General features: G+C 40.8%; 1 protein-coding gene and 1 long non-coding RNA gene across 3 annotated transcripts; one reads left to right on the top strand and one right to left on the bottom strand.

Annotated features, from left to right (window-relative positions):
• Window positions 1-30,336: 30,336 nt before the first annotated feature.
• Window positions 30,337-136,538, bottom strand: PRDM6 (PR/SET domain 6). 2 transcript variants are annotated; one of them, XM_031011271.3, is made up of 8 exons: window positions 136,048-136,538; window positions 134,943-135,567; window positions 125,563-125,870; window positions 68,966-69,093; window positions 65,330-65,454; window positions 53,551-53,893; window positions 44,279-44,455; window positions 30,337-37,513 (listed from the first exon to the last, which is right to left on the bottom strand). In XM_031011271.3, the coding sequence occupies exons 2-8, from the start codon at window positions 135,550-135,552 to the stop codon at window positions 37,399-37,401; spliced, it is 1,806 nt and encodes a 601-aa protein (XP_030867131.3). In that variant the 5' UTR covers window positions 135,553-135,567; window positions 136,048-136,538; the 3' UTR covers window positions 30,337-37,398. The 2 variants fall into 2 exon arrangements, with proteins under 2 accessions (XP_030867131.3, XP_063562797.1); XM_063706727.1 differs by lacking the exon at window positions 136,048-136,538 and having other exon boundaries at window positions 35,760-37,513; window positions 134,943-135,713.
• Window positions 135,343-139,332, top strand: LOC134758581 (uncharacterized). Its single transcript, XR_010133927.1, has 2 exons — window positions 135,343-135,495; window positions 137,609-139,332. It is a non-coding gene; the product is annotated as an uncharacterized lncRNA (long non-coding RNA).
• Window positions 139,333-144,179: the final 4,847 nt, after the last annotated feature.

The raw sequence follows: 144,179 nt of genomic DNA, 5'->3' as shown, positions 1-144,179 counted from the left end.
CTCATGAATCTGCCATATGAGAAGAAATGATCTCAAGGCTGCAATGTATAATTTTATAATTTTCAGAGGATTCCCTCTCCCAGTGTCCCCGTTTTTAGGGAAATCACATCATAATATGATTGCACTGTTCTTTTTCAAATTCAGCATTTCCATGTTCAGTTTAGAAAATATCTAGGGCTTGACCCAGTGTTTAGTGTAGAAAAGGAACTCATTAAAGATCTGAAGGGGAAAAAAAGAGAGAGAGACAACGTCTCTTGGCAGTACTAAAGCATTATTTATGCGGTGGGACCAGAGTAATTTTATTTTGTTTTTGCACCATTATGTTATATATTTCCCGGGAAGAGTGTGACACCAGGGTATGGGAATGTCCTTGTGCACACATTTCACATCTGCTTGTCCATGTGAACATAACTGTGCCAGGAGCCCTGGATGTTAGTTTTTAGCATAGAAATCATGACGTTCAGCTTTAGTTCCTGAGCAACTGTAAGGGAGATTCCAGCGGGACAAGTTCAAGAATGACTTAGAAATTATAGACCAGATCATACAACTGTCATAAAGCTATCATCAGTTAATAAAACAGGGTTTTCTTTTCATTTAAAAAAAGTTGGCTTTTTCCCTCCTTTAAAAAAAATATTGATGTTGGACTCTTCGAAACTTTGTCTGACCTTCTTTCTGCTGATTTTTCATTTCCTGTTTCTTTTCTTTCATTTCTTTTCTTTTTTTCATATGTTGGGGAGGTGGGGATCTAAAGCAATCTTCCAATGTGCTAAAAACAAATATACATCCCCTAAAAGTAGTATAGCTGCGATGTCCTTGCTCCCAGAGCCCTGCGCTGCCAGGGCCCATTTCTGCTGTGAATCAGGTTTCTCAAAAATGTGGTTTCTCACCCCTGTCCCTCTTCCCTTTGGCTCCCACAGAAACTAGGATGTGCAGACATTTACAGGAAGAAGTCCAAGAATAAATATGAGAATATTCTGAATGAAAAGCAAATCTGTAGAAAGGATGATGATAATGGTATCTATAGAATGTTTCATAGATGAGCTTGGTTTAAATGCAAATTTAAACCAAGCTCCATAGGAGGAAAATAAGGGCACAGATAAGCTAGAATAGAAACACACACACACACACACACACACACACACACACACACACACACACGTGCCCACTCCAGCCCTTCTGTGCACCAAATTGCCCAATAGTATGATGCACCGAGACAGTGCTCCTGGAGCAGCCTAGACCCCACACTAATGGCTGGAATAGAGCAGTAATAAGACAGACGCCATCACCACCGTACAGAACCTGCAGACACTGAATAGCTCACAGCAAGTAGTTTGTAGCATGAAGTCCAGGGAAGGAGAAGTACAGGTGCTGTGTGAGGTCACAGAACAGGAGATCAGACCTTGTTGGGGCCATATTGAAATCATTCCTGGAACTTAGATAGCAGTTGGGCAAGGAGTGGGTGAGGGAAGAGCAATCCAGGCCTAGAAACAAGGTATTTGAAGAACCCAATGCGGTTCAGTGTGCAAGGAGCAGAGGGGGGTGGGCAGAGGAGCTGCAGAGGTGGGCAGGGATAACATCATGCGGTGGCCCAAAGACCATGAGAGATGCCAAGGGCAATAGGAAGCAAGGAAGTGGTGAGTGACGGCAGATTTACACCTGGGGCCTGACAGGCTTTTGGAACAGTTTAAGTGGTTTTTTCTTCTTTCCCGCATTTTCTTTATCTTTTTCCCTTCCAAATAGATATTTGACTGCACTTTCCATTACTTTAGGAGAGGTATGTGGGAGAGCAGTAAGATATACCATGTAAGAGTTTCTGGTTTTTATTTTCAAAAGCCTAAGCACTTAAGAGTGAACTTGGAGATTTGCAAAGGAATTAGAAAGAATTGTGGGAAGAAGGGCAGAGACAGGGGCTCCCCTCCAGATGAGAAAAATAAGTTCCTCTGGAGTGACAGAAGATGGGGGAGTGGTCTGTGGGTCCTAGAATAGGGGTCTACGGGACTACCTCTCAGCAGCAGCCTGAGAAGGGAGCACCCTGAGACTCTGCATCACTCCTAAAATAGAAATGCACACAATGCAATGGATGTCCAGAGGCCTCCCCAGCTGACCCCCAAGCCTGAACACACGAGACCTTGGAAGCCACAATTCCAGGGAGCCAGGGAAACCCTAAGAATATCTGATGATCAAGTTTCCATCAGCCTGGAGAAATGGGGCTTCAAAATCAAGAGAAAAGTGATACATGAAAAATAAAGAGCTGGGATATTTCCTGCACTGCAGACATTGTGACTATAATTCATATCACGTATGCAGATTGAAAGGCTTATTCTGGCTCCCGTGTGAAAAATGGATGAGAGAGAAGCATGAGATGATGCCGATGAAAAATCATAGTAGCCTCTACCGGGGTGATAGAAGTGAGAATGAAAAGAAGTGGATGGATTTGGAGAATATTTAGAAAATAGAAGAGCAAGTACTTTGTGATTGGTCAGATGTGACAGTGAATAAGTCAGAGGATTCAAGGATACCTCCCAGGTTTCAAGACTGAACAATTGGGTGGGCAGTAGTATAATAGATGAGTCCATTTCCTGCAGTAACTAACTTCACAGTGGGGTTTAAGGAAGCTCACTTGGAGATTTTACTGGGGTAGCATATGAACATAGAGTTAGTAAATACTCCCAAAGGCAAAAACTGTAGTTATTAACTGAGGGGAGATAATCTCAGAGGTCAACACATTGCTGCAGATATCACCAGTCAAAGGGTCGTTTCTCTCCACCATTTCATACGGAAAATGAAATATTAATATTCAAAGAGACCTAAGGAATCCTATGGTGTTCTCTCAGGCAGGAATCTTCCTTCTAAGATATGTGATGGCAGCCTCTGCCTTTGTGCTCCCAGTGACCCAGCACTTCCTATCTTTAAAGCAACACCGTATGTGGGATTCGTTCCTAATTATAAAAATGTTCTTACCTTCAATGGAAAACTGCCTCATTCACTGGCTGCTTCCAGTCTTGTCCTCTGGAGCTAAACAGAATAAGTCCAATTCCTCTTTTACATTACATTTAGAAGTTTCTGTCACGTTTTTGCTAAGTCCTCTTTATTGTAGCCTAGAACTATACATCACTTCCTTCATCTATTATTTCCAATGGACGTTCAGTAACAAGAACACCAAGTGTATTTATTGAGTGTTGTGAGCAAAGTGTGTTACACATGTGGCTGGGGCTGCTATGAGTTCATCAAAACCCATTTCCTTTCCTTCCTGGGCACACAATTAGACTATACCTCATGACTGAGTTCTCGCCAAAAGAAAGCAAGTGGAAGCAGTGAGGAAGTAGAATTGTCTTCCTCAGGTAGCAGCATGGCTTTGCCACCTGCCAGCTGAGGATCAAGAGGTGGGTGGAGACAAAAAAGATAGGGGGAGCCTGGGCCCCTTTACATAGAAGGCCACCCCACTGAGACATCTGCATTAGACTCTCATGTGAGTAAGAAATAAAATTTCCATGTTAAACCACTGAGAATTTAAAGTTTCTGTACACCAACTGGTGTTTCCTTAACTAATATAGAAATTGGTAGTGGAAGTCAGATGCTGCCATTACAAAAACCTGAAATGTGTGGCAGTGGCTTGGCAGCTAGTCCCAGAAGCTCTGGAATTAGTAGAAAGGGTCAGAGTGATGTTGCGTATTAGCTACTGGCTGGCTTTAGCACAGTATTACAAGAAAGAGATGAGCTCAGAAAAGAATTGGCCAATTTTCAAGCAAGGTTGGGCAGGAACAAAGAAAGAATCTTACAAACTTGAAAGGGTCAATTTTTTCTGGGCCTCCAAAGAGTAAGAGATGCTTTGTAATCCAAGAGTGCAAAGAATGCTTTGGTGATAATGGCCCAGTAAGACTTGTCAGTTAAACAAAGTGATGCTGCTCTAGAGTAAAAACCAGATTAAAGGTCACATTCTGTGACCTCAACAAAGCTGCCATTTAATTAAGAGGGAGGTATGGAGACAACAAGGCAAAGGAATATGAAGGCTTGAGAATAATGTCTAAGAAAAACCTTGTGTGTGGTTGTGAGCACAAGGAACTGACTGAAGCAAACAAATGAGAAGCCTCCTAAGTTTAAGATAACATTCTATTGTCAAAGAAACTCTGAACCTGGACCAAAAAACAAAACCCAAAACCCCTCTGACCATTTAAACCTTAAAACAACTTTCAGGCCCCCAGACTTAACACCATTAAGAAGCTGAACAGCCTGCAAAGGAGGCATACTCAACTCCCAATTCAGGTGTATCCGTGGAGGCTAACGAATAGACCAGGACGATTCCCCAGAGGGTGGTGCCAGTAGCCATGGAGAATCATAGGCAGAGTTTCTCATCACAAGCAAGGCCATTGTTTCCATCTTCTATACCTGATGGAAAGAATTAGGGTTTACCTAGAGATCCTGGACTTCGAGCCAGATGCAGTTACTGGATGGAACTTGGGATTGTCTCCTTTGGGAAAGAGGTGAGTGTGGAGGAAGAAGGAAATGGGTAGCCAGTAACCAGAATGCTGGACTGTGATATAGATTTCTACGTGCTCACTAAAACTCATTTTCTTTCCTCCTAGGCACACAGAGTATAGTTTCCAGAATCCCCGCATTTCAGTGTTCCCATAGGGCTGAATTCTTGTCAATAAAATATAAGTGGAAATGGGCTATGTCACTTTCCTGCTGAAGAGGTTAGAAAGAAGGTGAACTCTCTTCATCTGCAGTTCATAAGATAGAAGGATCCTGGGTCCCTGAATGACCTCATGGAAGGCCATCTAACAGGAACACCCACATTGGACTGTGATATGGGCAAGAAATAAACTTTAATTTCATTGGGTCAGTGAGAAGTTTTATCTGTTACGGCAGTTACTTCTACTTTAATAAATACAATGCATTATCTTATTTAACATCCATTTAATAGATGAAAGAATTAGAGAAGTTAGATGATTTGTTCAGGATGACTTATTTAGTTAGAGGCACATCCGATGCTAGAACCCAAGTCTATCTGGCTCTGAAGCCATGCTTTTAAAACGTGCGATACTGTTTCACAGAAGAGCAGGCGTCCAGATGTTGTAGCCCTTGGGTCTCCCTCTTCTGGATGTTCTTAGTCTGTCCACATTTTTTTTTTCAGAACTGAACACAATAATTTATGTTGTAATTTGGGGAATATGTGACATAAATTATTTCTCTTTTCTGGAATCATCGTCTGTGAATGCAGTCCAGGAGATCTCATTATATTAGAAGCCAAATCTCTAATCAATCAACTATTGACTTTAATCAATCAACAACTCCTAGACCTTCTCACCACTTCCAAGCCCCCACTCCCCATTAGAATGAGTAATTATTTTAAGTCTGAGTGTAGATTTTTACAAGCAATCCTGTTTAATTTCTTCTTAATAATTTCAGCCTAGCATTCTAGCCTGTCAATATCTTTGCTTAGATCATCCAGATGACAATCCAAGTCTGGGACTATCCCACACTGGGACTGAATTATCCCAGTATGAAGAGTAGTATCTGAATTCTTGCTACCACCTGTGACTGTGGTAAGAAATTTACATGCTTACCTCATCCCACCTTTACAGATGAGGAAACTACAAAGGTTAAGATCACATGACTTGTAAGTGGAGCCCATCCTCAGCCCTAACTGCTGGAGGACCGCGATTTTTGTCCTAATGCAATAGGACTATTTTTTCCTCTTAAAGTGGAAGAGAACTAGCATTTGCTGAGCACACATGGTATGTAAGGTGCTTTACTCACTCTACCACACTTAATCCTCATGATCATCCATCCTCACAAGGCCACTGAGAGATTTTTTTTAAAGATTTTAAACATGGAAATAGAATTATTTTGAGAGTGTCTCTATATAGCAAATGAGTCTATATAAATAAATAATGAAAGCAGAGAGAAGCAACCAATGAGATATCTTGAGCCCAAACTCACTAGACTGTGAGTCTGTGGAGACAGATCTTTTCCACCCTCTATGAACACTGTCTGGCACAAAGAAAGTGCTCGGTAGTGTTTGTTAAAATGAATAAATAAATGTATGTAGACCTCAGTGAGTAGATAAAAAACTCTACATGAGACAAAACTTCATTCATATAACAAGGATTTATCAGGCAGCTAATACATAGGACACAGGTTTTGGGGACTGTGGCTTCTTGCAGAAGGAGGAACACAAAGGGAAAGGAGAAATAATACAAATAAAACACATCCGTGCGCACACACACACACACACACATTAACAAGACATAGATATTGACATTCCGTAACCGAGTTTCTTGAGTGTTGTGGAGCTGAACTACATCCAGGCCAGCAGAATCATGGAGTAAATGTGCAGATTACAGTTCTAGGATCTCTGCATTTAAGCCCAATACAAACACCCAGACTTTAGCACAGTGTCAGGTGTTGACCCTCTTAAATCAATATTAGCAGATAGTTCACGGGATTGGAATGATTTAAGCATAACCACACTAGGTGATAGGTAGGCGACAATCTACCCAAACTTTCTCAATGCCACAGAAAATGTGGGCTCCCCGAAGTTTCCTCTGAAACAGACATTAGATAATGGATGCCATGTAAACCAGATGGTGAGCCTCATTTGATCTTCTTGAGTGGTGGCCCTTATCCTTAGGAGCTTTCCCCATTGTTGCTCCCACCTATGTCCTTTCCCGTTCACCTTCCAGTCTCTTCCTCCTGCCTCTTTCTACCATTGTATTTCCTTCTGAGTCTCTATCTCCCATTAACTGTTTCCATCCCTCCATCCCTCCATTCTTTCCTTCCTGCCTTCCTTCTTTCCACCCCTCCCCTCCTCCCTTTCTCCCTCCCTCTTCTTCCTTCCTTCTTTCCTTCCTTCTTTCCTTCCTTCCTTCCTTCCTTCCTTCCTTCCTTCCTTCCTTCCTTCCTTTTCTTTAGTCTCTATTCTCTTTTCTAGCTCATCATTCTTTATAGGTCTCTCTCTAGAAGACAGCGGAACTTAGAAGCTCCAAAGAAGAGTTAAGCACCTCCTTGTCCTTGCTTTAGAGGCTGGGATTAGAGCTGGCAGGAAACAATCAGATTGTGATTTTAGGAGCAGCCATTCATGCTACATCATATTTCCTGCTCACAAATCTACCAGCTGAGCTATTCACATGCTGTCATTTTAGGCAAAATTGTTTATACATCACATAATGCTAGTCTATGTTGTGTCTGTTAGAGCCCTGGCGAGGAGTCTGCCCTGGATTGGACAGTTGGACTCAGGCGCATGGTCAACACAAAACATGAGCAATCCATATTTGGGCATGAGTATGCCTTAAACACTAATGGGGTTTGGCACAATTGTGACTCTGGAAATCTAGCCCACAGATCAGCTCACACATCAGGGAAAATCAAAACAGAATTAAGTTGGCCACTTTTTCTCTGCAGAGACATGAGAAGCATTTCGAGTAAAGTCTGTGAAACCTTGTTTTTCATATTTAAGTCAGTATTTGGGAATGGCCAAATGTTATCAGTGCCCTATTTTTTACAACTTTTTCTCACAAATGAAGAAGGCCCGGATACAGACCCAAAGCATGGACTCAGGCAGCACATGATCAGATGGTACTTTCTTCCCTAAGGAGCTTTGAGATCACTGGGTAAACACCCATCCGCCTGTGACGGTTTGCATATGTGCCTGTTCAGTGGATGGGGAAGGAATAGGATTGGACCCATGAGCCTCAGAAGTAGAAGAACAAAGCAAAATGTTTCGGAATCAATAGAACCTAGATCGCTGGCTCCATCATGCCTGGCCTGGCCCTTCATGGATCCTGAAATTTAGAACCTTTTCCTACATATCCCCCATGATTCCTCCTTATGAGCTCAAATCTCAATCACATTGGTCAACTCTTTGTTTGCCTGATTCTCTTTCCTTCCAGGTCTTAGCTAGTGTGTTTGTTTCTCTTTCTATTTTCACATTTCCAGGCTACAATCATCTTCCAAGTCTTAGGTCATCTGCTACTTCCAAATGGAAACAATGCCTCCTCTCTCTAACCACGTAGTGCCTTAAACTTCTTTAAAGATGCTTATCATGTGCTACTTTGTGTTCCAATTGTGACCTGAGGGAATTCTAGTGTCACTAGAGGGAGTGCTAAACAAACAAACAAACAAACAAATAGGAAGTCTGACTCCAGAGATAGATGTTTGTATTTCTTGGTGCTTCCAATGCTTCCACCCCACACCATGACCCATTCTGCACCACTTCCCTGAAAACATACACTTTTTCCCTCTTAGTATTTTGGAAGGAGGAGAGATTCTCAGCTGAACTAGAGTAAGAAAAATATCAGCAGTTCACAAATGAAGCTAAGGGAATTTTCTCTCCACTATATGCGCAGACTAAGGGTTTGCCTAGTGGTCTATTTAGGAAATTAAATGATCAGGGTCATCAGTGAGGGACAGAAAACTACAGATCTTAGATGAGATCAACACCAAAGCTTTAGACATTCCAGGCAATCTTGGGAATTGGGAGCTTGGTTATCCAAACACAAGCCGTGTGGACAATGACTCAAGCAATCATGCCTACACAATGAAACTAACAAACAAACAAAACTCTGGACATTAAAGCTTGGGCATGCTTCCCTGATGGCATTTTGCTGCCTATTGTCACACATTGATGTGCTAGGAGAATGACATATCCTTGAGGACACAAAACTTTGCATTTGGGACCCTCTCAGACCTCTCCTTGGGCAGGTCTTCTTTTGGCTTTTGGCTGGTTCTGATTTGTATCCTTTGCTATATAAAACTGTAATCCTAAGTATAGCACTTTGCTGAGTTCTTCAAGTCATTCTAGCAAATTTTCTAATCTGAGAAGGTAATGGGAACTCTCAGATTTGTAGCCAGCTGGTCATAAGTGCAGGTGGTCTGGTGACCCTGAACTTGCAGCTTGTGTCTAAAGTGAGGGCAGTCTTGTGGAGGACTGTGCTCTCAATCTGTGAAGCCTAATTCTAGATTGTTGGTGTCAGAAGTCATTGCAGCAGGATAGTAGACATCTACAGGACAAAATTTGTGTCAGAAAGGTATCATTCCTGAATCCAGAGACCTGGGCTTCCCATAAACAAATCAGAATCCAAATAAGAGCTCTATGTTTACATATATCAGAGAAAGGCTATGTCTTAAATAGCTCTGCAGTTCCCTATAACCAGTACAACATTTTAGTCTGTTTGTAGAATGAAGTAAAAAAGCCTTGCAACTAATTCTACTCTTACTGATTTTAATGCAATCGGAAGTTTTATAAAATGTCATATGCTTGTCATGCGCAGTGGCTCATGCCTATAATCCTTGCACTTTGGGAGGCTGAGGTGGGCAGATTGCTTAGGCCCAGGAGTTTGAGACCAGCCTGGACAATAAGGCAAAACTCTGCCTCTACAAAAAATATGAAAACTAGCCAGGCATGGTGGCACGTGCCTATAGTCCCAGCTACTTAGAAGGCTGAGGTGGAAGGATCATCTGAGCCTAGGCAGGTCGAGCCTGCAGCCACTGTACTCCAGCCTGGGCAACAGAATGAGACTCTGTCTAAAAAAAGAAAAACACACATACAACAACAACCAGAAATCATATGCCCTTTATGCCTAAGTTAAAAAGAGTGAAAGTATATGCATAAAAAATTAACAGCAGTTATTTATGAGTAGAATAGTTGAGAGCTTCCAAAATATATATTGCTTTTGCTTGCTGATGTGCTTGTTTACATTATGTTTTGCTTTTATAACCTATTAAATAAGGTGAGGTAGAAGGGGAAATATGGCAAGCTTCTAGTAATGAGGAATGCTTTCCAATGGCTGAATAAGCCAGTGGGCTCTTTCTAGACCTACTTATGCATAACTTATATAATAACAATTTTCTCTTCTTGTCGTCATTTTGGCTCTGTGATCTTGGACAAGTCATTTCATCTCACTTTTGCCTTACATTAAATCAGGGTTTATACAAGATGACTGCTAATATCTCTTCCTGCTCTAAAATTCTAAGTGCACATCTAAAGACTTAAGTTTATGTGCCTATAGCTCAAAAACATCCACAGCTGTGGGAGGTGAAGGAGAGGGGTTCTTGAGTAGGTGCGCCCCTCTAGGGGAAGATTTGCATAAAGATGATGTAGCAAGTGAAAAATGGACTGTGACAGATTAATGCTGGGAGGCTTGATCTGCTCAGTATCTGGCCCACACAGCCTAGTCTGATCAGATCTTCAAAGTCATATGGTCCTTATTTGGTTTTACAATAAATAACTCAGACTTATGAGTTAGAAACCAATTAATGAAATCATCTAGCCCAGAGGAGAGCAATCCTCCTGGGCAGTCACTTTGGAAACATAGGCTGTCCATTAGGTTTGCCAAGCCTGGGGCTTTTGTTCCTGCTAGTGATAGAAATTAGAGGATTCCTCCCAATTCCAGATGACCTTTGCACTGAAATACAACAATTGTTGCTGTGGAGGTCAGAGAGGGCTTGGCTCCCCCAGACATCGCTAATTCTAATTCTACTTATAGATTGGGCTCAATACTGAGAAGTAGTTGAGGACCATTGGGAAAAGACAAGAAACTTCTGATCAAACCACATTTACTTATTTTTTGTTGTTGTTGTTGTTTATAACCATTCTGAAAGGATATAGGAATGACTCCAGGTAGAACTGTTTTGGAAAGTACTTAAGCCAGCATCTTGAGGCATCATATCTCTGGTTGGGAAAGAAAACTATTGATGTGTTCGTATATACTGAGAACCAAACCCACCATGGGTGCTCAATAAATATCAAGCAATCAATCAATTCTCCAGTCACAGAGAAGCTTCCTGTTCCAAACATGTAGTCATGGAAGAGAGCTTGGCCCAAGACCCATTTCCCTCTTCCAAATGATGTGACTCCAAACTCCAAGAAAAGTTCTGGGTAATTTTTTTTTTCTTCATCCCACAGCAACTGATGGCACAATCCTTGGCAGCACTGGAAACAGTGATTTCCAGATCAAGACACCAAAGCAATGAGATCTTGCCATACATTGGTCAAGTTTCTACAACGTAATGGAAACTTAATGGAAAGAGAATCTTAAATTATAGCCAGGCAGCTGATTGGAAGTGGCGGCACCTGTTTTCAGAAATGCTCTAAGTAAAAATTGATGTGATTTTGAAAATGGAAATCTATTGTATGGAACTCTTTAGCATCGAAAGCACTTGCTGGAAGATAGCCACAAACTGCATTTATTTAAGTCAATTTTGCATCAATCAGTATGCTTCAAAGATGACATTCTGCATTTTTATTTAGTGATCTATATATTATAAATTTCACCTCTAAGTGTTGGGAAAAACAACATTAAAAGTCCACTGTAAGGTTAACAAGATACTAACAATTTCTAAACCAGGCTATTGCAAAAATGATTACCACTGAAGTTTAAACATATGAAGTTACCCGCTTTTCAACTTATAACATTGAGGTTTCACCAAATGTGAATTTCACTTTGGAGGGTTCCAGTTCTACTTCTCTTTAAAATGATGCATGTTTTAATGGTTCCTTGGGCACATATGATTTGCAGGACTGTTTCAGCTGTAACTTTATAGACTTTTTGATGGACCATTTGGCTTTGGCTTTTAGAGAAGGGAGCTACAGTTATATGATCGTATATGTTTTCTATTTAATAGTCATGTATCAAATCTCTACATACTTCTTAGTGTGGTGGGATAATAATTTGATATATTAGTTATGTGGGGTTTTTTCTTTTGCAGTTTTTTAAGCCTTGCGACTCTGTGAGAATCTCCCATTAGGACTGTTAGACATATGGCCTCCACTGAAGGCCAATTTCTGACGGGATGGGTGAACAAAGGGACACATTATGCATTTTTAAATTCAAAAGCCCCTTATCCTGGAGTATGACAGAGAAGTGGTGAGAATCAAACTGAATCAGTCTCTCTGGAGTTCCATTTCTCACCTCCACCCACAATAGCGATCCTTAGAGCTGGCAAGGGGAAGAGATTGCTGAGACAGCCATGGGTGGCCCTGAGATGGGGGTAGATGCCTTGCCCAGGAAGGGGGCTAGTAATCAGATGTAGAGAAATGGGCCTGTTTTCCATCATGGGTACTGAGAGATGACCAACCCCCACAGAATTCCTTTTGTCACCACACCCCTGGAAAACAACTAAAAACTTGTGAATTGTTTATTTATGGAATATTTCATTTATTTTTTTTTAGACTGGTTGACCAGAGGTAACTGAGGCCTTGGAAAGCAAAACCTCGGATAAAGGAGTTCTACTGTAATTCTTCTTAACTGAAATATTAGTGTGACAGTTGCTAGTGTAGCTTTTAGCACTATGATTTTAGTCACATGTAAATCCAGTAAGTGTGGAAGGGAAGACACACCTCACCCCATCTTCAACCAAAATGTTGGGAAGGAAACAATTAGAAATTGGTATTAGCCTATTTGCATTTGGCCCAGTGTGTTCACCTTTATTTTACAAGGCTGATTTCTGACTCATTATAAAACTAGTTCTTCATACCAGAGGAGTGTATTAAATAGATGACAACTCATCTAAATTTTAAAATGTCAATCCTCTTAAGTATCATCTCAAGGAAAGTAAATCAGAGGCCAAGAAACTACAAGATACTGCAAAGAAATGGGACCATAAAAACAGAACTGGATGACAGATAAACAAACTCTGGGAGTGAAGGCATGTGAATACAGAGGAATTATTTAGCCTTGGCCCCAGTGCCTGTGTGGCCCACACAGACACATGTCTGTGAGAAGAGGCCGTACACGCATACATTTAACTTAAAACAGCTCAGCCACATAAAATCAGACAGAGTCTACTTGGCTTTTGTGCATTTAAAAATATTACAAATTATTAATTGCATATGTAATCTTTATTACATATTGTGTTTTACTATATAATTAAACTTTTATACATACATATGACTATACTTTATATGCATTATAAGGGTTTGTCAAGGATGATTGGACTATGTACATTTTTTGCCTTAAATACTGACATTGGAATCAAATCTCCATACAAAATAGGACTTCATTACATATCTTAATAATCTCTTCTCACTAAGTTGAACAGAGTTTTAAATATGGAGGAATCATTCAACTCTCTAAGGTAGAGCCATCTCATCTATATTTACCTACCTTTGGGGATTGACACCAAAAATCAATTTGATTCTGAATTGATTTAGAAGTGAATATCCATACTTGATGTACAGAGGTTTAGATAAGATTTGTACCTTTTTTGCTAACCTGTTTATTTCATTTACAGTTAACCCAATACCAAGAGTAATACTGTATTTTCAAAAGCTATAGAAATTTGGCTTCAAGAGGTGTTGGCTTCACATGTGGAACAGAAGGTAAGGTGAGTCACCCATTACTTGCACAACCAAAGTCTGATATGGGGCAGAGGTATCTGATTTGAATATCAATTCATTTATAAGCACATCCCAAATTATTAAGATAGATATTCAATCCTCAGGAAGGGGTAAGAAGGAAGTCAGAAAATAAATGCCCTCTTTAGCTTTTGCTAACAGTTTCTGGAGACCCAAATGAATTTTTTGTGAGAATAATTCTACAGGTGCAGTGATTAAAAAAATATGTTACTGACATTTTCAATAGCCAAAAATTGTGATAAAATCTGTTTTTCTGATACGTTTCAGATTTCTAAACACCAGCAAATCTAGGAATTAGAGAGTGGTTATAACAGGTATCCCAGCACCAGAGAGACCCTGTGTGAATTGATAATCCACATTCAATCACACCTTTGGGATGTTGGTACATAAAGTAACTGCCATGTTACAAGGCAATTGGAAAGTGATAGGAGCCAGTAGCATGATGTTTCTAACATCATCATTCACGGCAAATCAAGCCTAGAAACTTCATCTCTAGAAATGCTGAGGCTATAACGTTCATCAGCTATGGCTCCTTGGGAAAAGGATTATTGAAAATACCTGGCCTAATGCTTCTACAGTGACTAGTTTTTAAAATAATTACCTATAACACACATTTCATCACTGTTTTATGAGGCCAAAAGTGCTTCAAGTGGAAAAGAGGAGGTTAGTAGTTCCCCCCAAATACATTTCCACTTTTATCTGTTTCACATACCGTGATTTCATTCTTCATTTTTTAAAAGTTCCACTTATTTTAAAAAGTTGAAAAATTGTTGACCTAACCTGTACTTCCAATCATTAATGTTTTTCTTCTTATCTTGGACCTAAATACTACTCCCAGGCAATGAGTATTATAGGTTAATGATTCATAGACTTAAAGAGTATATCCTTGAATCGATTTTCAGTGGAAGCCTTTGGATTTAATTGAATACTGTCTGGGCCTTGAATTATAAGAGAACAAATCAGAAACATCTGTGTGACTGTGCATTACTTAAATGTCTGTTATTTCTCCCTGACACATCTTATTGGCTAAATACTATAAACTGTTGTCTTCTAATTGGTCTTCTTTATTATTTTCATATCTTTATACTTTAGTTTCCTTCTAATAATAAGAAAAGCCTTGGTAAAATGAAAACCTGACTTCTTTGTTCCCATCAACCCAGGAACCTTGTAGACATCTCTCTTTTTCTTGCTGATCAGTCTTGATGGTTGGAAACTTCATTTTCAGCCCATCCTGGAAGATGAATTAGAGCTATGAGAACAATCTTCACAATTTGTCTTGCAGAGAGTAAAACTCAAATGTCTCTCCAAAGTCAGAGCAAAGTCCCATAGTTGTGTGCTTTTCCTGGCAGCAGAGAAAGATAGGTCTGTGCATACATCACTCTGATTCTTGGAGATTGGAGCCAACCAATGGCTGGCCAGTTTTCATGCCACTTTCAGCCTTTAGTTCCTAACACATAGCTCTCTGCACATAATGAGTCATGTTCAATGTTAAGCCTCCTTGTTCTGCTGAGTCATCCCATAAGAGACAGAAAGCTTGACACTTGTTTTGAGGGGAGAGCTTCATACAGGGGACACCAGCTCTCATTAAAGAAATGTTCTTTGTCTTTAGTGAGGGACATTTGGAATCCCCTTGAAGCCAAGTCACTTAAAAGATCTACCTACTAGTCCTGTGCAAGAGTGTCCATGCCAACTACCATGCACCTGGGAAAAGAGGCATAGGTAATAACTTCAGCAGCAGGTCATCCTGAAGAGGAAAATGTGCAGGCAGGAAAGGAGGGGCACCTTCTTATCACAAAGGCTGCTTTGATGGAATCAAGCACACTTGCCTGGCTGATGAACCCCAGGCCTCCCAGGGCCAAACTCAGCACAAACCAGTGCTGATTCCTATTCTCTGAGCTTTCCTGCACTCTGAGGAGTGGCTGTCTGAGACAGCCTCATGAAACTGGAGCTAGTAATGTCCCAACGGAGATTCCATGAAGGCTCTGCCAGCTATAACATTGCTTAGGGTCCTTGGCTCTGCAAGGGCCACAAAAGACTGGACTCCTCTAATATAGCAAAGCCCCCAAAGGAAAACTTTTTAAAAGCCCATAACACTCCCCAAGACCCAGGCTTCTGACCTTGTCAGAGATGGAGCTGATCAAGCTGTTTCCACCCACCAGGCCAAATCCAGAAAAAGTCTTTGGCTGGACATGGTGTTGAGTTTTTCTGTTGGCTTCTCAGGTTGACCCACTGACCAAATATGATACCCACCACTGCTTAGGATTTTGCAAGTTTATACTCCATATAGAAGAAACATTGTTATATAAACCTTGCCAAGACTATAGGCCTTTTAAATTCCCAACTAAGAAGCCGAAGAAATTTATGGCAGTGTTGCTAGATGGGGAGGCCAAGTAAACTCACAATGTTGATCTTAGGTCTGTTTAAATTTCTCTTGCCTTCTGGCACTATAAGTAGTAGTGGAAAGAAATCATTTACTCATAGGAGCATTAAGCATTTAGAAACACAGGGGTAACAGGGAAGAGCATTAGGGACATAATGGATGTGACACATGTGGTTTGGGCCTGTGGTGGGCAGGATTTCACTCTAAAACTAGACATTTGCATCACAGTGGCACAATAACCTAAAAGCACCTTCATGCAATAAATAGAGGGAATTATATGGAGGCTTAGTTTTCCTCCCAGTGAAGTCTTGATCATTACCCAGCACTCGGTCATAGCCCCACTCCCCCATAAAAGGACACGCTGCTTGGAAATGGAGCTAGTCATCATATAAGGAGGATCCAGTTGGCCTCAAAGTCTACAAATGTAGCTTCTTTATGCAGGTTTCCTCTGCTCCTTTGTAATTAGTTCTGGGTCTCTCTTCTGCTTTTTCTGCCTGTAATGATTGCAGGATTAGCAACAGGGATCACACAGTCTCGGGTCCTCTTAGGACTGTAGTTGGAGGAGAAGGAGTTGAACCCTAAGGAGAAAAACCAGCATTTAGCACTTGATTAGGCCTTCATCTGTCAATTGCATGTTTCTGTGGGAGAATCTGAGATTCAATCAATGATGAATACTTTCAGCAAAAGGTCGTGATTCTGCAGACCTTGTGGAGGAGTGTGAGGCAAAATGCTGCGGGAATCTCCAGTCTTGCTGAGAGCTGGAAGTGAATTGAGGGAGCTATTTTTACATGCCAGATTACCTTGATTTAATACAAGATGAAATGCAATCTGATATGTGAACTGGTAATGGACTAACAAATGACTCAAGTAAAAAGTCATTTTAATGTAAAGTCCTGGACATGATGTATAACCTTCCTGAGAGGCCTGCTAATTGTGTGCCCCTACGTTTGTGGCTACAGGAATTTTCTAGATGTGACGCCTAACGCTTATCTATCCTCCTCCCGCCGTCTCCACTTTAGTGCTCACTTGTGTGTAATCTGAGTATTTTATACAAGGAATACTTGCTGGAGTTGAAACTGGAGAAAAATATGCCTTAATAGAATTTATAATTTAACAACCCAATAGGTCAGAGTAGAACTTATTGGAATAACATCTCCTAAGAACCTTTGAGATCCCAATAATCAGTGACTTGGCTCTTTAAAAGAAAAAGGAAAAAGTGCCTTAGTATTTTTTCAAGCTGAAAAAAGTTGAATTTATTTAAAGTCTATAGGGTTCTTTATAGACATAGGGAATGATGAAAAACAGAAAGAGAAAGAAAGAAACAGAAAGACAAAGAAAGAGAGAAAGTGAAGGCAAACGAGTGAGGGTGTTGGTTTTTAATATCCCTGCAGCAGGAATGACTTTCTTCTGTTTTCATTCCCTCTAGTCTCCACCCTACTCCCATTAAATTCTGGGATTTGTGTATCTTTAGATGCAGACACTCGAATGCTTTCTCTACTCAGGAAGTTATTCTCCTCACGCTTTGTGAGGTCTTGGAATAAAAATTAGTTGAGAAAAAAAAATTGCTGCTCCTCTGTGCAGAAAAAAAAATCATACTGCATCATGTAGCTCAAAAAATGTTTGGGTGTTTTGAGGGTGTAGGGGTGGGCGGGGGTGGGGAGGAAGGAGGAAGGGGAGGAGAATCTCATTTCCCACATGTGTAATTTTTTCTCCTTAGGGGAATACATGAGCCAACAGTCACCGTCTGCAAATGCAGTTTGTAGGGGAAAAAAACAGACATGAATAGATAGCATTTGACTGGGTACAACCTTCTAAATCAGAATGTTTTAGGTGCTTGTGCCCTTAAGTATTTTAAGTCTCCCTTTGTTGTTTAATTTCGGCATGTTATTCCTGGCTGTCACTCTCACTATCCTCGCCCCTACCCCAAATGCTGAGGCTTTCCTCAATAACAAACAAAAATATTTTATGAAAAGTAGGTTTTACACTAAGAAAGTTGATTGCCCACTCCCTAGCAAGGAGGGGTAAAGTGGTTTGGAAAGGATCTGTTTATTGATCTATAAATCATGATCACCATGTCTGACCCAGCTGCTGGGGTGCCCGGGGTCAAGGAACCCTTTCAGAGCTCAGAAGGTCTAAAGCTTCTCTCTTTGTAGGGCTCTTAATCAACCCTCCCAAGGCAGAAAGAACATCAAATAGTCAAAACCTCAGAGAAGGACTGGGGGTTTAAACGCCTCAACTTCTGCTTGGGAGAAAGAATTTCTTAGATTCTGCCACACTGAAAGTGATTTTTCTGATTATGTGGAGGCAGTTGAGGGCCTAACAGAAGAAAGAAGAGTTCTTTCCAAATAATGCAAAGGATTTAAAACCAAGAGCAAAGACAGTAAATATCACTCCTCTGACCCAGTTCCCTCCTCTGTAAGATAGAGGTAATACTAATTGCCTCCCAGAGGTTCCGAGGGGCTCAGGGCAGCAGCCCAGCATGCTGTGATGCCGTCTCACTAGTCTGTCTGCCTCCGTCAGACCCTGGCTCTTTGTGCCTTAGTTTTTCTCATCTGTAAAGGAGAAATAATTATAGTCCCCACCTTATAGGGCTGTTACGAGAATTCAATGAGAAAAAACATGCAAAGTGCTTAAAACAATCTGGTAAGTGCTCAAAGTAAGCTATTATAACATAAGCCCCTGGGACAATATCTAGGCCCTCAATGAAAGCTAATTTCCCCACTCCTGATTATGAATTATCTGTGAATATGCAAAATTAAGCAGCATAAAATAATGACAAGATCATAACTTTTTATGTCAATTAGACCTGGGTTCAATCCTGACTTTTCCACTTACTAGCTGTGTAACCTTGGACTATGAACCTTGGCTTTTTAAAAAATCTCTAAACTAGATCACAATGCCTATCTCACAGGGTAGCTAGGAAGAGAAAATCAGAGACTCTACATAAAAAAAAGTTTCATTTGATGGTGATGTCTGGCTTAGAAGCTGTCAGAAACCAAAGGTGAATGCTCAGTGTTTGTTGGTCTGATAAAATAAGCATTTTCCGAACTCTCACTCTGGGCAAGCACTTCAATGCTAGCCCCTGAAGATACAAAGGTGAATACCACACAATCCTGTCCTCAAGAAACTTCAAATCTAAGGAGGGAGACGTATAATGAAACATATGATTTTAATTATATGTGGCTCTTAATATTGTCAAAGCATATTCAGAGGACCAGAGAAGACTCAATATACACTGTTCCCTTGCATGAAACTCATTCCTCCAAATCTTCACCAAACTAACTCCTGTTGATCCTTGAGCTTTCAGAATGGACTTCATTTGGTCGAGAAAGTTTCCTTAAACTCCAGGCTGTTATATACCTCAAAGACACCCATTTTTCCCACTTTCTCACACTCATCACGTACACAATGGCTTGTTCATTACGCTCCCTCCTACATCAGCCCACTAGCATTTTCAGAGCTGTGTTACTCATTTGCTCAGACAACATAGTATAATTCTTTTATACAGAAAGAACTGGGCTGAGCGCGGTGGCTCATGCCTGTGATCCCAGCACTTTGGGAGGCCAAGGTGGGCGGATCACCTGAGGTCAGGAGTTCAAGACCAGCCTGGCCAACATGGCAAGATTGAATCTCTACTAAAAATACAAAAAATTAGTCGCTGTGGTGGTGGGCACCTGTAATCCCAGCTACGGGGGAGGCTGAGGCAGGAGAATCGCTTGAACCCAGGAGGCAGACACACCTTTGCACTGATGGATGAATAGAGAAACAAAATATAGTGCATACATAGAGTGGAATATTATAAGCCAAAGAGAAAGGAAATTCTCACACATGCTACAACATGGATGAAATCTGAAGACATTACACTAAGTGAAATAAGCCAGTCACAAATGGAAAAATATTGGATGACTGCATTTAATGAGGCACTGAGAACAGTAAAATCATAGAGACAGAAAGTAGAATGGTGGATGCCAAGGGTTAGCAGGAGGGGGAATAGTGAGTTACTGTTTAATGGGTACAGACTTGTAGTTGGAGAAGACAAAATAGCTCTAAAGATGGATGGTGGTGATGGTTGAACAACAATGTGAATGTATTTAACACCACTGAACTGTGCACTTAAAAATGGTTAAAGTGGTAAGTTTTATGTTATGCATATTTTCCACAACTAAAAAAAATCAAAGTTAAATAAGAGATTACTTTGAACTGAAAGCATTTTGGTAACCAAAGAAGTCTAAGAATCCCGGTCCAGGTTTGAAGTCTGAGGTTATTTTCCATATGGGCTAAGTCCGGTTTCTTTGAAAAGCTGAAGGGCAATGGCAGTTCAAGCAGACAGAAGAGAGAAGGCAGGATGCAGCTTGGTGGTGTTTGGAGTGAGGCTGGAGTTTGGAAAACCAAAAGACAGTGGTCTGCATGAGCTTTACTTCCTGCTTCTTTAGACACTCAGCTTTTTCATGGAAATAGACTCCATCTGGTCTGAGTCATTAGCACTTTTTGAAATGTTGCTTTGAAGAGCTTGTTGATGTCAAGAAAACCTTAGCCCCTTCTTGACTCCTTTGTTTTTAATCAAAGGGGCTTCATGATTGGCCAGAAGACCACAAAGCAGTAAGACTCAAATTCACATCCAAAACACAGGCCTGTGGAGTTTGAGTACTTTCAAAACCTGACCCAGAGGAAAAGGGCTGCAAGGAAATGCTGCAGAATGACAGCTACAGAACGCTGGGTACCGGTGAGCTTGGGTGAATTCTAACTCCTTAAGGCTTCTCCTGTCCAAAGCAGGAGAGCAGGCTGGGATCCAGGTCTTGCCTCGTGGCTGCCATGTTCATGAAGACGCAGCCTGCCGAAGAGCAGTGTTGCCTTAGCAGGTTGGTGCTCAGGGCACACTTGAAAACAAGGCATTCCAGGAAAGCCATCTTACATGGAAAAGGAAGCTGGAAAGTAGGAAGAAGAGCAGGATGCAGGAGGATGCTCTTAACTGTAGGAGACAGTGTTTTAAAAGATGAGCCAAATCTATTCATGGTTCTTCTAACCTGACTTTGTGAGACTCAAAGAATTTCCACAATGAATCCAGCTTATTTGCTTCATCTGGGGGTACTAGTGGCCCTCTTTTTTTATTTGGTCCAACGCATATTCATCAAAGTTGCCCCCAGTCAGTAGCAATGGGAGATATCAAATATATTTGTCCCATGGACAATGTCAACTTTTAGAAAGCAAACTATTTCCAAACCTGAAAACAGATCTCATCCAGCTGTGGATATTGGCCTATTTCCACGTGGATTCATCGAAGAACAATTTATATTAGAGCACTCGCTTTGGCCTGTTCTATGTAGGCGGTGCCCTCATATTGAGGACTCAATGGATCAGATCTCTTACTGCTCCTAAAAAAGGGGGGTCCAGTCAAGAGGTACTTGAAGACTCAAAGTCAGGGAAACTGAGGAATGGGCAGTACGTGCAGGAGAACTAAAACAGAATATGGTATCAAGAGGTATTTTTTTTCCAGAGTTATGTACAAGATTTACTTGGAGAAGTAACAGGCCCAAGAAATAGCGATTCATTTCCCAAGTCTAAGGAAAGGCTGAGTTGATCTGAGGCAGTCCCTAAGGGGAGCTGTTTAAATGACTTGTGGTTGCAGGACTAGTGAGACTTCCAAGCATCAAGGAGATGAACTTTTTACTACCGATGGCTTTCAATAAATTTCACTGGATTCTCCTCACTCTTTCGAAGTTTTACCTGATTTCTGAGTTTTCCTTGTCCTGGCCCTGGGATATTTCTATTATAAAAGACTCAGAATAAACCTCTGTGAATGGCTCACATGGTAAAACATTAGACCTTTACGACAAAGTTAAAGAAACTAGAATTGAATAGCCTAGATATAGACATCCCAGAGGAATGTTTCTACAGATCTGTAGTAGTTACTGGAATTCTATTAAGTGTTCTATGGCAATTTAAAAACATGGCCCCAGAATTCTTTGACATTTCTCCCACTAAGAGGTGGGGTCAATGGTCCCTCCCTTGAATCTGGGCAGGCTTCAACCAATAGAATATGGCAGAAGTGATGTTATGTGACTTCCAAGGCTGGTCCTCCTGGGATCCTTACCCTGGGGGAGCCAGCCACTATGTGACATGTCAAACTCCCCTAAGACTGCCATGCTAGCAAGGCCATGTCTAAGCACTTTGTTCAGTAGTCCCAGCTAATCTCCCAGCTGATATCCAGCATCAACTGCAAGCCACACTAGAATATCTTGGACATCCAGCCCAGTCAAACCTTCAGATGATCCAGCACCATCCAAATGCTGGTTGCCATTGCTTGACTATTCCAAACAAGAACTGCCCAGCAGAACCCTTCTCAAATTCCTTATCCACAAGATTGTAGGCAAAATATAAAGATTGTTTTAAGCTGCTAAAATTTAGGGGAATTGGTTATGCAGCAATAGTAACCTGAATGTGGTCTGCCAGTAGTAGAGGAAAAGGTAAGAGGCAATTTTGTTTATATACAGGTCACAAATTTGCAATGTAAGGTTAGTTATAGGTTTTAAAAAAATCTCATTCTGGCCAGGCGTGGTGGCTCAGGCCTATGATCCCAGCACTCTGGGAGGCCAAGGCAGGCGGATCACCTGAGGTCAGGAGTTCGAGACCAGCCTGGCCAACATGGCGAAACCACATCTCTACTAAAAATACAAAAAATAGCCAGATGTGGTGGCATGCATCTGTAATTCCAGCTACTTGGGAGGCTGGGGCAGCAAAATCACTTGAACCTGGGAGGCAGAGGTTGCAGTGAGCTGAGATTGCACCACTGCACTCCAGCCTGGGCAACAGAGTGAGACTCCATCTCAAAAAAAAAAAAATCTCATTCTGTCCTCAGTAACTATTATGTTCCTAAAAGTTATACAAACACTATTAGGATTCCATGTTGTCATTTTGTCGCGGCTAACTTTCAGTCAACAGGGTACAGTTCTTCATTATATTTACATATTATTATTTACAGCTGTTACATTTTCATTTTTGTTATCCATACATGTTTCATTTGTTAGATGGCAAGTATTTACAAAGCACTTACTATATGCCACATACATATACACCAGATATACTTGTTTCAAGTGAACACATTTAATTTTCAAAATTAATACCTACCTCTCATGAGGTAGGTGTTATTATTATTATTATCTCCATTTTATAGATGAGAAAACTGTGTCAGGGAGAGATCAACTGCGGAATTTGGAATTTGACTCCAGGCAATCTGGCTTAAATCCATAAACTTTAACTCTCTGCTGCCTCTCAATTTTGTGTTATTTTATTCCCAATTCAAACACACACACACATACACACACACACACACACACACACACACCAAGGGAGTATACTGAAATGCAAAAAAGTAATAAAATAGTAGTAAAAACATACCACTCAGGGTAATGTAAATGCAAATGATCACCAAAACTCAAGTATAAATATTTTACCTCTCTCTATATATATTTAGATAGATAGATGAGAGATAGGTAGATAGATAGATAGATAGACAGACAGACAGACAGACAGATAGACTGGGACAAGTAAATCCAATAGATTTTATAAGATTATTCATGCATTCACCCCTTGTCTCTAGTGCATTTTCTGTTATGAAACTTTGTCATATAGGGTCATGAAGTAATTCAAGCTTTCCCCTTATTTTTAAACACAGCATAACAACCTTCCTGATAAACCAACAGAGTTTTTCTGAAACAAGTGCAAAATAATACTTTCCAGTAAAAAGTTTACAAATTGTGCTGCCAAGGCATAGGTGAGACCAAAAGTACAGAGCTGTCATTTAAAGTGTCCTCTACAGCAAAACAAGTCACATCATTGCCAATAAGCCTCTAGAGTCAGCTAAATACTTACTGATGGATATTGTGTTTGGCAAGAAAGCAGAACAAGCTACTGGAGAAGCTCCCTTTTCAAATGGTATCATGGGTTTCATGTAATAACAATGACATGAAGTGTGGAGGAGCAATTACTATCACGTGTAGTGATGGAAAACACGGACTGTGGAGTGGACTTCAGAGTGCCTAAATCCACATCTCAACTCTATCACTTGCTAGCAATATGAACTTGGGCAAGATATTTAACGTCTCTATGCCTCAGTTTCCCCATGTGTAAAATAGGGATAATAACAGTACCTACCTAGAGCTGCTAAGAGGACTAAGTAAATCGATACTGCAAAGCACTTAGGACAGTGCCTGGCACAAGGTACCCGCTATATAAATGTTTGTCAAGTAAGTAAACAAAACATGTGTGAAGATATTTCACCTTGCAGTTGGACAAAACCACTGCTATACAGTATACAAATTCAACATATATGTAATACAGATTGGGGAGAAATGTGATGACTTTTTCTTCTAATCAATAGTGAGAGCACGCCAGGCACAGCGGTTCATGCCTGTAATCCCAGCACTTTGGGAGGCCAAGGCGGGTGGATCACTTGAGGTCAGGAGTTTGAGACCAGCCTGGTCAACATGGTGAAACCCGGTCTCCACTAAAATCCAAAAATTAGCCAGGCATGGTGGCACGCACCTGTAATCCCAGCTACTTGGGAGGCTGAAGCAAAAGAATTGCTTGAACCTGGGAGGCAGAGGTTGCAGTGAGCCGAGATTGTGCCACTGCACTCCAGCCTGGACAACGGAGCAAGATTCAGTCTCAAAAACAAACAAACAAACAAACAAAAACAGTGAGAGAACATACTACAGAAGAGATTTTGTTAATAATTATTTTATGAGCTATGATATAGATGGAAAGATGAGTTAGTTTGAGTATTGAAGGGGCACTAGCTACACATGCAGCAAGAATAAGAGTAAGATAATTATCCTTAAGTATCAATCCATATCTAGCTTCATTCACAAAGAACAGTAGGTGGCCAAAAATATGCCTCCAAAACTTAATTAAATGTTGAAGGAAACAATGAAAACTGTAAACATAATCAACTCACAGCCACTGACTATCTTTTGCATGAGCTGTATAAAAAGGCAATGGCAAATACAAGCATGCTGGTTCTCCACGCCAAGCTCTGTTGGCTATGGTATTGATGATCTATTGCCATAGTTATTCCAGGCAACAAAGGATCACAAAAACTCTGTGGCAAGCACAATTTACATATCACTCATGCAGCTGGAATCATTTGGGGATTAGTTTGGTAGCACTGTTGAATTTGGCTGGGCTCATATACATTTAGGCGTTGGCTGGTGATCAGCTGGGGCTACTGGGTCAACTTGGCTCAGTTCCAAGTGTCTCTCCTCCTCCAGCTGACTACGCTAGGCATATTCTCATGGCAATGAAAGAGGTGCAAAAGAGCAAGCAGAAACATGCAAAACCTCAAGGCCTAGGCTCAAAACCAGCACACTGTCACTGCCGCCACATTCTATTGGCCAAACAAGCCAAAATTGGCCCATATTTGAGGTGTGGGAAAATAGACTCCACCTCTTTAGTGACCCAAACTACAAGCTTACATGGCAAAGGGAATGACTACAAAGAGGGACAAAATAGAAGGACATGTCCATGATTCAAAATGTTGCACCCTCATCCCAAGATTTAATATCCCAGTGATGCATTTTTTAAAGTGTACCTAACATTAGTGGGCTGTATTTATATGGACTGCTCACAATGAGCTCTGTGGTTGTCAAACAGTTGAGAACACTCTGATTCTACAATCAATGCTAAGATATTGTAATTTTTAAGTTGAAACCATAATTCCTTAATAAGCCCAAACTGGAATGCAAATGTCTAACTGCCAAACTTTTCTGGTACTTGATCATTTTTATCGTTTGTTGGAGGGAAAAAGACACAATGCTGTATTATTGGACACATGTTAAAACAATAAACAAATGCTACAACAGAATAGGAAGAAGTACCTTCTGTAGCCATATACAACTAGAGTAGATTAGGAAATCACTTGCTTTTAACTCTCAAATTGAAATGAGATTTCTTCAGGTTAGAGTCCAACAGAGTGCTGACAGTAACTTTCAGTGCAAAAATTCTCCTTAATTCTTGGGTTCGTGTTTAACCTGAATGTCAACAACTCTCACAGAGCGATTAATAGCTGTTGCCATTGCCAATAACTTATAATTGGGGATTAAGGGTTCTGAATGAAAGGAAATAAAGAAAAAGAAAAGAAACTGACAAGATGAAGAAACAGACCTACAGCTCAAGCTATCTATCATGAAGCCGGATGACCAAATGCCTTTTCAGGAAGATAATTTGGGGAAAGTTTACAGACACTATCATTCCTATAGTTTACATGAAAAAAATTATGACTAATTTTTAAATGTTTTATTTTTTATTTTAAAATGTATAACTCTTTTAAATATATGCCTAAAATCGGTGTGCTACATGTATGCTCTCTGCCATTATATGCTCTGCAAAGAGTAAAACTTTAAAAATCAAGTAATTGTCAGTGTTATGGACTGAATGTTTTGTGCCCCCAAAATTTGTATGTTGAAGCCCCAGTTTACAGGTGGGGTGAGAAAGTGGTCATCTGCAACTTAGAAAGCATGCTCTCACCAGGAACCGACTGCCAACACCTTGATCTTGGACTTTCCAGCCTCCAGAACTGTGAGACATAAATGTCCACTGTTTAAGCCACACAGTCCATGATATTTTGTTATAGCAGCCTGAACTGATTAAAAAAGTAATGAATGGCCAGCTGCCATGGCTCACGCCTGTAATCCCAGCACTTTGGGAGGCTGAGGTGGGCGGATCACTTGAGGTCAGGAGTTTGAGACCAGCCTGGCCAACATGGTGAAACTCCATCTCTACTAAAAATACAAAAATTAGCTGGACATCGTGGCCCATGCCTGTAATCCCAGGTACTTTGGAGGCTGAGGCAGGAAAATCACTTGAACCTGGGAGGTAGAGGTTACAGTGAGCCGAGATCTGCCACTGCGCTTCCCGCCTGGGCAACAGAGTGAGACTCTGTCGCAAAAATAAAATAAAAGTTATCAAGTGAATGAAAATGAGTTTGCAAAAAGAGCTTTGCCCTGAGGTCAGTGGTACACAGATTCCATAAAATCCAAGTACTTGCAGTCATATTTAAGAACAGTTGTCATTAGAGAGTGTTACCATTCTGTGTTGCAAAAGCAACATGCCAAGCCTTATTGACCAATAAGAGTAAGAGGAAATGAAATTATCTTGATGAAGAGAATTTCCTAAAAGTGAATTTGATCAAAATTTAACTATTACCCATTTCTTATTTGCAAGATGTTGGGTTATGAACTATAATGGTGTGTTAGTTTTCTAGGGCTGTCATGACAAATAACCGAAATGACAGAAATTTATTATCTCACAGTTCTGGAGGCTTCAGGGATCTGAAATCAAGGTGTCAGCAAGGCAATCCTCCCTCCAAAGGCTCTAGGGAATAATCTTTTCTTCCCTTTCAGTTTCTGGTGGCTCCAGGCATTCCTTGGCTTGTGGATGCATAGCTCCAATCTCTGCCTCCATCCGTGGACTTCCCCTCGGTATGCCTTCTCTTCTTCTGTGTCTTCTAAAGACCTGTTGTCATTGGATTCAGGACCCACTTGGATAATCCAAGATGAGTTCAAAATCCTTAATTTAATTACATCTTCAAGAACCCTTTTTCAAAATAAGGTCAAATTCACAGTTCTGTGAATTATCTTGTGGGCATAGGGCACCATTCAACCCACTGCAAATGGCAAAGATGGTAAAAACTCACAAGAGCATATAAGTAATGGAAGCTTGAAATTCTCTTATTACAGAGGTTAAAAATAAAACAGATTATTATTAATATTTCTTGTATGTGTGTGTGTTGTGTGTGTGTGTGTGTGTGTGTGTGTGTGTGTGTGTGTGCTACCTGAGAGCAGGGAAAACTGGAAGAAAGACCCTGTAAGATTACTCTTTATTGCATGAGAAGTTTGGGATTAAATGTTCTGTTTTACCTGATATTTGTCAAATAACTAATTTTGGTTATAACTGGGATTCCAAATAATTAGTATCTCCTTACAATTGGGCACATGTCATGCATAATTTCTATATACACATTTGTTTTTAACTTGAGGATAGGAAAAGGGAATAATCTCGGATGATAACAAGCGGGGAAAATCTCTGCCTGGCCATGAGCTACCCTTACAAATGATAACAAGGTGATCTCACTAATAGGTTGATTAGGCTGGTTTTCTTTCTGGGTGTCTATGGGACTCATACTAAACCATAAACAGGGAGAAAAGCTTCTGCTTCCTAGGTCCCTTGCCTCCCTAGCTTTGAGAGTGAGCCAATCAACTCTCTGTTCTTCCTTGTTATTTAGAGTCATCAAGAAATACATCTGTTTTTACTATCTACTAGGGGTCTTTTATTTTCATCTCTGCTCAGTCTTTTGAAGCTATAATTGACTATTGAAAAGCACCATTCCGAATACAAGATCTTAGATTTAGCGGTCTTGGAGTGCAGCCACCCCTCCTTGAAATTCAATATAAAGTTTGGCGTGTTTCTGAAACTTTTCTGTGGAGCAGTCTATTTTAAAATCACATTCCCGAAGAAGTCCATTACCTCAAAAAGGTAAGAATATCCACAAGTTGGCTCAATGCCATGAACCATGTTTGCTGTTGACCTTTGGAAGATTCTTTAGCTTCCATGTGCAATAGTATTATTCACACAGGAATAACAACAATTATATATATGTGTGTGTGTGTGTGTGTATATATATACAATAACAGAAAAACCTTTGATTCACATGTGAGACAAATGTCCCAGGGAAGGGCACACTGGATAGACATCAACATAGTTGGCAGATCTTCCAAATGAGCCCACGTGAACCATACCTTATGGTTGCTGTTTAGTAGGGGATTCAAACACTTGTCTCTGTTCATTTCAACTCACATCTCAGAAAGCAACTCCTTGGATTCACCAGACCTCCTCCCTCCAGGGAGAACTGACTACTCACTCAATTCTGTCCCCACTGGTTCCTGTATAGCTACTTACAACCTCTATAGTTTACTTGATTACATGTCTTTCTCTCCCATCCAGATTTTGTAACCCACCAAGTCCTATTCATTTTTGTATATAAGCACTTTAGCACATAGATTTTTGAAACTCTTTGTCAAGAGGATGTATGAATGGATGGATGAATGGCAAACATTAGTTGTCTATAGACAAGATGTCTCATTAAAGGTGCTCAAAATCATCCCATCCAAGAGGCTGAAAACCACCAATCACCCCTGTGATTGGCACTGCCTTCCACACTGAGCCTACAGCATAAGCAAAGAAATAAGCTAGACACGGTAAAGAGTCCATGTATATTCCCAGAGTACCCTGTCCTTAAAAAATTTCCAGAATGAGGCTCAGGTGCCCTGTGGATAGAGAGTGCCACTATTTCAAAAGTATATCTTCACTTCTGATGTAATATTTTTTCTCAAGAAACACAGGCATGCCATTCTTGGGCAATGGAATAACCCTGTGCTACAGCAGAAACAGCAAGATGAAATTCAACTTTTTGTTCCAGGTGGGGCTGGGTGCTAAGCTTGGCTACTCTGGGACAGTCAACAGTTTTGTAAGATAGCTGCCTGGTATGCACTATCATTTGCACATTTATTATACTGGAATAGTCCTGGTACTTATGGAAAAGGACAAGTAATGCAAAATGGAGTGTAAACTCCCAAATCTAAAAACTCCACCTTTTCAGTTGCTTAGACCAAAAAGTCTTAGAGTGATCCTTGATTTCTCTCTTTATCTAATATCCAGCATCCAACCCACCAGCAAATACTGTTCAATTTTCAAATTATATCCAGAATTTAACTACTTCCTGCCACCTTCACCATTACTGCCCTAGAGGAAGGTACCATCATCTATCTCTCAGCTGCGTTGAAATCTCCTCTTAACCATCTCCTGTCTTCAGTCTGTGTTCTCCCACAATCTATTCTCAACAGAGAAGCAAAAATTATCACTTTAGGTCAGATAACATCCTGCCTCTGCTCAAAATGAGATTTTCCTGCCTCACGCAGAGGAAATGCCAAGTTCTCACAATGGTATTCAAGGCTCTATATGGTCCAGCCCACTTTGTCTCTTTGACCTTACCTCCTGCAATTTCCACCTCTTTCAATCCACTCCAGCATCAGTGTCCTTCTTGCTATTCCTAGATGCTCACATATTTTTTCTAAGTGAAATTTTATTTTCCAACAGAACAAGAGACAAACAGCTGACTTTGGCTTTCTTTCTGAGAGCCCCCTAATCACACATTCAGAAGAGTCACAGCCCCAGGCCACTCTCCGGGCAAGTGCTTTCTGCTGTGCTCCAAGGCTTATGGGGTTAGAGGTCAAATATCAAGTCCAGCCTGCCACAGATTTGTGGCTGGGTCTCTGCGCACAGTTTCCTTAAGAAGCTGTGCACCTGACTTGGTTGGGCAAATGAGCATGTGAGCACATGAATAAGGAAAACAGTAATCTCAAATGCATCCGAATAAACCTCAGGGCTGAATTTTAACAACCTTCCTGCTTGCTAGGTGTATTTTCTAGCTTATACTTCCCCAACAAGAGTTTGTTGACTGCCTACTACCTAAGCTGCACACTAGAATCAAACAGATGGTGCTTGAAAAATGACTGTGGGACTGGAAAAGACAGAATCCAAGGGAAGATCGAGTCATCATAAAAATGTTTTATTAATCAAATATATTTACATTTCTTGGTCAATGTTCTCTAAATGTGTACCTGTTTTTTCATTTAAATACAACTTAATCCTGGTAGATTCTATCACAAGAATACAGCAGCATGCATGATCTCATTGGTCCTTTGCAGCTATTTTTTCATTAAATAATGTGAGCTTAATAAAGTTAGAAAACTTTATTAGGTTTTACCCATTCTTACTGTGGGATAATCATTCTTGTCGTATCAGTGGCCCTTACAGCAAACTACACACTCCTTATCACCCACAGTGAGATTCTTCTCATTCTCTTAACTGACTTGTTTAAGCTTTCCAAACTCCAAAAGGCAGATGTGAAACTGGGCATTCACTCTAACCATTTTATTTGGTGGAAAGTTGGAGGGAGACATATTTCTATTCCAGTAGGGAACATTTACAGTCCTAAACTTAAAATAACCACATTAAAGAAATTTATACAATGTCCTAATAGCATCTAAATATCACACTTCTATTAGCATCCTACAGAACTGGATGTCTTCCCCTTGATATAAAAAAAATAATTACCTTGGGACATTAAGTTTCCAAAATAATTTTGCTGATCTGAGCCAAAGTTTTCCTTAATTCGTTAGTCATCACCTTAGCCTCTGCATTTAAACTGGGGGAAGGCTTTTTCATGAAATACTTAGGACTGCTAAGGAGAATAATTTTGCCTCTGGCTTTTGCTATACATTTTCTCCAGGTTGGGAGAAACTAGAGAAGTGTACTAGATTGTTCAGAGAAAGTAAGTCTACAAGCGCTGATTTTGTTAACATTAGACAATGCCCACATGTGGATCAACAGGGACTGTGGGTTGGCAGACTTTTGCTCTAAGATGGCTGCTTTCCCCAACATGTGGCAATCACCTGATATGGCATAATTGCTTTTAAACATGAAAGAGTTGTGCTGTAGAAATAGATCTCCAACTTGTTAAAGTTTATATCTAGACTGTTTTCAGTTGGGAGTGATGTGCCAAAGTGGGAGAAAGGCACCAACAAGGATGTTTTTCAAGGCAGGAAACAGGAAATATCAACCAGGACCCACCATGTTTGACAAGGAAAATATATTTATCATTTCAACAAACAAATGTGCCCATTAGAATCAGAATCTGGAGGAAAGTAGTATACATTGTGGTTTCAATAAACCACGGTAAAGAGTTGCCTTGTAATAAAGCCAGTTCATGATGAAATTTTGTACACTTACTTTTTGAACAAACCTCACAGTTTCATCTAGATTGTGCCCCAGAACTTGAACTGGTTCCTTGAGTACCTCATGCATGTAACTACACTATCTGTGCCTTTGACAAACCAAACCTATAATGACTCCAGTCTTTCTACTTCACTGCTTTAAACCAACAGGCTAACCACATAAGCCCATATTCTTAATGCACACAACTGCATAATGACTCCATTGATGCCTGAAAAGTAACTCACTTAGCATTCAGTCAGAACAAAGAAAGAAAACGAGATTTCACTTAGCCCCGTTGAGGATGTGTTTTTACCTGTCGATAGTGTTCGAACCTTATTCTCTTCTGGCCACTCTCCAACACAACCTGCCCTTCCTGCCTGTTGCCATTTGTCCTAATGTATATCACACTTGAGAGGGTTATTTTTTTTCTTTCAATGTGGAATTTTAGTTTCCTGCTTAGAAAAACAAAAACAATGCCTGACAGCAATGGAATAGTTGAAATTCTGTCCAGCAATGAGATTTGGGCATGACAAAATCAGCAACTATAATGATACGTGTTTTAATAGCATTTCAGTATTGTTTCCACAAACACATTTTATAAATAAATTATACTTGTGTTTATTAATTTTTAAAAGCTCTTGTTCTCAAAAAAAAGCTTTACATAGAGAAGTATTTTCCTCTTTTAACAATTGCCTGTTTATGGCTTTGAAGGAGGAAAAAAACTAAAGAAGCTACAAAGCTAAAACTGTTAAGCGTATACGAGAAGGGGATAATGATAGTATCTTTGTTATAGAGTTACTAAGGATTAAAAGAGATAATCCACATTAAGCATTAGAACAAGGCATGACAGTAATTGCACAATATAATTTATAATCATTATCATTATTCCCATCAACATCTGTGGGAATAAGCACAGAATGTCCTTATTTTTCCATTAAAATTTCCTCCATAGATTCTTCCTAAGTGCAGTGGTAGCATATTCAGTCTATAGGAAAGACAGTTCAAATGTTTCATGACTTTGACCTGTTTTCTGACATATTTTTTGTTATCGTTTTACATATTGATCTGATGAAACATCTGGCATTTATTATTTAAAGGAAGAAACCAAATAAATATTTTAAATGTTAAACACAGCCATGGACTACAGGTTAAACATCTGTGGCAAGGTTTCCACAGATAAAGCAATATTCTTTTCAGTTTGGCTCTGTCTCGCCAGTTGTACCTGACAGCTGATCTTTGGGTTTGTAGAATGCAGTCTTGGGGAGGGCTGAAATAGGTGCCTTCCTAGTAACCTGCGCTGTTGTTTTGTGGTAGTTCAGATAAATGCTAGCGAGGGGAGAACTTTAAACTTTGGGTTGATGATCACCCAGCTATCTAGTTAGCGCATAAAATTTTCCAAAGCTCTTCACCTTAAAAGGATCCTGACAAGCGAATAACATTTCTGGAACTTACAGTTATCATTTAAAGAAGCATATATCTCAGTATCTTTTAAAATCTGATGTCAGGATCTAGTAAAGGCTCTGGGAAATAATTAAATTCATGTCAAGGAAGAAACAGATAAACATTTCAGGAAATGTGATTATTTATTTCTTATTCCTGGCCTGGTTTCTGTAGGCATGCATAGCCTTAATATGAGAGCAATGAATTTGCTCCTAAACGCAGGCTGCTGGGTACACTCAGAGGGACCCGTTAATCCTGCTGTTCTGGAGATGCCCTCTTTGTGAGACGTGCCATGATTCCCATTTTAAACAACTCAATAGATACCTGCATTTTATATTTTAAATTAGTGCAAAACAAATAATGTTACTTCTGTACACTGGGGAAAGGGACTACACTGCCAACGCTTATCACTAATGAGGCAACTCCAACCCATTCAGGGTCGCAGATCTCCTTCCCTGAGCAACTCCAGCCTTGTACCCCACTTGTTGCCTTATCATTGAAAGGGGGGTCATAAAAACCCAAGACCCAGGCCCTAATCCTGGTCTCTTGATACTGCTGCTAACAACCAATAGCCCAGTGAGTTAAACAAAGACAACCAAGTTGTGCATCTTAACTTGTTTTGCAATATGCTATTTTCTGGTCCCCAGATGAATTTACCTCTCTCAGATTTTTCCCAGTTGGAACAAAATCTTTAACTTCACTGAGACAATGGTCTAAAGGACTAAAACACCCATTTTACTAGCAGCCACTTAGAAGGAGAATATTATTTTATCGTGAATAGTCACTTAAATAATGCTGCTTATGGTGAACACATAAAATGGGGTCTTTATATAAAATAAGAGTTCAATAAATACTTGTTGAATAAATGAATGAAACAATGAACATTTGATTTAAAAATTGATGAACTGCTAAATGTTCGTATAAATCTTTGCATACCTGGACCAGAATGAAATTTTTACAAGGTAAAATTCAATTATGAGCCCTATGAGGACACAATGATGTCATGATCTTTTCCTGTTATACTTAGTTTCCCAAGAAGGCTACATTTAAATGAACACAATAAAAAATGTACCAACTGAATCAAATTATGTAAATTATACGAGATTAAGTTTTATAGCTTTAATTAGCCATACAATAACTTTTTAGAAGTATATCTCCTCCAAAAAAGTCATTTTTAAAGATAAAAACAAAACAAAAATGAAAAGCTTATCTATGAAAAATGTATGCACATATCCTGGGGAAAATACAACTTTGCCTTGGGATATTGAGACTTTTCTAGAAATGCAAAGATCTGCAGCTCCATCTCTCATCCTATTGCACCCTGACTTTTCTCTGGCATTACCTTTCGTCTTAGACTCTTTGCTAAATATAGGAGCATACGCTAGGATGAAAAGTCTTATTCTGAAAAAATTATTATTATTCTGTCCCCATTGAAAGAAAAGAGTAAAGAAGGATTGCTTCAAGAGCCAAACCCTGATTCAGCTCTGACAGACTACCTTTCTTATCTTAAATATCCTTTCCCCAGTGATCCAGAGCATTTACTCTCTTTATAGCACTACTAATTAGGAAGTTACTAATAAGAAAAACTGGCAAATTTTATGACTGCAATTTCTACCACCCATTTGCTGTATCCCAGGGGACTGTGTGTCCACTTTAAATAGAAAAGGCTAAAGCAATTGTTAGGAAGTTTCAAAGAGAAACCTCCTCCCCAGCATACACTTAGATTAAAATCATTTTGGACCCAAATGATCTCAGTACCTGCTTCAGGGTTCCAAGTCAATGTCCAGGTGTAAGCCTGTCTTTGTGGACAGACAGCCTAGGCTGGTCTGCTAGAAGCTGGCAATAGGACAGCAATGTAAAAATTGTGAATATGCCCACATGCCTGGACAATTAGAGTCCAATTTTCTATTTGTTAGGCAGAAAATATTTTCTGACCAAATTTGGTGGAATATATATGCCAACAATTTCTCTTAATAATAGAGGATAAAAATAGATTTAAATGGAGCAGAACACTAGAAGAGTGTTTTGGAGTACAGGTTACTGCCACATTCAGTGGAAGTTTGGGATCAGCTAGCAAAGCCATCAGGGTGGCAGAGAGATCATTGTTAAGGAAAACCTTCCCATTCCAGACATCAAGGGAGGAGGGAAGCCTTCTCATTCTCCCACGTTCTGAAGCTCATGAGAACTGAGTAGTACATGGTGTTCCACTGTGAAATGTGGCAAATGGCTGAGCTGATTTTTCAAATGAAAAAAAAAAATTAGAAACATACAGGTGATTCCCTACTGTTGTTTTCAAAAAGTTTGAGTAAATCTTTCAACCTTAACAAATGGAACAGCTTACTCATCTGTGAAGCTGATCTGTCCTTTTCTTGCAGGTTTCAGGTTAATATGGCTACATTTCATTCACCCTTCCCAGTGACGCACATTGTTTGCAAACGTATCCATCACTTAGGGCAGGGAATTGTAAAATCAGAACACATTCCTAACTACCAGAGAGAATAGTTTCAATCAGCTACTGTTATACAGCAGCATAGATTCCTTACTACTTTCATGACCAGGAGACAGTAAGAACTGGAGGAAAATTCTAGGTGAAAGGCTTGAGATTGGGCAACAGAGGTCAGAATTAGCCATATTTTTCTTTATGGCCCAGGGTTCTAGAGATTATTATTATGTGTATATATGTATATATATGTATATAAATAACTATAAACACTTATTAATTAGACCCTGTTGAATTCCATTTAAAATGTGGTAGCTGGGGTGCTAAGGAAGAGAGAAGCAAAATTAAAAGGGAAGAGAGATTTTCTGAGAGCCAGATACATAATAATAGATTAAACCACACAGTATCCTTGCCTTTTAGTAGTGACTTCAGTTACGTGTCTCATTTTTATTGAGGGAAGACAATGGGAAAGCTCAAAGACAAGGAGTTCCTTAAAAGACTGTGTCCTGATATCAGGTGATGATGAAATTTACAAACAGAAACTGTTGTTATTAAACACTCTAGATAAAACTGAACAGTTTTTATCTAAACTGGCCATCGAGGTAGACAGTCACTGAGATGCTGCTGGGAGCTATCAGTTCTTCCCAAAACTAGATCATTTCATTAAATGTGACCCAATTTCATTGAGCACCACTGTTGAACCACCAACAGGCTAGCTGAAATTAAACTCACATTCTAAGCACTCAAAGAATAGTGAAATTGTGTGGAGAATTCCTTCTCTTTCAATTAATCAATCTCGAGAAAAGAAAAAGTAATTCTATTGATAAAATTAGCTGCTCCTGGGCTATCTGTTCTAACCACAACCTTCTCCATGGTTCCTCCTCTCAAAGTCTCCTTGTCTGGGCTATTTTCACTTGTGTTTGTAGACATGCTCCTCCCACACTCAGGAGAGAGGAAAGGGGGCTCCTGGGGTTCATCTGCAAGAGGAAGAAAGATAAAATTGCTAAAAGGGCCTTGACGATGGGGTTTGGCACTATTTTTGTTCACATGTTCAACACTTTCACAGAAACAACTAAAAAAATTACAATGAAGCCTAACACCTTATCTCCAGCCTTAGACCAAAGAACTTTATTTTCATTTCCTTTTTTTTTTAAGCTAAAATGTTATTGAAAACCAACGTTTCTCAACGAGCTGCTTCAGAACAATATAACGTATTATGAAGCTCCGTACATTTTACATGTTCTTGCAATCTTGACAGGACAAAATAAGTCCTCAACTTTTTCCTTTGAATTTTGAAACTGAAACCATTTTCTTCCTTTTCCAGACTCTCCTGCATCAAGACCGGGCTGTTTGGAAGAAACCGTGTAAAAAGTGCATGAGCAGTGAGCATGGAAGACATGGAAATGGGATGCGTCTGGGGCTGAAGGTAGCATTGACTCAGCGAAGGCTCTCGCTCTGCTTCTGTGGTCCCCGCTGGGGCAGCCAGTGTCAGGCCAGGCCAAACCGACACAGCAGAATGAAGGGCTGTACAGTGGGTCCCCATGAAACATGTTACTAAAAAAAGGTGCAACGAGAACCAAGTCCCTGTGCATTGTTAGTCACAACGGTGGGCAGAAGAACCCATACGATTCCTCCCTTTGGTATTAAATAACAGTTTTAAAAAAGCTTTTTAGAAACAAAGCAAAATACATGGTGGGACTGGAAATGTTAACCATCCCAGGTTAGTTGTCCACTGAAATAAGTCTCATCCCTAAGTCATAAATAAATAATCTCTTTCCTGGTCTGACTTCCATGCCAGGATCAATATCTCTTAACATCTTACTTATTTTATTACTGCTTTTGGTTTTCTGGGACTGATTGAAAGTTGCTCAGAGGAAATCTTTGGTTTTGCTTAAGTGTCCGTGACATTTAATCATGACTTTCCTTGCAGTTTAATTCCAACCAGTCAATCAGTTAATCCACTTCGATTGATTCTGGGCTCTCAGTTATTGGCTTGCACTCATTGGGCATCCGCTGGTGTCGGCTCAGCTGGGTGGCCTGCGTGAAGCTCCTCTCACACCTCTCGCACCTGGTGGAGGCAAGAGAGAAAATTGAGACCAGGGAGCGGGGCCTGCAGGGTGATGGGCTTCCTCTCATCCTGCCTAATCAGAACAGACACTCCAAAGTGGCTTCAGATTTTACCAGCTCAAGAGGTTTAATTGGTGGCTCCTTCCAAGGCCTGGATGCCTGTGATGGGACAAAGCCCGTCTGATGCAGAACAGAGGGATCTGTCAATAGGCAGGGGGAAGGTGATTTCTCCAGAGAGCCCTGTCCTGCTGCAGCTCTGATCACTGTCAGTTCAAATAGATAAAGAACAAAAAGAGATTTTTAGGAGTGAGCCATCAAAGAAGCAGCTTGCCTGCAGTTTTCTACTCTGTAACCCCAAAGAGAAATTGATGACAAATAGAATTTCACCTACTGCTAATTTACAATTGGGAATTCTACTCCCTTCAGAACAGCAGCCAAAGAGTGTACATCTTGGAATTTGGAAACTAGAGGAAGCAATACGTTAGACTGCAGTGACTGTGAGGGGCAGTAGGCGTGGTCGCTTTTTTGCAAAAGCTGGTTACAGTGTCACAGCCTAACCAAACTTAGGGTTAAAATAATTTATAAAACTAGAATTTGCAGTGGCACAGTGGAAAGGATGTACATATGTGCTAGAATTAAGGGCAGTGTGTCTGATGAGGAGAAAATGTTACACTTCAAGATTTATCTCTTCTTTTTAACTTAAATGAGAAACAACAACAACAAAAAGACTGTAATCTAGAGACTTTGAGTTCCTCCCTATCTCCCATGTCCATATCTTCCAAACAACCTTCACTTACTAGCTTGGTGGCTACTCAATCTACAAAAAGCAGAACACACACTCAAAATCTAGTGGGAGCCTGTTGTTTTTCTGTGGATGTTGTCCCTGGCTGATTGTGATTGTGTGTGTAAATACACACACCCACAGATGAACTGTGGCAGCTGGCTGGGCACACACAGCGACTTCTCCATCACCACCTTACTTACCTGGGCTGCCTAGAGCACTGGCCCAGCATCTAACACAGCTCAGAGGCCACCTCAGCCACCCCTAATGCCCTTTCCTCAAACCTTTGAAGCAAAAGATATTCAAGAAGAGCTACAGACAATTGTCCCACTTTTAAATAATGCAACCCCCAGTTTGTGAGCCCCTGCACTATGAAAGCTGTGGCAAAAGCCACCATGACATAGTCTCCCTGCCTTATCACAGACAAGAAAGCCACAAGCCCTGTTATCTGTTAGGCATTCCACTCTTTCTCCTCTTCAGTAAATTATATTAAGTGCCCTGTCTTGGACATAAGTACCTATAAAATAGAACACATCCATCCACTCTGGGAATTCTTGCATGTTTTTGAACATTGGCAGGCAGGAGCTTCACTTCGCATTTGGATTTTTCAGGGCTCCTGCACCAGCGGAGTGTGTCAGGGGGAAGAACTTGTGTTTCTTTGATTGTCTTTCGGGGAATATTTTTAGCAGCCTGTTCCACTGTTAAAAACTGCACTGTGATCTTGACAAATGTATAATGTCAGCTTTAATGTATCAGACCTATCAGCTCAATGAAAATAACTCAGAAGTATTGATCACCTAATGATTTTTGGTGTATTCATTAACGTCCGTGGGCAGCTCATCCCCTCTCCAGAGCTCCTGGAGTGCTGATGACACGTTAGCGAACTGCTGATTGTTTATTAGAAAACTGATTAGTTACTGGATTAGTGTGTCAAAATATACTACCTTTCACTGCTTGACAAACTTTCAAATTATTATATTCCTTTTTTTTATCTTGAAGCTCTAGAATCAATTTCAAAGAGAGTAGAATAGCTTGAACAATTGTGAGGAACGAAAATGTGCCTGGGTCATGGTTTTGCATTTTTAATCTTGTGTATTAGAATATGAGGAATACACGAGTTGGCAGTTTAGTGCTTCATATAAGGCAAAAGTGTATGTCTATATGTAATATTTTAACATCCAGATTGGATGGAGACATTAAGAGAAAAACACATTTTTCTCAAGTGTTTGCCTAAATGCACTGCAGATATTTACACAAATGGAACAATTTGTTGTAATAGTCAGAAAATTTGTCCAATATATAGGGTGCATAAGAAGAGTATTCCAGAAAAATCATTTCTAGAGCCATCTGCACACCAAGTGTGAGTAAAAATACAAGCAGACGTGTAGAAATTACCTTAATTTAGAATCTTTTCTCAGGGAGTTCTCCTTCTTGAGGAAAGAAGGCTACTAGAAATAATATCTATGTTGTTTGGGAATGACAAGAATGCAATTTATATATTTGAGGAAGTAAGAGCTAGATATAAAAATATTTTTTTTAAATAAGAGAAGGACTTCAGTTTTATGTTCATTATCTTACATTTTAGAGAAATCTCTTCCACAAAATATTTTCATACTTTAATGAAACTCATCTCAACAGAACTAACTCAACAGAAGTCAGAGCCAGACTTCACTTGGTTGGCATCTAAACTAACCCTGAATTACAATCCCTGATGACTGACTGGCAGGGGCATCTCTAAGCCTGGACTTCGTGCAGTGTAACGGAGTAAGAAGGAAAAAAAGATGCAGATAATGCGTCAGGAGGGAAAAGCACCCTTGCACTCAGGGGCTTCGTTGTGCCTTCCCTTAGCATAGGTGCTGATGCCACAGCCTTGACAGGAGTATCTCAGGAACAACGAAGTAGAAAGTCTACTAAGTATTTCAGCAAAAAGAAACTCCTCATTGTGAGGAGTTTCTTTCTATTATACCATTGTGAGCATCTTAATTAGACTTAATTACCTCTAAAGTTTGAGATCATTCTTTACTTACTATGATGGTTGACTGGATTATATGTACGAGGAGCTTAACAAAGCGATGTCAAGTTCTGTTACCACAGAAAACCTGCAACAAGCTTTCTGTGCCTCTCTGATATGCCACAAAATACTTTTTGAATTGAACCAAATTGCACAGGGCTTTGTATGTATGATGTGTTCAATGCATATTTACTGATTTGCTTCTTGGATTTGCTTTAATTTTGCCTAGATCTTGTTCAAATATTAGACGTTCTTTGGAATTTCCCTTGATTTTTTTCATCATGAGCCAAACTCCATTTTCTTGATGCAAGAACATAGTGATGAATGATTCTCCTTGCTTCTAACAATAATGAAGAACCCCTCCTAAGGAAAATTCTGGCCTGTTCTCAGTTTCCCAGGTTCAGAAAGCCAGGCTTCGGGCAGCTCACACAGATCCTCTCAGGCAAAGCAGGGCAGCCCACTGAAATATCAAGACACTGTTTAGTAAGAAGGAGGAAGGAGTCCTTGCTGCATAGAATAATTGTTAGAATGCCAACTAACTTCCTTATTTCCTTCCTGCCTGCCTGCCTGCAATAAAATGCTTGGCCATTGCTGTTAAATGATATCTTGCGTTTGCTCCTTGTTTTCCATGACTTCCAGTATCATAGAGCAAATTGAAAGCCAAGACCTTCAATGTGATCCTCCAATTTTTATTTTTCATATATGCTCCTTTATCTTAGAAATCCTAAGTCTACGGCCTAGGGTAGCTGCTGACAGGCCCATCATCTACCTAGAACATGGGAGATGGATTCTTTCAGTGGAATTTCAGCCAATCAGATATGAGGCAAAGCCTGGATTGAAACTCTGACCTCTTCATGCCAAATCTTCTGCAGCCTTCTTTGGATGGCAGTAATCTTGATATGCCTTCAAAAACCACTTCTCAGCAGAAGATTTTAGAAGTTGGAAAGGGCCTTCTCTGACATGGCAAGCTTAATCTCAGCTCAACCCTGAGAATTCTGTAAAGGCCTCCTGAGCCCTGGGTGGGTGGGACAATTTGGGGACTGAGCCATCTGGGGCATCTATTTGGAAACTCCCCAAGACATACAGTTGAGGGTTATGTGCCTTTACAAGATTCTTCTCCTTCTTTGTAACATTGTGTAAGCCAATACCCATTAGTTGAAGTAGTAAAATTAACTGTTGTAGAGAAACCCATTTTATTGACTAATCTGCAAAAAAAAAGGTTTTTAAAAATGTTTGTTTTATAAGCTTGTAAAAGGATATCTTCATAATATTTACAGATGTCCATGGGATGAATATCCATGAGCTATGGTTGGAAGATTCCCAAAATTCCCTTGGGATAGATCAATTCTGAAAGACCTGGTTGTATACACTAAAGGATTTAACTTTCCATTTCCTAGAAGATGTTTAAATCTTGCACTTTCAAAATAAGCATACACTCAGCTCTCCCCTGGGAATATCTATTTGATAAATTAAAAAAAAAAAACAACTGCAGCATGTGGCTGTCTAGATAAAAGTAGGAACAGAAAGAACTAAAACATATACACAGAATTTAAGCCAACAACCTTAGTTGTTTCCTTTTTTTTCCAGATGAAAGTAGGTATGATCAAAACATATATTTTTGGAAAAGGAAAAATACAATCAGCAAAGCCCTTCAAATATTAATCTGATGAATTAAAATTAAGTTAAAATGGCAACTCTATTGGAAACATGACAAAAACAGATGTTAAAGGAAAAAAATTGAGTGGAGTCCACAAGGTTACACATAAGTAACACCTTAACATTAATAGAAATCTATTTCCCATTTTGACCCTGAAACCGCTTCAATTAATTACTAAAATCTATTTACAGAGCAACAAGATAAAAATCAATCTGACTCCTGGCACTGTATTGGTCTGGCTGCCCTTTCTAATATAAGGGGCCAGAAGGATCCTGAACCGTCCTGTATCTCTGCTTTTGAAAAGCTCTCTTGCTCAAAGGCACAGGCAATGTGCCACTCATTGTCAACACCCTCCTCCAGAGCAGTGAAGCCAGAACCTAGGAACCCTAGGGGCTCAGGCCTGAGGGCAATGACAAAGTCCACTAGGCAGGATACAAGCACCAGTGATAGGGAACTCCTAGGACTGTGGTAGCCCATGCAGCTCCTTAGGCTGGATTAGAAAAAGATGCCCTCTTTGGGCTATTGCAGCCTCAGGCGGCACAGCATGGGTGGCATAGTGCAGACTTGATTTTAGGCCCCATCCTGCCCCCTTAGCCAGATGCTCTTATGCAGTGAACAAGCTGCACCTATGTACCGCAACAAAAATTATCACTATTTTGATTATTAACACCATAAATTAAACTATGTTGGAGAATAGTTAAGAATGCTGAATAAAGTAACTAATTATTGAGGAGAAGAGGGACAATGACCATCTTTTATGAACTTCTCCCTTCACTGGCAGACAGAGAGGAAGGCAGGACCCAGACCACAGGACTCTGTTTCCGAAGCTGAGCCTGGCCTCAGGCTGAGCACAAAGTGCGCCACGACAGCAGGTCTGGATGGAAAATCCTGGGTAATGAGGCTCTGGGAAGACCTCTTGGCTGAGACTGAGCAGGGGGATTAGTCTCCTACTGCCTGAATCATTTCCTCTCTTGCTTGATCATGTCCTACAGAAGGTACATAAGGGGGTAACTCTATGCTCTTTTAATTCTCCTTCCAAACAGAAAAAGCCGGTAGAGCAAATGAGTGAAGAGAGCTGTAAGAGGGTTGAACTGAAAAGAGTTCATCACGCAGACCATAAAAACTGCTCTGAGAACACCAATCAACCATGCATGCTGACTCACACGCTCAGGCCTTTCCACCTGCTGTTTGGATGGCCAGAAATACCTTCCCCCATGCCCCGTATGTCTAGAAATCTCCTACTCATCCTTCAAAACATATCTGAAACATCATTTCCACCAGATAGCATTGATTACTCCATTTCCGTGCTACTGTGAAACATCATACATACATGTCTTACTGTTGTACTTTTCACCCTATAATACATTTACTAATTGGGCTTCCCCTTAGACTATGAGGTTTTCAAAGATGGAGAAAAGGAGGAACAGCTAAATGTCATTCACCTTTGTATCTCTTGTACCTACCAGGGTGCCTAGCAAAAAAGTACATACTTGGTAAATACCAGCTGAATGAATGAACACATACATAACTGAATGAGTAAATGAATGAATAAGTGAATAAGTGAATGAATAGACCATCTTGCACGGATTCAGATGTCCATCATTTGGATAAGTGTGCCATGTGTAGAAACACACTCTCTTGCTCAGATGCCATTATCTTGCCAAAGCCCTTAGAATTCAATTCCATCTCTTTCCACATTCCCTGAATCCTCAAAAAGTCAATGTACTCTGGGTTTGGTTTTGTTTTTCTTTTTTCACCAACATGGTAATTCTAAAGTCGAAAGTATACACTGAAAAGTCACAAGTTGGCTGCTATAATAGGTTCAAACTCTGTAACACATAGGAAAGAGGAGGATATATTTCATCAGAATCCTGAAGGGTTCAAGTTCTCCAAAAGGGGATTATTCGGATGTTCTAAACTTGTGGTCACCTTTCTGATGATCATAAGGCTTGCTGATGGCCACAGGAGCTCTGTGTGGCTCCTAGATAAAATTCCAGAAGCACAGATCATCAGAGACTGAAAAAAATATTAAAATTATTTACTCCTACCTCTTTATTTTAATGATGAGAAAACAGACCCAGAAGATTTGTCTCACGACCAAGGTTGGCAACTTGAGCTAGGACCAGTGCATAGGTTTCCTGACTTCATTTTTCAAATGTCAGCCACTAAACAAGGAGAGATTCGTTTGCAGCCTGGACACTGGCCTTCCAAGTAGCCTTTGCCAGCTGGCTAAGCCGGGCAGCACTGTGCTGATGCATCAGCTGGCTCTTGGGAAAGGCTAAGAGAAAGAGAGGGTGGAGGGCTAGCCACTACTTACTTGAAGGGCTTTTCTCCAGTGTGGGTTCGGATGTGGTTGTTGAGGGTGGTGGCCCCGGCAAAGGCACGACCACAGTAGCCGCACTTGAAAGGCCGGTCACTAGAGTGAGTGACCACGTGGTTCCTCAGTTCTGAAGGTTGGGAAAAGGACTGGGAGCAGTGGCCGCATTGGTAGGGTCTGAAACAAATAAACAGACTGTCTGGTCATTGTTTTCTGCGTTGGTCAGTGGAAGTCAGAATCATATGACAAGGGGCCAAAACTTATTGGTGACATTTTCTCAGTTTCTAAGACAGGGCATAGAGCTTTGGCCACTGGATTCCCACTACTTTACTTGTTGCCACAGGAACAAAATTCACAGAGCTGCTGAGACACATCAATTCCCGAATGAATACCCCTTTCTAGTACTAATCATACCATTTTCGAAACCCCTACTTTCTTATTTTTATCTTTCCCCAGGCAAATGTTAGGGTACTTTTGTAAGTAGGGCAAGTACAGACTTCATCAAGCAGACTGTTACAAGAGAAAATATATAATTGTCTCTTATGCTTCCATAGCACTTTCATCTTTTTAAAGTGCTTTAAAATCAGTTATCCAGCTTAATCTTTATGATAATCCCCTGGGACAGAGAAGGCAGTTGCTATTATCTCTGTTAGTTCAGAAAACTGAGGATAAACTGTCCTCCCGGGACACAAGCTCTTGATACTAAGGCCGTTCTAGGATGTTTGGACCTCATCCTAAGTACCAGGTAAACACACAGGCAAGTCAGCAAGTTACATGTGTGTTTTAACGGATATTAAACTGTGGTTTACTTATAGCATAATCACTGGTATTGCACAGATGAACACAGATGTACACCCAGATGTGTCTCTTTGTCAAAGATATCCTGACTTCTACCTACTATTCCCTCCTCCAAATATTTATCCATTAGATCTTTCTCTTGAACATCACCTCCCCAGCTGAATCTGGCAGCAAGGCATGATTTATAGCAGCACAGAAATGATGGGATGTCATTGTGCTTGCAGAAGGATGATTCTGATGCAAAAGCAAATGGAAGGAAGTGGTGACAAATACCTGATAATTAGCAAGATTATCAGAGCACATTCTTCCCAGCTCACGAGAAGTAAATCAATTTTTGGTTTTCATAAAATAGATTAAAATTCTGTCTTCTCTACAGAAGTTCTTCTGCTTACTTAAGCAGAATCTGGTGAGTGATATAAAACCCAGGGAGTTTTCCCTATTCAAAGCTATTTCATATCATTCCCTGACAGGATTCTAATTTGTTTATCAAAATTTTTGTTCAGATAATTAATAATCTGTCATGAGGGATATTAACAGCATTCACTAAGCCCTGGCTTATGAGCCAGACATTTCTGGCTGCACTCAGAAACCAATGGTGAAAGCAGACTTAATTGCTCAACCTTTAACAAATGCATAAGCTCCAATGACCAGAAACCAAAATGAAGGGCCAGGAGACAATGGTGACTGAGCATGTACAACAATTCAATTAAGTGCAAAATAAAGTGTACCCTCTCATTTGTCAAGTGAACTGCTTAATTGTGGCTACTTGCCTCACTGAACACAAATACTATTATTTTACCAGGCTTCAGCACACTGAGCCCTGATTGTAGAATTTTTTAGCTTGATTAATAGCCAAGGATTGGTCAATAACTCAATACTATACAATTTTAATTACTTACATTTAGAAATCTATCTAACTGCTCTCAAACAAGTTTCAAAGAAATATATAAAAAGTCTTTGGTAAGGAGTTTATCAATCTTGCCAAATTACACATGCATTTTATTATAATTATAAAATAATCCTTTGAAAGCCATTAAAATTATATGTAGATGTAAATGTCCTCCTGCCGAATCTGTTCTTTGTGGTAAACATTAAACTTAAAAGGGTTCCTGAAAAAATAATTCTCTCAGGGTTGAATTTTCTAAACTGTTATTGAAGATTATAAACAAAATAATATATTAATATATGCTATATTCACTGACAATTGATTTTTCTAATAGTGAAGGGACCATTAACATTTATTAGCCTCTGGTTATCTATTTTTAATGGCTATCACAATAAACAATAAGCCACTAAATAAAACCAATTAATCTTTTCTTTTTTTTCTAACTCTGCTGTCAAAAGTTGGGGTGATTTATTTCTCACAGTCAGAAGTCAATCCATCCTTTTTATGTTAATAGTTCACGGTGGTAAAGATTTACACACAGGAGAGCAGAAATGACCACAGAGAGGCTTATGTTGAATTCTTATATCAAAGTAACGCCAATGGGAGGCAAATCGGATTCTAAAACATCACCTTTGCCTGGCACTGGCTTGAGAGGCATATGCTAGGGATGCAGTGACCTATGGCACAGTTTTTAAAACTTCGCAGAACTCAGGTTGACTGAATGGAAGGGGCTAGAACGGGAGAGATAGGACCCCTGACTCTGATCAGCTGTGGCATTTGGACAAGCCACTCAACTTCCCTGACCTGTTTTCTCATCTGCCTGGTAAGGGGAATGGACTGAAGATGATGATCTCTTGCATCTCATGCTTGTTCTTGTTTTCAGGTAATTGACAAATGTGCATGACCCAGGAGATCTGTACAATACACTGCCTCCCAAGATACAGCATCACCAATATGATCTCTATTCTCCATCATGTCTACAAGTCAGCTCCCTATATATGGAGCTTTCTATGGTTGTGTGTGTGTGTACATGCTCATTGGAATATGGAAAATTTAAATGCATTGGTAAAAAGTTGAGAATTCAGAGTTAGAAAATCTAGTACCAAAATATAGGACCAAACCTTGTTTTAGTTAATCTCTAAAAGCAAAGCAATATTCCTTCATTCTTAGGTACATTGAAAAATAAGATTTTAGAATACTTGGTCACATACACCTTTGCAGAGGCTGATTCTGTATAGAAATTAGAACTGAAGGATGTACCTCACCTGCCACTATAATAACAGTGTCTCTTTCAGCCTAGAAATTTATAGAAAGTTAGCCCTTAGAAAGTACAGAAGTTACACTGTAAGTAGACAAGATTCCTTTAAACCTCCTTTTCTTGTATTTTCAATATTTCCTTAAAATATGAATAAAAGAAAATGATCAAAAAGTAATTTTAAAATTGATTATCTGCCTAGGGTTTCATCCAGGGAAACAGGAATACAATCAAAAATTAAATCTTCAGGCCCAACAGCAGAGCTTAGGAAACATTATCATCACTTTGGAATCTCAGGCATCACAACTTCTTTTGGGACAACTGGCCACAGGAGTTAAGACTATGTTTGCCCGTTTCAATTAGCACATCCTAACTCCACATCTTTCAATATACAGCCAAAGGGCCTTTGGAGAGCACAATTAATTGTCATTACTCAGCTTTTTATTCTGACAACCAACATTCCCATTAATTTTCCAAGGTCTGACCAAAAGGTAAGACTTATTAAACTTTTGGATATAATCAATTCTGAAGTTCTGCCTCCCTTGATGTGTCATACTCGGAGACACTCTTAAGAACTGACATTCTTGAGTGCTGAGTTTAGCTTTACTCTTTCCAGGATCTCATGACATTGCACAACTAAATGGAAATCTTCTTTAATTTTTTTAATTTTTTGAGACAGGGTCTCGCTCTGTTGCCCAGGCTGGAGTACAGTGGCATGATCGTGGCTCACTGCAGCCTCAAATTCCTGTGCTCAAGTGATCCTTCCACCTCTCAGCCTCCTGAGTAGCTGGGACTACAGGCACGTGCCACCATGCCCAGCTAATTTTTATATTTTTTGTAGAGATGGGGTTTCACCAGGTTGCCCAGGCTGGTCTCAAACTCCTGGGCTCAAGTGATCTGCCTGACTTGGCCTCCCAAAGTGCTGGGATTACAAGTGGGAGCCACTGTGCCCAGTCCCAAAATCTCCTTTTTAAAGCACTTTATTCTCTCTAAATCATCATAGACATATAGCACTTCACTCTTCTCAAAGCAAAGGCAAACAGTATGCCTCACAAAAGGACAGTATCTCACAACCACAAGTAACTTATGGTTTTTTTGTTGTTTTTTGTTTTTTTTTTTTTACCATTTGAGATCTTTAGTAGTGTTGTCTAATGACGGAGCTGTTCTGTATCTGAGCTAGCCAATACTGGAGCCACGAGCCACATGCAACTGCTGCACACTTCATGTGTGGCTAGTGCACCTGAGAAACTGAAGTACTATTTTACTTAATTTGGATTAATTTAAATGTAAATAGCTTTGTGTGGCTAGTTCTGACACAGAAATACCCAGCTTGATGAAAAAACAGAAAGGTGCTCCTTAAGAAAGAAAGAACTGAAGAACAGAAAACACCTGGGTAGATTTAGTTGGTATATATCAATGCTGGTAAATGTTTAAGCAGAAAGAAGTCAGAGAGACAATCTTGCACATCTCCTGGCACTCCTGGTCACTGGCACCTCCTTTGCCAAAGATAACTCCGGTAAAATGTGCAATTCATTTGCTTTTAATCTGTAATTGGTTTGGTGTATACATGGGAAAAGGATGAAACATTTAACAAAATTAAGTATGGTTTGGCTTAAAAATATTAATCCTGCTTTGATTTTTTCTTCCATGGCCTCCAGGACAAAACTTGTTCAGTTGGGGCCACAATCTCTCCTTGCTCCACACATCAGCCAGCCCAAGTGCAAATCTCTCAAGACTTCAAAGGGAGATTACTTAGGTCACTGCTGGCTGGGTGGAGTGAGAAAAGAACTCAGTTCTACGTAAGGAGAAAAATATTTCAGGACAGTGACAGAAGTGCAAGACCAAACAGCCTGAAGAACATCAAAGCTAGAAAGAAGATAACCTTCACACTTGGGGGATAGGGAAGAAGTGGGACACAAGAATACTGATACATTCTAAGAAACTATTCTGTTGATGAATTCTCTCCAGGCCCTCCTATCAGAAAGCCCCTTCTAATGTCATTTTACCCTCTGATCCCACCACATCTCTTACAAACAATGATACTTAAAACACAAACGTGAATAGGTGATGGTGTGCCCAGGAGGCTGAAGGCAGACTTGCCACATGTGGCACAAACAGTCAAAAAGGAGAAAGGAAAAGGGATGCAAAATAAAAATAAGCATTATAAAGACACTTTCTGCAGGAAATAAAAGAGAACATACTTGTCAGAAAACAATCCACTGTGATTGAAGGCTTTGCTTACCCCTTTCTGGAGCATACCCCCCACCACCATACTGCCCCCAACGGGAGTGTTGAGAGTTTCTGCAGCAGAAAAACAGAAGAGAAAAGGGATTTCTAACTTTTGGTTCGAGCAAAAGCAAGAAAAGCTACTTTGGCCTAGGCAATAAGCTTATGCAAAACCCCAAATGTTTATAAAGTCCCTGAACAAAATGTTGGTTGATTTAGATTCCAACAGCTTCTTCTCTTCAAATTTATTCAGGAAAAGAAAAAGTCAGTAGCCCGGGAAAAAGGAGGAAGAGATTTTTGATTTTGCTTAACAGAACAAAATCAAGAAATAATAATTCCACGGTTCCCGGACCCTCATGGGTGTGTTTTTTGTCTTTAGTGCTGATTTCTACTTTGCCAGGTCAGACAGATTTTTTTTTCTGTGTTAAATGTGAATAACACAGTGGTTAAAAAAATAAATAAATAAATAAAACAAAATAAATGGTGAGGCTGGGATCCCTGAGGATCTACGGATTTCTTTCCTTTATACCAAGGCATACACTTTTGATGGTACCTCACATGAAAAAGCTCATGAATACAGACACAAAGTCTCTTGGATGGAGGTTCAAATATCTGGGGTTTCATGGCCAAATATTCAGTCCATTGAATAAAAAATCATTTGGACCTCAGATCAAGGGCCTGTTTCAAATTTGGACTTGTTTGAAACTCTAACCTGTTTTACCTTCTGATTTTCTCTCCTGTGTCCCCCTTTCTTGCCTTTCTTGTACCTGGTTCTAGCAAGATTTTCCTATCAAAATAAAAGCTTTTGACTTTTTTGAACAAGGGAAATGCATTCTAACTATCCAGCCTTTTCACTGTAAGTGGCTGAATGGGCATATATTGCTAAAGACTAAAGGCCAGCTGATCTATGGAATCAATCACTAAAGAATATATGTATACAGGTTGAGCATCCCAAATATGAAAATCCAAAATGCTCCAAAATCCAAAATTTTATGAACAGCAACATGATGCTCAAAGGAAATGCTCATTGGTGCATTTCAGATTTCAGATTTTCAGATTTGGCATGCTAACCCAGTGAGTATAATGCAAACATCCCAAATCCAAAACAACCCAAAATCAAAAACTCTTCTGGTCCCAAGAATTTTGGACAAGGGATACTCAACCTGTATTCAGCAGTTGTAATCCACGTGGATAATAACCATAAAAAGGTTCCAAACGTAGCTACTGTCATGAACAAATTTGATGTTCCATTATAGTTCTGTACATTTTTTCCACTTAGCAATTCACCCATGTGGTTAAGAAATTATGGAGAGTATCTCTTACCTCCAAACTTTCTGGTACAAACAGAGCATACTGGGTTCTGGAACAGAAATGAGCCATTCCAGCCCTTTATACCAAAAGCAAATTATGTAACTAGAATGAAATTAGGGGGTCCAAGTGACTGGATATCTCCCTCTATTTCCCCTTATCTTCAACAATCAACTCAGATGTGATGATGTAAGTCAAGCATTTCCTCATCATTACTAAGAAACATTGTATTTTATTACTTTGCTTATAAAGGAACTGATCTTTCGAAGTAATTTTTTATTTTAACTTATTCAAGAATGATGGTGAACACCTCTCAAGTCTTTACCAACAAACTGCAGGGAAGGAACCCACTGCTTCAGTAATTTAATTCCACTCTGGCACCTTCCCAGATAACAAGCCCATTACTTCACCTCATCTGGAAAGGCTGGCAATTCCACACTTGGACATCTGAATCAAATAAGCCCATCAGGGTCCATGATAAGACAGGAGTCTCATGCCACCTAGATTTTTGCCAGTAACTCTAAATTAGCTTGGAATCAGTATAGACCTAACAATCTCCCACTGAAATGTATTTTGAATACGTAAGCTTTCTAGTTTTTCAGGTATTTTTTCTGATAATATACATAAGTATATTACGAATTATGACATTATTATTTTACAGGACAGACATCATAACACATACATATGATTTTTTTTTTTTTTTTTTTTTTGAGATGGAGTCTCACTCTGTCGCCCAGGCTGGAGTGCAGTGGCGCGATCTCGGCTCACTTCAAGCTCCGCCTCCTGGGTTCACACCATTCTCCTGCCTCAGCGTCCCAAGTAGCTGGGACTACAGGCGCCCGCCACCATGCCTGGCTAATTTTTTGCGTTTTTAGTAGAGACAGGGTTTCACTGTGTTAGCCAGGATGGTCTGGATCTCCTGACCTCGTGATCCGCCTGCCTCGGCCTCCCAAAGTGCTGGGTTTACAGGCGTGAGCCACTGCGCCCGGCCCCACACATATGATTTTCTAAGCGTAACTGAGATCAGACAAAACAGTCTGTTTCAGTATCTACTTACCATGAAATAGTTTCATTGCTTTATATGGCATTCAGCATAAACTCATCTCATCTCATCTTCAGAGCTAAACTTTGAAAGTTCTACTATCCAGAAATTTTTCAACTATTATTTTATTTTACCTGGTATAATTAGTTATTATGACTATAATGAACCTTTGCAAATAATAGATCCAACCATCTGAATTCACTCTATTTAAAAAGCAAGTTTATAATCAGATTTTAATGCATCTTTTGTATTTTAAAGACTACTAAAATGCTTTGCAAACTTAAAAGAGACATATCTTGAGGTTCTACGTATACTTGCAAGGAAGGCAAATTTTGAAAAAAGAAATCTTTTCTGAATGAGGAAAACATTTTTAACTTTTGTATCACCTCTACACCAGTAGTACTAAGATGTGCAGAAGTCTGTTGATACTCTCACCAGGGGGCTCACCTATTGAAAATAAAGATTGTGAAGATATAGCTGCCTTAACAACCCTAATTAATGTTTCAACATTAATTAGCTACAGCAATGTTGATGCTAAGCAAGTAGTTTTACCAACAGCACAAATAAAAATGTATGCATGTGTAATGTGCACATGTATGCTGTAATTGATTATTATTATTTTACAAAATATCCACTCCCTCTCACCCCCACCTCCATCCTCCCTGCCTCTGCTTGGGTTTTCTAGGCACACTGTGTACCCTACAGAGCTGGGAGGGAAGAGCTGGGTGTACATTATTAGGCGAGGAGAGCCAAGTGGCTTGCTTAAATTAGTGGCAAAATTAAGAAAATAACCCAAGAGCCCCGCTTCCAAGTCTCCTACCCCAGCTTCAAAAATTATCTTCTGCTTTTATATTCAAAGTGCATTTTGAATGCTATTCTTAGATACTTGGTTTTAATCAAGTTTTCATAGAACATGAAGGAGAGATAAAAACACAAGCAATCCTTTCTTATTGAATTAATTTGATTTTTGTCTTTTGCGCTCCCAGCTATCAAAACTGTCACATAAACCGGTTTTGATTCATAAATAATAGTTCCATTATATCTACTGTGCCACTCGTCAGAGTACCTGAAATTTTAATTCACTTGTTCAGCTAAATTTCATCCTCAGTTCATGGCCATAAAATTCTTTATTGACAAACTTTCAAACCAACTTTGACTCTGAGGTATCTAGTCAACATTTTTCTTCTGTGTGGATATTAGTTTATTGAATAAGTGGCATCTGTTTTCCTCCACATCACTAGCAGAGTAGGTATTTCCTTTTGACAGCTTTGCAGGATTTATGGGTTTGCATGCTCTGAAGAAAAATAGTACTAAGCAAAAAATTCCAATTCATTACCTCTTAGTACTTAATTAAGTTCATACCCACGGCACACTGGAGGTGAACCCTGAAATGACTGTGACAGCAGCAGAGCAGCCAGCTATATTATCTTTGGAAGACAGAGAAGATTCTAATTATCCTGACCTCATTTTTCCACCTATGATATTCATAAACGTTCCTTCTATTTCTCTCCCTTTTAGGCTTGGGCAGAACTGCTTGGAAGGCAAGTGCAGATTCCTCTCTGCAGCCACCAACCAGTCTGTGCAGCCCTTATATGCAAGAAAGTCAAGCAGTGGTCTCGCATTTCTCTCTGACCTTCCAGAATGCAGACACCACTTATCACAGGGCTTCCCCTGTGGAGGTGCTCAGAAGTTGGCGGGAAGGCAAGCAGTGGGTCTCACTAAGCAAACACACTGTCAGCAGTGAGAGTCAGGGTTACCTGTCGGGGTTCTGCGTGCACACGTGCATCTGTAAGAGGATCCGCTGGGTGAAAGTCTTAAAGCACTGCCCACATTTCCAAAGATGCCAGTCACTGAACTCCGAGTGGAGCTGGCTTGTGGAAGTTGGGCTCGCCAGGACTCGCTGGTTTTTCACGTTGATTTGATTAAATCCTGATTCAATGGGCCCAGACTTATCCAGAAGAGAGAAGTTCCTGCTGCACGGAGTCTGGGGGAAAACAACGGAGCGCTGCTGGGTGGTAGGGGCGAGTTTGCTGCTTTTGTTGAAGGGCTGCAGGGCGTCTTGTCTGCACATGGCTTCCATTACCGTTGAAGGGACATTTACTAGGAGAACAGCAACAGTTTAGAAGAACAGTTTTATTAGCCTTTAAAATAAGCACAATAACACATACTTTAAAAAATCAAATAAATCAACATTTTAAGAATTTGTGTTTCTGGACTCAGAATTAACATAACAAACCATCTGACTTGAGGGGGAAAAACTATTATCACAGATTAATAACTCATCTGATGCCTATTTATTAAGCAACTATATGCTCAGGATTGTTTTACATGGTCTTTGCCCTCATGGAGTTCACTTATGACTTCAGACATACAGGAGTCCATAGTGAGCACCACACTGCACCTATGCCTGGAGGGAGTTTAGATGGGAGGCACAGCAAGAGACAGGGAGTGAGCAGGGGATGTTGCCCAGAGAGGGTAGCCCTGAGCAGTGCAGAGAAAACGGATTCAGCTTGACTGATGGAGAATTTCAGGCTTTCCTCCAGATCTTGGCAGCACAGGATAGGTATCCAGGAAAAGCTATTTGAAGAGATGAAGGGAACAAGATGAAAGACACCTGGAGGCAGGAGAAGTCTAGCATGCAGGTGGGAGGAGGCAGGAGGAGTGTCGCATGCAGTAAGGGAGACGGGCTGACTGAGCAGGGCATGGGATCTGGTCACTCTAGGAATAAGGATTGGGGGTCAGAAGGAGACCTCAGAGGGCCTTAAAAGTCCAAATAAATAAATAAGATATTTCAGACCTAGGAAGTAGACACAGACCATTCCTGAGCAGAGGGATAGTAAGAAAAATAGAACCAGCGTTCAGGAAGGGCTTGAGAGAGACCTGATTTATAGATGGGATGCAAGTGGATAAGGAAAGACTAGGAGGCAACCAAGTGTGGTGCTTGTGACTCGGGCTTTGGAATCTGAAAGACCTAGGTTCAAATCCTGCCTCTGCTTCTTATTAGCTTAGTGGTCTTAGGCAAAGTATTCAATAGCTCTGGGCCGCAGTTATTCCATCTATAAAATGAGGACAGTGGTACTAATGCTTCTAAAAATAATAGCAGCATGGTGTGGTGGCTGAGATGGCTGAGGTTTTAACTCCACTATTTACTAGCCTTGGGCAAGTATGGAACATCTAAATCCGTGATTTGGTCCCTGGTATAATGTAAAATAGTCACTCTCAGGACTGAATGACATAATATAGAGACAGCATTTAGTAAAGAGCTTGACCTATGGTTGACACTAAATAGATGTTCGGCCCTATGAGCCTTAGCATCCTCATCTTTAAAGTCCCCTTTTACAAGGTTTAAATACATCAGTGAAAGTACTTATTACAGGGCCTACCATGAACAGCAACTACCATTTTTATTATAGAAGGAGAAGCGACGGGTGTGAGTGAGGGAGATGGCCCTAAACTGGGGTGGTGGCAGTGGAAGTGGGGAGAGAACTAGAAGAAATACTTCCGAGGAGATAAATCTAATAATATATCTAGAATTTGCTGATCTTTTTATTACGACATTAGTGAGTTAATAATATTTATAAACTATTTGCTGGTCATTTCATAGGTCCAGAAGTGATTAGAACCTAATAGGCTTAAAAATTCTTCTTTTTTTATTTTAACTACTATATCTATGGGTCATTTCAAGGCTGAGAGATTAAAGTTACCAGGTGGTCAAGAGAATGAAATTAGAGACCAAAAATTTTGAAAAGGATATTGGCAAAAAGACTGTGATAGCAAGTAACAAAATAATGCAGACTATGGCCACTGGCCACCAGTTCAAGGCCGCGTGGCAGGAAACACATGACCTGGGAGCACTCCTCATGCTGTGCCACAGATCATCGCTGAGAATGCTACATGGCACGAAGATGCAGGCATCCTCAACGGTGGGGGACTATGACTGCCACGAAGCTCTGTGCTCAAGTGGACAGGGAGATGCCATGTGTGGGCACAGAAAGGGGTAGGTGTGCTGCCTAAGCACTCTTCAACTGAGAACATTCTGTAGAATCACATGTGTTAAGCAAATCCAACCAGAGGACTAGCTCTGTCTGCAGGGCTCTGTCGGCATAGCCCATACTGTCTTAGGAAAGAAAAGTAAAGCAAGAGACTTGCAGACCTAGAAAGAGCCTAGCGTTTGTCTAGTTGGCAGTTCTTAACCTTGGCTACTGCACATTAGACTCACACAGGAGAATCTTTAAAAACTATATTATAATCTCTCCATAGGGCCTGGGCATCTGCATTTTTTAAAGTTTCCCAACTGCTTCTAAAGTGAAATAGGGGCTGAGAGTCACTGATCTAATCCTACCTTCTCCTGTTACAAATGACAAAAGCCGAGTCCCAAGAAGGTCCAGTAACTTACCCTGGGTCACACACTCACTTAAGGACATATCTAGGTGGCAAGTTTCAGCTTTCAGACTTATAAGACAGAATTTTTTTTTTTCTGACCATACACTCATAGCATCTCTGCTCAATAGCTGTGTTTCGAAATTTAAAGGATGTTTTTACAGCTAGTACATTGTTTTGTGTGTATTATATACATAAATATACATGTTATACATACTTATGTTATACATATACTTATATACACCTACGTACGTATGTTTGTATGTATGTCTTTATTCTATATACAAATGTTTATGTATATTTCAATACTGGGGCAAAAGAATATAATCAATATAGAATTTGTGGACAGTTTTTACACTTAAAAAATATTTTATGGCACACAGATTGTTACTTTTTAAATAGGCACTGAACGACAAGAAGGAATGTTTTGCCATGCTCTGGCATTTTTTTAAATAAAACATAAAAACAGCAGCATTGTCAGAGATTGGGGTAGAACCATCTTGTTTGGCCCTTTCATCACTAATCCAGAAGAGGCAAAGCACTGGGAAGCCCACGAGGTTTTAGGCAACACTAAGCTTTTACAGGCCAGGCAATTTCAGACTAACAGGAAGTAATGCATGGTGAGAAAAACCATAGAATGAAGATGTCATCAACATGCAAGAGAGCGGGAAACACTGGCCAGCTGCTTCACTGTAGGAAAAGGAATAAAATGCTTCTGGGGGTAAATAATACAAATAATACTCTAAGTGTAGATGATAGATTCTGAGCTCTGACTTACACTCCTAGAAAGTAACCTGAGCCGGGCGTGGTGGCTCACGCCTGTAATCCCAGCACTTTGGGAGGCCAATGTGAGCAGATCACCTGAGGTCGGGAGTTCAAGACCAGCCTGACCAACATGGAGAAACCCTGTCTCTACTAAAAATACAAAATTAGACAGGCGTGGTGGCACATGCCTGTAATCCCAGCTACTTGGGAGGCTGGGGCAGAAGAATCACTCGAACCTGGGAGGCAGAGGTTGCGGTGAGCCGAGACCGTGCCATTGCACTCCAGCCTGGGTAACAAGAGTGAAACTCCGTCTCAAAAAAAAAAAAAAAGTAACCTAATTGATTAATTCTAAAAAATTGTTAAGGTCACATAACCTTTTATATTAAAACAAAAGAATGTGTGGGTGACAGGGGAGTAGGGATGAAGAGAGATTGATTAATGGGTAGAAATTTACAGTTTGGTAGAGGAAATAAGATCTAGTGTTTGATAGATCAGTAGGGTGACAATAGTTTACAATGCTCTATTGTATCTGATCATGCCACTGCACTCCAGCCTGGGTGACAGAATAAGACTCTATCTCCTAAAAAAAAATTTAAAGCAGCACTTTTAGGAGACACATAAGATTATTCTTCCTAAATATCAGCCTCACTGACTATGGCCATTAAAGGTATAAACTAAACACAAGAAATTTTCAGAAAAAGGACAGGAAATTTCATCTCAACACAAGAAAGACAACATAGACAACGGCAAAAGGTGCAGAGATGGGTTATTAAAATGACCAAAAAGATGAAGTGGTTTCTGCAAGAAGCAATATTGAGCTAGTCAGTCTCTTCAGTCTGGAAACGCAAAGATTAAGGGGAAGAGGGCAAACTCTCAAAGCCTTAAAGGATACAGTCAAGGAAGAACATGAACGCATGAAATTTGGAGAGTTAAAATATTGAGAGAGGCAAATTCAGGATCTATAAAACAAAGTTCAGTTTACCCCTTCCTCGTTCATTCATTCAGTCCACAAATAGTTGCTGAGCATCTATTACATGCCTGACCCTGTGTTAGGCACCATGGATATAGGGGGATCAGGAAAACCGTAGTCATTGCCCTCTGGCACATAAACTTTAGTGAGAAAGACAGTTATTAAGCTGATGTTTTCACAGACAAATATTTACTCAGTTTCATCAAATGTAACATTCCATTAATTTCACCATTATAATTGTAAGTCACCATTAATTGCAAGACACTTGCCAGTTTCAGAAAGATTAAAATGTAAAAAAAAAAACCCATAAATTTTAGAATTGACAAAATACAGTTAAGACAAGTGTGGTAAGTGCTGTTAGAGAAAAGAAAGGATATAAGGAAATGATAAATCAGAGAATCTGAGTTCCTGAGGGGTACACGGGCATCATACAAGTGCAAAGGGAGGAAAAGGCAATGCAAAAAGATGGAATATCGGCAGCTTTGCCATAGAGTCTTGTGCCATGCTGAGGTAGGAAGGAGCTCAGGGCACCAAAGGAATGGAAAAAAAGGCAATGTGGCCAGAGAGAGAAGAGTAGACGGGCTGCAGCCGAGGCTTGAGAGGAAGGCAGCACAATTGCCAATGCCTGTGGGAGATGGACAGGCCACGGAAATATCCGACGGGGTGATGGGAGGCAGGTTAACACAACAGAGGATGGTGGGGGCGGTCACATTCTGAACAGGGCATGGCCAGTCTAGAGATGTTTGGAATCTAATCTTGTAAAATGCTATATGGGCCATAGAAAATGTTTCTGGAGACTCTATGTGACCCATAGGCTACCATATTAAGGAACTGGGGATTCAGCAAAGAGTAATGGCAGGCCAAAAAAAGATTTTAGGCTTGGGTGTGAGATGATCAGATTTACGCTTTAAAGGCATCATCACTCTGTATTGGTAAATAAAGAAACAAAGTACAGAACAGTGTATACAGTGTGCTACATATACATGTGGGAGAATGACAGCCAGAGAATAAAAGGGGGAATACGATTAGATGCTCGAATAGGCAAAAATTATCTCTGAAAGAATACCTGAGAATCTGCCAACATTACTGATGGCATCTTGGAAGGAGACTAGACTTATATGTCCACAGTACTTTCTGCATTTTGATCTATGGGACAGAGCTACCTATTAACAAAACAAGTGAATAAACTGAAGCAATAAAATAAGCAAGTGGTTGAAACTTCACTCTGGCCACCATGAACTAAAGAAAGAAAGTGTGAAGTCATGCAGAAGGCTACTGCAGGGGTCCAAGCCAGAGTGGATGGTGACACTAGTCAGGTGGCAGCAGAAATGAAGTGAAGAAATGCATTAAGAATATGCTATCAACAGGACTTGGTGGCTGATTGGATAGAAGGGTGAGCAAGAGTGAGGTGTCAAGGTTTCTCGACAGAGCAATTGGATGATTGGGAGTGAGAGCTGCTGAAAGATGGGAGAGGCAGTTAGTGGGAGTGAATAGAGTGGTTTTAGTTTTCCGCAGGTTTAGTTGGAGATGCATGTGAGACATGGAAGTGAAGATGTTGCCAAGACAGCTGGAGAGGAGTCTGGTGCTCAGTAAGGAGGTCTGGATTGAAAATGGAAATCTGGGAGTACCTGTCTCAAACTAGGTCACCCAGGAAACAGATTCTGAAATGGGGATTTGGGGTTTGAGGATTGCTCTCAGGATCAACACCTGTTGGGAAGTGAGGCAAGCAGCACTGAGCTGAGGGAGGAGTTTAACAGCTCTGGAGCTGGATGGAATGAATGTCCTTTAGGGTTGTCCTGGTTTGAGGCAAGGGAACCAGTCCTTTATACACCCCACATTGACCAGTCATTGGACATGGGCTACTGTGGGAGGAAGTATGACCAAGGGCGAGGTGGTTCAAGTGGGCTAAAGGTAATTCCTGGAAACAACTCATCCGAGATGTCAGTCCCCTACACTCCCACAAACAGTCAGAATGAGCGCCTCCATCCAGTAGCAAAGCTGGGCTTGAGGCAGTACACCACAATATCCTACAGCACGCAAAAAGTCAAATCTCTCATAACAGTGACTTTCCCTGAGACCTTTGTCATTTGTCTCTGTCAACACCTTTTTAGTGGGTGCTGCCTTCTTGTTGGAGTCTTGCAGAAGAGTCAGAAGCATCCCTGGGGAGTGACTTCTTTCTTCTTCTAGGAACCTACAGGTTTCAACAGCTCTAGACCAATTTTTATATTAGTTTCTTGGCTCAGGGTTTCCATAGCTGGCAAGTAGTGCAAAATCAAGCCTCATAACATCCTACGACTAGGGCTAGGTTTTAGAGTGTGACTTTGTTTTCACCAGTGCCCCAAGATGGACAGTTCCTTAGCTTACTGGCTTGAGGGCAGCATTTTTCTATTCCCCATTCAGGGACAGGAAAGTATCTTTTGGTTCCTGGTTCTAAGCCAACCCCAGCTTTGCACTGTACACAAGAGGCCTGGGAACCTTGACTCCTCCCAGCTGAACGACTTAGACAGCCTGACAGCCCCGAGCTCAAGCTCTCTGCTGTGGCCACCTCACACAGCATCTGCACAGTGTTTGATATTGTGGTTATGTGCTTATGGGTTCTCTTGTAGACTGAGCTCCTCCAGGACAGGGCCTGGGTTTTTGCACCCATCACAATGCTTCCCCTGGGGCCCTGCACAGATGGTCTTGTGGGCTGAACTATACATTATCTTCTAAAGGTCACCACTAAGGGCTTGAGTAGGGCCTTCCTGACTCTGACCTAGTTTCTCGCTGTTGGTGGAACGGTGGAAGTGAGGGGCACCGTGCAGAGGTCCCACTTTTTATTTTCTGCTCTTTAAAATCAAAAGAAAAAGGCAGGGCTCCTCCAGGCAGGGTTTACTCCAGTGCAGTAACTCCCCTGTTGCCATCAAGGTTCACATTCTGCCACCTCAGCTTCATATGCTGAGACAGAAAAAGCAGCAGGAAGACTTGTTTAACATTTATTCCCAGGATTTTTTTTAATTTCCTCTGAAACGAATATGAATACACTAAGGTCTTTACACTCTGCAGGAGCTAATCCCCCACTGGAAGCTTTGGGGAACCTCATTCCTTCTTGCGGATGCGATCTGTCGACACAGGCGTTCCTTCAGGCTCTTTTGAAAGGCCCACAGTGGATGGAAAGGCACTCTCTTTGGAGCTCTATTACATTTATAATACGACTTTTTTAAAAAGAAAATAACATAGGAATTGCTTCCAGAACCCAAATGCCTGTGTGAACTGCTGTCTTCTCTGAGTCAAGGCAGCTTTCAATGAGCTGTCCGGGCAGTGAGTGTACCCACGGCCGCCCTGCTTTGGGGCCGCCAGCGGAGGGGGCACGTCCTGAACCCAAACCCACCGCACACTCTCGATGGGAAATGTGTACTTTCAATGTTGAAAGAACCATGGGAAAAAAGTTATATTTTTATAAATGAAAGTGCTTAATATTACTCACTAAGTAAAATCATATTTTCCTTGAATGCCTTGGTCCAGGTATCAATTTCATTAACAACAACAAAAAATCTGCCTGAAATATTTAATCCCTTCTAATAATGGTAATAGAAATTCTCAGTATTTATTCAGTGCACATTTCTTCATTGTTCACTGTGGGCAGAGCCCTATAAAGAGGCTCTGTGGAGGTATTTTATTGAAAAGGTCTTTGATCTCAAGAAGCTTCTTTTTAGGTACCTAATTTATTTTGTGGCTAGCTCAGTGGAATAAAAATGTCTTGGAATTGCTAATCCAGTGGAGATGATTTAAATTACTCAGGGCTGTGGAAGGCTATCTGTTAAATTATCTGCCCATGCCCTTTTACACATTTGTGCTTTTAAATCACAGAGTAGGCCGGGCGCGGTGGCTCACGCCTGTAATCCCAGCACTTTGGGAGGCCGAGGCGGGCGGATCACGAGGTCAGGAGATCGAGACCATCCTGGCTAACACGGTGAAACCCCGTCTCTACTAAAAATACAAAAAATTAGCCGGGCATGGTAGTGGGCGCCTGTAGTCCCAGCTACTCGGGAGGCTGAGGCAGGAGAATGGCGTGAACCCGGGAGGTGGAGCTTGCAGTGAGCCAAGATCGCGCCACTGCACTCCAGCCTGGGCGACAAAGCAAGACTCCGTCTCAAAAAAAAAAAAAAAAAAAAAAATCACAGAGTATTTTCTTAGCACAGAAGAAGGAATCCTCATTTAGGTGTTTCCAGGTCTCCCAGTGAATCACATGGAATGAGAATCCATCTTAGAGGCAGTCAAAGTCATATATCTCCCCCACACTATCTGATGAAGCCTTCTGCTGGTTTCTTGGGTGGCCAATCACGTGACAGATATATGACTCTGAGACAGGAACTGAAATAAAATTCCTATAATACCCTTGGGGGAAAGGGGATTGTCACTGTTGAGCACTTTAGTCAATGGCTTAATTCTTTTTAAACTTCCCTCAACCCTTACTTAGAGCTCTGAACGGAACCCAAAAGAACTACTTAGTTTTCCTACTGAGTCTACAATACTTCAAGCTGTTGTAGCTTTGCAAATTTTCTTTCAAGGACTTCAGGTGCTAAATGATATATCATATATCCTGGAAGAGTTTATTCAATACTCTAATCATCAATCTCAAAATGCCTCACTCAGGTTAGACACTAGCAGAAAGAAGAACTGAAAAGCAAACTGGTATGTTTTTTCCAGAAAGTACATTTTTGGCATGGTGGCACCAAATCTGAAGGCCAGTGGTATGCTCTTAGACACCCATTGTCAGGTGGCTGTGAATGGCACACAGACCCAAAAATGCTCTACTCCAACCCCTCAATCCCTCCTGTCCGTGTGACAGCATTGTCAGGTGGAAGCACCATGTGGATATGAGTCTCCCACTCCAGAGATCCAGATCGAGGGTAAGAAATGCATTTCCTAAGTGGTCACTCCACAGTTTCCATTTCTGGCTCAGAGCTTAGTAAGTGGTCATGCCATCCTTCCAGCTCCTCAGGCCAAAAGCCTCAAAGTCATCCCTGACTCCTCTTTCTCACTCAGCATCTAATGTGTCAGAAAATGCTGTTGGATTTACTTTTAAAACATATCCAGAATCCAACTACTTCTCATCACCTCCACCACTTCCATACTAGTCCAAACCACCATCATCTCTCCCCTGGATTCCTGCAAGAGCCTCTAGCTGGATTCCCTCCTCTTCCCCCTGTCCAGTCTCCACTCAGGGATTATTCCTGAAAAAAATTCAGTCAAATAGTTCTTTTTCTCAAAACCCTACAACAGCTCCCTTTGCCCAGCTCACACAGAGTTAGAGCCAGGGTCCTGACAATGGCCTCCAGGGCCCTACAAGGTCTTCCCTGCCCTAGCACGCACCCACATCTAAGTTAACCCCTCTTCACCTCACTCACTCAGCCGCACCCATGCTGACCTCTGTGATGCTCTTCCAACATGCCAGGAACATTCCCATCTTGGGACTTATAACTGTCTGGCTGCCAGGAATGCTCTTCTACCTACTAACACATGGCCTGTTCCTTCACCATCTTAAGTCTTTGCCCAAAGGCCACCTTCCCAGTGAAGCTTACCCCGTTCACTCTCTGAAACTGTAACTCCCAACTCCTGGCATCTCTTTACCCCTTTTCTGCTTTATTAGCCCACAACACTTATCACCATCTGACCAACTATTTATTCACTTATATATCTGTTGATAATCTGTCTCCCCCCATTAAAATGTAAGCTCCATGAGGGCAGGGATTCTTTCCATTTTGTTCACTGCTGTATTTATATCACCCAGCAAAGACACTGGCTCATGGTAAGTGTTCCTTACATATCTGAACAATGAATGAATAAATGTTTGGCCTTGATATGTTTACTCTAGACATCCCTCAACACACACACCACAACAACAGCTTCAGAGTCTGTAGCAGGTTGTAGTAAAAGAAGAAACAGAAGATCTCGTGAGATTTCTAGAATCCTTTTGGATCAAACACTCTAGATGGTTACGTCAAGGTTCCAACCTACAGACAAGTCCATGTTAGTAGATGGGGAGGCTGGCTGATGCTGACACCTTTCTGTGCATAGATAAAGATGTAGTTTTGGGGGCATGGGGCATGGAGCCATTCTGTTTGAGGCAGAGCACAGTGGCTTCTATGTCTACTTTTGCCTCTCACTGCATACTCATGGCCAACACTGAGATCTTCTCCTATGAAAACAGGAACTCCCTCAAAAAGGAATATGGCTGCAGAAAAGAAACTTTCCAGTGGAAGCTTGCAAAATCAGAGGAATGTACTATATGTCCAAAGATTTATTTTTTGATTTGAGATTGGTTTTGGGGTTAGGGTAAAATAGAAAAGGAAAGTTGATAGTAATAGGCTTTTTGACGATTTTTCTTTTTACAAAGAAATTAAAGACAAAATGGGAAAGAAATATCTGACCATCAGCATTTTGATCAGTCATAATATGAGCGTTTTTAAATTGTAGTTTTTGTGTATGTGAGTGCATGTGTTAGAAAGTGGAGAAGAAAATTTTAAAAACCCACTTTTTTCAAAATGAAGTTTCTTATCCATTATCAAAAGATATCTGTTACCTTTGTTTCTTTTTGTAGCATAACATCAAACTATCAGTTCACAAATTAGTCAATTTGGTGACAAGAAAACACAATATCACTGAAACCAGTGTTTCTCACTGAAGCATATCAGAATAACCTAATTCTGTTCCAAATACGAAATCACTTTAAAATACTTTTCAAATAACTGATAGAACGGAAATATAAAGTTTACATGAAAGTTGCTGCAAGTTCACATTTGCCTAGATGTTAATTCTTTTAAAGATAATGGTTGGCACAGTAATAAAGATAGGAGAAAATTACATGTTTCCAGACATGGTTTTAGACAAAAAATTTAGAAAGACACAAATTCCTCAGTCACATATCTACCATTTTAAATATTATTTCTCATGCAAATGACTATGTAGGAGGAAGCACACCCAATCAACTAAAGGGGTGTTACCCCTGATTAAATGTTATTGCTTTCTTATTACTTCATTTTTCCATACAGTGTGGCTCCCATAGGACTGTACATCCCTTCAGAGCAGAAGGTGAATCTTACACTGCTCTTGTAATCCCTAAGGTGGCAAGCATAGAACCAGACACACAGTAGGTACTCAGTGAATACCAGCTGACTTAACTTGCTTCAACTATTATTTAAAATTCTGGCAAAGGCTTTGAAGTTGTTAATAAGTGAAGGACTGGCCCATACAGGTTAAGATGCCCTAGAGAAAGCAGATGACATGCAGGGAAAAGAAAACGATGGAAAAGACTTGTATATGTTTGTGTTACTTATTATAGTGAACCACGTTTCATGAGTTTCAAAAAAAGCTCTTAAAAAGTTAGCTTTGAAATAGGTATATTGAAATGTGAATTCAGAGCTAAAATAAATTCTTACAGTTTTCATCCTGGGCAATGCATTGTAAGGGGATCCCAAAGAAAGACGTATAGCTGTCATTGTACCACACCAGAAGCTCGGTGCCCCTAGGGATATCTATACAGGCTCGGTAGAATATATTCGACCTATTCAAAACAAAAGAAAACCCAGCTTAGTAATACATAGGACTCATGTGCCCCCATCCATATTTTTATTGCCCTGAAAAAGTTCTACGCAGCTCCATCTAAACAGTTTCTGTTTGTAATAAATTTACACCCAACTGATTGTTCCCAGCAACCAATTAGAGTCTGTAACTCAGTGTGATAAACAGCATTCAATTTATTTCCACAATGACCCTCCCTAGAATGAACTGGCTGAAGAGCCAGATATTTAGCCCAGGAGACATCAGAAAGCAAGAATTAATTTTAAAAAAATTTCATCTCACACTAATGAGAAAATTCCCTCCTGGAAAATTGCAAAGACACTGGTGCCCCAACCTCATATATAAATACTATTGATTTCTTATTTGAAGGAAAAGCATTAAATGTGTTATTGCAACTTGGCATTGGGAATTCCAAAATTTGTAATAAAATTAAGCAGCTTTGTGATATAAGGACTCAGGGAAATAAAAATCTTCTCCACTGCTCTTCTAAAGTTTGATACAGGAGAAGAGAAAAACCCTCTGATGTGAAATGGATGGAAATTCAATAAATACAAGAGGAGCACTTTACTCTGGCTGAAAGATTACACTCTGAAACGATACAGTGAAGGTACTGAAAAATGAACATTTTTTATAATAGCTTTGGTACTGTAAAAAAAAAACCTACAGATTAAAAAAATGAGGAGACTGAGACTGGTTTTCTCAATGAAGAATTGCTATTACAAATATGAACCTCAAGTTCAAGATAAAAGTGTGTAGGGTTGGTGGGCCTTAAATTTCTCCTTTCTGTAAGGAACTGGCTGTAGCAGGGCAATTTGTTCCTTGTATAACACTGCAGACATAAGGCAAATGCTTCTCCACATTTTTCATGGCAGTGAGATATGCACTTGTCAACATATTTTGTCACCACAAAGTGGCTCTTGGCAATAGGATCATAAAGATCAATAAAAAAGTGCAGATTCTCAATATTTTACTTGCAGCTGCAAAAATTTCATTTATCTTGTTATTTTCCTTACTTGCTGCCATTCTGTCTCATGAGGGCACTGCTAGCTAAGCAGAATGTTTTTCCCAACATTCTATGAATATCTGACAAAAACTCCAGCCAGTTGCCTAGCTCTTGCTACCCTTCCTCCCTCTGCATCTCCAAGAGCTCTGCATTTTATTAATTCTTTCCACTGCTACATAAAAAAATCAAAATTGGAGCTGAGCTATAAATCACTGGCATCTTCTAACTTGAGAAAAATTGAGTCTACTTTGTACTTCACCCTTGCAACATTTCATCTCTCGGTTTGGCTTCCCTTAATATAAACACTGCGCCCAGCAAATGAATGTGCTAAAACCAAATGACACACTTTGCTGCTGAAAGAGCAGAACTGTTTTCGAGCAATGGGTGGTCTTCTGAGGCACCGAATAGGCCGAAAGGGGGAAAAAAATGTGTAAGCGTACACCATTCCTTACAAGTGGGCAGAGCTTCCAAAACTCGCAGAAATCTCTGCATGTTGAAGCACATCAAAGGGATTTTTCCCTTTTCAGATAATATTTCCTTTGCTGACATGTATTTAGTATTGTGGTTGGATGACTCATAAAGATAGCTTCATGGCGTCCCAACGCAGTTGAAGTGGAACACATGCCAACAAACATTATTGTCAGCCTCAAAATAAAAACAAAACGTTCAGCTAAGGGTCAATCAATCAAGGGCGCTTTGAAGAAAATTCCATTTAGATATTACAAATCATAACAGAATGAATTTAAACCAGCTGACTTTTTGTGAAGAGGACATTCATGTACAATAAAAATTAGCCTGGCTCTTCAGGGTCCAACTTTTCTATTTTCTTACTCTTGGACGTGGTCACTGGTGATGAATGCCAGTTTTTAAAATTGTGTTTTTGTATTTCATTTTGTAAAGATCTGAAGTAATCGAAAACAGATCGACAGAGAGAGCTCATAGTGTAAGCGCCGTCATGAAAGGGGGAGTTGTAAAAAACCCACTTAATATTGACAGATAGGCAATGACTTACCCGTGCCCACCTTCCTCTTAGGGGGTTCTTGTTTTCCCAAATTCAGAATTTGCCTCAATAGCTCCCTGGGTACCCATTACAGAGCCAAACTATCTCTTACTAAGTGGACAAGTACAATCTTCACTAATTTTCTAGCTCAGAGTTTTATAAAAAACCTCACAACAGAAATGCAGCTGTAATAAAGGTGAATAAAGCCCACATACAGCAGTGTAATGAAATACTGTCTTGTGCTACTTCATTTAAACTGTTATTTAATGAAATAAAACTGCACTGAAAACCAAGGTGGTGAGTCACATACTGCCCAAATTTTTTTTAATTGAAGACCTCAGAGAGCAAGCCAAATTTGTGCAGCCTTTAACCAACAAGGGGAAGAAAGTTAAAAAGAAAAAACTTAAGCTTCGTTTAAAAAAAAAAAAAAAAAAAAAGGAAAGGAAAATAAATAGCCATAGGCAGGACTCCAAGTTGCTGAGCACAGAGCCGTCTGCTTTGATGTGTCTGTGGTGCCTAATAAAGCTAAACAGTTGCTTCTGATTCTAAAGGGAACACGGCTGTTTATAACTGAGGTCATATATTTATACAGCACACGTTTTCGAGGGATTTTGAGAGAAGAAGGCTTAGTGGTGGGGCTTTTTTCCTATTTGATTTGTTTTTGCCCTCTCATCTCCACTCCAGCCTTCCTTAGCACTAAGTGGAAATGCTTCACCAGCAGGTGCACTGAGAAGAACTGGCTGAGTGTCCGGGGAATCCACCCTGCTTCTCAGCTCCCCAGAGGCCTCCCTATGTGGACCCCCTAAGGGAAATGGGGATGGCTCCACCCTGCCTCTGTTATCCTCTGTGTTTTGCCCATACCTTTCAGGAAACCAGGGGCTTCTCTATGCCCAGAAACTGCCTCATCAACTGAAACAAATCCTGAATTATCAAAGGGCCAAACCCACTGCCACCTTTAGACGGAGAAGGAGAGTTACCCTGGCTCTGTCACTGCCACTAAGTCTAACGGTTTTGGAAAGGTATCCTTGGGAAGGTAGCGAGTTCTTGGTTTCCCATGCTGTTGTGCAAATAAAGCTATTCCTCAAAGGAGACAGCATGAAGGAGACTGAAAGCAAGAGACTTGAGGCTGAATCTCTGACCTTCTACTTATCTGTGTGAATACGTCTGCTTGGGAAAAGAACCCCAAGTCAGTGGGTTTGCTGGGGTCATTCAGACCATTCTGGAAGTTCTAATGATGTGGGAGTAACTTCACCATGTGCACGGAGTGAAGGAGGCCATCTACGAGCACTTTTAATCCTAAATGTTCATGAATGCTCTTACTGTCATATGAACTAAGGAGGTTTTAGAAACCTAGCAAAAAAAAAAAAAAATGTCTGCCAGTCCTTGCAGAGTTCTGCAGGATTTTTTTTACCCACCAGCGGCAAGCCTGAATTTGTATATGCAAGCCAAATGGCTTCAGCTCTGTAGGTGGTAAATCAAGATATACTTTACCTGTACTGAACTACTGTTAGATTCTGTTCTCCGCAGTGCCTTGCACATCGGATATACCTCATCCAGCTCGACTTACTAGGTTCCCCACCATCAATAAAGTGCTGTAGTGTCCCATCCTGGTCATATATCTGGAGAAGAGGTCAGAAGGTCAAGTAGTTAGAACGAATCATCAGCAATCATTTTCCCTACTTCCCTTGGTGTCTTTATGTGTCAGCTGCAGAAATTTATTGCCCTTAGCTTTGCTAGTGCTTATTGATGCTTGCGGACACTCAACCGGAATAACAGGAAAATATGTTTTGATGATGCAAGTCGATCATGTTTTTCTTATCAAGCCAATCTTCTCTGTATTAAACATATTTGTGGTATCTCACGGATGTGACCATATTTCCCAAAGAATATTTAACTGATTTTGACAGGCTAGTCTTAAGTAATGAGCTGCTGGATAAACAAACCAAGCTGAAAAGAGAGGCCGCACTGACATTGTTGGAACATCCACATTCGAGGCCCCCCAGTCTCAAACACACAACTGCCCAGAGGCATTCGGGAGGCAGTAACTGTCTGTTCAACAGGCTGGGCGACACCCAGCAGAAGGCAGTTGGAGAGTTATGGAGCCGTAAAGAACTGGCAAAACAGACTCTGATTTGGGTGAAATAAATGGACTCTCACCTCAAAGAAGATGTAGGGCTTCAGTTTTCAGGACCTGAAACTAGTAGGAGAGGAGTCATTAAAAAAAAAAAAGAGAGAGAGACCCTCAAAAAAGGAAAGAAAAAACATGGCTGTCTCTCTCCTATGAATCCTACATTTCTTAACTGAGTTGTCTAATTGTTACTGCCTCACATCAATTCAAGCAGATTTCCTTTCAAGATAGCATTTGAGAAAATGAAATCTGCTTCAAACCACTCAATAAGCATGGGACAAAAAGTCTTGTGAAAGCAACTAGGGAGCCAAGCAAACACAGAGTCAGTGCCAACAGCAGAGGTAACAGCTTGCCTTTCCAGAAACGACTTCAGATTCAGGGCACTTAGGGAGACATGGTATCTAGAGGAGTGGGAGATGAGGTGGTCATGTATCCACAGCAATTCTAGAAAGTCACTCCCAGTCCTGGGGCCATCCAGGAAGCAGGGACAGTTAAAGAATTTCCTAAGGGTATGGTTCTTAGAAGGACCATCATACACTGCACCTTTTCAGATAAAATCAGCAGTGGGATCCTTCTTCTGGTAGCTACTTCTCCAGAGCATCCTGACAAATCGTGTCTCTCACTCTTGCTAGTCGGCCCTTCCACTTTTCCTTTTCAAATAAGCATGGAAAATAAGTGTTAGAGAGAGCCTCACTGGTTACATTTAGGCTCCAAAATTAGTATGGTCATTCATATTAGTTTAGCTCAGCAGTTCTATTCCAGGGGAGGGGGTGCAAATGGGCTTAGTGATGACAGTTTCTTTTTACTAGTCATTTAAAAACAGCTGAGTTTTTTTTTTACTTTATTTATTTTATTTTATTTTATTTTTTGCTTTTCTTGAACTCATTCCTCTCCAACCCCAACCTTTCCACTAACCCCACAATGAAATTCAAACATTAATCTGTTAAAAACAATTGAGAAGTTATGACTGGGTAAACACACCAGAGTGATCACTGCTGATAATCAATTTAGCTTGAGCAGAGTGAAGAGATTCTTGGATTATATTTATTTAAGGCTAATGACTTCTTTAAATTTCTAGGTTTTGGATAATGGCAAAAAATGGAAACACTGCATGGGGTGGCTACATCTGCTACATGAACAATCTAATGATAGACAACATATTTAGGATTGATTACACTGTAGTTGTTTCTGTTTTTGTTGTTGTGGGGTTTTGTTTTTGTTTTTGTTTTTCTAAAAAAACTAGTTAAGATTCAAAATTTCAACTCTGAAACTGTTGTTGACAGCCTCAGAGTTGAAATTTTTAATCTTAACCAGTTTCTTCAAAATTGCAACATTGACCAAAGCCATTTGGTTCCCTTAATGCCACTGTTAATCTTTGATGGAGTAAGAAATGTTGATGACCCAGCCCCCTACCCTCCCTTCCCTCAAGAATAAACCTTCCATAGGGACTGCTGGTGAAAATTATTATGAAGCATTTTGAGAAGTGCACACAACAATCCTCCTTTGTGCATCAAGCCACTATCTTCAACAGCAAGTAAAATCCTCTAACATGTCTAACTAGTGGGGGCTGTCTTAACTGTTGGCTCATTTGATCACCAGCCACTAACCAGTCCACCTTGAAAATTAGTATGAAAAGTGTTTCCCCCTACACTCTTGTTTCAGCAGTAATCTTAACTAAGTATATTGTGACTACAAGGAAATCTACAATTTTTGCCTGCCTGATATAAACTGCTACTTGCCTTGAGGAAAAGTAAAAGGCTATTTGTCAGGCTTTTCCCAAATATCACACAATGTAGCACATGGCATGAGGTTTGGCTTTCCTGGCTTTAGCTAATACTAACATTATAATATCTCACATGAAACTGTGACGCAAATCCCATGCACCTACTTAAACCCCATGACTACATACCCAGAGTTGAACAAACTCATTCAACCTTGATACTGCTTTCTCCCTCAGCCCCCAGAGCCTAGCCATCATCAAATCCAGCTGAATTTGTCTTCTACGTACTTTTCAAGTGCATTTATGTCATTCTCTCCACTGTTAACCATTTTAGCCCAAATAAGATGTTTTTTCTCACCTAAAATATAGCAAGAGCCTCTTAACTGATTTCAAAAAACATCAGAGAAAAAAATAAATGAAAAGAAAACCTAGCCCCCCCTTTTTTTTTTTTTTGTAGTTCAGTTTTTGCATGCATTGTTAAAACAGAGAAGCTATGTTACCTAACGTTAAAAACTATCTGTTATCCTCTTGGGAAAATATTTGTAATACATATCACTATACTATCAGCCTCTGATTTCTTTTGTGATTGTTGTTGCTGCTATTTTCAAACCATTGCTTTTGGTCTGTTCTTTCTCTTTTATCAATAGGAGTAGAAATATAAGAAAAAGGGAGACCTAATTCTTACCTTTTTAAGCGGATTTTAACAGTATTGAATCTAATTCTATTTATTGGGACATCACACATATGGTTGAAATAATGATCACACAATTTCTCACTCATTACAAATCATGCATGGCATTAACCGAAAGCTACCACAAGAAAGGAGTTGTATTGTGATCCTGGATATTAGGAAGTGCCACTCTCTCCCATGCTCTTATTTTCCTTGCACAAAATCTAGCTTTAAATGAGAGCAGCAGGAGTAAAATATGCACCAGGGTTGCACGTAAAAACAACTGTCTGTGAGTGGCTTGTCCACTGCTTTGTCATTTACCAAGGCTGCCAGCTTACGATAACAATAATCATAGAAATGGTGTAAGCCAGTGACTGATCTAAGCTCGTTTTAACATAAGCATAATACCATCTTCCAAATGATAGGAATTGTGTGTATTGGTGGCTCTGAGCAAAGTGTTTCTCCTTTGCAAACTAGTGGCTCTCAGGCTAAATTCAAGCAATAGACCAACCTTGTTTTTCCTGCACAATGCTTAACATTTTTTTAAATTTTATCTAGTTGAGATTTCTAACTTCTGAAAAATCAAAAGATGGGTCCTCGATCTCTGGCAGTGATCCCCTTAAGATAAGAAAAGATGGCTCCCTTTAGACTGGGCTTGAGCTTTTCCAGTTCTGCAGTCTCTACCTCTCTACTGTCTTACATGCTACTTACTTCACTAATTTACTTACCTGCTTGGCCTCATTAGACATTTACATTTGTAAGCCCAGCTGTAAGGGAATTCCTGCCACCACTGAAAATCAGTCCATTACAGCTGGGGGCACTTTCAAAGAAAACTGTTTGAAGTGACAGCCTAGAAACACTGCAAACATTCATCACTCCTGTGCTTCCCAGATGCCATCATCTGACCCAAGATCCAAGCTTTCTGTCCTGTAGTTTTCCAGTGAAGGGGAGTGCAGAGTATTTTTGTTTTTGTTTTTGTTTTTAATTTCCCTTCATTTTTACCAACACAGGCTTTCAAAGATCTTTTTAAGTGAACGATCCCCTTTAATTCAAGGAAGTCTTAAATGTAATTCCACTATAAAAACAGATGAAAGTTGCCCTGGTTAAAAAATGAGGGGTTGATGGGAGCACCTCACCAGCACAACTAACCCCACCATGACTCTGAGACAGTTCCCAGGACACCTCTAGGGGCCCAAGGTGAGCTGGGGGACCCTGTGTGAAAAAGCACAGGCAGCACATTTCCTCCAGTAGATAAGGCCTCCATGAAGAACTCAGTCACCAACTCTTCTGCTAGAATGCCGAGCACTGTGGCTAAATTTAGAGCCCAGGAAAATCAGATTTGGAAGGGACCTCAGAGACCATCTGTTCCAACCCCATCCATTTATACAGAAGGAAATGGCGTCTACAAAAGTTAGTAGTCTAAGCAAAGTGAGACGACTAGTCCATGACAGAACCAGACCTCATCACCAGGCCTTCTCACCTTCTCTCCACTTCTCTGCCTCCCCATCTGGGAGTGTGCTGAGGCCTTCCTCACCTCATTCAGTCCTGTAAATATCCTGAAGAGAGCTAATGACCTCAGACAAAAGGAACTTGAATTACCACTTAATCATGAATCTGCTCCTCCCCGAACGGGTTCCCTGGATTTCAGCATGGGGAGGGGGAAGTGGGATCCGAAGGTTTCATATAAAAGGGATTAGCCAGTTTTCAGGGAGTGAGGAGACATTTCAGACGCCCTCTCCCATGTTCCCAACCCTGGCATATCCCTGTGCCAAGGCTCCAGATACTGGCATTTGGTTGTGTGTTGAAGTGCCAGCCTCCTTCAGTTTTCGCCAAGCAGCTGAGGTGAGGAAGCATATTTTATGCCCATACATCTAACACAGGGCCCAGCACATAGAAGGAACCCAATGCATGCCGAAGTAATTGAATTCTCACAATAATTCTGTATCGTCTTAAAGATCTTGTATTTTACTCAAAGCTTAAGAAGAAATTACCACTAAACGCAATTAAACCTTGATTCTAAGTATTAACAACTAGGATTAAAAAATATTACATTCTTTTTGAAGCCAATCTCTTTCAACTCTATGAAATACAAAGGTGAATTTCATATGATGATTTAAAATGGAATAAACAATTACCACAGAAAGGGCCCAGAAAAGGTCGTTGGAGATTTCCAGTTTAGACCTGTGAACCCAGCGCTGTTTACAATCCTTTCACAGCTCATGGAGTATCCAGGGAAGACCAGATAAAAAGACACCGTTTCTCAGATATCCTCTACCTATTTACACAGTGCCTTTACACAGCCCCATCTTTCTGTAAAATTCCGAAAATTGGGGTTCCAATAGTCAAGTGTATTAGAAATTTAAGAAAGCATACTGTTTGCCAACATAGATAAATATGTTTTACTACACAATTCCTCTGTGTGTCAGGAGGTAGAGGCCCAGTATTTTGTAGTCCATAAGACAGCTCTACAACCATTCACTCAAAAAAATGATTCTTGGCTGTTTTGACTATGAAAGATTAGTAACCAGAATACTTTTATTGCTAAATAAAAGATTTTTAAAAGGTGAACGGTGGTTGTTAAAGGAGACCTTCTTAAGTATTCTCAGTGAAAACACACGATATAAACCACTATGGTTAAGGGCGACCACAGGGTGTAGAGTACAGAGGTTAAGAGCTTGCATGTGGGTGTCAGTTTCAATGCATGTGAGTTACAATTGTGGTGATGTGATTTTGGTCAGTTATTTAACCTCTTAAGGAAACTGAGACTTTCTTTTTCTGAGAAAAAAAAATGGTGCTAATAATAATCCCTACCTCAAAGAGCTGATATAAAAACCAAATAAGTGAGTATATGTAAAGGACTGAAAACAATGCTGGACATCTAGTAAGAGCACAAAGAACATAGCCAGCCTTAGACCAACACTACTATCAGATGAGAAACGTCAGCCTAGACATAATCTACTAACTTGCTCATGGACACTGGCCACAATATATTATGCGCAGCATATGCAAATGAACTATTTCTAAGGTTACCAGAGCATAAACTCATTGAGGGCAGGAGTGCATTTTAATCATTTTGTAATTTACTGATAGGTACCTTACACAGGGTTTTGTACACACCAGGAAATCAACTTTTGTTGAAAAAGAAAAGAGAAAGAAGAAAAAGATTTGGAATGACATCAAGGGAATACAGGAGTAAAACAGTTGACGTGTTGATAGTTTATATTTTATCTCCCAGATGAATCTATTTTTAAAATAAAGCAAACTATGTCAAAATAAGAAATGGTATATGAATGTAAATACTGTTCAGAAAACGGTAAGGAAGCATTTCTTCAACTCCACACTTTCCTAAAGTTAATCAGTTTTTAGTTCATTGCAGTGTCGCTTGTCATGCAAAAGACATAGGCACCCACTATACCTTTGAGAACATTTCTGGAGCATGCTTGAAATTAACAAGTATTTACTACAAATGTTTTAATTAGCTGTGGCTTTAGAACCCCAATATCCCAATATCTCTCACTGAACATCACCTACCATATAGGATTGCTTGACCTCTGAAGTCACCGACATTTTTGACCAGAGGGAGCCCCAACTTACAGTGCCATATTCCTGCATGAACACTCAATATGTTCAGGGTAGGTGAGCTGTCTGTGCAGTCACATGTACCTGGATGCAAAGCCAGGGACATTTGTGGATTTCAGCCTGGAGCCTCAGATCCACAGAGATCCAGCACTGCTCCCCAGTCTAGAGAGGAAAACAGCAAATACCACAACCGTGTGGCCTACTAACCTTTCTGGTTTTAAACTTTCAAATAAAGCTAAATCAAGGCTTGAGAAGAAAGATCACAAAATGAAACTTTCAAAATAAGTGAAAGCATCTGCCTCCACCTTCACACAAGCGAAGAACATCAGTTAATGACCAAGTCATACATATTCGTGTGGCATTTGAGTTTATAAAATACTTTTACAGACTTATTTATCTGTATAACTGACCTGCAAGAGAAGCTGAGAATATTATTCTGTTTTACAGGTAATAAGCCTTGGCCTGAGAAAGATGAAATGATTTGCTCGCAGTTATATAGTTGGGAAATGTGAATCATAGGCCACCATGTTACTGCTTTTTTCATCATATCCTATTTGCCCTATCAGAGAGAAATGTAGAGCTCTTCCTTTAAAACTAACTGAAATTCTCCAAATGAGGGTCATAAAAACATTCATAATGATTAATAAAGTTCTTTATCAATCAAATTTCTATTTTTAGAACAAATGTCAATTTAGTGAGAATTACTTAATCTGTTATTAAAATGTAAACAACTAGCAATCATGCAATGGATAAAGACACAAATCCCCATTTCTGCTTATCGCAACGTGTCATAATGACCAGCAACATTAAAAAAAAAAAGACAATGCATAAGACCGTGAATATGCATATTTTACAATAAAGCTTCTTCATTAAACACCGACTAGTGTGCCCATATTATGTGTTCAGCTTTTTATTTTTTCTCAAATACATATTATACATTTTTTCATTTTAATAGTTTCTCCCTCCTCCACCCATTATAATTAACTTACTTTGTTCTTGTTTCTAATAAGGAAATCCTTTCCTCTCACTTTGGTTTGGAATATTTTGGAATGTCTCGAATGCCAAGATTCTAAAATGTGGCTTCAAAGGTCAAGTAATAAATACCCCATAAAATAAGTGAGTAATGGTTATATACACCATTGCTGTATTTTCAGTAATGCTGATATAAAGCTATATACTGTACTTTGTCAATTCACATTCATCAAGTTCCAGAAATATTAGAAAATCATTAGAGGTTTATGTTGAGTGTGCAGATAATACTAACATATAAGTCAAGACTGAAATATGGTAATCAGAAAAACAGTTGAAAAGTGTCAATAAACTGTAAAACACCCGTGGTGGTGTTTGCAAAGCCTTCATCAGAGAGCCGGCCATGTGAAGAAATGGAAATGGGTATTTTGGTCACACTATGGGTCAGCTACTGCTAAGTGTCAAGTTAGCAGAGGAGAGTCAGTGACTCTGAGGATTATGACATGGGGACTCAGGCACTCCTGAGAACTGTGGAGCATTTGGTGAATTCCACTTATCTCTGAAGACGGCGGCAGCCGTCGATATGAAGCCTGCCATCCATCAATCTGGAGTCTTCTTCAGGCATCCTCTGTCTGTTGATCAGAGGAAGACTTTGGGGAATCAGGCTTCCATTATCAGGATTTTGTCTGTGATCTGAACAAGCCACTGAACCTTTAACTTTTCACTTGGCAAAAGCATACATGCTGGAAAAGTCCTGACAGTTCATTCATTTTGCTCCATCCTGGAGCCAGCTGATGTCTGACTGGTGAGACCCGCCCTCTTTGATGTTGTACTCTTTTGAGAGTGCCCTGCTGTGAAAAAAATTTTATCCATCCAAATTAAAGAGAAATATTTCTGCATCCAGCTGTTAGCTGTGACATGTTTGCCATTTTTCACGGCACTGGCTTGGTGCCATCCACAGGCCATGCTACAAACCTATCTTTTTCCCTCTTCTCCGTTGCAGCAATAATATCCACAGTGCACAACTGTCTCCAGTGTCCACACAACATCAACACTAAAAAGGAAAAAAATGGTAACCCTACATTGCTAAGAACAACCTTGGAAATATTTGCATGGAGCAGTTTCTTGTTCGTTTTCTCTCTCTCTCTCTCTCTCTCTCTCTTTTTAGTATCAGTGTTAATGTATTTCACAGACTGCAAAATTCTTTGACACAATCTACCCATTTAAAAATTGCTTAAATCCAGTCTTTAAAAATCTATCTTTAATTAAAGCAGTCAACAAGAATTCTTGACATGTATTAAATATATTTACAAATGAAATGAATTTGGATCCTGCGAAAACTTATTTTGTATATAGTGAGTTCACATTAAAAAAACAGACATTCGTTCACGCGTTCATTTGAGCAGAGAGAGCTCTGTAAAAATAAAGAAAACTCTCATGAAAGCTTGAGTAAACATTTATATCTAACTAATCAAGAAAACCTGTATCTTCTTTTATTTATTAAGTGCCATTTGGGGGCTTATAAAGATTGCTGCCACAAACTGTGTGTATTGTAAACAAAGGGCAGCTTTCATTATTACCACGTTTGTCTCCATATCCTGAGATGAACGAGTAAGCACCACAGTTTCCAGCTTCCCTCCTATTCTGGCTTTTCTTTCTCTTCTCTCTCATATACACTTTTGCTGAGATGGAAGGGGATCAGTAAACTAGACCTCAGCCCTTGGCATCAGAGAATCCTGCCTTGCAAATAATCTCAGACTGTGGCTAGCAAATGTGAAGAGCTACTCAGCATCCCTTGTCATGTCAGTGAAAGATGGATTTTGGAAACAACAACAACATGCTACATATGAGAAAGTATCAATTTTGGAAAATAAACCATAGAGAAATTTGTATTCACATCTTCCTCCACTTTTAAAAATAAAGCCTTAGTTTTATACCAAACAGGAAATGGAACTATTATTTTGTTAAAATAATCCTACAAATAATAGTAGTGTGAACTGATGGGATTTGCATGTTACATACAATCGTACACCAAATAGGTCTGCACTAGAGAACTATAAAATGACACATTTAAGTTAATGCTCACACTGCGACGCACACTTGAAATCTCCATATGCCTCGTGCAACACATCTTATGGAGTACTATTTAACTCTTTATTATAGCGGAAATTTTGGTTTATATAGTCTAGTGGGTACAATACCGAATAGACCTTGCTGAAACCTGACTATACCTCAGTTACTGACTACACCTCAGCCTAGTAGCTACTGAAAAATAACATTTCCAAGAAGCAGCTTGGACCAAAGCCTAGGTGCAAACTGCTATGTTAGACAGCAATCGTATTAAATACTTACAAAGTATTAAGTGGGAAATGTTTGTAAAGGGAACATCTCTAAAAAATAGACAGACTACTTCTATATATGCGCAGACACACACTATGCCCTAGAGCTCACCCGCTTTTTTTTAGTGAGAACTTTCTAAAGACACAGAATGTTTGTCCCAATGAAGTAATGGTTTCCTATGGTTTTACTTCTTTTCAGAGCAGGCAACAGCTTTATTTCTTTGCTGAAATGTGTCACTCTTTAAATTATTATGTTTTCCTAAGTCTACGACATTCTTTTCCTAACCACACCAACAAAGTGTGATTGTCAGACATGCTTTAAGGGAAAAGTGGCTGTCTGTCAAGGATAGAAAACATATTTTCAGATCTTAAATAATTGAGAAGACATTCCTTATGTCACGTTGGGACAGTGCTGAGCATGCACTCAGTTCCCAGTTTACACTGTCCTGCTCTGGATCAGACAACTATGGAAGAGATGAAGCCACCCCTGAGACTCAGGGTGCTCAAGAAAGGGAGCATGTAAGAGCCACTACTGGCCTACATCAAAGACATTTACTTGCCACAGGTTTCCTCCCCATCAAGATCCAAGAGATGACGCACCAAGGATAGAGGGTGATGACAGTAATGATGAGTCTCGAATTTAGACCTCTGACTTCCCAGACAGCATTCTTTCAACAAAAATTTAGTAAGCAGCTACTGTGTGCCAGCCACTGTGCTTCGTGCAGAGCATTAAAAACCTAAGACCCACTCCCTGCCCTCAAGTTATTTACAGTGCCGTAGGTGACAGACATGTAAAACAAATCATAAGACATCTTATCTGGTACCAAATCTGTAGATTTTCCCATCCAACCTTTGGATATTTGTTGTCTAGAATGGGATTCCTACGTGTGGAAAAGGCAATCCATTACAATTTTGCAAAAAGGACATCAGGACTTAAAGAGAGGCAAAGCTAATCATTTAAACCAATGCTGGATTTAAAAGGGAGCATTAAACAAGCATGCAAGGATATAACCTCAATGAGGGCAAGGATAAAATCTGTCGTTTGCCATGGTATCCCTAGGCATTAGCATGGTGCTTGGCATATAGTGCCTTGTGTTGGGAATGTCTGTCAGTTGGTTGGTTGTTTGGATGGATGGCTGCTTGGATGGGTAGCTGGATGAAGAGATGGACAGTCAGGTGGATATAGATAAAAGGATACGACGCCTGCCAGGTACCCAAGCATTAAGGGCTGGGCCATGTCTCTCTGCTCTGTGAGTGAGCCAAAACAGCTAAGGCAGAGATGAGTATGCCCTGGGAGAATTTTATGGGATACAATGTTGCTTTCAAAAGTATGCCTTGCCTCAATGGTTAAAATGAACATTTCCTTTAAAAATGTCCAAAAGTGTCTGCAGAGTTGAGGCTGCTACAAAGCAGCAGGATAAAGACTTCACCCAATGGAGAGGCCTAGCATGTACCTCTCTCTCTCCAAGTGTTGGTTCTCCTCCCATTCCAATCCCTAAAACTGTCCCACGCTGAGGACTACCTTTACCATCCCTAGTCTTCCCTTTCACTGACTCCTCAAACCATCCCCCCACCCCATTCACGCCTCAGTGCTTCTCTTCAGGTCCCAGTTCTCCTCTCATAAGGATCCTGGTAGCTGTAATTTATACCTAGTTGTGAAGGTGGGTCAAGGAGCTACTCTTGAAAAGAATATTTGCATTCTGAGCTTTATCCTTAAGTGAAGTTTGAAAGGAGGCAATGACCTTTTAAAGGAATTCGAAAATGTGTAGTAAGGGCTGAAGTCATCCACTATGGGGGAGAGCAGATGGCCATTCCCAGGATCCTTCCCATTGCATAGATGGCTGTGTTAGTCCTCATAGAGCTCTAGGGGAAGCTGCCCATCATGCTGCTGCAGTCCTAGTACAGGAGCACAGGCTCCCTGAGGAGGGTGAGACTCAAAGGAGAAGGCAAGGGATTCTGGTGACAAGGGCAACCCCAGCTCCTCCTCAGAAGAGCTTTCTGCAAGTCCTCTCCAGGGGGTGCTAGCAGGGCCACTCAGCTCCACTTTCATAAAGAGCCTCAAATTTAGACCTTTGAAGCCATTTCCAGATGAGCTTATGCATACAATCACAGAGATAGACTGAAAGGATTGAAAGAAGGAGGCCTTCTTTGCACAACTCTAAATTGGATCCCCTGACTGGACCACACTGCCCGTAGCAAACCATAAATTAACATTTTTATAAATCCTGTAATTAACTTATGAATAGCACAGTTCTATGTTTCTGGTATTAAAAGCATTAAGTTGTTAAAAGTAAACATTTAAAGTATACCACTGTTTTTGTAACCCTATTTTGGCATTTTTTTCATTTTTCAATACATCAAGAGCCTCAGAAAATGGAAGTGGCCCAGGACTCCAAACAGGCCTGGTTTGGGCTGGCTAATAAAGCTCCTTTCACACAGCTGGGTGGGAGGCTGGCAAGTGTGCAGCCAGCACTGGGACACCATGCTGTCTCCCAGAGAGACGCCCTGTGTTTCTGGATGGGCATTTGCGTCGTAAGGTTTGGTTCCCAGGAAATCTAACCAAGAGATCCCGTCAACCTGAATGTCTGGGACACAAGGTTTGCCGATCCTTTGTTTTGCAGAGGTTATGGCTCACATCAGACCCCAAAGAAAAGAAGGCACCTAGTTACACATTGTTATAACCTGTAGGCTTCCTAAATTCTAGACAGGACGTGGGATTGATTCCCTTCTTTCCACAGGAAGCATCTGTGGGCTGAAAGGAAATAATGGATGAAATCTCTTACGTCGGGGTCTATAGAGAAGCTTCAGGCAGGGCTACAAACACCTTGAAACCACAAGAAAATGGTGTGTGTGCATATGAGTAACCTTCTGGGAAGAAGGTTCACAGTTTTTATTAGATTCTCAAAGGAGGTGTGTATACACACACCCACATACACACACACACACACACACACTTTAAAAACTACTGCCAAATCCCATACTTTCAGATAAAAGGATAGTACTGACTGGAGAAATGGAAATGAGAACATCCGTGACTGAGTTAGAGTCCTTGGGATGTTTAATGTACTTTCGAAGAGGTTCTCTTCAAAGGTTGATGGGTTTCTTCGGTCTCTGAAGTACTTGATCTCACTCTCATTTCCTCCTTTCCTGAGCTAGAAATCCTGAGGTTTTTTTTGTTTTGTTTTGCTTTGGGTTTTTTTTTTTGTTTTTTTTTTTTTTTTTTTTTTGTGGTCTTCACTGTGCTTTCATTTTGAATTTGATTGCAATTGTGTTGTGATATACTGGTTTTACCTAAATCCCTGACCACATTTTCAGGACCGCTAGAAAAGCAAACTGAAATAGAATCCTTTGGTTGGTTTATTTCATAAGACAGATATTTTTAGGTTAGAAATCATGTGTGTGGGCCAGATTACACTGGGCTGCTCAATATTTCAGCTTTGTGAACATTTAGCACTGCCTATTGCTGGATTTAGTGAGTCAATGGTTATTAAGGCACCAAAGCATTCCCTGTCAGCTTTGATCAAATCCTATGATGCCACCATTTTTCCTACTTTTTAAAAAGAAAACATATAATCACATTAAATTAGCTCATTCAATAGAATCATTTCCTTTGTGAGCTGTAAATTTTGTATAAATTAGGCATTGTTAATCTTCCTCTGGCTTACCCCCTCATATTCCGTAGTTAATTAGTTGCTAGATGAGCTACAGATGAGGAATCCTGTGTTCTACTTCTTACTCTGGCAGTATTAACTGTATGACCTACTAAGTCACTGAACCTGAATCTCCATGTGCTCCATTGTGAATCATGGGCTTTAAATAAGATGATCTTTGGGATTCTCCAGCCCATTTCCATGACCCTATGAATTGATGACTATGTAAATATGTCTTAATATAAGTACTTGACTGTTGGAACCCAGAAGGATAAGAGTCATAATGCAACCATTTCAAGTATATAAAAAAATTTCAATACCCAGTAAGAGGGAGGTGGGATAACCTAAGTCGCAATCTTTTATTAGACCTAGGCAAATTTAATCATAATTTATGCCTTCCGAGCCGTTGAGTCAAGAATAAACTGTTAAAAGATGTATTTTTTAAAAGTCCACATAATTAAAAGTGAATTCAGTTACACAAATGTTTAAGCTGTGCATTTAGATTTAAATGAAAAGGAGGCATGGTCATGGAGTGAATCAGCCTGGTTCTGAATCTGAGATTCAGCAAAACACTTAAGTCATTTGTAAGATGACATATTACAGAGTTTCTGTGAGCATAAAATGAGATTGTCTATGTGAAGAGCCTGACACACACTAAGTGCTCAAACAGTACCATTATCATTATTTTCTATTGGTGGGTTTTAATCTCCCTTTCCAAAACAAATTTCCTTCTACTTCAATATTTCTGAAAAACTAGGCATAGCTAAATACAGAAGAAATGACAGAATTTTGGGCCCTTGAGTATTGAGTATTAAGTGGAACTGGGCAGAGCAGGAATCAAGTCTCAGCTGGGTGACTTCAGATAAGTTACTTAATTTCTCCAAGCTCATTCTTGTGTGTAAGAAGAGAATAATAACTCTATAGAGTAAGCAAGGATTAAGAGAAATATGACATATCAAGGGCTGCAAATAGTGCCTGACATACAATTACAAAAGGGAATTTCTAGAAAAATAAAAATCTTTTTTTTCTGTAGCTCAGTGATCCCCTTTCACAAATCATAAAAAATTCTGAAAAATTCCTATACAATTGCTTTAATTATATAATGAATTAATTACATAAATGCCAAGATATTAAATAATGTTTAATATGTTAATTCAGGCAAATTCAAACTTGAAAATTTTCTTAAAAATTTCTAAATCATTTCAGATCTATCTCATTGCATCACATCATATTTCTTTTTAAGTTAAAATAATATTTTAAAGGGAGGAAATAATATTACTCCCATATCCTCAAAACAATCAGAATTTGATATATTTATTTTATAAAATAATGTTGAGTTGGGATATAATTTCTCAAAACTGGGTTTATAAAACCAAGGAAGTATAATCATGATAAATTGCACATGGTTTATACTTTTCTCTATTTAATTTCTATAATCACCCTTGTAAAAATTATCAGAATTAACTCTAAAAAATAATTGACTTTATAAAAATAATTTTAACTTAGAATCTGAGGTTCAATTTAAGAGGGGGACACGCCTGATGAAAGAATAGCCTGTAAACAACTTTTAAAATAATAATACCTATAATTAAAATTTAAGAATTAACAACTTGCCTTCTGTTTATTAGTAAGCCATTTACAAGCCTAAGTCTCAGCAAGAGTAAACACATAAAACAATCCTATGCACCAGAAGAAAGACTGAATGTAAAGATTCTGTCTTATTCATGAGACCTGTTTTTCAGACATTTACTTCGTAACAATTTCATTGGAAAGCAAAAATTCATAGCCTATCAAGATATGTGCCATTTTTTATTAGGTAAGAATTTTTTTTTCTGTAAGTCATCTTTGCATTTCTTTTGCAATAAATTTAATACATGTCAACATCTAAATGGTATAATTAAAATCCAACAAGTATCTTTTTTTCCCTTTAAAGTGAATAATTTTGCCCTGCTGAGAAGCTGCATAAATCTTGGCTAGTTTGTACATTTTTGCTTTCAAAGATGTAATATAACCATCAGAGCTGTTACATCATGTAAATAAATTTCAAAGATGGTATTAATATAAAAACTATATCACATAACCCTAAAAATTTAATATAGCTGCCATGGCAATAACCAGATCATTTTTCCAAACAAATATATATTCCATCATGTCATTTTGAACTTTTTCTGACCTTTTTTTTTCTGAAAGAAAGAAAACTACAATTGGGACCAAATGTTTTGTGAAAGAAAACACAGGAAAGCTGATTTGGCCAAGCACAGATAATTTCAGATTAAAGATGTTACTACATCTTAGAACTTAACCCATTTTTTTCATAAGCCGCAGTAATTATGATATTATTATGATATCACTTGGGAAGTCTACGAGCTTGCAATAGTGCTTAGAAAATTTTTGAATGGTTTGATATAAACTATTACCAATTACACAGTTCATTTACACAGAAAAATCAAGTGCAAGATTTGCTGCCCTTTGAAATAAGGGTTACAAGTGTGTCAGCATCTTTTCTACAAACAAATCATAAAAACATTTATATCAAACAGAAGCCCTTCCTGCAGCATCCTTTTTACCACCCATCCTTCTTCCTTCCAGGTCGTACTCCCACATCACCCACCCCATCCCTCATGCTCCTCTCCAACCACATCTTGGTTCCAGAATCTCTGATATCTTTCAATTCAATTCTGTACCTGTAATAAACCCAAGGTCCCCAAATCTTCACATTTTAAAAATTGGTTAGATAAGTCAAAGGAATCAAAACACTAGATGCAGTGACCCTATAGAAATAAAGTCACCAGGGTCAGCACAGGCCACACACAGTGAGTGACACCTGCATCGCTGAGGACTGGTTCAGCATATACCAGTAATGATTCTCTAAAGACCCTTTCAATAACAACAAAGAATCTATGGACCACACCATCCATATGCTAAAATACACACACACACACATACACACACACACACACACACACACACACAAAACTCCCAAAAAAATAGATGCAAAATCTAATTTTCACTGAATATCATCCATAAACTATTAGGTGCATCTCTTCTGAATGTTTCCATGAGAAGATCATTTCACAGACTACCTAAACAAGAACATATGCCTAATACGGAATCCACCAAGAGATTCTATAGTATACTTTAAAGCTCACTTCAGCCAGTTTAGACCTCTACTTTAAGAAATGGTAAATTCTTTTTCTTGTCAAAGAACTGCTAATTTAATATTAGAATTTTCATTCATTTAAAAACTGAACTAGTGTACTATATTAGTCTGTTTTCACACTGCTATAAAGAAATACGAAAGATTGGGTAATTTATAAAGGAAAGAGGTTTGATTGACTCACAGTTCCGCATGGTAGGAGAAGCCTCAGGAAACTTAGAATCATGGCAGAAGGCAAAGGGGAAGCAAGTACTTTTTTCACAAGGAGGCAGGAGAGAAAAGTGCCAGCAGGGGAAATGCCAGACGCTTATAAAACCATTAGATCTCATGAGAACTCACTATCAGGAGAATAGCAGGGGGGAACCACCCCCATGATTCAATCATCTCACTCCCTCGACACGTGAGGATTACAGTTCAAGATGAGATTTGGGCGAGGACACAGAGCCAAACCATATCATGTACTTTAAACGGAGGGCGCAGGAAGCATGGTGCTTAACAAGGCTAAGGAAGGGCCCTGCTGCTTCTCTCCTTAGACCAGCTGACATTTCCAATAGCTTCTTTCCATGCCTTCAAAAAGAAACAGCAAACAACTGAAACAAAACCAAACACTTGTCATCTAATGTGTCCAAATATTGAAAATTCTATGATTATGTTTGCTTTGCTTTTTACAGATGTGATATATAAAAATCCAAATTTACCAAAGAGATAAAGGAATAATTTTGTTTGACAAAAAACTAGTTTTCCTGAAAACATTCAACTTTCCCAAATCCCTAAAGTATGACTTGAATGAAGCAAATTCAAATTATAATGTTTCAAAAATATAGTTGTTGTGTGAAATAGGTTTTACCTTTGTGTACACACTGATAAAGAGCAGAGATTATATAGGTGCTTAATAATCTCTGCTGAAAGCAAATGAGTAAATGCTCATATGCATGTGATTAGATAACCTGCTATCAGAACCATTCCTGACATTTTGGTTTTCATATCTGTCTTTTCCCTCTAAAGTATGTTTCACACTTCTCTTAGCTTGGTACAATTGCCAACAACTACTGCTTCCTTTTGCATTTAGGATTCCAGAACATGGATTCCTATGTTTTGGTATCATAAGTCATATTATTTACCAACATTCACTCATGTGCTTGTTTTTTAAAGTCATTAGAACAGGGAAAACTCCCCAGGCCTAAGTTTCTTTTCTTTGGGCAAGAAATCATGAGTGAAACAGAAAAATTCTTACATCATGGAAAACCATGTGGGCTGTCATATAATCCTGGCCTATATCAGTATTTGAAAGGTGGTGGGGTGAACCCAGAGTAGGCAGGATTTCCCATACTTCAGCATCAGCATTCGTGGTTTTTGCTGTATCTTTATACCACCCATACCATTACGTACTTAATATTCTTAAAATGACTTGAAATCAGTTTGTTCCTTGTACTTAGCCTCATCATAAGCAATATTATTTGTAAAACTGTGGGTTTGATGTGCCAGGTATATTAAGAACACTTTTCTGTATATCACCTAAAATTATTTTTTTCTATTTTTTATTATACTTTAAATTCTGAGACACATGTGCAGAACGTGCAGGTCTGTTACATAGGTATACACATGCCATGTGGGTTTGCTGCACCCATCAACCCATCATCTACATTAGGTATTTCTCCTAATGCTATCCTTCCCTTAGCCCCCCACCCCCTGACAGGCCCGGGTGTGTGATGTTCCCCTCCCTGTGTCCATGTGTTCTCATTGTTCAACTCCCACTTATGAGTGAGAACATGCAGTGTTGGTTTTCTGTTCTTGTGTTAGTTTGCTGAGAAGGATGGTTTTAAATACAACAACATACCACACTTTGGGAAACACTGGCTTAAGAAGCAAGACACTGCACTGGCTTCCAAGGCCGGCTCTGCCCTAGCAATGTGTGCTATAGGCTGAGTAATTTTAAGCTCTAAGGACTTCCTGGCTTGTTCATCCATAAGTAAAATGCCAGGGTAATATGAAAATTTTTAAATCCTAAAATTTGATGATCCCAAGACACCAATAGTGATTTGCAGTCACCTTGCACACTGACTCACAGCAGAATCAGATTCAGGTCTTGGAATTCTCAACTCCCAATTTCATGTTCCAGTTTACTCTTCCACATCCCACTGTCCACACATATGTGCAAGTAACTTAGAAATGGGTATATTGTGAAAAGACAGCAAACACATATCTGGTGCTTACCTCATGTCAAGGATAGTTTGAAGGATGCACCATATATTATCTCACTTCATCCTCACAACCATCCATTAACCTATTTCACATATAGGAAACTGAGGCATGAAGAGAAGAAGTGTCTTGCACAAGATTATACAGTTAGAAAGAGATGTAGCTGGGAATTAAAGCCCCAAGAGCTTGGTTGCAGAGTGTGGGTTGTTGCCACCAAACCACAATGCAAACTTGGGATGCCCCTCAGCTGCTAAGGTTCCCATGCACACATTGCCAGCCAGACTCTGGGAAGTGAGGAGAGCAGTGGGTGAGACAGAGAGAGAACGCTGAAAGTAATATGGAAAGTAAAGACGGAAAATGAGAAAGAAATGGAGAGGAAATACACTGAAACATGTAGTCTTTTGCCTAACTTCAGCACACATAAAATCACCTCTATTAAACCTTTTTCTACCACCATTGGCAAATTAAAAAAGCAATTCAAATAACATCTCCAGCCCCTTATTCTCAAATAAGAGAATTAAAATTCAGAAGAAAAATTTGGTCAAAAGGCTCCAAAATAGAGTCAAATGTGCTAAAATATATGTGTAATCTCTTAGATGTACTGGCTACTTAGTTTCTAATTAAGTTATTTTTTCTTTTTATATTTTCATTCTTTCTACAAAATAAAAGAAAATAATAACAGTGAAAAACACTTTAGCCTCTCGGGTGTCTACTGTGCAAAACAGTCTACTCTGTTCGGTGAATAACGTCCCATATCTCACAGCAGTTCTCGGCCAACATGAACCCTATAAACACATTAAAACGACCAGGACAGAAATAAAATAGAAGTGGTGGGTCACCATGTAACATGCCAAAGAATATATTCAAATTGTAGTCATATGATCATAGTCTTAAAACTCGTAAATGGAATGATTTCCAAAAGGAGATAAAGGTCTGACTTCAGAGAGGGATGGGGTTGAAATATAACCTTGTAATTGAAATCTTCCCTGAAACTCACAAGAAATCTGGTCACTCTCACTTCAAAGAGGCCTCTGCAAAACCCATGCACGTCTAGCAGAACAGTGAGAGTTGGCCCAACAAGAAAGTTTCATTTCTACTGTAAGATCTTAGACCGTCTGCAAATAAAATTTTCATACTTTAATTTCCTTTACTTTAGTGCGAGTGAAAAAGTAATAAAAAATTATTTTAAAATATCCCAAGGCAGTATGACAGTTAACAAAACAATCTAACAAAACTTTAAAGTAATTATGTTGATCTCCACTGTCCAAGTGGATTGGTCTGATTATTTTAATATTTGTGTATCATGGATAAATATGGGGAGGGGAGAATAAATGTGTATGAATACATTCTTAGGAATTTAGAAATTCATCCAAAATCCAGCAGTTTGAGATGACTTAATGAGTTTGATAATAGGATACAGAAACTTTAATTCTTAAATCATTTGTTTTATTTAGAAGCAGTCAGGGTTGATTAATCAGCTTTAGTAATAGTTTAATGGCTTAGAGGGCTCTAGGCTAGGGAGTTGCAGGGGGTGGAGGGAGGGTGGTTGTTGTAATGTTGTGTTACTAACTTCCCATCTATAGCAACCATAAATTGGTTCACCCTAAAGTTTTATTAAATCCACAGGTCTTTAATACAAAGCTGAGCTCAGCCCTTGGACATGCACAAGCCACCTGAGTGGAGAAATGTCTGCATTCACTGTTACAGTTAATGATGTCTTTCTGTTCTGTTTTATTTTTGTTTTGGGCAACAACCTTAGCTTTTTCAGCATGGTGAATTTCAGAAGTCTTAATGTTGCCTTAAAGATTTTCCACTACTTGTGTCTGAGTTGCTAATTTCTAAACCTTCATCTGATAGAATAAATAAAATGTTTTAAATGCACACAGGCAAGGGTAGCTTCATTCATGTTAATATGATAACACTTCGCACTTGTGTAGCACTTAATTGTTTTCATAATACTTTGATATATGTTTACCTCAACACAGTTTCCGGCCTATGTAAACCATCTAATAATTGCTAATTCTGAGGTGATCATGAACCTGTAAGTCAAGAAAACCACACAGATAACTTTGCTTTCAGCAAAAGTTTTTAATTATTTAAGGAATACAGGGATCAGTGAGTTGGGTTTTTTTTTTAAGAATACTTTTGCTCTTTTTAATGCATTATTTTGATAAGATCTGGTTGTCCTTATTGCCTGTGGAGGCTGAATGTGTCAACCACTGCAGGTTAAATGTCCCTGCATTGCGATGTGATTAGCTTCTTAAAACACTGATGTCTTAGGTAACATTCTACTGCAGATCTCTGCCTTCGGAGCAGTAACTTGAGATGATCCAATTTATTTAAATGTACTCAAAGAATTAATTCCTGGGAGCTAAACCACATACTGTTTAGCAGAAATCCTATATTGAAAATGATTGGTAGAGACATGCGGTTAATAATTTTTATGTCTGTTTACAGTTATTCTGGCTTAATTTCATTTAATTAAACCATTTTATGACAGACACATTAAAAAGCTCAGTTCCTTTTAACATTAAATTCAAAAATGCCCATAAAATTAGCTTTCTGTGTGTGCTATAATTTAAAATACATAAAAATTTAAATGTTTTCTAAATAGATGGAAGGATCTAACATCCAAATCTATCTTCTTATATCAATTCATATTTGGTTAACATACTGTACCAATTCCTTTCATTAAAATAAACTTAATTTATTACTTTGAAATTAACATATACAGTTTTTACTCAGTTTTTTTCTAGATGCTAGTTTGAAACACTAAAATAAAGATCTATACTGAAAAACTTAACAGACCTTTAATGCATTCACATTCTTTTCGGTGTTACATTTTTGAGCTAACATCTCTAATAACTAAGGCTGTTACCATTGTTAAGAAAAAGAGAACAAGGAACTCAAATGTAGGCCGTTACCATTGTTAAGAAAAAGAGAACAAGGAACTCAAATGTAGTAATAAAATCATGCTGGGAAAAGCATTATTTAAATCCCACATTTATTTTTCAGATAAATATCGAGTTTTTATGAGAGAAAAAGAAGTACAACTTGGCTAACAATTAGAGAAGATTATTTAGTAAAAGGACAAAGTGACTTGGAGTTGTTGGAACTATTTACACAGAAGTAACTGAAAAGTTTGTAAACTGATCTTTAACTGGCTTGATTAAAAGAGGGTAATTAATAAATGACAAGACAGAATGAAAAGTTCGTGTGGCATTTGATAAACCACCCAAGAAGTTAAATCAATGCTTTTCTTTCTGTTTAACTTCACTATTTGTTTTTCCATTTGAGCTGCCAACTTTCTAACATGCTACAGAAGGAAGAAGAGACTTTCCTTTTTTTTTTTTGATTGATAAACATCACAGATTTTTGTTTCAAATCAACTGAACTTTTTCAAGATGATCCTTGCATTTGCTGTCACACTTGTGGTAAAGCCATTATTCCATCAAAACTCTTTAAATAGCCACCACCCCACTTTTTTTAGCTACTTTGACAAGAACACCATAACAGTTCACATCACCCTTGACCTTCAGGGTGTATATCATCTTGTCAACATATAAACAAACACACTATTGGTTGTATTTTAATAGATTTTGTAAATATCAGGATCCAATTTATCAAAAGGTTCATGCTAAGTGACAGCTCTGAAGTTCTGGATTGTATTTGCAATGCTAATTCTGACTTTTAATAAAAAAGGATATTTAGGTTGTGTTTTGCTCTTTTGTCTTTTTTTTTCAGGAATGTGTAATAAGCTACTAGAAGTTTTCTTCCTTCCTATGATGGAAGCTTTCACTAACTCAATTTCAAAAGGAAAAGATTACTAGTACTATCAAAGGTAGTTATTCCTTTCAGTTGTAGGAGAAACACACGTGTTTGCATAGGAAGGATTTATATAAGATTCCTGCTTCGATCCCCTTTGCTTGGCAAAATGCATTACCTATAATAGTAAGAATACTTTCTTTTAAATGGAAAAGGAGATTATGACAGAGATAACTAACAGTATTTCTGCAATCAAGTAATTATTTCCTTTTTACTTTCATATTCACAGGCCTCTCACACTGTATGTCACTGACTTTATATCTTCTTTCCAAAACAAAATGTGTTATCAATATCAAGGTGCCCTCTCTCCTTACATAGCCTTTACTAGGGAGACAACTATTAGAATACTGTACATTTTGCAAGCTAGGAGAATTAAATGGACAAAATATACTTTTTGTCAGAGAATAGTCTTCATGATAATATTTGTTAAAGATAACATGTAAGAGTTAATCAAATTTCAACAACTGTAAAGATATAATTTCTACATCCTGGCAAAATAGGAAAAAAACATCAAAAAGCTAATATATCTGCGACATAATTTTTTAAATAATTAAAACAATAATTTTTAATTTAAATGAACTAAAAACTTCCAAAACAATGATGTTAATAAAAAAGGAAGGGGCCTCTAAGCGATATTGACCTGCATATACACATATGTGTATACAACTACAATTCTATCATGTTAGAAATCATACTTGGAAATTATCTTGTGTAGGCACACTTTTTTGAGTCTGGGCCAACCACTCAGCAGAAAACACAGATGCATTTAGCAACATTCAAGACTTCCTGAAATGTCAACACACTTGGAGAGTGCTTCACCAGAGATATGGGGATGATATACCTGCTCTTGTGAAAAACTAAACAAGGAAACCCATTAGAAAGCGCTTATAGAAAATCCAAGATTTCAAAACTTCTCTTTGATAAGTTAGAAAGAGGAAACACACACACACACACAACCACCCACATAACTTGCTGTTACTTCAGCAGAGGAATTTGTTTATCCTACTTATGTGAAAATTGATAACTTTAATTTAATTAGAACTAGGAATAATTCTAATTTTGAAAGGCCTAAGATGTTTCTCTACATTTATACACCCCACGTGGTAATGCATGGGATTCTTAGCACTGAAAATACTACAATATAGAAGTTTGCCTCAAGTAATAGACAAAGGAAGTTTGGAACTCTCTACATAAAAATTTTTAAGTATGACATAAAGTAGGATAGATGTTATGAAAAGGGCACATACGTCAGAAGGGGATATGTCTAGGTTGGAAATAATAATGATAGTTAATATGCACAAGCTGCCTGCTCTGTGCCAGGCACTGTTCTTTTTTTTTTTTTTTTTTTTTTTTTTTGAGCCGGAGTCTCGCTCTGTTGCCCAGGCTGGAGTGCGGTGGCGCAATCTCGGCTCACTGCAAGCTCCGCCTCCCGGGTTCACGCCATTCTCCTGCCTCAGCCTCCCAAGTAGCTGGGACTACAGGCGCCCGCCACCGTGCCCGGCTAATTTTTTGTATTTTTAGTAGAGACGGGGTTTCATCGTGTTAGCCAGGATGGTCTCGATCTCCTGACCTCATGATCCGCCCGCCTCGGCCTCCCAACGTGCTGGGATTACAGGCGTGAGCCACCACGCCCGGCCGCCAGGCACTGTTCTAAGTGCTTTATATGTTAACTCACGTCATTCTCAAACTGCTTTATGGAACAGATACTATTACTATTTTCATTTTGTCTTTGAGGCACCCAGGGTACAGAAAGGCTAAACAACTAACCCAAGAACTCACTTCTAGTAAGGAACAGAGCTGATATGCAACCCTAGGTAGTCCTAGAAACAAAACATTTGGCACTGTACCAGACATATAATAAGCATTCAATATCAATAAGTAACTCTTATCATCATTGTTCATTCAGAAAATATGAATCAAAACTTGAGAATATACATTTGAGTCAGACATGACCTTTGGCCTCAAGTTACTTTTATCCAATCTGCTGAGAAAGATAGATATTAAAATTTATGACTCCGATGCATCATGGTGTTGTGATAGACACAGCCACTCGAGGCTTCGGTTTCTGACATAGTAAATGGAAATAATTACACCACCCTCAAAAGGATGATTCAAGGATTAAGGTGGATAGTATGTGCAAAGTGCACAGAACAATGCCAGGCATATGGTAAATGCTGTCAACATTAATAATAATTTCTTTAATTTTTCTTTTTTTATATAATACTGGTACATATTTATAGAATATATGTGAAATTTTGATGCAAGCATACAACAGATAATAATCAAACATGGGTAACTGAGCTAGCCATCACCTCAAATATTTATTATTTCTTTGTATGGGAAACATTCCAAATCTACTCTTCTGGCTATTTTGAAATACACAATAAATTCTTGTTAACTATGGCTGCCCTATTGTGCTAGTGACCACTAGATCTTATTCCTCGTAACAGTATTTTTGTGCCCATTTACCAAACCCTCCTTATCTCCCCTCCCTACTAGCCTTCCTAGCTTCTAGTAACCACCATCTTATTCACCGCTTCCATTAGATCAATTTTTTAGCTCCCACATATGAGTGAGAACACGTGCATCACCATAATTTTTAATATAATGAAAAAAGTAGCAGACAATACTGTGTGCTATTAAGAATAAAGAAATGTAAGCAGGATCGCAGTGGCACTGAATTCCCAGACCATCTCTTGAGAGAACTAATAACTGTTTATTGGCTATCGTTTGGCTCAAAAGCAATTTTTAATCGCTTAATGCCATAAACACTTTAATGGAACACATGGGCTTTATCATTTTAAAAATATTCCCAGGCTGGACGGGGTGGCTCACGCCTGTAATCCCAGCACTTTGGGAGGCCGAGGCAGGCGGATCACCTGAGGTCAGGAGTTCGAGACCAGCCTGACAAACATGGAGAAACCCTGTCTCTATTAAAAATACAAAACAATTAGCCGGGCATGGTGATGCATGTCTGTAATCTTAGCTACTGAGGAGGCTGAGGCAGAAGAATCATTTGAACCCAGGAGGCGGAGGTTGCAGTGAGCCAAGATTGCACCATTGCACTCCAGCCTGAGAAACAAGAAAGAAACTCTATCTCAAAAAAAAAAAAAAATCCTAAATAAATGACAGAATTGAAATAAAGTCACTACAAAAAGATTCTGTGTGCCTGATTCTAACCAAAAAACATATGTGTACTGCTAAATATATTAAGAAAATAGTTATTCCTCATGCTTGAAAATTTCTTAATTCTTTAAGATAACCTTTCAGGGCTAACTGCTGTTGAGAAAGAGATAAAGAGAGAAAAAGGAGGAGGGAAGAAAAAAAGGAGGGAGAGAAAAAGGGAAGGAGGGAGGGAGAGAAGGAAGGGAAGGGGATGGGAGGGGAGGGAAGGGAAGAGGAAAGGAAGGGGAGGGAAGGGAAGGGGAGAGGAAGGGAAGGGGACGGGAGAGGAAGGGAAGGGAAAAGGGAAGGGGAGAGGAACGGAAGGGAAGGGAAGAGAAGGGAAGGGGAGGGGAGGGGAGGAAAGGGAAGGGAAACAGGAGAGAAAGGGGAGTGGAGGGAAGGGAAGGGGAAGGGGAGAGGAAGGGGAAGGGAGGGAAGGGGAGGGAAGGGGAGAGGAAGGAGAGGGGAGGGAAGGGGAGGGAAGGGGAAGGGGAGAGGAGGGGAGAGGAGGGGAGGGGAGGGAACAGAAAGGAAACGAAGGGAAGGAAAGGAAAGAGAAGGGAAGGAAAGGACAGGGAAGGGAAGGGAAGGGAAAGGGAAAGGGAAATGGGAAGGGAAAGTAAAGGGGAAGGGGAAGGGAGGGAAGGAGGAAGGAAGGTGGACAGGCAGGCAGGCAAGCTGCCAATCAGTGCAGATGCTATTTTTATGAACAGGAATTGCTTAGGTTTGAAATATTAAATTTTCTGATTCTCCCTGTCTTAGATCCTAAGTGGAACAGATCTTAATACTCCAGATATTTTTTAATGAAATAAAGGAAAGGAAATATTTATAGACACATGATGATATAAGCAGTGTACCTTTATTTAATGTCCTCAAATTTTGTGCTTGTTTACAATGCAAGGTGTTTCTCACACACCTAAATTCAGTGAATTTAGGATAGACCTACAGGTTTAATAAATACCTCAGGAGATTTTTGCCATACTTAGAATTTGAAGATGTTATTTGTTAATGATAATTATAGTTGATGATAATGATACACCAAGTCCTGAATTTGGTATGTTTCATATGGTTTCATGGTAAAATATCACTCCTTCCTTCTCTTCTTACCCTGCTCTATAAGAAATCCCTCAGAGGATGTAAAGGAGAACTACAAATCACTGCTCAACAAAATACAAGAGGACGCAAACAAATGGAAGAACATTCCATGCTCATGGATAGGAAGAATCAATATTGTGAAAATGGCCATACTGCCCAAGGTAATTTATAGATTCAATGCTATCCCCATCAGGCTACCAATGACTTTCTTCACAGAATTGGAAAACCACTTTAAAGTTCATATGGAAGCAAAAAAGAGCCCGCATTGCCAAGTCAATCCTAAGCCAAAAGAACAAAGCTGGAGGCATCATGCTACCTGACTTCAAACTATACTACAAGGCAACAGTAACCAAATCAGCATGGTACTGGCACCAAAACAGAGACATAGACCAACGGAACAGAACAGAGGCCTCAGAAATAACACTACACATCTACAACCATCTGATCTTTGACAAACCTGACAAAAATAAGAAATGGGGAAACGATTCCCTATTTAATAAATGGTGCTGGGAAAACTGGCTAGCTATATGTAGAAAGCTGAAACTGGACCCCTTCCTTACACCTTATACAAAAATTAATTCAAGATGGATTAAAGACTTACATGTTAGACCTAAAACCATAAAAACCCTACAAGAAAACCTAGTCAATACCATTCAGGACATAGGCATGGGCAAGGACTTCATGACTAAAACACCAAAAGCAATGGCAACAAAAGCCAAAATAGACAAATGGGATCTAATTAAACTAAAGAGCTTCTGCACAGCAAAAGAAACTAACAGAATGAACAGGTAACCTACAGAATGGGAGAAAATTTTTGCAATCTACTTATCTGACAAAGGGCTAATATCCAGAAACTACAAAGAACTCAAACAAATTTACAAGAAAAAAACAAACAATCCCATCAACAAGTGGGCAAAGGATATGAACAGACACTTCTCAAAAGAAGACATTTATGCAGCCAAAAGACACATGAAAAAATGTTCATCATCACTGGTCATCAGAGAAATGCAAATCAAAACCATAATGAGATACCATCTCACGCCAGTTACTACGGTGATCATTAAAAAGTCAGGAAACAACAGGTGCTGGAGAGGATGTGGAGAAATAGGAACGCTTTTACACTGTTGGTGGGAGTGTAAATTAGTTCAACCATTGTGGAAGACAGTGAGGCGATTCCTCAAGGATCTAGAACTAGAAATACCATTTGACCCAGCCATCCCATTACTGGGTATATACCCAAAGGATTATAAATCATGCTACTATAAAGACACATGCACACGTATGTTTACTGCGGCACTATTCACATTAGCAAAGACTTGGAACCAACCCAAATGTCCAACAATGATAGACTGGATTAAGAAAATGTGGCACATATACACCATGGAATACTGTGCAGCCATTAAAAAGGATGAGTTCATGTCCTTTGCAGGGACATGGATGAAGCTGGGAACCATCATTCTCAGCAAACTATCACGAGGACGGAAAACCAAACACCGCATGTTCTCACTCATAGGTGGGAATTGAACAATGAGAACACTTGAACACAGGGTGGGGAACATCACACACCGGGGTCTGTCAGGGGGTCGGGGGCTGGGGGAAGGATAGCATTAGGAGAAATACCCAATGTAAATGATGAGTTGATGGGTCCAGCAAACCAACATGGCACATGTATACCTATGTATCAAACCTGCACGTTATGCACATGTACCCTAGAACTTAAAGTACAATAAGAAAGAAAGAAAGAAAGAAAGAAAGAAAAGAAAGGAAAGAAAGGAAAGAAGGAAAGGAAAGAAAGAAAGAAAGGAAAGAAAGAAAGAAAGAAAGAAAGAAAGAAAGAAAGAAAGAAAGAAAGAAAGAAAGAAAAGAAAAGAAAGAAAGAAATCCCTTAGAATAGCATTTCTCTAAAAGCACTGTTTTCGGATCAAAAGTCTTTGCTTTATTTCATCCATAGATGTTCCAGGCATAGATATAAAAGTTAATAAAACTTGAATGGGATTAAGTCTCACAACTAACAATGCTTAAATTTTTTCAACCCCAAAAAAGTAGTCAATTCTCCACTTACTTCTCTCAACGATGCTACACACAGAGACTGAATTTACAGTTCCAGAGATTAGAAATGAGAACTTCCCAACCTCTTGTTGTGTTTTCCTTCCTCCCCAACTGTTATATTTTCCCAATGCTTCCTGTAAATAGGAGTAAAACAAAGTAAGTGTTGGGGCCAGGCACGGTGGCTCATGCCTATAATCCCAGCACTCTGGGAGGCCATGGTGGGTGGATCACCTGAGGTCAAGAGTTCGACACCAGCCTGGCCAACATGTTGAAACCCTGTCTCTACTAAACATACAAAAATTAGCCAGGCATGGTGGTGAGTGCCTGTAATCCCAGCTGCTCTGGAGGCTGAGGCAGGAGAATCACTTGAACCTAAGAGGTGGAGGTTGCAGAGAGCAGAGATCACACCACTGCACTCCAGCCTGGGCAACAGAGCAAGACTCCATCTCAAAAAAAAAAAAAGTTAAGTGTTGGGAGTGGGGTAGGGTCAGTCTAAGTTCTGGGAGCCAGGGTTTTCCCGGAAATTTACTGGTAGGTCATTTGCACCAGGGCAACAACTATCAACATTCATTGAACAGTCCTCACCCCAAAAGAAGACTACTTTGTGTTACATTATAAAACATAAAAGGTTTATTAATAACTATATAGACAGAGATTATGATAGTAACTCCTGGGGGGCTAGGATTAGGTGAATAGCTAGGAGGCTTTTCTTGGAAACGAAGGTAGAAACAGGTGTAAAACTTCTGGAAATTCTTGTTATTGGCTAGGAATAGCCTCCCTAAAATTAAATCCTATTTTCTACATTCTAAGAAAATGTAGAAATATGTGTCATCTCTTGTGCAGCAGATATATCTTGCTTAAACAGACAAAATTTGGTCAACATGGAATCCAAGAATCTATTGGCATCTTAAAAAGCACCAGGCTGGTTCTGAGAGCATGTCAGAACCCAGGTATGTATGGTGGTGGCTGGCATGAGGCCAATTCCATAACTAATTAGCTGAGCCCAGAGAAAAGACTCATCCCAAATAGTACTGATCCACTGCTCACTGCTGGAGTCCTGGCCCTCTGTTATTAAGGAGATGCTACATTAATTTCAACGGAAAAAAAAAAAAAAAACACTTGGTGCATCAGAGCCCAGACTTTTAAGCGGTCACTCACCTCCTTTGACATTTCATGCTAAGCAAAAGAGATATAGTGATTGCCATCAGTATGACATAACTTATGGAACCCTGGAGGCAGCCTCTGTCCCCTCTTTCTGCCCTCATTGATACTACCCCTCAGATTAATGAGGAAGATTGGGCCTACTTATGCATGTACAAAAGTGGGAAGCTGAAATGAATTTGTGAGGGATGACTCATCATTCCCAGAACTTGTCTGTTATGCCAACGTGGTCCCTATGCACTAGCTATTAAAATGTAAGTAATTGAGTTCTTAAAGCAGTAACTGTTCATCCATGAATGAACTACTACATCTTCTATTCCTGCTCCCCTCCCCCAAACCCACCCACACACACATATAAGCACAACAGAGTAAACACATACAGGGAAAAAGACCCTATGAAGTTTTGATAAGATCCTGAAAATTAGCATACATATGTTGTTCTCCAAGATCTCTGAGAAAGAATATTCTACAGTTTCTCCCCAGAACCTGCATGTTAGAGGACAGTGTCTTCAGTGCATGAAACTCCCTGTCTTCAATGAGACTCTTTTGGGAAACTACCCCTTCTTCAGATATTTAGAACCAAAAATAATTTCTTTTCCAACTTTTCAAGTCTCTCCTATTGGAAGTCCCCCAAAAAGTCAAAGAAATGGAGAAGAAAGTGTTCCATTCTGAATACAAGGTAACTTCTTCCTTAATCCTAATTCCAATTTCCCCCAGCCAAGAGTATCCTTGCTTACATTCTGCCTTGAACCTATCAAGCACATAGGAGGAGTAAGATTGGAGGATGGGCCATGTCGAGTAGACTTTGAATTTCTGGCAAATGGCTCACTGTATATTTCATTTCAAAGGGCTAATTATGTCTGCATAAATAAACTGTGCTACGCAGCTTGATGCATGGCCATTTGTCATATTAAAACAATGGGATCCAAAGTAAACCTCCATTAACATTGTTTAACTTCAATGCTTTGGGGTGTTTGCTACTCAAATGATTAAAAAATGAAATGATTTATGATGCCACAATTTAAATGAGGCAACACAACAAACAGACTATGAGTCACCAAGACTTAAAATGTACTATAAGCCCAGCTGAGTTAGGAACACAAAGGGAACCCACAGCTGAAGTCCCTGGGATCTATGCACTGTGGCTTTTTTGCCACTCATGTGTGTGTTGGCGGGGGGAGGGGGGTGTGGTATGTAATTATACAAATTGAGCAAGGTACTAGCAGGGTTTTCAGAAAAATGCAACACAAGATTCCAAAAAAAAAAAAAAAAAAAAATGCTGTAAGTTGCCTGCAGTCAGTCTCCAGGGTAATGATGAAATTCTGGCATCAAACCTTCAGAATACACAAAACGTGAATAGAGAAAAAGGAAAAGTTTTTCACAGATCTGGATGCAATATCATGGACCTTTTTTCCCACTTTGTTTTACTTTTTTTTTCTTTTAGAAAACTGTATGTAGAATATCTTTATTTTACACGTAGAAAAAAATACAGAGTTTGAAAACATATCCTTTCAGAGGTCGTAGATCAGTCTTCTAAAATAAAAACATCTTACATAGGCCAATAAATTAATAAATGACAGAGCTGTCCAACTTTCCAGACTTCTCCAGTCTTAACCATAAATTTTCCGGATGCAGCAATGTCTTGGGTTTTCAGTGCTGTCCAACTTGTCTACTTTCCTCTTGGGAAGAGCCATTTTAATCCCTGATCCCTGTCCCACCTAAATCAAGGCAGTGTGATTGCCAAAAACAGCAAAGTTTCTAAATTAGACACTGTATCAGTAAAAGAACAGAATTATTCCATTTAATGCCAGCGCTAAGTTGGGCTATTGTCTGAAATAACAGATTTGGGTAAATACATTTACCAATGGAGCAATAATATTTTTGTCTTAGCCCTTTAGAACCAAACTTCCCGTGTCTGTCTGTTCCATAAAAACACTTCGAGGTCTTTTAAAGCACTATATGAAGTGTGTCTGAACAGCACAAAAGTAAACTGAAATTTGGCAACATTCATTCTACCAATGCGAGTGGCTAAAGTGGACTTAGGGCATCTGAATTATCCTGCTGGACATCTACAATGAAATAAATATTTAGAATACCACCAGATTGGCTCTTCCTGTTGTGCTACATAAACAGTCATACATGCAGAGAATTATGGTATGATTGCCGTGCTGCAGGACAACGGCAGCACAAAATAAGGATGCCCAACCCAACTTGCCTTCAACACAGAAGGAGCAGCATTCAATCTGGCAAGTCAGTCTCTAAGGTTGGCCTGACCTGGACCAGGTCAAAGTTTGGCAGGAACCCTGTCTTCCCTGCCCTTGCTCATGTCACTCTAATGAGTATCGTTTAAGGAATGTCACCAACTCTAAACCATGGATTCTCCAGTTTTTCAGAATATTCAAATACCCCAGCTCTCCCTTTCTCCACCCATACCTCAGCTCTCTCCTTTTCTTCTCCATGTTATTTCTCTTTCAGTTGCCCTCTAACGAGAGCCCATAGAACTCTCATCTGATACAAGAAACAGGACTGAGGCAGCCAGAAAAGCCAGATAAGAAATCAGAAGTACATCTAAGGGTTTGTATCAAATGGGCCTAAAGTTTCCAATGTTATCAGAGTGGCATTAAAAGTTTGCATGGGAGGAACGAGAAATCATGCCTATTATTTAAAGCATCAGTATAAATGTGGGAAGAGAACGAAAGGCAATAGAAACGAAAATAAAACAACCAATTGTAAAATATTTTTTCTGCAAACGTGGATTCCAAGGATCCCAAAGACAATTGAGAAAGTTTATTTGTTTTGGATTTATTTTAAACCCTACCAATGAAATGCAGCCACTTCCAGAACCAGGGCATTTCATGATCTCTGTGGCAATGCAGTATGTAAAAGTAACCGACTAAATGAAAAATCTCAATAGCCAGCCACATGGTTCTACACATCCTTAATCTCTGGAATGAGAGCCAAAAGCTTTGAACTGACTACAGGTGGCTTCCCAGACCTCCAAAAGGTGCTTTCCTAACACTCAAGAGTCAAAAGGGCCAAATACTGGATCCTTAGGTGTGATGTGCCTGGAAAGCATATAATCAGGTCATCTGTTAAAAGCCACTAATATGAAACAGGAAAAGATATATAAATGGTTTATAATAGAAAAAGTACCAAATATAGACAAGGAATCAGGAAAACAAATACTATCACCCTATCAGGGGAGTGTAAACTGATACAACCTTTCTGAGGGTAAATTAGGCAAAATTAAAAGCTTTTAAAATAGATAAGTATTTTAACTCAGAAACATAAAAAATTTGTACCAATAAAATAGTCATAGATATGCCAAAAGAATCTATAAGAATCTATAAGGATTCAAATAAGGATTTCCATTCCAGGGGAAAAATTTAAGCAAGTCAAATATCCAAAATTAGGCCATATCCATATGCTGGGATACTAGGCAATCATTAAACTCGTAGTAAAGAACGTTTCATAATTTAAAACATTTTACAATATACTATGTTTTAAACATTACCAAAATTCTTGTAGTAGGATTTTAAACTTTTTTTTTAAAGGTTTATTGCCACAAGAAAAAAACTAGAATTAAATACAGTGAAAATACCAAGTTATTACCTCCAACTAGAGACATTATAGGTAATTTTTATTTTCCTCTTACTGCTTAACCTCTTCCCAGTTTTCTACAGCAATTATCCTATGTAATAAAAAAATTGCAATGAAAAGATCGATAACTACAAATATGATGCAAACACATTGAGGGATTTAAGTAGAGAGTACTCAAGAGAAAGCAGAAAAACACCTATAACGAGAAATGATCACCAGGAACAAAAGAAGCAATCAGAGAAAGAAGCCATAAATCATCTCAGTCATCACCCATAGAAGAAGTTAGTCCCGCTTCAGAGAAATCCAATAAATAAAATGTTTACATTCACAAGATAAATAAACTAGGGAACTAGATGGTAATTATATTTCAAAAGGTTGACTACTAAAACACTCATTTTAAAGGTGTCTTAAATTTACTCCTTTGTACTGAGGTTCTCAAGGCTGTTTGTCTATCAGAATCCCCACTAGAACATTTATAAAACGTCTACCATCAGACTACACCCCTGATGATTCTGATTCAGTAGGTTACAGGTGAGACTCAGGAATTCTTTTTTTTTTTTTTTTTTTTTTTTTTTTTTGTGAGATGGAGTCTCACACTGTCGCCCAGGCTGGAGTTCAATGGTGGGATCTCGGCTCACTGCAAACTCTGCCTCCCAGGTTCACATGATTCTTCTGCCTCAGCCTCCTGAGTAGCTGGGATTACAGGCGCCCGCCACCACGCCCAGCTAATGTTTTCTATTTTTAGTAGAGACGGGGTTTCCCTGTGTTGGCCAGGCTGGTCTCGAACTCCTGAGCTCGTGATCCGCCCGCCTTGGCCTCCCAAAGTGCTAGGATTATAGGCATGAGCCACCGCACCCAGCCTCAGGAATTCTTAAAAAAAAAATAAATAAATAAATAAACTCCCCAACTAAACTGTTACATATTAAAAGAGATGCAAGAGATTTTTCAACAATGTGAAGACTTTGTTTTTATTGTTATTGAAACAAACTAACTATAAAAAATATTTGGGGGGGAAAGGAAGAGACATGGAACTTAGACAACATTAAGAAATTATTGTTAATATTATCAGGTGTGAGGATGGGATTGTGGTTATGTGGTGGTTTTTTAATCTGTGTCTTTTAAAGACAGATATTAAAATATTTATAGGTGAAATGTTAAGGTGACTGGGATTTACATTAACATAGTCCAACAAGAAAACAGGCTTGGTGTGTGGCTCACACCTGTAATCCCAACATTTGGGGAGGCCAAGGTGGGAGGATCACTTGAGCCCAGGAGTTTGAGGCTGCAGTGAGCTATGATTGCACCACTGCACTCCTGTCTGGGTGACAGAGTGAGACCCTGTCTCAAAAAAGCAAAACAAAACAAAAAGAAAAAACAACACAAAATAAAAAATGAAGCAAAAAAAGAAAAGTTGGAGCAAACAGAGAAAACAAGAATAGAAAGAAAAAAATATTCAAAATAAGTTGCTGGTGCAAGAGGACTTATTCACTATTTATTTCTCTGTACTTTGGGGCATGTTTGAAATTTCTATAAAAACATAGGTAAGAAAAGCTTCTTGGTGGCTTGGGAGCCAAGTGGTTTAAAGATACTCCATTTTAAGTCTGCAAAACTGGACCTAAAGCAACTTTTCAGGACCCTGCTCTTTTGTACAAAGTAAGAAATTTTACATTTTTGTAATTTTCATTTTAAAAACATCAGTGAGTTAACGTTTATAAACTTCAACTCACAGATCTTTAAAACAACAATATTAAGCCCAAACGTAAGGAAAAAGGTCCCACATTTAATAAGTACCCACTATTTATCATTTATTACCTTATTCATTTCTGCCGAAAACCCTGTAAGAGAGATAATTCCCAATATACAGAAGCCAAATCTACGGCTCCAAAAGATTAACTAACATGTCCAAATATGCTCACTAAAATAATGAAAATCTATTAACCTAGATGCTAAGGGTTTAACAGTAAGGAAACAGTTAAGCAAATTCTGACTTGTCCATTTAATGGACAACATTTTAAATATAATGGTAACAAAGAATACAAATTACACTAGGGCATGTTTAGATAATAATTTAAAGTTAAAAGTCTATTCAGCATACTACATGCCCATAGGCATATGCAAAAATTTCTAAGGAAAAATACATTTAAAATTTTAGAGTTTGCCTCCGAATGGTGAGCTGTGAGAATTTAAAATTTTTTCCTGTAATTTTTGAATTTTTGGTAATGAACATCATTTACTTGTTTAATAAAGGAAAAGCCCTTAATTTTATATTAAAAAATAAAATCCCAGCTACCGCCACCACCCCACTGAACTGCTCAACTCCACACCTCTCACCCTGTCCACTGTGTGACGCTGCCTCCAGAGGATAGGACAAACATCACATCATGATCACACCATTTCCACTCAACAAACAAACAGCAGAATTCCTAGAGGAGAATGACACCAGGTAACTGCATCAAAACAACACTATTTGGACATAACACAGGACGGCTTCAAAACTGCATCTAGAATATTTTCAAATTATGCACATTTGTTCCTCTTTAAAATTTTCCATTTTCATCTTCTCAAAACATTTATCCATCTCTAAACTTCAGCTTTCTAAGACCCACTTTAAATCTTTTTGGAAAGAAGTTAACTGAGGATAAATAAATACCCTTAATAGAATAAAAAATATTCAAAATCAACCAATAACTCTTTGTAAGATACCTAATGTATATTAAGCATTCTAGGAGAGAGGACGAGGGAAAACCCTTAAACTTTTTTTAATGGAATGAAAAGATTTTAAGTTAAAAAATGCAATATAAATTAAAATATAATTTTTTAACCTTGTTTAAAGCTCTGGAATAAAACTGACTTGACTTAACTTGGTAGTATAACCACGCATGTAATTTCATTTAAAAAATGTGTCTACTTAGCTTGACTGTTTGAATTCCTTTCTGTTGCTTAATTTCCAAACAAAAGATATTACTGCTGGTTTTAAATGGCTGAATCATCTGAGAAGGGTCTCTCTGACACCGCTGACAATGTAGTTCTAAAAACAGAAAATTATAGATTATCAGAGAAGGAAGTTTAGATGTATCAGCTTAGGGTCTGAAGCATGTCTTGTGAGGCCACCCAAAAAGACAGCTTTCCTCATAGTCCCCGACCCTGGGCTCTAATCTCCAGCCCACAAACAGATGCATTCCTCTAATTCCAAGAGGGGGCAGGGCCAGGCATCACCAGCAGAAGTTTCTGGTCACTGTAGCAGGAGTGTAGATGTTGCAGCTGAGGAAGCCACAGAGCCGCCCTGAAGGTGGCAGGACTGTAAGCCCTTCCTGCAATGGGCGCCTGAGCACCAGCGGCTTTCAGGACCTGTCTCTCCCTTCACTTCTTTCCTCACCTTCTCAGAAACTGTCATCATTTTGCCCACGTCCTCTTCTCAAGTCCTAACCCTTATCACTCATTTTGTTCTTGTTTCATTTTTTTAAATCTCTCATCTTGTTTTTTCCCTACTCTAATCTCTACTCATTTAAACATTTGCATTCCTTAGTTTTCTTATTAGTTTGGATGTCGGTTTAGGCTAGTTTTTTTCTTGTTTGTTTATTTGTGGGTAGGAGACAGTAACAGTTAATGCTACCTACTACACATCAGTCACTCCAGTGCATTATTCAACTTTTTCTGCTACTATCATATGAACACCATCACCCCTATCTTTGAACTCCAAGCCCCTACACAGGTGGGGTCTTCTTTGTTTTTTGTTTGTTTCCTCCATTTTTGAGCACAACTCAGTGCCATTTGTGGAAGGATGCATAAGAGCCAAGATACTTAGCTCCCAAATCTAGCAAGATGCATTCATTTGTCTCAAAACCTAAGACACTCCTCTTTTGTTCCAACAGAAGGTCATATACCTGTGCCTGTGCGTGATGTTACCACAATCACCATCAGAAAAGGAAAGAAAAGAAAAAAAATTCTAGGGCAGAAAATTGCTGCCTTAGACTCCTCTTCCCCATTCCAGCACCATTCTACCCATACTTGTTTGCTCTCTACTTCTTGTCCTTCTACTTAGAATGCTACCAAATGTAAGACATTACAACACTCAAGTGCCCTAAAAGTGCTGTGCACCCTGACTGACAGCTCATGTGTAAGACAGTCTGTGCTTTGGTCACTGAAATTCACAAGGGTTCAGGGATGTCCCCAGATTTATCGTAATCTTTATCAGCCTAAATGAAGGGGAGAGCTTGGATGGTGGTGAAACTTGCAAAACCTAGTTTTACCTTACTTGTTGAGTCAAACCCATGTTCTCTTCATCTGCAACCTGCCCTCCTCAAGTTTTCCTCCTAAAGATTATGTTGTAGTTTCCTATTTGCATCTCAAACCTCAACTCTCTACCTAGTTTTCAAGAAGTTCACTGATGCGACTCCAATTTATCAGCCTTATTTCTTAATATCAGCCTATTGAGAGACAGCCACACTCCAAGTCAACCTTCTAAACAAAACAACTTGCTTATTCCTCCTCTGGGCTTTTGCATTTGCCATTTGTCCCAACTTGAATTCCATCTCTCTTCATGATTACTATTCCACATACACTAATCCTGAAAAACCTGATTGCAAACTAACATCCAGAGGAGGCTTGAGTTGACTCACCTCCCCAACTGGCTCTTCATTCATCTCCTCAGTTATCCCTCTGGATTTTCAAAATCAGGTGCCCAGGTTCACTTAAACATCTTCCTCAGGTATCCAATGTCTCCCTCATAGACTGTAAGCTCCATCTAGTCATGGACTGTGTCTTTCTAAGACAATGCTATCTCCAGACAACCCTCTAAAGTGCCTGGCACATCGAGAAGCTTATCAAATATATGTTGAATAATTGAATGAATGGCTCACCCCTATCACATTGTAAGCTCCTCCAAAATCGGAACTGTGCCCATTAGCACTTTACATAATCCACAATTTCTGGTCCAGCTCTTGGTATGATAGTCACTGCACATGCAAAGCAAATGAGCAAATGCTGTTTAGGCCTTCACATTCATCCCAACGTGACACACTCCGTGGTTGCTCTTTGTTCTGGCAACTTCGGCAAGATTAAACAGAACTTTAGCTTTAGAGTTCTTACACCAGCAGGACGAATCTGAGGAAAATCCATCAGTGACTCTAACCAAACAGGAAAGGTGATGGAGACACCAAAAAGAAACCCATCTTCCTTCCTGCTGGTTATCTAGTCCTTTCTCATGTGTCCCCATTTTTAAACTTTTCAGACACAAACTTGCTGTGATCCAGTCAAGATTATGAAAATTTCCATCATGCCAGGCCACTAAACAGAGTTTTCAGAAGTAGAAGCCACTGCCTTGGCCAGAAGAAAAAAAAATGCCAAAAACCAAAGGTACCTCAAATGACCCACTGCCTTCTAGGGCAGGACAATCCGAGTTGTGACTACTTTAGCCATAAGCTCCCTAGTAGAGATAACCTGGGTATGGGTATGTTTATTGCCTTTTTCCCCAGGCCCCACCCCTACCCCCTTACTAGGAGCTCTAAAACTGTTAAAATTACATAACCCTAGAGTTACTCTGGACTTGGGTCCAAATTTAAATGAACTGTTGGTTTGCCGGGCAGTCCTGGAGGACCCCTGGGAAAAGTCATCAGAAAGCTTAAAGCTATTTGGGGGCTCCAGAGCTCCCTGGCAGGGACCAGTTACGTGCATAAAAGCAGGAGGCAAGACAAAATCTCACAATAGAACTTAGTGGCTGCAGAGCCAGCTTATTAGGGTACAAAACACAGGAATTTTCCAGCTACAGAGAAGTGAAGTAAATTAGGGAGAACAAGGAAATTACTGGCTGGGAGACAGAGTTATTATGGAAAGCTGATTTCACTGTCCAAAAATTTAGCCTGCACTTTTTCTTGAAATTATCCAAATATTTCAGCAATTATCTATTTATATGGTTGTTTTCTGGGCATTTCCTTACTATTTCTCCCCAGTCTATTATACAGTATTAAAATTATTTGCTTTTGAAGTCATTTTTTCACTTCCATCACAACTTACAAAGCCTAGCCTGACCGTCCCTCTAGGTCCCAACAGGTCTGGACTTGGAAAAGGTTTTCAGCTGGCCTAAAGCAAAATGTCTTGTAACAGAAAAAAAAATTTTTTTTTCACTTATGCTACATAATTGAGTTTGATTTCCATACATATCCCCTCCTATAACTACTGTATACAGTGATCCAAAGGTGTTCTTAAAAGATATGATGGTTTTCTTTGATAACTCTGGATCTGGAATACAAGATGTGCAATGACAGGAAACCACTTTCTTAGTTTGAAACTAGTTTAATATTACCTTGGTGATGCCGAGTTTGCAAACCAGCTCCTCTCTGTTTTGTACATTTTAGAATGCAAAGCCCCTAATAATGAGTGCATGAGTCATTCACATGGAGGTGACTTATAATTCAAATTGAATTAACTGTAAATGCAAGCAATTTGAAAAAAATTAAGGCCTTATGTTCAGTGTTGTCACTACATTTGTTAGGGATTTCATCACTGTGTGGAGGCGTTTAGTTCCAGGCTAACATTTGGACAGATGGAAAGCTCCCCTGGAGCATGTGGGTCAAAAGAGCCAGCTCCACCCGACCTTCAGAGGAACTGAGCAAGCAGCCTCCGGGATCCACAGCTTCCCTATCTCACTCACACCAGGCAGCACAGAGCACTCCCTGCATTTGAGAGGGCACAGCAACAAAACAGCCAGCCAGTTGTGATGAAATCTCTTGTAAATTAAAAAGTGATCAACAAAAATGATCACTGTTATTCCTACTATTATTGTTGTTAGTATAGAGGGAGTTCCTCTGTGTCTTTTCCTGCAGGTATTTTGGCAAGCAAGATCCAATATGCTCAGGATAACAAACGATTAGTAATATTTTCAAAATGAGGAGAGAGGGATCAGGGAAAGGAGGAGAGAAGAAAGAAAGGGAGAAAGGGAAGAGAAGAGGGAGGAGGAAAGAACCAACACAAATGTTGAGCAATTGGATTCAATCATATTAAGAGTATGGAGTCAATAGAAATTATGTTCACAAAGATTTTCAATATGGGGAAATCTTATCATGGTTTTATGATGAGGACAAACAGCACGCTTTCATCTATGAATTTAAAGAAAATACTAACTGCAATAAGAATTACACCAAATTTGTTTTTCTTGTTTTTTTCTTTTTAAAATATTTTTCTACACTTTCAAAATTCCATTTTATAAATATTTTCAGCCCTTGTAATGATAAAACATAATTAAAGTGAGGAAAAATGCTGCAAAAATTTTGATAACAGTGTGTGTGTGTGAACGTGTGCCCATGTGTATCTGCACCCATGTGTGGCTAGCATGGCTCACTATGAGTAGAGGAGGTAAAAGAGATTTTCAGTACAACATTTAGGTATGTAAGATTAGGCATCCCTTTCCTTGGAGAAGGATTCTGGTATGGCCTCAGTTGGGAAGTATAAAGGCCCCATGGTTCACAGATGCAACACATTTAGGAGTGGCAGCATCATTCCAACGTCACTACACTACTGAGTCACAGCAACCATGAAGGCAAACGTAAGGCTCTTCCCTTTATTGTCAGGGGAGGGGAATGAGATGAGGCATCCACAACTACACCTGCTGCATGGTAATTAGCCCACATTTGACTTGCAGATCTGATTCACACAGGTTTACAGAACTACAGATGTCTTAGACCTCCTCTAGTCAAAGCTCTGCATACCCTCACCCAAGCAGACCTCAAGCAGTCTTCTGGATGTAAACAACAGCTATGCACTTACAACTCCTAATTTATTTCTCCAGCCACATCCTGTCCTCTGAGTGTCTCCTAACAACATCCACCCCTGTTCCACTACAGACTGTTCTCCACCAAGCATCCAGAGTGGTCCTTTGAAAACATAAGTCAGCTCATGCTACTACTGCCACTCAAAATCTATTTCACTTGGAATAAAATGAAGTCTTTCCCACAGTCTAATTTATCTGACCCCAACTACCATAACCTTATTTCCCACCATGCTCCTCTGAAAACACCAGGCTTTCAGCACCCTGGCCTCCCCAGTCACAAGAGTCATTCATTTTTCTACCAGGTGTCTGTCCTCAACTGTCACCTTAATCTTAAACCTGAATGATCAAATTTAGCATACAAAAATGAAGGACCTCCAGTCAATGTTGAATTCTACATTTAAAAAAATAAATTTTTTAGCAGAACTATTTCCCAAATAAGCTTACCAAACTGACTGAGGCTACAAGTAATATCGGGAGAGAAAGCAAAACCTCAACAAGTCTCAAGGGGATGCTGGAAGGAAAGTGAGTGTGGAAAGGGTGATGAAGACCTGGGATTAGCCTGGAAGGAATTCTTGGGAGATGTGACTCTAAAATAGTAAAAGAGATGGGTTGATCAGAATAAGAAGAGTCTTCTGGGTAAATAAATAGCACAGGCAAAATCACAGCAGTGAAAACTAGCGAGACATTGGTAAAGAAACAGAAGTGCTTCTATTAGTTTGCATGAAGGAGCTGACAGAGGAAGCAGACCGGGGCTTGGAAAGACAGTGGAGCCCCACCAATGAAAGGCTGACCCTCTCCCAGGGGCATCTTTCCTTGAGATCCTTGACTCCATGAATTAGCCATCTATGTTCTCCAGGTCAAACTCTCCCTCCTTCCCTAATCTTTCTGGCGGGAAGTCACCTCTGCCTCCTCTGTGCACCTCAAAAGCACTTTTTGCACACTGCTCCCAACTGGAGTTACTCATGATCCTCTACTACTTTACTATCTTTGAAAGCCAGAGTTGGTATTTTCCATCCTTGTGACCTGTACAATGCCTCATGCATGGTAGGTTCTCCATAAATGTGTTTCTCTGAATGCTGAGTTTAAACTTTCTAGGATAATAAATATGAAGCCCATGGCCCTGGAACACAAGGTAGGCTAACCATGTCAAGGGCCTGAGCCATGGGGTCTCTGTGAAGCTATAACTGCTCTGTCTGAAAAACCAGTGCAGTGTCCACCTAGAAAAGAAAGCTCACCTCCAGGTCCAGAGGCCAGGGTCAGCTGAATAAAGAGGCCTGTGGCAGAGGCTGAGGCCCTGTAATTTAATGGGAGTACAGGCCAGATAGTGAGAAGGGGCAGAAAGCAAAGAGCAGACCGGTGAAGAGCAAGAACTCTACAGTCCACAACACCTACATGGAAATCCTGCCTTTACTACATACGGCCTTGGGCAAGTTACTTACCTGCCTTCATCTAAAAAAGGCTCTCAGTGCCTACATCTAAAAAGGCTCTTCATCTGAAAAATGAGTACAGTAGTCTTTACCTTATTGTGTCATTGTGAGAATAAATTAAAATAACCCCTGCAAAGCTCTTAGCAGAGTGCCTGGCAGATAGTCTCAGCTTAAGTATGTTAGCTCTCGTTATTACAATCAGATAAAGAGAATTTTTAAATGCTCTGTGTATGCTAGGCATTCTTAGCTGCTGGGAATATAAACATTTAAAAAAAGCTTTTACATGGTGATAAATGACATTATGAGTTTGTCAAAATCCATAGACTGTACAACACCAGGGGGAACCATAATGTAAACGCTGGACTTTACTTCATAGTAATGCATCAGTATTGGTTCAGTCATTGTAACAAATGTACCACACCAATGGAAGATGTGATTAAAAGAAAAAAAACTACTGGGGAAGGGATATGAGAACTTTCTGCACTAACGTCCTTCAATTTTTATGTTAATTCAAAAGTGTACAACATAATGTCTATTAATATTTTAAAACCTGGCAACACTGTTTCAGGAAAAGATCCATTTTAGCTAATGTTTAACAATCAGCTAAATGTCTAAACATTAGATTGAGATGTTGTTTACTATAAAAGTGAACCAAATTTTAAATTGTCAGGCTATAGTTGTGGCACTAATGATTGACTTCATAAATTTAAATTTGCACACATGAAATAAAAGAAGAATGCAGCATAGCAAAAAAAAAAAAAAGCCATTAGAGTAACTCTAAAATGTTGGGTTCACAGGTTAAAAAGGACTAAGAGAGCACCATAAATTAAAGATAAGGATAAAGATTAGGGGAGGTGTGAGTGCCAGCAGTTAGTGAACTCAGTTTGAAACAATGTCAGGACTTTCAGATGGAGATGTTCACAACTAAGGATACAAGATTTAAGACAGATCAGTGCGGGATACTGAATCTGAGAGCATCGCTTTTGGGGAGCAATTGAAACAAGAAGAACAGGTGAGCTCTCCAGGTGTGAGAAAGAACAGAAAACAGGCTACATGCTCGGATGACTTCCATCAACAGCAGCAATGGGAAGCCGAGGAGGGAAAAAGATCAGCAAATTAGCAGATAAAGCTGGCATATGGAAAATTAACAGACTGCAAATCACAAATGTCATGCAAGGAACATATGGGTTCTCCATATGATATAGGACTGCACTGAAGGGGCTGGCAGGAGAAGTGGAAAGGCCAGTGTCGCTGGATGCAGCACTGCTAAGAGCTTAGGGACTTAAGGTGTGCTGCAGGTGGTCACATAGCTCACACCCAGTGAGAGCTAGAACCTAGGCCCTTTGTACACTGCCAAACACCTTCCAGTGGGCCACTTCCTCTGGAAGTACACCCTGATTACTTAGGAGCTAATTACACACAGCAGTTTACACGCAGTGTTTTCTGCCCTTTTGGCTGCCTCCTTATGCTTAGCCAGGCGGAGTTCTGAAATACAGAAAGATGGAAGTCATGGGAGTTCATTTTGCTGTCTGTTAGTAGTTCTTTAATATGTACATCTATCATCTATCTATATCTGGGGAGGTGGAAGAGGTGATAAGGGAGGAGATTGGAAATGTCCACAGGAGATTAGCCAAGATGTAGCAGGGGCGAAGGCAAGGTAGAGACTGGAATTAACACAGGATTATTAACAGAACTAAACCAACTGTGGACCTGAAGCAGAAGAGAGGCCAGGTGAGCTCAAGAGTAACAAAGACAAGGGAAGAGGCACGAAGGGGGGCAAACAACCACAAGGGGCAAGGAAGAGAAAGGACGAGACTGGCATTTTGTGTTTTTTTTTTTTTTTTTCTGAGACGGCGTCTAGCTCTGTCGCCCCGGCTGGAGTGCAGCGGTGCAATCTTGGCTCACTGCAAGCTCCGCCCCCCCGGGTTCACGCCATTCTCCTGCCTCAGGCTCCCGAGTAGCTGGGACTACAAGCGCCCGCCACCACACCTGGATAATTTTTTGTATTTTTAGTAAAGACGGGGTTTCACCATGTTAGCTAGGATGGTCTCGATCTCCTGACCTCGTGATCCGCCCGCCTCGGCCTCCCAAAGTGTTGGGATTACAGGCGTGAGCCACCGCGCCCAGCTGGCGTTTTGTTTCTTAAGGATAGTTTCAGGACTGCCTGGGACATTTGTTAACAAAGTAGATTCCTGACCCCCAATCCAGGACCACTGAGTCCAAATCATTTAGGGGCAGGTCCCCAGACTGCACTATGCTTGACTCCCTGCTAGAGGTTGAGACCTACTGAGCTGCAGGAAAGTCATTGAAAACATAGATTTTTTTAAATTATGGCAAAATAAATATACCTAACACAAAACTTACCATTGTAACTATTTTTAAATGTACAGTTTAGTACTGTTAAGTCTATTCATATTGTTATGCAACCAATCTCCAGAATGTTTTCATCTTGCATATCTGAAACCCTACACATAATATATATTATTATTATTACTGTTAATTTGTTGAATAGCTTTGCTGAAGTTCAGCCAGCTATCCTAGATTCAGAGCTGATATGCAGATCATGGGGCACAGATATTACTGTGGAAATCTAGGATTATGTGAGGCTCAGGGACTAACCTGGATTGGTCGTGACATAGTTTGAATATCACCCCTGCTTAGGTTGCCATAAAAGTAAAAACTGCCGGACGTGGTGGCTCACGCCTGAAATCCCAGCACTTTGGGAAGCCGAGGCGGGCAGATCACTGAGGTCGGGAGTTCGAGACCAGCCTGACCAACATGGAGAAACCCCGTCTGTAGTAAAAATACAGAACAAGCTGGGCCTAGTAGCACATGCCTGTAATCCCAGCTACTCAGGAGCTGAGGCAGGAGAATAACTTGAACCTGGGAGGCGGAGGTTGCGGTGAGCCAAGACTGTGCCATTACACTCCAGCCTGGGCAACAAGAGTGAAACTCCATCTCAAAAAAAAAAAAAAAAAGTAGGCCGGGTGCAGTGGCTCACGCCTGTAATCCCACACTTTGGGAGGCTCGTGGATCACTAAAGGTCAGGAATTTGAAACCCGCCTGGCCCACATGGTGAAACCCCATCTCTACTAAATATGCAAAAATTAACCAGGCGTGGTGGCAGATGCCTGTAATCCCAGCTACTCGGGAGGCTGAGGAAGGAGAATCACTTGAACCTGGGAGGCAGACGCTGCAGTGAGCCGGGATTGTGCCACTGCACTCCAGCCAGACTCCATCTCAAAAAAAAAAAGGAAATGATTAATATGAAATAAATATATATCAGGAAAAATATTAATTTTAGTCAAAATTTTTGTTCTTTATGACATGTTTTGGCAATTATGTTTATTTTTTCATCTAAAATTTCTAACTGCAGAGTGTCACTTGGAATTCTTGCTTTTCACAGGGTCAACAGTGACATATATTCAGAATTTGCATGATATACTGTTATGTCTGTATTCACAAGTACACATATGGCTGCACACAAATTTTTAACGACAGTGCCAAATATGCCACTATGTTGATTTGTTGTCATTTAATATTTATGGACAGGTCACAATACGCTGGACACTGAGATGATCTTCTATTCAGAATTCAATATCCAGTGTCAAACCTACCTAATGAATTGCTCCTGATTTGAGGTCTGTGGTCAAAAAGCCTTCACATGTTAGGGCTTCCTTATGATTTTTCTGGATGTTACTAAGTAATTCTCGCATTTTCATCTTGCAAGTTGGCTCTTTGTTGTGAGGATTTTCAGCTAGCATTTTGCTTACTGAAATCATGTACATTTAGGAAATATAAATGTGCCAACATTTGTAGTCATCCTTGTTGCCCTCCATTAAAAATAGTTTTAAAAATGAGAGCCATCCAATGGGGTTTTTTTTAACATCCATGTTGCATGGTATCCCTTTAGTACATAATTGTTTTTTATTTGTAAGCATTGCTAAGTAAATTTACATTGAAATATTACTTAAACTTGATTTTTTAGTAAGTAATTAAATCCAAACGATGTATCATGGTCTACCATTAATACATACAATCTTTTGTTTTATCAAATAATGATACTCTTTATATCTATGTGCAGAGTCCACTAGAGACAAAATTTACCATTAAAATCAAACTGAAAAATGGGGGAAAATCTCAATTACTACACAAAAGTCATCAATATTTTCTCTGTAATTTACATAGCCATCAATATTACTCTCCTTCACATGTGGGGAAAAAAGAGGTATAAAGAAATTAAGTTGTTTCACTAATGTCTCACCACAACTGGATAAATTAATGTCTCCCTACTTTAAAAAGCATTTCAAAGACACTTGATCCTTTTTTTGTTAACACTTTCATGTATAAAAAGGAAACAGAAATTTTCTCCTTCCTTTCCTGGGGACCATTATAATCTCCTCATAGACCCCAGAAACGCTTTGTTTTTATTAAAGACACGTGCTATAAAATATATGAAGATATTGGTAGAAGTGTTTTTATAATATCAGAAGGGTCTGCAGGCTGTTAATAAAATTTTCCACCAGGAGAATACAGAGTGGAGAGGATAAGACTAGACAAAATGAAAATCTATTCATGGGTGAGCCAAATTTAAACATTTACTGGAACCCTGTGAAAACAGTGCCATTGGTTGCAATTTTCAAGATGTTTTGCAGTATCAAAGAGATAGTGCAAATATCTTTTACCAAAACTTTATATATATATAAAATCTATATATAATATAGATTTATATGAAATAAATCTATATTATATAATCATGTCTCAAAAACCCATTATGAAAACCATCAACAATGGTTACCACTGCTTTATACCCTTACATAGTTCGAATTTCCAATGAGCACATTATTTGTAATATAAAAATTAATTTCCACTTTTTAAGTTTAATTTTGAGATTTTCCACTTTGTGGATTATCTGGGTCAAATTTTACTCTACAATTAATTGCAACAAATTGAAATTAAGTGCTTTCCTTAGTAGCCCAATATTTTTCAGGACTCTTACCCCCAGAAACTATTTGTGTATTTTAATATCATAAATAAATTTGAATATTAGTTTGGGACAAACACAACAGGTTCCAAAAGCATTGTATTCTAACCTTGAATTTGTTTAGGCGCTATCTACCATTTTGAAGTATACATGGATATCTCATAATTTAATGCTGTTCTTTTGTGATAAACATTAATATTTCCACGTGTGCTAACAATATTTAGCTCTTGGTGCTTTACAAGACACTGAAAACATGACTTGACTACATTTAATTTGATTCCAATTAAAAAGCACTTAAGACGTTACTACTGAATTAGATTACACTGGATGTTTCTATAGAAGACACTTAATTATCTGAGGCAGCTTTAATTTAAAATGACCACAGAGAGTGAAAAACACTGTTCATTTTAATAAAATGGGCCAAATCCCATATCATTATTTCACAATTGCATGCTGTAGATTTTGGTTTATTAAATAAATGTACAGAAGCACTGGGAAAAGCATGTGTTATACTGAGTGCCTCATCACAGTTCATCCAAGTCAGAGCTAACCACGCAGCTTTTAAGTCTTAATAGAAACCAGAAATGCTGTGAAAAAAAATTAATTAAAAATGAGGAGATAATATCAAGACACTGACTGAAAATATTACGTTTTTACTAAATTTCTAAGTAGTCAGTCTTACAACTAACTAAAAAAAACGAAAATGAACTTCTGACTTAGGCAACATTAGCAAATAAAGGCAAGGTGCCACCAAACCACTGGACTTCCTGAAATACAACATTTCCCCTTTTAAACAAAGAACTACCTTGAGATCAAATTACTATGTATTCACAAACAGGACAAAAATCAGAACAAAAATTGTTTGTATTCCCAACACTGTGTTAAACAATTTTCTAAAGTGTTATTATTTTACAAGTCCCAGTTTGTGTTAAAGTTTTAAAGGGAGAAAAGGATGACTGAAAACAAAAGGATGATTAAAAACAAATGTCTCAAAGTCAGTTATTTTGTACTAAGCATAAACCACATGGCTAGCTTTCATTGGAAAGAGCCCTGCAGATTCATGTGGCATGCCCATTTCTGATATTTCAGGAATAAAAGCAACTCTGTGGTTTGTGGCTAGTGATAAAGCACCAAGTGAACTTGATGTGTGTATGTTCTTGTATAGGAAAACCTGCAGCATTTTGAGCATTTCACACTTGTAACAATGTATTAGGCCTTCTAAAATTAATTGACCTAAAATCCAGTGATTCCACAATATATCTGTTGGATAATTAGAATTCTAAGTACCAACAAATAAAATACATTATTGAATTTTAGATCTGCAGTCAAACAAATATTTACAGGTGCAATTTGCAAAAATTATTTCCTTTTAAATTGGCATCATATCAAAATCTATGCTACTGATTTGAAGCATATACGTATGATCAAAACCCTCCCCCAAAAGTACGATTCAAGTCCAAAAACAATGATGTAACCTTTAAAACAATCTGCACCTGCTCTCACAGCCTAGGTGGGTCTCCTCTGAAGATAAATGAAATTTCATAATTGTAAGATTCCTTGAAAAGTCCACCTGACCTTGAGACCAAGAACAGCAGGGTGGGGGGAAGAGTAACCTGGTTTAGTGACCAGCAGCTATAGATATCAGGGAATGTGCTTGTTGTCAATGATCATTGCTGAAATCTGTCTACACCACACTGGAATGATCAATTTTGTAAATGATTGCAATAATCAAGGAAATTGCCTAATTTATAAATCCTTGCATACAGCATTTTAATGGATTCCTCTGTTTTCATGCTGATGCCTTCAAAGCTAAACGAATTGTTGTCCAGGCTGTCATTACACAAAATGATAAAAACATTCCGTCTGGTGGGGAAACCACATCTCATGGATATTCAGACCCTCAACCCATAATCACTCATTAGTGACTTCCATGAAAGTTTCACACTGCTGAGCCTTTGGAAGAGCAAAGGAGCAAGCTTATTTGTGTCTGTATCTTTGTGGAAATCCCTGTTACAGTTTTGGAATTTGAACAAATTACCTGTCATTGAACTGTAATGCACTGGATGTGTCCCCCAGTTCTGACAGCCTCGTACTGTAATAGTTTTCCTCTCTCTCTCTTTTTTGTCTAATGCTGCGCCATTTTTTACCACCAAGCCTCAGAGTCAGGAGGCCCAGCCACACTGAACTCCCAGATTGTGCATCACATCAACATGGATGATGCTGGATGCGCTGAAGCAAATGTGCGATGTCCCAACCCTTATGCTCCCACTAACCAGTAAATCTATGGAGTCTACCTGGAAACCCAGGCTGCACACTATGCTCTTTCCCTAAGCCCGCCACACATAGATTGCTCTTCTCAGTTAAACCTTGGCCAATTGATTCCAGCCAATAGTGTGCTGTCAGTACTTTACTTACTGCTCAATCTCACTAACCTGACATTTATGGTGCACTGATTGGCCTCTGTCAGTGGTGCTGGTTGTAAATTCACTTTGAAAAGCTTTGTGTTAACAGCCTTCAACCAGGCTCCAAGAAGAGTACGAACAGGCAGCCTGACAATTGCTCGACCTCCTGCCCTTATTACAGTGAGTAAATCAGGGTTTGAGCCATTAGGCTGGAGCCTGGGGCCTACACAAAAAGGATTGACATGACGAAAGGTCAACCTCTGTCACACATGTGTAACAATTTGGATAATGGAATTCTGTAACTTATTTGAGTGAGGTGGCAAATGCTTACAAGGAAAAGTATATTCTGCTCTGGCTTCTCTGACTTTTATGCTAAGTACTTATACCGAAGCCTGTATTTCTTGTGTAAATATACAAGGAATGTCTGAACTAATGAAATCTTGGGGTATATACGATCCTAAAAAAGAATGAAAGAAAAAGAACAAAGGAGGTAGGCTCATAGTTGTTCTACATATAGGGTTCTTTAGAATAGCAAATGGTTTTTCCCATACTACCAGTGTATTAAATCCATCTTCTGAGACAAGAGGACTTTGATATTGTAGGCATATTCCCCAGCTGAGAAATGTGTAGTTTTTCATATTCAATCACAACAATTTTTAATCCATATTATACTACAACTGTAAGTGATTTCTGGGTAACACAATAGATATTCTCAAAGTAAAACTGCTTTAATTTACACAGTGAAATAAGAAGATTCCCCTGCAGGCTTCTTGGGACCAGTGTTATGGTATGACATTTCCATCAGATCACTTGCTGCCAGGCAGTGACTGGGGAGGGCAGGTTTCACTTACCCACTAACCTCTGAGATACTGATTTCTCTTTTTATACCTTACTTTTAACTCAGTGTGGGAAAAGAAAAAAAAATTACATGGTGTAAGAAAATATGCAGTTATGGACCAGTAAATATTTGTGAATTATTTTCTTCATACTGAGAAAATGCTATTGATAAAAGAAGCAATTGGTAAAAATAGATAAACTGAACTAATGAGAAAAATAATCCTGTGGATACAGAACTCATCAGTCTTTATAAAGTATTTGCAGCTAAAGCACTGTAGTGTCACATGCATGTTGGGATTAAACCTCACTGATGTGAGAATGTCCAAATGGCTGTTATAATTTTTTTTAAAGCAGAATTATTCTCGGACTTAGAAAACCAAGGGTGGCACTGTGCAGCATGATACATAAACCAAAAGGACGAGAACTTTAAATGGACATTTTCAAAGCAACTTAAAGTACTAAGTTTTGACTTTTAACACAATGCTGGAAACCATTCCAAGAGGTGGCAGATGGTTTTACAGTTTATGTAAAACTACAAAATGCTCACACTCTATCAAATAGGCACCACTATAAAAGACATCTTCAAATCAAATGAGGCAAAGCCAGAGAGATACACCAGCTGTTACTCTGCATAATTTAAAACATAATAGTAGCATTACTATGGTTTATTTTTAAGGAGAAATTATTTGAATTTCACAAATTTGACATATTCAAAACCAAACTGACAGGCAGACTATTATATTAAATGATAAATTGCTGAAAAACATGATTTTTACTTCAATATAACTGCGACAGCTACATAATTCTATCCCCTAGTGTCTTGGTGAATCACGCCAAAATGAGCCAAAGTCTATAAAGCAGAATATGGAATATGTAATTACAGTACTATCACTGCGACAACTTTTAAGTGATTCTAATTTAATTGAAAATGATTAATTTAAAATAATTTTTTCAACATCTAAATACATATAAGTGGGTATAGTAGTGTATATATGAAATTGAGTCATTTATAGAAACATACATAATATATTTAAAATATGAAATCAATTCATTTTCTTCTAGAACCAATTACCTATGATGGTTTTGAAACATAAACATTTAGCAATGTGTAATATATTTTTAATATTGGTTTTCATTAATATATTTTGACTTAAGCTAAGCAGTAATGATGAAAAATAGACCATTTGCTTAACAGCAAAACTCTTATTAAATCTAAAATATTATGGCACAAAACCAAATCACAAAAAGGCTCACATTATGTTATCCCCCTTGATTTTCTGAAGAAAAATAATGAAGGTTTCCACATAGTGCAAATGAAAACGAGACACTCAAATTTACTCAGGCAAAGAGAAGAGAGGTTCTGTAAAATTAAAGCCCTTTCTAGTATCTTAACTGTATTACTAACAAGTAACTACATTATTTCAATTAGCAGGATAATTTTTCTAGGGTGAAAATAAGTGCAATTTATTTTGTCATTCTTGCTAAAATTTCTTGTCAAGTCAGACACTGAGTTGAAAGGCCTGAGTAATTCTAGCCTATCTTAAACTGTAACCTTATTTTAAACTTCCGTATTTTATTCCAGTAGAATTTTAAGTATACACTGGGTACATTCCTCAGGTCCAGTCATATTAAATTCTGATGTTAAGCAGAAAGAGGAAACCATGTGCAACTAGATTAATTTATCTCAAGAGAAAGGGGGCACATTAATAATTGAGATAATGTTTTCATAAATGTTGGAATCAAATGTGCCTTTTCACTTCTTTATTGGAAAACACATTAGGATAAAATTATCTCATTCTCATCAATAAGACCTAATTGCTGAGAAAGATTGTTTTCTTTGGAAAACATTGAGAAAGATTTTATTTCATATGATGTCCAAATAGCTAGAAATGTATCACGCATCCAAGTCTTGGAATAAATATATATAACCAAGGCAAGTCATTGTCTGATGCACCCTGTAATGTTTTGTTTTAAAGTATCTGAATTTATTATTGTTTAAAAAACACATTAAAATTCTGATTCTAAAAGAAACTGGCAAAAATAAATGACTAATTATTTGGCTTTTAGCTTGTAATCTTCTTAAACTATAAAAAATAAAAAATTACCTTGGCTTATTGCAAAAAAGGAAAAAAAACTCTCTTGGAATTTCCCATAAATACCCAGAAGAGTCAAAATGTACTGACTATAATGAAATGATATTTAACTTCCTTTAAATTGCTGTATTTTGAAGAACTATGATTATACACAAAGAAAATATTAACTAAAAAAATGATTGCATGCTTACAAACCAAACAAGCTCTCCATGGCTGATGTATATTAAATAACAAAAAGTCATTTTTCTACAAAGAAAATAGAGCTTCTAATGATTAAATAAAAGGAGTAACTAAGGTGAATCTGATTGTTTCTGTAATAAGCCTTCATGTGTATAATAAAGTACAACCATACTAAAAACAATGAACTGTAAACTGAAACAAAAATCCATCATCTACTTGGAAATAGTGACGGGAAAAGATTAGCACTCCATTTATTGTACTGAAATAAAGATAAGTAACCCTGGTAAGATCCATCAGGACCTGAGTATTGAACTTGAAATAAAAAGACATTTCTTCATCAGCAAATGACTTGAAAAAATGTGAGGAAGAGAAATGATTACAGTTGCCTTTTAAAATAAAATAATCATGATTCAACTACTTTTAATTTTTTTAATACATTTTGTTGACTTGCTATTCTGGAAGACACCTAAAAGAATAAGTTTTTGAAATGGATAATTATTACACGAGTCATTAAACAATTATTGCCAAACATTTCCGATAAACCTACAATGTATTCTACTTACTGATTCTAACGTGAATAATATGATGATTTTTTAAAATTTCAGAAGAAAATTTAGCTTTGAAAGAAAGAACTAAAATTTAAGGAACAATCTAACATTTGGAATATTGTATTATAAATGTAACAATTCAAACAGTCATTTCATAAAAATAAATCATAATGCTTAAAAATTTTAAACTCATATTCTATATCTTAAAAATCATTATGCTAATAAAAATCTGAAACCTATTTTATAAAGTAAGTATTTTATTTTACAAATGGATATTGGCACTAAGTTACCTGGCCCCAGTTAGTCGCATTTCACTTGATCTCCCAGGAGACTGACACATTTTGTATGGCTAAAGTTTTAAAATCCCTTCAATTCCCAAATGTACCTTATTCTAACTGTTGTTACAGATAATAAAAAAAATAGATTATGTCCTGAATTTAGGAGTTGGATCCTGTAGATCATCCAAGCATACACCCAGCAAGTCTTTTTTCTAACAGAGAACCAACTCTAAGAACCATCCCAGCACACTCAACTCACATGCCCTGAACAATAGATAAAATTCACTTTGTATCTACTGAAGTATCAAGAAAAAGAAAAACACTGACTAAATTCCCCAGTCTCTTTACTACAACAAAATTTTAACTTCATCAAGTACAAGTAAAGGTAGAAAAGAAAGGTTTCATAGTTTTCAGTGTTAATATGCATTGTTATAGTCTATATGTGTAGTGGCCTCCTGCCAACATCCCAGTCATTCAAAGCCTTCTGGGGTGGGGGGGGAACCCACAATGAACTATGAGATTTTTGTTCATGTTTATGTCTTCGTCCCCTGGCACTCTAAAAATAGATAGGCATCAAAGGGCAATATAATAGTGTTCAGTTTTAACATTTTCAGGTAGAGTAAATTTGTACTATTGAACAATTGCTGTACGATTTTCTTAGAAAAATATTGGCAGACCTTTAACTATATGATATTAGAGTTCCTAATAACACCACTGGAACATGAGAAGTACCTAAAAGTGTTTTATAAACTTTAAACCACATTGGAGGTTACAGTTAATTAGTCAGAAACAAAAACCAAAATGTTGCCAAACCAGATGCTTTGAGCCGGGGCACTCCAGCAGATAACTATAGGGTAGGTAGTTCATTGGCTTCCACATCCTCATTTTGGGCTGCTGGGCTGTAGACTCATACACTCAGCTCCTCCTCCATCAAAAGAGGCTTTGCAGACACAGGCCTCAGGACCCCATCCCCAACAGTCACAGGAGGGTTCCGGATACCAGGTCTGTTTTTCATACTGTATCTCCATGGCCTAATATAGTGCTGGGCAGAGTGGGCACTCATCAAAAATTTGAGTGGATTAATGAGTCCCATGAGCTTTATTTAGTGAATATAAGGCAGCTCACAGTGAAAAAGATCATTTTGACAGGCCAGCAAGCCAAGTATGAGAGGCAATCTCTTGCAGAAACGATGCATTAATGGAGCCCAGGGGTTCATGTCAACTTGACCCCTGGCATTTAAGAAACTTTATTTTCTAGCTATTCCTACTTTATTATACCACTTGCCCAGTTAGTCAGATTTACATATTGTTTAAGGGTATGACTTCTGGCATCTTGTATTACATAAGCAACTTGCCATGGATGGAGGTGGCTAAGATTGGTAGGGGGATGACCTAATGATAGGCATCTATCTCTTCAGAAGTGAACCTCAGTAATCCACCATGATGTTTTGGGAGAAACCTCAGGCTGACATTTTTCAAATAGGTTATTTTTAAATAATTGCTTCAGGTAAGATTGTGCCATTAAAGTATTATCCTCAATTGGGTTACACCAAAGTGCTCACAGTGTTCCCATGTTTTGATTTTCCATATTGATGAAGATTACATAATTTCTGTTTGTCAGAGAAGCAGCAGAATTTGCGATTTCTGATTCCCAATATAATTTGCTTATTTTGGGCCCTTTGATTCCCAATATAATTTGCTTACTTTGGGCCCTTTGAAAGTTGTGAAACATGTGATCTCTCACGTTCAACACTGACAAAATTGTTTTTATCTGAGAAAAGGGGCCAGCCTCTCCTTCCTCCCCTCTATGCTTCTGTTCCTTTCTGCTCACTACACAGAAACACACTGGAAGTGCTTGGAATGGGACATAAAGGTCACCCAGCTCAAACATTCTAATGTCCACCCTCCGCTGCTCCATCTCCTCAGCTGTTTTCTCTTTTTCTCAAAATTCACAGAGACCAACGGTCAAATCCATTCCAGCTGGAATGGAGGCAGGTTAAAGTGACTCTGTCTTCAGACACCTGTAGGCTGTTTCCCTGGCTGGGTTGCTATTCTGTCAGTCCCAGCTCTGTCAGCCTCCTTACTGCAGGTGTTTCAGACACCAAGCATCTACAGGACCAGAGAAATCTATTCTCCGCTACCCTCTGGGGGCCAAGGGAGGCTCTCTTCGCAGTTGCCACCGCCAAAGGCCAGGCTCCCTGCCGGCCAAGGCTCCCTGCTGGCCAAGGCTCCTGCTCGGTGGGGAGGCGCTGCGCAGCCGGCCACTTACCTCCCAGAGATGCTGCGTGTTCCTCACGGCGCCTGCCTGCACCTTCTCTGGGGGCAGAAGCACGCCTTGGAAAGGTCCAATCCAGGTGCCTTGCTGGATCCTCTGCGCCGCGCAGATGCCGTAGGCCAGGCCGGGCACAGTACTGGTGCAGAGGCACACCTCGCGAGGCAGGTCCCGCAGCCACTCCGGCAGCTCCGGCGGGGGCGCGGCGGCCGCAGAGCTGCTGGTGCCCACGAGCCGGCGCAGCGAGTGCAGTGGCCCATGCATAGGGCACTCGCCGTTGCGGTTGTCCGCGCACATGTCGCAACCTGCGGGAGACAAGAAGGAGGAAGGGAAGGGAGCGGGTTAATCCGGCCGCTCCGAGCGGCCCATCTTTGAGTAAACTCCCGAGACAACAGCATCACCGCCCGCCTGGGTAAGCCACCTTCGAGGAAGGTGATGCCTTGGGGGCACCGAAGCAACTCAGAGGAGGTGGAGAAGAGAACCCGCGCCGCTCCCTTGGAATTCGCCGCACCCAGATTGCCTGGTACCGGGCCAGGACTCTAGGCTCCCCAAAAAGCCTTCGGATCTGGGCGCAGATAGCATGTCCGCTCTCTACGGAACCGACAGACAGTTCCAGGCTTCTTCCTCCCGGTTCAGTCTCTCTGCATCTCTCCCTCTGTCTCTTCCCTACTGTCTCTCGTTCCTTCTGACCCTCTCGCCCATTCCTGAGGTTTCTATCTGGAGTTTCAGGATGTGTTTATCCTTGTATTGCGAAAAAAAGCCCGTCTCTTGCCTAATCTGCTATCTCGAAGAGATTCTATACTGGTCGTCTGGGTATTCAGCTTTCCTCTTTTTACAATTACACAGGAGACGATTTAAAATCACCAGACGGGGCGGGGTGGGGGAGACGACCAGTCTATCGCGGGTGCCATTCGCACTTCCTTCGACCCAGAGACTCGGAGGCTTCCTCGACTGCCTCCGAAACGCCACGGGACAGGGCAGAGCAAACCTGCAGCCCGGTAGAGCAGGAGCCGCAGCCCCAGGACTCCAAGGGCGCGCCCGAAATGGGGTCCCTCAAGCGACCAGTCAGTTCTCCCTCCAGGCACTGAAGCAGGGCGGGGACAGGTGGGGCGGGGTGGGGGACGGGGGTGCTGTTCTGGAGGGTTTGGTGTGCACGCTCTCCCTAGACGCAGGAAAGAAACGAATAGCAAATTTAACGATCAGCGTAATTGTTAGAGAAGGCACCAACTCCTGCCCCGACGGCTGTTCTCCAGGCTAAATGCGATTCTGTTGTGCTATACAATGGGTGAAGCTGTAGATAAAGCTGTCTCTCTCCGACACTCTCCAAAGCAGCCTGCGCGAGAGGGACCCCCAACCTCCGGGCCGGGCGGTAGTGGGCGCCCAGTATCCCTCCACTCGAACTGGGCTGGAAGGAGGCAGGCGGCCACGGGAAATAGAGCCTGTGGCGACTGCGCTGTCGGATCGCAGCGCCCTCCGGGTTATTAATGGGCCTGGAGGAGCCGCCGTGTCTGCGCCTCAGCGCGGAGGGCCTGCCCCGAGAAGGTGGCCTCGGCGCCCGCCGGCGCGACCCGGCCTCCTTGGCCCAGCTTCCCTGAGGAGCCACGGCGACCCCGCGCCAAGTGTCAGGCTTATGGCACTGAGCCTGACACCTGGCGAGTCCCGCCTGGCAGACACGGTGAAAGCTGGCCACCGATGGATGCGCCAGAGCGGGGCGGCGGGTGGCCCTCGGGGCACCCGGGTACCTGCCGCCAGCCTTGGCCGCAGCAAGGCCTGGTGGATCACCCTGGATGTGCCCTATCTACGCTGAAATGACCGAAATGCCCAAGAAACTTGAGTCTGTATGAAACGTTTGTGTCAGGAACAGCTAATCGCAACCCAGCATGGTAAGGGAGCCCTCGATTTGCCATTTGCTTCACAGCAAAGGAGGGCTGACTATGTAAGCCTCCTGTCTCACTGGAGGGGGCTCTAGCCAGCCAAACCTTCGCCTCAGTCAGCAGCTACTCCTCTACTCCTCCCAAGAGAGCTGGAAGAATGAGGGCTGCAAGCTTCTCAGAAATGTCCCCAGACCTCTGAAGTGAAAAGCAACAACTTGTTTCGGAAAGCAGAGAAGTGTCCATGCCTCTGGGCCTCCCTTGCACAAAGGCCCTCTTCTGTCCCTCCTCTGCCAGCAACACAAACTATTGTTAAAATTCTTCCAGACTCTGCTTTTGACCCCAGGGCCTGGATGGGAGTATTCTCACACTTATCCATATGTCAACTCCTCTGAAACACACACACTTCACACACCCTCTCAAGCTTATTGATTGTGAAAATAAAAACTTCAAGACATTTTGGGAATTACATGAAAGACAAACACAATTACAGTGCATACCATGTGTCAGACACCTGTCTAGAACCAACAACCAGCATATTATCTAAGTGTCATGATTCCCATTCTGCAGATAAAGCAATTCCCAAGCACTACTACTCCACCAAGAACCAGAAGCTAGAAAGTGGCAGAGAAAGGATTCACAGTCAAGGCTGTCTGACTGCAAGGCCTCTAAACCCAGAGATTTTCAAAAGACTAATGAAAGCTGGGGGAATTTAACATTCAAACTCATGACTCAATTGAATTGAAATATTTCACTGAAGTAACTTCGGGGGCCATGAAAATTGCTGTAGCATGATTGAGTTATAGAGGTTTCCCTCTTTCCCACACTCTTGTGTTTTCGGACATTAAAGTAAGAGATTGGATAGGAAAATACATAGATAATGTCTATAATTTTGAATGTTACTGTCTGACTTCACAGACAGCCTTTCAGCACCTTTGCAAAAATAGCTAAAAGCAAATGACAATAAGCAAAGGCAATATGCCCATGGAAATAGAAATAAGTCACTCCAGGGAGTTGCTTAACTGATTTTTTTTTTCTGCTTGACTCAATGATGCAAATGGTGAGAAGAGTGTTTAGTTTTCATTCCCTAGCAGCCTGTGCCAGAGACAGTCAACTTCCAACATGCTTCTCCACACGTGTCATCCCATCAACGACATCAGCATAGGTACCAACTCCAGCCACTACCTCCATAGACAAAAAGCACACTTCTAATATTTGTAATGCATGATAATAAAACTGTGGCTAAGGCCTTTCTCCAAGAAGTCCTCTAAAGCCGTCTTCAACTTATTGTTTCATTTGTCTCCATAAAGAGTTGAAAAACTTAATAATAGCATTATGCTACTATTAAAAGTGAAAAACTGAGGCTCTCCCAATATCTAGAAGACTATCTGTGTGTTAGGTCCACAGCAGGCTAGACAAAGTCAATCAACTTTTGTGAACCACTTCATGCTATATCAAAATATTCTGCCAGAAAAGTTGACCAACTGCCATCAAGATACATGTTATATTCCAATGTTATTTTTTAATACACAAAATCCCCCGGCTGAAACATTTGGGTTCTAACTTATGTCTGAGTCTCAGGGTAGCTTGAGGATATTAAAAACAAGTAACATTTCTTGGGATTGACAAATATGCTTAAGAAGACAAACATTCTAGCAGAGTATAAACACCTACATGAAAACGTTTGAAAGAGAAGCAGGCTATATGAGAGGGCCAAACTATGTATAAATGTATATAATATATGTCATTACATTATATATACACACACAGAGCATTCCAAGCCAAGCAATACATAATACAACTACTTAGGTTCCTAACAAGGAAGCAAGTAAATGTTCATACTTTCTCTTAAAATCAGGGGAAGAGTTTTTGTACAAGTTCATAATTGTTATTCATAAATAATTTTTTACGTTTGTGAGAGATACTTTCATATGCTCTAAGCAACACACTTTGAAATGCCATTTTAGCATTAGGTAATATAAGAGACCATGGTTCCTCTTCTATCTTGAGTAAATCTGTCAATGCTCCTGTCTAAGCGTCTCTGAGTAAAGGAAGGTGCTGTCATTAGGTTACAGACTTCTTCGCCTATTGGCATCAGAAGGCCAGGCCAAGTGCAGTTAAGAGCAGACTTTCACTCTTCATTTCCTATCCTTCTGTGTTGTTTCAATGTCTTTAAAGTGCAATAGATCTTTACAATATATCTATTTTAAGGTAAAGGCGGCAAAGCAGGCCATGGTTTTCTTTTCTGGAATTTCATTTCTCGTTCTAGGAAAGGTGAAATATAAAACGCTTCCGGGCTTTTGGTGTGTGGAGAGGCCAACAGTTATGTGTAGGCGCGCGGGGAGCGAGAGCTACACCACATCTTCACTCCCCAGTACCTGCCCGACGCCTTCGTTGGCTCTCACCCGCCCTGTATATAGGAAAGCAAGGAGTAGGTGAAAAGCCTGCTTCCCCGCCTGGGCGCCACTACCCACCCCGGCTGTAAATCCTCCCCTACCGCCGCCAAGGTCGCGGCCCTCAGTCTCGCAGGCCGAGACCTGAGGGGCCGGCGCCCATCGATCCCAGCCCGGCGACTAGGACCCGGGAGTGCCGCCTGCTGGCAGTGCCGCGTGCGCCCTAGGCGGGGAGGGGCGTGGGGGCTGGGGAGCCGGGCAGAGGGCGGGCAGGCAGAGCATCCGGGCCCGAACTTCTCGCGTGGGGTTCACGCCCCCGGGGCTCCAGCCTGCGGTCCCCCCACTGCGTTCTCGAGCTATAGGCTAGATGGGATGGCTGAAAGGGAGCGATGGGCGGGGTGGGGCGCCCAGGCCTCAGCGTCGAAGGCTGAGTTTTGAAGGTCCCACCCCGCTCCTGCCCACGAAAGGCTCTCTTCTGACATGAGGCGTGGCCGCGGACACCACCCACGATCCGACGTCCCCACTGCACCCCGCCACCCACCCAGCCCTCCTTCTCTACCCAGCAGGGGTCTTCCAAGCCCCGGGAGCGGGTCTAGAAGCAGATCCAGAGGCGAGGCAGGTTTGCCTGGCCGCCGGAAGGGGAGCCAATTGATTTCAGTCTCGACCCTGCGGGGCGGCCCAGCTCCTGGGAATTCTCTCAGGAACTCTCCCTCTACGCGAGTTTAAAGCTCCCCGCGAATTGCAAAAGCTCTGGGCGTTCTCTGCCCTGCCTGGCTGCGGGCTTGACCCTGGGACCAAGAGGGAGAGACAAAAAGAAGAGAGCAAGAAGGTGGGAGGGAGAAAATGTGGGTCTTATTTGTCTTCCGATGACTGTATTAATAAATTAAATGGGAGCGCCAGTTTGTGAGGGTGAGAGAATATTGCGCAGAGATAAACCTCGCCGGCCCCTGCCCCTGCGAGGCTGCCATATACAATGCGGAGATGATGAATAGGAGCCGCGAGAGGAGATCGAAGCGGGTCTGGGCTGGCTCCACTCTCTCCTACAAAACTATAGGGCCATTAATTGTGGCTTGTCCCCTCATCCTTCATCTCCTGGTGGCACATATCGATGGAGATTACTGCTGATGGACCATTTTATCACCTTGAATAAACAGTCGCCACCTCTTCTAACCTCAATCTAATATATGGCTCTATGTTCGGTTTCAGGGCGCTAGATAACGAAAGATGTAAAATAGCTAAATCATGTGTGTTACGGGATGAGGCTGGGCTTGCACACACGCGCGCGCGAGAGAGAAACACAAAAGCCCACGCACTGAAGCCAAAGCTCCCTTCCACCCGGACCAGGTCTGCAATCTAAGGCGCTCGCTGGTCTTTGATAGAGGAGGCGCAGGGCAGAAGGGGCGCAGTGGATGTTCCTCGGTTGCACAAAAAGCCTGCTGGTGTGCCACTGGGCTCGAAGTTGCCCAAACAAGACCTGCGTTTTCCACCTGGGTGGGAAGGGATTAGGGAAGGTCAGAAAACACTCGCCCTCCTTTATCTCTTTCCTTGACCCCTTAGCAAGCAACCGGACAAACCAGTGTTAGGCCCAGACTCCCTTTTCTCTCCCCAGCCCCTCCCTAAACCCTTGGAAAGCCTGGTGTTCCCAACAAGGAAGCCTCAAGCCCCGCTCCCACACCCATGCACACACCGGCGCTGTTTCCAGCCTGTTCCCTGCGCAGGAGGGTTCCAGTAAATCGGGAGGTGACAGAGACCCCTCCCCCAACTGGGGAATTTGCAAAGTGGTCCAACTCTCCCCCGAGACACCCAAAGTGGCTCAGTTCCCGCCTCCCTCCTAGGTCCTAGGGAAGCACATCTTTACAAAAAAGGCATGAAAAACTAATGGGCTGTGCTGAGAGAACAGCCGGGATGCTACTCAGAAATGCCAGGCGCGCCCTGTGACTGTCTCTCTCTACTTTTCAAGAGCAGGCAACGCACCAGCTCCCAGAACCCGGGAAGAGGCTACTCTGATGGAGCCTGACTAAATCAATGGCTTCAGGCAGCCCAGCAGCAAATGAGGGCAGTAATATTAGACGGGGAAGGGAGGGCCCCATCCCCCATTTATATCGCAGGAGGCACCACTTGATTTTTAAGAGAAGGCGGCAGCAGCAGCAGCAGCAACAGCAAAGCATTCAGAGCTTCGGTGGAAACTGTACTTCAGTCACAGGGTAAACTGATACGGAGTTAGGAATATACTGGAAAAGCTCACCCGGGTAGCTTGCAGTTTCTGCTGTTTTAAAATCTTTTAGAACGAAAGAGAGCTACAAGCCCCATCACTGTGACATTTGCCATAGATGCCAATAAAGTTTCAAGGTGAAACTAGTGTTCCTAAGTTCTTTTCTTACAGAGCAATGATATGTATTGCTGATCCTAGGCAAAAAGTTACTTTGCTAAAGGGAAGGGAGAAGTAAGGAGTCACCCCCGCATCCCGCCCTTTTTATTTCGCCTTGTGAGAAAAAGAGAAAACAACTCAATACCTATCCTTTTAAGTACGAAATGACAAAATGAAGCAATGCTAAGTGGTCACTTCACAGAATTCTTTTAGAGGGAGATGGTAAAAAAACTAAAAGAAAAACTAGGGAAATCTATACATGATAAATTAATATTCCCTCTGCCTCCACCCTTCCTTTCACTCCACCTCCACTCACATACAACTCGAGAATGAGGAGAAGCTTCTGTTTTCACAGCCTTTCAATAACCATTATGCCAACTTCCCCTGCCAAAGGAAACGAGTTTCCCACTATTTGCATTTCTGACTTCGTTTAAGCCCCTACTTAGATTAAACTCAGTCACATTTCATCTTTGTAAAAGTACATCCCATGGCTTCAAATGAGTGCCTAAGCTTGCTTGTCCAGAGAAGTTCCTGGAAGAATGGGAGATCTCGTCTCCCAGCATTACACAGCGCTATCTCAGCTTTCTATTTTCTTTCTCAATTGCCCTTTAATTAGTGAGCAACGTGGGGTGTAACTCTAATAGGACAATCTAATTTTCTTTCCCTTCTGTCTTTTCCCCTGCACTTCAAACACTGAAACAATCCAGTTGGCTCAAAAGGAGATACCAGAAGATTAACACAATATAAATCATTTAAATAAAATTGTAATTTATTTTCTCCAACCAGAGAAAAAAGTTACCCAGGCAATAAACTGGTTCAATACCCATACATTAATTAGGAATCTATCCTAATTCTTTCTCGGATTAGTCTGTTTTCTCTGGTGAAAACGTATTAATTTTCCAGACTGCATTGTAAACAGTACAGGAGCTCAGCACACAGCCAGGGATTTGGGGTGTACTGCTGGTGACTTCTGTAGCATATATTTAATTCAGAAGTGAAATTGCATGATTGATGAAGCATTCTCAGCCTGCAATGGCTATATTTCACTTAGCAGTAAGACATACCTTTTCCAAAGCAGTTTAAAAATCTTTTTATTTCATAATTTAAAATACTTGCTTCAAAAACACACATCCAAGAAATTCAGTAGGAGATAAGTATTTTTTGAAATCTGTTGGGAGAGTATAATGTTGTAAAACTTTCTGAAACTCTGAAGTACAAGTCTTCTCAACTGCACAGCAAAATTGGAGTTGAAACCACTATTTTAAGCCAGTGCTTTACTCTCAAACTTTATAAAGAAAAAAGTAAATACGATTGCTCTTTCTGTTGGTAATTATTATCTCCATCACAGCTATGTCCAACATAATGAAAATATTCACAGACCTCAACCAAGAGGCAGTTGCCCAGTGGTTTTTTTTCATCAAATCAACGACTTAGGGAATCCTTTAAAGAGTTATAACTGAACTTATTTTGCTTTTACAACGAATTAAGAAGTTCACAGAGCGGTAGACATTTTGCAAGAAGCAACTTATTCAAAATTGAATAAAAATAAATGTTTTAAATTAACTTTACTCATACAGAAGCCAGACGAAGGAATGAGATGAAGAAAATAGCTGAATGAATGCTGATCTTTCAAATCCTGTATTGCTTTCAATCTGACGCTCTTAACACACTTTAATGTTATCTCCAGAAGTCTCTGGGAGCACGTTTAACACTCCCAACACTGTATAGGTGTAAACACAGTATAACTTCTGAAATTATCAAAAAGAAGCAGGTATAAAGCAGTACATATTGCTTGATCTTCATTTAGAGTTTTGCTTCAAAACCGCCAAATGGAACTGTACTTGTGATAAGCGTTTCAAATTGTGAATATAGAAACCGAAGCTACAGGAATTCTGATGTTTAGTTAGGCATTTGCTATTAACTTGGAGGAATAGGGGAGTAAGCGTCTTTTACTAAATTACAGTCACCCTAATTTCTAAAAATAAATACATAAACCAACATGGGTTATGAATGTTTGCGGGGGTCAAAGGTGCGCGGATAAAGCGGGATCAGCGGAATCGGAGGAGAACAGAAATTTTCTTCTCAATAAGTAGCAGTCATTTTTTTTTCTTTTCCTTCTTTTTAAATGAATAGTTGATCTAAGAATACTGCCTGCCTTCAAGGAGAAACGGACTCAGTTTCATCTAAAATTCCTACTCCAGTGAGGCCTGGCCAGCGAACAGCTCCCGGCCGGTTCCCCCACAACCCCGCGGCCCGAAAATGACCCCTCCAGAGGTGGGGTGGAGAGTAGCAAAAACAAGCCCTGGTCTGCGTGCTCCCCAGAGACGCTGAGGGTCCCTCCCTCGTCCCGGCTAAGGCCAGGCAGGGCCTGTCCCACACACCCCCTGTCACACGCTGCCAGTACCCGCCTGGCCCCGGGCACTCCGGCGGGAGGGCAGAGGTCTGTTAGGCCGGGTCCACGGTAGACTCCGGCCCCAAACACTTGGGACTGTGAAGCAGGTGAGGAGAGGGAGGGAGAGGGAACCCCAAAGTGCCACCGGCCGTCCCATCCGTTCTCTTTCCTTCTCCAGCGCCAGAAAACTTTTGTCACAGAGATCCGGGAGGCGCGGGCCAGCGGCCAGGACCAGCTGCTCCCCACCCCCCCGGCCCCGTGTCACTCCTATCCGACCCGCCTCCCTGACAGGCGCACCCGCGCCCGCCGGCGCCGGCGCCCCGGGAGAGAGCGCTCGGGCTGCGGCTACGTACGGTTGTTGGGGTCGCTGGTGTGCTGGTTGAGCGGGATAATCTCCATGCGCTGCTGGCCATACAGGTAATAGTCCAGCTCCTCTGCGCTGCAGCGGAAGCGCGGGGCGCCGCGGCCCTCCCCGCCGCCGCCGCCACCGCACTTGTTGGGCCCGGGGCCGGAGGTGGCGCCGAGGCACAGTTCCTTGGGGGGCAGCGGCTCGGCGGCGACGGCAGCGGCGGCTAGAGGCGCGAACACCGGCAGCTGCGACACCGGCAGGGCCGAGAGACCAGCCAGCGCGGCGGCAGCGGCTGCAGCAGCGCAGGAGGAGGCGGAGGAGGCGGAGGTGGAAGAGGAAGCCGGGGTGGACGAGGCGGAGGAGAGAGAGGCGGGCCGCGGGCGCAGGCTGTCCGGAGGAGGCTCAGCGCGCTCCGGGAGCGGCGGCGGCGGCGGCGGCGGCGGCGGCGGCGGCGGCGGCGGCTGAAGAGGCTGCGGCGCGCTCAGGACACCCGCGGCGCCGCTGCCCTTGAGCGGGCCTGCGCCGCCGTGAGGGAAGAGTTGCTGCCAGTGCTGCAGGTAGGCTGGGTCCACTTTGAGGAAGGCCGAACCGCCGGGGTCTCCGGGCTTCAGCATGTCCGGCGCCTCGAACTGGGGGCAGAGGGCAGGGAAGAGGGGGCGCGTGAGCTGGGCGAAAGGGGCCGGGAAGAGGGCCACTGGGACCCTGGAGAAAGTGCCCGAGCCGGTGGTTCAGCCGGCGGCCGCCCGGTTCCGCGGCTCCCTCTTCCCAACTCCGCTTGGGCGCAAAGTTTACTCCGAAGCTGCGGCGCCGCACAGAGGGAGCTGTGTGCACCCTGCTCTGCCTCCCCGATCGCAGCGTCCAGCTCCCATCCAGCAATGCTGGGGCCCGACAGGAGGGCGCTGCCCCGTAGAACTCGGCTGCAGGACGCAGCCCACGCCCTCAGCCAGCGCCCGGAGCGGACCCGAACCGGCGTGGCGCAGCGCCCGAGCCGCGTTGGCCTCAGGCGCCAGGAGGCAGAACAGTCTCGCCCCCCGCCCCCAACCTAGGACCACCAACCTTCCTATCTACCAAGCCCTAGACTCTTAAGTCCCAGACGAGCCTCACCTTACCTGAAAACTCGATGCTGCCGGTGGGTGCGTGTGGGTGTCTCGGTGAGCGTGCGGGTGCGCGAGAGTGTGCGCCCTGGGTGCGCTACATGCCCCTGAGCAGCGCGGGAGGAGAGTCCTAGAGATTGTGCCGCCCGGAACCCTCCCGACCTGCAAGCGAGAAAATTGGGAGGCCCGCGGAGGGCGCGAGAGTGCGGACGGACCTGGGCGCCCGACTCAACCGCCGTGGGCTGCTGCGCTTGGCCGCTGCCGCGTCCTGGCTCCTTGGTTCCACGCTCTGGCAGCCTCCCGGCTGGACACGTGGGTTTTACGACAGCACAAAATAGAATGAGTCTGTGTGTGTGTGTGTGTGTGTGTGAGAGAGAGAGAGAGGAGAGAGAGAGAGAGAGAGAGAGAGAGGAGAGAGAGGAGAGAGAGAGAGAGAGAACGGAGGGGGGAGGGGAGGCAGGCCAGAAGAAGGGGAGGGGAGAGGGAAGAAGGAAGTTCTAATTCGGCCCGACCCACACCGCCAGAGCGCCTTTCCCGCACAAACTCCTCCGCCCTCCCATCCCCTTTTTTTTTGGCGTGACGTCTGCCGCTAGCCTGTTGTCTCTTTCTGCCCATGATATGTCTTTTCTGGGTCCCAGCTCAGTGCCCTGATCTTGAAAGCAGTGGAAATGCGGCAACCGGAATGCATCTCAGCACACGCTGTGGTGTCCGCGCTGGAGCAAGCCCGCGCCGCCGGCACCGGGTTTGCGCTTTTGCCCGGCTCAGTTTTTCCTGAAGTGCTTCTGGGTGCCAGAGTCCACTCGCCCGCCACGCAACCTCTAACATAAATCCGCCGGGGAGAAAAGTTGGGGGCGGAGCGGGACGGGTTGCGAGCTGCAGTGAAACCCTCTGTCTGCAGCCCAGGAGGGAGGCTTGTCGGTGCAGGGAGGCGTAGGACCGAGGGTCCTGGGACCGAGAGCAGCTGGTCCTGGAGGGACTCAAGCTTGGCCGTGGGGCTGGGAGGCGGCTGCAATGGAGTCTGCACTCCACCCAGCGCTCTGCTGACCCCCTCTTGGGTTGTCTTCTGGAGGGCTCTTTCCCTCTCCTTCTTGGGGCCCGGAGACAAGTATCCAGTGTTACGTCTGGTGGCACAACTGCTCCGGGACACGGGCGAGGCTGTTTGCAGTCAGCTGCCTGCGGCTGCCCCAGGAGGTCACGCATAGGTTTCTCTACCCAAAACCTGGTGTTAGAGGGGCAGGGTGGGAGTGCAGCCCCACCTCCACCATGTTCTCTCCCCAGACTTTGTGCCAGGGCAGCCCTTCGATGCAGTCTCGCACCCACGAATGAGGCACTTGCCCCCCAGCTCTTCCTGGCATTTTCGGTAGTAGATGGTAGAGGGCACAGGCAGGGTGTGTGAAATTGACCGACTCGGGAGGTACTTTCCCATCGCCGGGGTTCTGGCCATACCGCAAAGAGAAGAAACGGCATTTATCTTTCTCCAAACAACCTAACTTATTTAGCACTTGCCAGTCTGAGCAATTAATAGCCATTCTTTCCTGATTTCTGCTTGTTTCTTTTTCTCTTCCCACCACTCAAGTTTTCTGAACCTGGGAAACGTGCTGTTCAGACTTCATCTGGGTCTCATTCAGGATGCTTCGATGTTGGTTAGAACAGAGTTAGACCGAAAATGTTTTGACTGGCGTCGTTATGACAAGGTCATCCGTCATTGTTGGATAGATTGATAGCACCCAAGTTTAAGGCAGACACCACGAGGGAAAGCCCACGGCGCTGTGGTCCCGGAGGCTAACCAGGCAGTGTCCGCAGACCTCCAGCAACTCCATCGGGAGGAGAGGATGAAGTTCCAGGCCCGTTTCAATTAATCTGCTCGCAGAACTGCCGAAGAGTGGCTTGTCGGGCCACGGGAGAAGAAACAAATGCTCTTTCTCACACTCTCCTGGTTCATTGCTGAGAAACCAGGACACTCCTCTGTTCCCTGGGAGAGACAGTGAACTCCAGGGATGGAAGTCCGGACTCCGGCGGTCCCGTCATTTGCCTTCTTGTTTCTGCCCAAACCCAGCTAGTTCCAAGCGCTTGGTCCCCAAGACTGGAAGTCCCAAAGAACCTACCTCTACCTGTCCCAACCCCGCCTCCCCCCTACCCCTTCACCCCCTGCCACCATTAGAAAGTCTCTGGATTTTGAAATGCTAGTTGCAGCAGCTGCTTCCGTGGCCTCATGCCGCCCACACTCTGGGAAGCGGAGGAGGGAGGGTTCCTCTCGTAATAAGATTAGCTGACCTGTTAATGAGAGCTTTGGACGTGCCGGGCGGGGGTAGGCGCTTTATGTCCATTTAATCCACCTACACGCGAAGAAGGCATTATCATTAACCCCCATATTGTAGATGGGGACCGCTGAGGTTCGGAAAGTTTAGATGGGTTGCCTAAGGTCACGCCATTAATGAGTAATGGAGACGGATTCAAATACCGTTCGGTAAGGTGCCAAGTGCATCTTCTGCCTACCCTAGTCCAACCTGTAGCCACTCGGTCCAGACTGACGCCAGAGGGGGTACCATGGGAGAGATTTGGTTCCCCTTGCTGCGGGGGCCAGGGAAGAAGCTGAGAAGGTAGCAAAGTCCCCCTCGCCCACTACGTCTACAGGTGGCGTACCTGGGTAATCCGATTCAAGCTTCCGCCGCACCCACCCCCGGCACAAGTCGATCCCGAGGCTTACGGGACCCTAAGGCCCAGAGGGTACAGGAACCTCCCGTGAAGGGGGCAGGAGAAAGTTTGAGGGAGAGCCCTGAAGGTCCGGGAGCGAACAAAAAAGTCTAGAAGGGAATAGACCAGGAGTCAGGACCTCCCCTGCGCCTCCCCAGCAGGCCCACTGCGCCGGGCGGGGCCCCTGCCTCCACCGCGGCTTCCGGGATGCCCGCAGAGCTCGGCTGAGGCGGGGTCGGCGTCATCCTCACCCGGTGCGCACAAGGGCGCGCAGCGGCGTAAGCTGGACCCCCGACGCTGCGCGCGCTCTGAGGGGCGCTTCCCCCTCACACAGTTGACCCTGGGCCCGCTTGGTCACGGCCACCCTGGCGCATCTCAGTAGTTTTTAGAAAGTGAGCCCACCGACGGCAAGGACATGCACCCCCTCAAATCCGCTTCCCCCACCCCCTTCAATACTGAGAAGACCACGGAAACAAATCACTTCGACCACTTAGAAAGCGATCAAACCTTTATAAAAATCCATCGCTCCCAAATCGATGGGTGAATATTTGCTGGGAATTTGTTCCAGAGGAATAAATAAGGAGCCTTGAGTGTATTAAATGCAAACGGGGGGACACGGTGGTGTTTTTCTTCATTGATTAATGACCTCTAAAATAAAACAAGTGGGAAGAGGAGCCAGGATCGATAAATTACCCAAATTCATCATTTTCTCGAGCATTTTCGCCCCGAAAATTATCCTTGGGAAGCCCATTGTACCCTGAGCTGGGAGGGGAAGGATGGAGCTGAAGGCCAGGGTAGGGAGGGAGCAGCAGAAGGGGTAGGAGGAGAGAAGGGGGTTCTGTCCAGGAGACCCTCTATCTGATTCCGTTTGACATACAATTCAAAAGTTTGCCTTTCATATTATTTTTTCTTGATGGGGGAGTGGAACAAATGGTCGGTTGCCTTTGACAGGACTCCAATAAAGGATTCAGCAGCTCTCCGCTCTGCCCTGGGTGCTCCTGCTTCTAGGTTTAAGGTCACGGGTGGCTGAGTTAATAATTCATTAATATAGACATTTATTCAGAAGGGTTCGCTGAGATCCACTCTTCCTGCCTCCTCCCAGAGATTTATTTTCCTAGGAAATGGATGGGGGTGGGGGGTGGGCTGCAGGTGGAAGGAGGGGGGCGGGAGGAGAAAGAAAGGCTGGATATAGCTAGGAGGAATCTTTGCTGAGCCATATTAGCAGACAGGTCCCTTGAGCCTGCCAGCAAAAACTTGGTTGAAAATGTGGTATCTAAACAGCACAGAGACTCTGGCCTGCGGTGGCCCTTTTTCCTTCCATACCTGTTCATTCGCTTGTTTAGAAAGCTCCTTTCCTCCATGGTTTGGGACCAGGGAGGAGCCTTCTCACTGAGGATCTTGGATTGCAGGCAAAAGGGGAAAGCTCTGAGAAAAAAACAGGACCCTACCCCCATTTCTATGAGGTTCCCAAGGGAGGAGCTTTGAAACTTGCCCAGACTTGGAATCTAAGGGAACCTCCTCTCCTGAGGGCACAGGCAACTTTTGGAGGACACTCCACCCCTCAGAAACGGGATCATGGAGAAGGGGGTTGGAGGCGGAGACTGAAAGTAAATAGTAAGTAATAAATTAGTAATGGTTAGATGGGAATAAGTGCTATGGAAAGCAATAAAGGATAAAGGGAAAGGGAGTGCATGTAGGTGGAAGGAGTTACTGTTTTACATATAGTGGCCAGGGAAAGCTTCTGTTAGAAAGTGAAATTTAAATAGAGACTTGAAGCAAGAAGATGCCAGTTTTCTGTCCAGAGCGGGATATTCCCTGCCCTAACCTATAGCCAGTGGCTAAAGCAGTAAAAGGGGCCTCTCCTGAAGAACTGTCAAGGATTTGCCTCCTCGCTACTGGCCACACTTGCTTCCCTTAAGCTGCTGTGCACTACTCGATATTCTTTCAGTACCTCCATTGACTGTTCTCATCAATTGGAGTCGCCTAACTTGCTGGTAACTTAGACGCTGACACAGTGACCGACCTCCAACTATCTGGACCTTAATTTCTTCAACAGTCCAAAGAAGAGGCAGGACAAATGCAGTGTTCTGTCCTAAGCTTTTATGAAGCAGCTACCGAATTCTGACCCCCCCCCCAACCCTGTTACATATTTTATACCCCACTCCTGCATGCTGTGAGTCTAAGATGTGCAGGGTGTAAAATGTATTGCCCAACTAAAAACTAGAAAACCCTCACCATTAATTTTAATCACTGCAGTCTGCCCGTTGATCCCTTTGCATCTTCACTTGTTCATCCTTACTTAGTGACAGAAGACAGTGCCAGCCACCACTGGAAAGAAAGGGTGCGGGGAGTGAGGCAGAGGAGGTAGAAGGCAGTGAAATGCTTAGCACACAGAAGCCAGCTCTGGCCTCAGGTGATGCAGCAGGTGCCTCGCCATTCATCTGACATACCCTCCTCTTCTGAGGCCTTGGCAATTTAGACATGTCCTTCCCTCAGCTTTCTTCCTCTCACAAAAGTACTTGGAAGTTCAGCTCCTCACTTTGCCAGGTCAAAAATGGCCTCTGGGTCTGGGAGACCAAGCCCAGGAGATTTGTGACCACTCTCTTTCATCCTCCGCCAGGACCCTGGCAGACAGCACCTATTCACGTTACTTGAAATGCAGCCGAAGCCTCCAGCTCCTTTCACCCTGGTCACCCAACAGCTGCCAGTCAAACGATGCCTCTCAGCCACCTCAGGCCTGATTTGGATTTGACCTACTGACCTTGAGGTGAAAGGCTCTACAGTCCATTATGAATCCCTGGGGCCAGTTCATTCTCCCAAGAAAGCCTCTAAATATATCCTTTCCATTTGCAGGGAAATCAGCTATTATAATTTGCAAAGGTCTCATGAGTTTAAAACATATTGGTGGCAGTTCAGTCCCATAAAGATTTAATGAATAGCCACTGGGTGAAAAACAACTTTTTTTTTTTTTGTCTTGACAAGTCAAGGAAAAGAGAAATGATTAGACAAGAATAGCTATCCCTTCAGAAATTCACAAATTCCCTTCACTATCTCCTTCCCATTCCACCCTTTCCCCAGGAATTTAATCTTATATTTTTCCAAGTATCTGTAAGAATAGACAAGCCCAATTATAGTTACCTACAATTTAACAGCTGTACAGAATATCTAAGGAACACATACTGTGTGCACGAGACTATTGGTAGGGATCTCTGGGACAATCTTCTTTGAAGCTCTTCTAGCAAATGCTACCTGGTTCAGACACAGTCTTCTGTTGGTCACCAGATTGTTGCTTAAATTAGTTGAAGCTTATAGGACTTCAGTCATAACCAGGATGAGGTAAGCATGTTACAGTACATCTGTTCGAATTAGAAACATATGCTATGGTTGATTCACCTTCTGAGGGTTGGCAGTTCCTAGTGCATGGTAGGTTCCCCTGAGTGCCCAGCAACAGTCTCTAGGAGCAGCTTCCAGCTACCCTCTAAATGAGGGGGTTCCTGAGCCTTCCCCCCTCCCAGGGCGGCTTGAGGAAAGAGAATGCATATTCTCACAGCGGCTCTTACATATACCTAGAGGAACCTGAGGAAGCCTGTCTGCCTCCCTCATCATACACTTTCCTGTATGGCTGCATGCCTTTACCCTCCTCTGAGCTGGGGTGTCAGAGGGTGACACTAAGGCTTGTTTTTATTGGATTGTTTTCGGTGAATCTATGTTCTCTACGTAACAGCCTCTCAAAGAAAAAAATAACCTATTCTCAGTTTCCTTTTGAAACTGGAAAACTTGTCTTTAAACCAAAATAAAGACACTGTGCAGGTCACTGTGAGGAAAACCAAAAGTGTGTAAATTGTGGTACCCCTGCCTTCCATAATCTTATACTGTGGAAATCTTTCAGAGACCTAGTTTCTCTCTCTAATGCTCGGGTTCAAGAGCCGACAAGTGGCATAAGAGTTCAGAAGAGAAAGCCATCCCTTTAGGAGACAATCAAGCAAAGCTTCACAAACGAGACGGGCCATAAAGATTGTGTGCATTCAGGTGGGTAGGGCGGAACTGAGGAAAAGTGTTCCAGGACGGGGGCTGCCTAAGCAAAAACCCGAAGACTGGTCCCTACACAGTCTGAGAGGCCCAGGTGACTTTTCTTCCTCCATTCACGAGAAAAATTGGATGGCTGGCTGCCCTCCTTAAGAACCAGGACCTCATCTCCCTGGGGGTCCTGAAGTCATATTCCATAGATTCTGAAAGATGCTTTTATGAGAATGTTGTGACCTAAAATATATGCTCAAGCTTAAGTCTGAGACTCAACTCACAATTAGGGCAACTGAAAAACAGTTGAGGGCTCCAGGATAAAGCCATCAGTACAGCACATATTCTCCTGGACTGTGATTTGGTGAGCTTGGCAATGCCATTTCCTAGCTCTGGATGGCACAAACTATGATTTTCTGAGCTGCTCTTTTTAAACTATAAAGAACTACAACAAAAAAAGGAATGAAATGAAGTTTAAAAGACTAGTGATCCAGATACATCTGAGGTAAAGACCATGTAGGAAAATGTTTTAGAATAAGCAAATACACTTCCCAAAGATCCTTACAGATTAACCGTAGTTATATAGCTAGACTGCATCAGCCCTGCTTCTTTTTAACATGCCTCTCTCTCAGGCTTTGGGGACAAATGACCACGGTCTACTAACCTCACATACACACAGATGCACATGCATACACAGTCCCTCACAGACTTACACCAACTTGGTCTTCTTTCTGTAAGGGAGAAGGGAGTGGAGGGGCTCCTACTCTGTATTCTGGAATGAAACAACAAAGACAAAGAGTGCCAATCTGTAAGGTTAATCTGTAAAGAAAGGATCTTTGGGAAGACTCCAAGTTATATAGTTAACCTCCCTTCAAAAAAGAAGAAGAAGAAATTGCAAAAAAGCAACTTAGGATTCCTGACTCTCAAAGAAAAAAAACTATTTTTGCATTGATAAGACTGCCAGACTCTTAAATAGAATGTTTTAAAAGATGAATAATCATAAAATACATTCTTAGTCTATTTTTATAATACAATAATTGACAAGTGATACTGGAACATTGATTGGAAAATTACCATCTTGACAATTCAGTGGTTAACAACTTGATTTTTAAAATATTGCTAAGTTTGACCATATTTTGGGTATTTCCTTCTGCTCTGTCTACAATGGCAAGCATTTTTCATTGAAACATATGTTTGGGTGGACAAGTGTTTTGTTTGGCAGAAACCTAATAGTTTAAGTATAGATTTTTAAATCAACTGTTTGCTCCGTAAGCTAATGTTTTCAAACAGAAGCATTTTTCACAATTGTTTCCTCAAAACAAATGTTTGTCTTGGAGCCAGTAGAGAAGGTCAAACATTCCAGTAAGCTCCTCGCTTAGGACTGTCACTACTATTCTGTCACCTTCAAGATCTTCTGTTGGTCTCATTCTCTTACA

Source organism: Gorilla gorilla, chromosome 4, assembly GCF_029281585.2.
Source record: "Gorilla gorilla gorilla isolate KB3781 chromosome 4, NHGRI_mGorGor1-v2.1_pri, whole genome shotgun sequence".
Classification (NCBI taxonomy): domain Eukaryota; kingdom Metazoa; phylum Chordata; class Mammalia; order Primates; family Hominidae; genus Gorilla; species Gorilla gorilla.
This window is presented reverse-complemented; position numbering and strand designations above follow the sequence as displayed.

Bases quoted from the DNA above. Each gene is read 5' to 3' on its own strand.
- PRDM6 (XM_031011271.3), bottom strand. From the start codon at position 135,552: ATGCTGAAGCCCGGAGACCCCGGCGGTTCGGCCTTCCTCAAAGTGGAC. The intron at 69,094-125,562 runs GTAAGTGGCCGG...CCTCTTCTCCAG, and splicing joins ACACGCAGCATCTCTGGGAG to ATATATGACCAGGATGGGAC. The intron at 65,455-68,965 runs GTAAAGTATATC...TGTTTTGAATAG, and splicing joins CTAACAGTAGTTCAGTACAG to GTCGAATATATTCTACCGAG.